At 50.3% G+C, this 143,378-nt stretch overlaps 5 protein-coding genes across 6 annotated transcripts in view; 2 read left to right on the top strand and 3 right to left on the bottom strand.

Moving 5' to 3' along the window:
- Positions 1–28,295: 28,295 nt before the first annotated feature.
- CHMP1A (charged multivesicular body protein 1A) lies at positions 28,296–66,456 on the bottom strand. The gene is given in 8 exon segments (XM_075325965.1): positions 28,296–30,627; positions 30,881–31,068; positions 40,462–40,590; positions 45,880–46,026; positions 58,933–58,994; positions 58,997–59,009; positions 59,116–59,135; positions 66,363–66,456. Coding segments are annotated over 8 exon segments (588 nt in total). The 5' UTR covers positions 66,370–66,456; the 3' UTR covers positions 28,296–30,605.
- Positions 66,457–69,502: 3,046 nt separating this feature from the next.
- CDK10 (cyclin dependent kinase 10) lies at positions 69,503–106,695 on the top strand. The gene is made up of 13 exons (XM_075327026.1): positions 69,503–69,703; positions 72,173–72,245; positions 72,393–72,464; positions 72,757–72,859; positions 73,111–73,192; positions 76,119–76,186; positions 76,401–76,453; positions 76,551–76,620; positions 79,391–79,450; positions 79,592–79,715; positions 80,750–80,889; positions 80,986–81,038; positions 106,264–106,695. Exons 1-13 carry the CDS (start codon positions 69,605–69,607, stop codon positions 106,359–106,361), a joined length of 1,095 nt encoding a protein of 364 aa, XP_075183141.1. The 5' UTR covers positions 69,503–69,604; the 3' UTR covers positions 106,362–106,695.
- Positions 106,696–116,021: 9,326 nt separating this feature from the next.
- On the bottom strand, positions 116,022–118,975 carry SPATA2L (spermatogenesis associated 2 like). The gene is made up of 3 exons (XM_075327027.1): positions 118,788–118,975; positions 117,167–117,470; positions 116,022–117,026 (listed from the first exon to the last, which is right to left on the bottom strand). Exons 2-3 carry the CDS (start codon positions 117,467–117,469, stop codon positions 116,124–116,126), a joined length of 1,206 nt encoding a protein of 401 aa, XP_075183142.1. The 5' UTR covers position 117,470; positions 118,788–118,975; the 3' UTR covers positions 116,022–116,123.
- On the top strand, positions 118,834–133,887 carry LOC142255419 (uncharacterized). Of its 2 annotated transcripts, none has more exons than XM_075327029.1 (6): positions 118,834–119,025; positions 128,365–128,472; positions 128,702–128,841; positions 129,972–130,068; positions 133,022–133,146; positions 133,326–133,887. In XM_075327029.1, exons 1-6 carry the CDS (start codon positions 119,007–119,009, stop codon positions 133,500–133,502), a joined length of 666 nt encoding a protein of 221 aa, XP_075183144.1. In that variant the 5' UTR covers positions 118,834–119,006; the 3' UTR covers positions 133,503–133,887. The 2 variants fall into 2 exon arrangements, with proteins under 2 accessions (XP_075183144.1, XP_075183143.1); XM_075327028.1 differs by lacking the exon at positions 118,834–119,025 and adding an exon at positions 128,131–128,275.
- Positions 133,888–139,375: 5,488 nt separating this feature from the next.
- VPS9D1 (VPS9 domain containing 1) overlaps positions 139,376–143,378 on the bottom strand; it is a 39,566-nt gene continuing 35,563 nt past the window's right edge. Inside the window, exons 14-15 of the mRNA XM_075327030.1 lie at positions 141,732–141,836; positions 139,376–140,675 (exon numbers count right to left, since the gene is read on the bottom strand). Coding sequence (XP_075183145.1) covers positions 140,588–140,675; positions 141,732–141,836 — 193 coding nt within the window. The 3' untranslated portion in view covers positions 139,376–140,587. The remainder of the gene's footprint in view (positions 140,676–141,731; positions 141,837–143,378) is intronic.

Below are 143,378 nucleotides of genomic sequence, written 5' to 3' on the forward strand. Positions count from 1 at the left end.
TGTCACCTACCATATTGCCCAACGTGCAGCAAGATACAGTATGTTGTGCAGAGTCCAGATGTGCATTGCAGCTGAAGGGGGCCACTTTGGGCATCAAAGTTATATGAGTGCCATATGCGTGACCACCATTCAATGTTTTGGGGGGGTCATGGGTTTCATATCATAGCATTTCTGTTTGCAAGGTGTCGATTCGTATTGAATTGATGACGCCCTACAACTTTGTAATTCACTTTTTTTCTCTCTCGTTCAGTTTCAAGATAAAAATGGTAACTCCATTGTTTTCCACCAGGTGGTGCTATAGGTGGTTTCATTGCGTAGCGCATGGCTACTTTACTATACCTAGACACCACTTCTATGCCTATAGCTGCCGCCGTTCTCAAGTTAATGGGTGGATAGGATATGGGTGGACACACTGATATATATATATTATATATATTGTATATAATTATACACACACACGTCGGGGCTGAGCGTCACCATCACCTTTCTTGACATCGGGCGCAGACTCCACCTGTATCACCGCCGCCATCAGGGTCCATTCCTTGCCGGAATCCGATCGACCCTGTTTAGGAAGTTTGATGCGGTAATGTTCATAACACAAAGCAGCGATCTCATCTGCGTCTGCGACCTGTAACCATAGAAACAATCTCATCATAAGCCACGAGCAACGGAGCCTAACCTGGGCGAAGGAGGCATGGGGGGAGAGGGTGCACATCATGACCCGCAAGGAATGATGGCGCCTTGCTTGCTGCATGCCCTGCAATTCACAGAGCGATCACAACATTTGACTGAATTAAAGGGATTGTTCATTGCCGCTCACTACACAGGTATATGTAGCCATGACGATGATGCTCACCTCCCACTGCAAAGGTTTCCAAGATATGGACAATCCCTTTAATTCAGGTGAATGTCACGTGATCATAGAAAGGGTGCATCATTCTGGCCATAAAGATGATAATTTCCGTCCCAATACTCTGTGGAAAATGGCAACAATTACTACAAATATTAATAGTAACACTTCCATTAAGAAATAATGGCTGCTTGGTTGTCATGGAGACTATAAGAGGGTCCTGGGCATCACTGAGCACGCTCCCCTCTGTTTACCCCGCCATTGGTAATGACGTCACCACATGCGACGATGATCACGGAGGGCAGGAAAGCGCTAGCGGCGGCTGCAGAGCGTCCACCCGGCGTCTCCGCACACACGAGGCTCCGCGGCTTCTTCCCGTCTATTCAGCATTTGGTTTCACCTCAGACTTAGCGCCAGAACGGCAATGTAGACGTCACACGTGAGGGATTCTGGGAGATGTAGTCTTCTCTCGTTGGTGCACAAGCGCAGATGGTACTTGCAGGACTACAATACCCACAATCCCTGGCACAGTGAACGAGATGAGACAGCTGGAGGAAACAATCACTAGTGGTTACCGCTCCTCACACTGGGAATACACTCACATTATTAAAATCTATATTTACACACCTGAATAGTAAGAAGGGGGAGGAGGCGCCAAACAATGGTCTCTCCCGGGAGCTGGGGAACTTGGTTTTGTTGTTATAACGCAATATGTAGATCTCTAGTGATTGTAGAACTACAACTCCCAGCATGCCTTGATAACTGCAGGCTACATCACAATATTTTTTAACTTGATCTATGGGAAGAAGCTGGATCCTAAATCAATCTTTTATGCAGCTAATGAAAGCTGGAGTAACAGACTAATGGCTCCACCCCTGAGTAATCAGGCAAATAGCTCCACCCCTGAGTAATCAGATTGATGGCTCCACCCCTGAGTAACCAGATTGATGGCTCCACCCCCGAATAATTAGGCTAATAGATCCAATCATAGTAACCGACTAATGACTCCTCAAGTAATCGGGCTAATTACTCCACCTTTGAGTATTTTTGCTAATGCTTCAGGTCGGTCAATGGCTCCATCCCGGAGTAATCAGACTAATGACTCCACCCATGAGGCTAATGACTCCACCACTAGTAATTGGGCTAATGTATACACCCCTGAGTAATCAGGCAAATGGCTCCACCCCCGAGTAATCAGGCTAATGGCCCCACCCCCAGTAATAAAACTGATGGCTCCACCCCCGAGTAATCAGGCTAATGGCTCCACCCCCGAGTAATCAGGCTAATGGCCCCACCCCCAGTAATAAAACTGATGGCTCCACCCCCGAGTAATCAGGCTAATGGCTCCACCCCCGAGTAATCAGGCTAATAGATCCAATCCTAGTACCATACAGATAGGGAATTTAGATTGTGAGCCCCAATGGGGACAGTGTTCCTGATGTATGTAAAGCGCTGCGGAATATGTTAGCGCTATATAAAAAAAATAAAGACTTATTTATCTATAACAGACCGAGTACCCAAGTAATTGGGCTAATTACTCCACCTTTGAGTAATTATGCTAATGCTCAATCTGCGAGAAATCAGGTTAATGGCTCCATCCCTGAGTAATCAGGCTGACTCCACCACAAGTAATTGGGCAAATGTATACACCCCTGAGTAATCAGGCAAATGGTTTTACCTTTGAGTATTCTGTATACTGGCTCCACCCCTGAGTAATCAGGCTAATGGCTCCCTCCTCGAATAATCAGGCTAATGGCTCCACCCCTGAGTAATCAGACAAAAGGCTCCACCCTCAAATAATCAGACTAATGGCACCACCTTTGGTAATCAGACTAATGGTTTTTCCCCCGAGTAATCATTCTAATGGCTCCAACCTCAAGTAATTGGGCTAATGGCTCCACCCCTGAGTAATTGGGCTAATGGGCCACCCCTGAGTAATCATTATAATGGCTGCACCCCTAAGTAATTGGGCTAATGGCTCCACCCCTGAGTAATCAGGCTAATGGCTCCACCCCTGAGTAATCAGGCTAATGGCTCCACCCCTGAGTAATCAGGCTAATGGCTCCACCCTCAAATAATCAGGCTAATGGCTCCACCCTCAAATAATCAGACTAATGGCACCACCTTTGGTAATCAGATTAATGGTTTTCCCACCGAGTAATCATTCTAATGGCTCCACCCTCAAGTAATTGGGCTAATGGCTCCACCCCTGAGTAATCAGGCTAATGGCTCCACCCTGACTAATTGGGCTAATGGACCACCCCTGAGTAATCATTATAATGGCTGCACCCCTGAGTAACTGGGCTAAAGGATCCATCTGAGTTGTTAGGATTTGGAGCCTTTAAAAAGAGATTGGCCCCTTATTTTGGGCTGAGAATCAGTTTTGCACTTAGATTAAATTAAGCATTTGGCGCCGTTTACCTTCTGTAGCCTCAGGTTGCATAATGAGTTAACTGAGAACCAGTCAGTTCGCCATGATGATCCGAAGGTATGTTCCCATATAGCGTACATTTTTTCTTTACAGGTGTCCACAATACAGTTTGCAATGCCAATCTGTTGATTATTATGGCATTATTTTAGTTGGGTTTTTTTTTTACTTAGGTTTTAGTGCAGATTTTAAGCATTTTTTTCATGCCTTTTTAGGAAATTAGGAATGGAAACAAAAAACACCCAATGGACAGAACTTTCCATAAAGTCACCTCCACTTTACTCGAACTGTTGCAGCAGATTTTCTGCCCCAAAAACTGCTGGAAAATAAAATTGTAGCAAGTCTGCCATGTGTGAATGTGCAGGGAATCAAAGTGAGAAGCCAAATTGTAAAGTTTTTAATGCTTTTTTTTTTTCCCTGCTCAAAATTAGTGTTGAGCGAGTAGTTAGCGAGTGCTGTCTGTTACTCACCTATTCGTTACGAGTAGCGGGAGTAATGTAAGTCAATGGGAAATACTCGCTAAGTAGCGAATAACCCGAAAGCTGTACTTTCCGTGCGAGTAGCGAATAGTACGGCTTTCTGGTTACTCGCTACTTAGAGGAGTGATAAAATTCTTATTTCTGCAAGGAAAGTCCGCAAAGGATATTCATGGTGATATGTCGCAGGCATTGGGGTATCAATGTCCTTCATATTCCACAGTATATATATATATATATATATATATATATATATATATATATATATATATATATATATATATATATATATATATATACATAAAATAACACAACAGGCAGGTCCGTGATACTGTTGTGGAGGAGTTTAAAGCCGGATTTGGTTACAAAAAGATTTCCACAACTTTAAACATCCCAAGGAGCACTGTGAAAGCGATCATATTGAAATGGAAGGAGTATCATATCACTGCAAATCTACCAAGACCCGGCCGTCCATCCAAACTTTCATCTCAAACAAGGAGAAGACTGATCAGAGATGCAGCCAAGAGGCCCATGATCACTCTGGATGACCTGCAGAGATCTACTGCTGAGGTGGGAGAGTCTGTCCATAGGACAACAATCAGTCGTACACTACACAAATCTGGCCTTTATGGAAGAGTGGCAAGAAGAAAGCCATTTCTCAAAGATATTCATAAAAAGTGTTGTCTAAAGTTTGCCACAAGCCACCTGGAGACACCAAACATGTGGAAGAAGGTGCTCTGGTCAGATGAAACCAAAATCGAACTTTCTGGGCACAATGCCAAACGATATGTTTGGCGTAAAAGCAACACAGCTCATCACCCTGAACACACCATCCCCACTGTCAAACATTGTGGTGGCAGCATCATGGTTTGGGCCTGCTTTTCTTTAGCAGGGACAGGGAAGATGGTTAAAATTGATGGGAAGATGGAGGGAGCCAAATACAGGACCATTCTTGAAGAAAACCTGTTGGAGTCTGCAAAAGACCTGAGACTGGGATGGAGATTTGTCTTTCAACAAGACAATGATCCCAAATATAAAGCAAAATCTACAATGGAATGGTTCAAAATAAACGTATCCACGTGTTAGAATGGCCAAGTCCCAGTCCAGACCTGAATCCAATCGAGAATCTGTGGAAAGAGCTGAAAACTGCTGCTCACAGACGCCTCCATCCAACCTCACTCAGCTCCAGCTGTTTGCAAAGGAAGAATGGGCGAGAATTTCAGTCTCTCGATGAGCAAAACTGATAGAGACATACCCCAAGCGACTTGCAGCTGTAATCGCAGCAAAAGGTGGCGCTACAAACTATTAACTTAAAGGGGCCGAATAATATTGCACACCCCAATTTTCAGTTATTTATTTTTTATAAAAGTTTAAAATAAGCAATACATGTCGTTCAACTTCACAATTGTGTCCCACTTGTTGTTGATTTTTCACCATAAAATTATTTTTTTTTTAACTTTATATTTGAAGCCTGAAATGTGGAAAAAGGTTGAAAAATTCAAAGGGGCCGAATACTTTCGTAAGGCACTGTATATATATTATAATTTCTGTCCCCCAACCGGGGCCCTATCCTCGTGTGTGTGTGTGTATGTGTATGTATGTATATATATTTTTATATATATATATATATATATATATATATATATATATATACACACACACACAGTTAGGTCCAGAAATATTTGGACAGTGACACAATTTTGGCGAGTTGGGCTCTGCATGCCACCATATTCGATTTGAAATGAAACCTCTACAACAGAATTCAAGTGCAGATTGTAACGTTTAATTTGAAGGTTTGAACAAAAATATCTGATAGAAATTGTAGGAATTGTACACATTTCTTTACAAACACTCCACATTTCAGGAGGTCAAAAGTAATTGGACAAATAAACCAAAGCCAAAAAAAATATTTTTATTTTCAATATTTTGTTGCGAATCCTTTGGAGGCAATCACTGCCTTAAGTCTGGAACCCATGGACATCACCAAACGCTGGATTTCCTCCTTCTTAATGCTTTGCCAGGCCTTTACAGCCGCAGCCTTCAGGTCTTGCTTGTTTGTGGGTCTTTCCGTCTTAAGTCTGGATTTGAGCAAGTGAAATGCATGCTCAATTGGGTTAAGATCTGGTGATTGACTTGGCCATTGCAGAATGTTCCACTTTTTTGCACTCATGAACTCCTGGGTAGCTTTGGCTGTATGCTTGGGGTCATTATCCATCTGTACTATGACGCGCCGTCCGATCAACTTTGCGGCATTTGGCTGAATCTGGGCTGAAAGTATATCCCGGTACACTTCAGAATTCATCCGGCTACTCTTGTCTGCTGTTATGTCATCAATAAACACAAGTGACCCAGTGCCATTGAAAGCCATGCATGCCCATGCCATCACGTTGCCTCCACCATGTTTTACAGAGGATGTGGTGTGCCTTGGATCATGTGCCGTTCCCTTTCTTCTCCAAACCTTTTTCTTCCCATCATTCTGGTACAGGTTGATCTTTGTCTCATCTGTCCATAGAATACTTTTCCAGAACTGAGCTGGCTTCATGAGGTGTTTTTCAGCAAATTTAACTCTGGCCTGTCTATTTTTGGAATTGATGAATGGTTTGCATCTAGATGTGAACCCTTTGTATTTACTTTCATGGAGTCTTCTCTTTACTGTTGACTTAGAGACAGATACACCTACTTCACTGAGAGTGTTCTGGACTTCAGTTGATGTTGTGAACGGGTTCTTCTTCACCAAAGAAAGTATGCGGCGATCATCCACCACTGTTGTCATCCGTGGACGCCCAGGCCTTTTTGAGTTCCCAAGCTCACCAGTCAATTCCTTTTTTCTCAGAATGTACCCGACTGTTGATTTTGCTACTCCAAGCATGTCTGCTATCTCTCTGATGGATTTTTTCTTTTTTTTCAGCCTCAGGATGTTCTGCTTCACCTCAATTGAGAGTTCCTTAGACCGCATGTTGTCTGGTCACAGCAACAGCTTCCAAATGCAAACCCACACACCTGTAATCAACCCCAGACCTTTTAACTACTTCATTGATTACAAGTTAACGAGGGAGACGCCTTCAGAGTTAATTGCAGCCCTTAGAGTCCCTTGTCCAATTACTTTTGGTCCCTTGAAAAAGAGGAGGCTATGCATTACAGAGCTATGATTCCTAAACCCTTTCTCCGATTTGGATGTGAAAACTCTCATATTGCAGCTGGGAGTGTGCACTTTCAGCCCATATTATATATATAATTGTATTTCTGAACATGTTTTTGTAAACAGCTAAAATAACAAAACTTGTGTCACTGTCCAAATATTTCTGGACCTAACTGTATATATACTAGAAGGTGGCCCGATTCTACGCATCGGGTATTCTAGAATTTACGTATTGTGTAGTTCATGTATGATTTTTGTTATATATATATATATATATATATATATATATAGATGTTGTTGTGTGTAGTTACCAAGTGTTTGTGTAGGGCGCTGTACATGTTCTGGGTGTTGTCTGGGTGTGGCGGGGGGTGAGAGCGGTGTTGTTTGTGTGTTGCGTTGTTTGTGGAGCGCTGTGTGTCTGTAGCGTTGTGTGAGTGTTGCGCAGTTTGTGTGTGTGTGGTGTGTTTTGGGGGGAGGTATGTTTTGTGCAATGTGTGTGTTGTGCGGTATGTGCGTATATTTGTGTGTGCAGCATTGTCTGTGTGTGTGGGTGTCTGTGTAGGGCAGTTGTTTGTGGTTCCCAGTGTGTGTGATGTGTTGTGCAGTGCGCACGCGTGTGTGTGTGTGTGTTGGGGGGAGGTGTGCACTTCCCATCGTGCTCCATCCCCCATGCAGCGCACTCCCCATCGTGCTCCATCCCCCATGCAGCGCACTCCCCATCGTGCTCCATCCCCTATGCTGCGCACCCCCCATCGTGCTCCATCTCCCATGCTGCACACTCCCAAACGTGCTCCATCCGCCATGCTGCGCACTCCCAAACGTGGTCCATCCGCCATGCTGCGCACTCCCAAACGTGCTCCATCCGCCATACTCCGCACTCCCCATCGTGCTTCATCCCCCATGCTGCGCACTCCCAAACGTGCTCCATCCGCCATGCTGCGCACTCCCAAACGTGCTCCATCCACCATGCTGCGCACTCCCAAACGTGGTCCATCCGCCATGCTGCGCACTCCCAAACGTGGTCCATCCGCCATGCTGCGCACTCCCAAACGTGCTCCATCCGCCATGCTGCGCACTCCCAAACGTGCTCCATCCGCCATGCTGCACACTCCCAAACGTGCTCCATCCATCATGCTGCGCACTCCCAAACGTGCTCCATCCATCATGCTGCGCACTCCCAAACGTGCTCCATCCCCCATGCTGCGCACCCCCCATCGTGCTCCATCCCCCATGCTGCACCAGCATCAGCCTCTCTACCCGCAGCATCAGCCTCTCTGTCCCCAGCATCAGCCTCTCTGTCCCCAGCATCAGCCTCTCTGTCCCCAGCATCAGCCTCTCTCATCCCAGCATCAGCCTCTCTCCCCCAGCATCAGCCTCTCTCATCCCAGCATCAGCCTCTCTCATCCCAGCATCAGCCTCTCTCATCCCAGCATCAGCCTCTCTCCTCCCAGCATCAGCCTCTCTCCTCCCAGCATCAGCCTCTCTCCTCCCAGCATCAGCCTCTCTCCTCCCAGCATCAGCCTCTCTCCTCCCAGCATCAGCCTCTCTCCTCCCAGCATCAGCCTCTCTCCTCCCAGCATCAGCCTCTCTCCTCCCAGCATCAGCCTCTCTCATCCCAGCATCAGCCTCTCTCATCCCAGCATCAGCCTCTCTCATCCCAGCATCAGCCTCTCCGTCCCCAGCATCAGCCTCTCTCATCCCAGCATCAGCCTCTCTCATCCCAGCATCAGCCTCTCTCCTCCCAGCATCAGCCTCTCTGTCCCCAGCATCAGCCTCTCTCATCCCAGCATCAGCCTCTCTGTCCCCAGCATCAGCCTCTCTCCTCCCAGCATCAGCCTCTCTGTCCCCAGCATCAGCCTCTCTCTCATCCCAGCATCAGCCTCTCTCCCCCAGCATCAGCCTCTCTCCTCCCAGCATCAGCCTCTCTCCTCCCAGCATCAGCCTCTCTCCTCCCAGCATCAGCCTCTCTCATCCCAGCATCAGCCTCTCTCCTCCCAGCATCAGCCTCTCTCATCCCAGCATCAGCCTCTCTGATCCCAGCATCAGCCTCTCCGTCCCCAGCATCAGCTTCTCTGTCCCCAGCATCAGCCTCTCTCCTCCCAGCATCAGCCTCTCTATCCCCAGCATCAGCCTCTCTATCCCCAGCATCAGCCTCTCTCCTCCCAGCATCAGCCTCTCTCATCCCAGCATCAGCCTCTCTCCTCCCAGCATCAGCCTTTTCTGTCCCCAGCTGATGCCTTTTCGGTCCCCAGCATCAGCCTCTCTCCTCCCAGCCTACCCCAGCCTCAGCCTCCCCCAGCATCAGCCTCTCTTCTCTCAGCCTCCCCATCCCAGCCTTCCCCAGGATCAGCCTCTCTCCTCCCAGCCTCCTCCAGCACGCCGTGCTCCTCTGCCGACACTCACACACCCGATCGCATACACTCACACACACCCGATCGCATACACTCACGCACACACACACATTGACGATATTGCACATACGCGCTCATACTCTCATACTCACAACATCCGGAGATACCACATGCTTCTGGCCATGTGATCCTCCGGCAGGTCCTGGAAGCTCACAGCACAATATCGCCGCCGAGAAGCAAGCGATATCCCAGGATGTTGTGAGTATGTGGATGCGATGTGATGTGTGTGTGAGAGTGTGTGTGTGTGTGTGTGTGTGTGTGTGTGTGCGTGTGTGTATTTTTCGCCGCTGCAGGACCTTGATGCGCTGGTAACTATGCTACCATGGTTACCAGCGCATCTCGTCCCCCGCTCGCACGGGAGCCCACACCAGCATACGCCGGCCAGCCCCAGCAATGCGAGGGTATATGTCGGCTGGTTTGGCGGCGTACGCTGATGTGGGCTCCCAGGGGTACAGTACTCACCTGATAGTCGTAGCTCCGTGACCGTGTCGGTTCGGGGAATGCGGGGAGGGGGGAGCGGGGCCAGAGCTAGCGTGCATTGCGTGAGGGGGGCGGGGCGTGGCCGAGTTGCCAATGCCTGCAGGGTGCCGAGGCGAGAGGCCAATCTGTGGGGGGGCGGAGCCTGGGCGAGCGGCCGGCCAATCTGTGTGGGGGCGCAGCCTGGGCGAGGGCCAATCCGTGCGGGGGGGCGGGGTCATGGCGAGCCCAGCGGCCAATCAGCTTTGTGTTACCGTAAGGACACAATTTTGGAGCAAGACAGACAGACAGAATAAGGCAATTATATATATAGATTATATATATATATATATATATATATATATAATGTGCGTCCCCCTCATACTGCAGTAAAGAAAACGTCATACTCACCTACTCCAGGGTCCTGGTGGCTGCAGTGCCACTTGTTGTTGATTCTTCACCAGAACATTAACATTTTTATCTTTGTTTGAAGCCTGAAATGTGGGAAAAGGTTGAAAAATTCAAGGGGGCCGAATACTTTCGCAAGGCACTGCATATGTGACTGAGAACCACTCCCTATTGAGCTTCACATCTATAAATCATTTTTTTATGAAAAAGGTCACAATACTAGTGTAAGGGGCACTTTGCACACTACGACATTGCAGGTGCGATGTCGGAGGGGTCATGACGAAAGTGACGCACATCCGGCGTGGCTCTCGACATCGTAGTGTGTAAATCCTAGATGATACGATTAACGAGCGCAAAATCGTCGTAATCGTATCATCGGGTGTAGTGTCTGGGAATTCCATAATTACGCGACTACGACAGGTACGATGTTGTTCCTCGTTCCGGCGGCAGCATACATCAATGTGTGTGCAGCCGCAGGAGCGAGGAACATCTCCTACCTGTGTCCTGCAGCTCACGCCGGCAATGTGGAAGGACAGAGGTGGGCGGGATGTTTACGTCCCGCTCATCTCCGACCCTCCACTTCTATTGGCCGCCTGCCGTGTGACGTCGCTATGACGCCGCACGACCCGCCCCCTTAACCCCTTTAGCCCCCGGGCACTTTCCGTTTTTGCGTTTTTGTTTTTTGCTCCCCTTCTTCCGAGAGGCGTAACTTTTTTATTTTTAAATCAGTCTTGCCATATGAGGGCTTTTTTTTTTGTGGGACGAGTTGTACTTTTAAATGAAACCATAAGTTTTACCATATAGTGTACTGGAAAACGGCAAAAAAATTCCAAGTGCGGAAAAATTGCAAAAAAAGTGTGATCGTACAATAGTTTTTGGGATATTTTATTCACCGTGTTCACTATATGGTAAAACTGAGGTATCTATGTGATGCCTCAGGTCAGTGCGAGTTTGTAGACACCAAACATGTATAGGTTTACTTGTATCTAAGGGGTTAAAAAAAATTCACAAGCCTGTCCAAAAAAAGTGGCACACGTTTTGCGCCATTTTCCAAAACCCGTAGCGTTCTCATTTTTTGGGATCTGAGGCTCAGTGATGGCTTATTTTTTGCGTCTCGACTTGACATTTTTAACGGTACCATTTTTGCGCAGATGCTACGTTTTTATCGCCTATTATTGCATTTTGCGCAAAATTTGAGGCGACCAAAAAACATAATTTTGGTGTTTGGAATTTTTTTGCCGCTACGCCGTTTACTGATCAGATTCATTGATTTTATATTTTGATAGATCGGGCATTTCTGAACGCGGCGATACCAAATATGTGTGTATTTTTTATTTTTTTAATCCTTTAATTTTCAATGGGGTGAAAGGGGGGTGATTTGAACTTTTAGGTTTTTTTATTTTTTTTTAATTTTTTCAAACTTTTTTTTTTACTAGTCCCCCTAGGGGGCTATAGCGATCAGCAATCCGTTCGCTCTGCACTATCTGCAGATCTCAGCTACAGAGCTGAGAACTGCAGATTTGGTGCTTTACTTTCAATGCCGGCTGTATTCCGGTATTGAAAGGAAGTGAGTCATGTTAGCTACAGGCGTCATCACATGACCCTGTGCTACCATGGCAACCACCGAAAGTCACGTGATCATGTCACGTGACTTCCGGTGGGGGCGGGGTAAGTGACTGTCATGGCGGCGCCCATATACATATCGCTGCCAGATTTTGGCAGCGAAATTTAAGGGGTTAATGGCCGCGGGTGGAAGCGATTCCACCCACGGCTAGCAGGCACACATGTCAGCTGTTGATAACAGCTGATATGTGCGCAGATCGCCGCCGCCTGCCGGCGGCAGGGGGCAGGGCTTACCGGCACACGATCCATGACGTACCCAGTACGTCATGGATCGTTAAGGAGGCGGGTCGCCGGCCAGATCGACGTCGCAGGGCAGGTGAGTGCATGTGAAGCTGGCGTAGCGATAATGTTCGCTACGGCTGCTATCACAAGATATCGCTGCTGCGGCGGGGCCGGGGACTATCGTGCTCGGCATCGCAAGCATCGTCTTGCGATGTCGTTGTGAGCAAAGCGCCCCTTAGTGGTTGACTCATTGGAGGTGGAGAGGGGGATTGTTAGGTGTCCTGTTACCTTAGGGTGGCATTACACGCTGCGACATCGGTTGCCAATGCGAGTGTGATAGCACCTGCCCCTATCGTTATGCCGATATGTGAAGATCGCTGCTATAGTGAACATTATCGCTACGGCAGCGTCACACACACTTACCTGCTCGGCGACGTCGCTGTGACCAAAGAAAGGCCTCCTTTCTAAGGGAGAGGTTCGCTCGGCGTCACAGCGACGTCACTAAGCGGCTGCCCAAACAAAGCGGAGGGGCGGAGATGAGCGGGATAAACATCCCACCCACCTTCTTCCTTCCTCATTGCTGACATGTGGCAGGTAAGGAGAGGTTCCTCGTTCCTGCGGTATCACACGTAGCGATGTGTGCTGCCGCAGGGACGAGGATCAACTTCGCCCCAGCGACAGCAGCGATAACTGGCAGCGGACCCCCATATCAACGAGGAGCGATTTTGGACGTTTTTGCACCGATCCAAAATCGCTCCTAGGAGTCACACACAACAAGATCGCTACAGCGGCCGGATGTGCGTCACAAAATCCGTGACCCCAACGAGATCGCTGTAGCAATCGCGTAGCATGTAAAGCCCGCTTTAGTCTCTGACCCATTTCTTTATATTGGGGGCTGAGGGTTCATAGTGGGGGGAGGCAATCGGAGTCATCTGTTTTTTGGTTCTTTGTGCACTATCTTTCTTTTATATTAGATGATATTTCATGGTTTCTTTATAAGGGGGTATATTTCTTTATTTTGAAGACATTTAACTAGATTTCTTTACTTGTCTTTTATTCCCTATTTACTGCTATCAAATGAAAAGACCACGTGGCATCAAAAGGTCTGATGACATCACTGCCTTCTATGACATCACGAGGATCCAGACGTTCTATGCTATGACATCACAATGAGCTAGTTCCATAAGAAGGTCACCCGCAGTCAGATCTGCACATTCACAGGGACACAGAGGACGAAGATGGAGGCGATTCGTGGTGAGGTTAGAGTCACAATGTGAGTGTGTAAGAAACATCAACCTGCACATGGATTATGTCCTGTGCATATTACAGGCTACCTGTGGGGGAGCTCATCTACAGCAGAAACCTGATCACCAGATGTGTACACACTCACATGACCTCGGTCACTGGCATATCGTATCGGATGATAGGCATTGGATGCCATATGCTAGTGTGACTCTAGCCTAAAAGGCTCCCAAAAGGCTCCTAAAAGGTATGTACCACAGCGACACCTGCTCCATCGTTCCTACTCCATTTCTCCCGGTTGTACCATCGTTCCTCCTCCATCTCTCCCGGTTGTACCATCGTTCCTCCTCCATCTCTCCCAGCTATACGATTGTTCCTCCTCCATCTCTCCCGGTTGTACCATCGTTCCTCCTCCATCTCTCCGGGTTGTACCATCGTTCCTCCTCCATCTCTCCCGGTTGTACCAGCGTTCCTCCTCCATCTCTCCCGGTTGTACCAGCGTTCCTCCTCCATCTCTCCCGGTTGTACCAGCGTTTCTCCTCCATCTCTCCCGGTTGTACCAGCGTTCCTCCTCCATCTCTCCCGGTTGTACCATCGTTCCTCCTCCATCTCTCCCGGTTGTACCATCGTTCCTCCTCCATCTCTCCCGGTTGTACCATCGTTCCTCCTCCATCTCTCCCAGTTGTACGATTGTTCCTCCTCCATCTCTCCCGGTTGTGCCAGCGTTCCTCCTCCATCTCTCCCGGTTGTACCAGCGTTCCTCCTCCATCTCTCCCGGTTGTACCATCGTTTCTCCTCCATCTCTCCCGGTTGTACCATCGTTCCTCCTCCATCTCTCCCGGTTGTACCATCGTTCCTCCTCCATCTCTCCCGGTTGTACCATCGTTCCTCCTCCATCTCTCCCGGTTGTACCATCGTTCCTCCTCCATCTCTCCCGGTTGTACCATCGTTCCTCCTCCATCTCTCCCGGTTGTACCATCGTTCCTCCTCCATCTCTCCCGGTTGTACCATCGTTCCTCCTCCATCTCTCCCGGTTGTACCATCGTTCCTCCTCCATCTCTCTCCTCCCATCACTTCTTTCTTCCCTGAATCTGTGATCTTGTTTTGATATAAGTAATCTTTTCTTACAGACGCTTCGATTTGGTTCTGGACCTTTCCATTTGTATAACACTCACAAAGCAATGAGGACGACACCAGCAGGTATGTATGGAGGGGCCTGTATTCTTAGGGCACGTTCAGGGGGTTTTGGTGCTAATAACATTATTTTTTCATGTCTCCTAATAAAAATTCTCTGTTTTCAGTTCAGGTTAGTGAGTGGGGCCACGAAGAATTGGGCGGACAAGTCAATGAAAATACCGCTCTTGTGACAGTCTCCATCTGAAGCCTCAAAACGATCACAAGACTGAGCACATTGTGTCTTTTCTCTTAAGTGATCATCCGTTTTTCAGGACGATCACTTATTTCTGGCGTTTTTTTCGGCGCCTGAACGTTTTTTTGTTCGTTTCCTGAAGCGTTTTGACGCTTTTCCGTTTTTGAGTAACGTTTTTTTAATTATTTTTTTACAACTTTTTACGGGCATTTTGCGTCCGAAAACACAAAACGAGTGAAAAAGGCGTCATCGGGGCGTATTTTTTATCCTATTGCTTATTATATATATGGAGCTTTTGTAGCGGGGCCCGATTCATCAGGACCAGCGTTGTTTCCGCTTGTTCTGATGAGGGGCTGTTACGTCACCACCGGAGTCCGCTCCAGCGACTTCTGCTCCCATCGCCATGCCGTGTTCCTGCCGTGGATGGTGCTGGTGATGGGAGAGGAGTCCCTGTTCTGCTATATATAGTGATCGCCAGTGTGCATGTAAAGATGTCGTGAGCGAACGCTCGCTTGTTCACAATAATCTTTCAGTGTAAATTTTATCCCTTTTTTTCCGTTTTTTTGCTTTTTATCAGCATTTTTTTTTACTTCTTTTTAATCCGATGGATAAAACAGGAAGACGCTAATAAAAAGCAAAAAAATATTCTCGAGCGCTTCATCCCCGACGGTTTTAGGGGCAGGAAAAAAAAGACACAGTGTGAACATACCTTACACATTACAGAACACAGACGGACGTCACACGACGAGGACGCTCATACACGGACAGAGCTGGTTCACTACAGACAATTAGCAGATTATTGTGTATTATGTATATTGTGAGGCTTATCCTAATTAGTAGTTAAGTGTATATTTGTATATTATGTATATTGTAGTAGTTAATTGTATTTTTGTATATTATGTACATTTTGAGCCTTAACCTCTCAATGACCAGACACAGTTTTTCCGTTTATCATCCATCTGCGATATTTTTGACCCTTTTTCTCGTAGAGATGTTTTTTTCCATATTTATTTGTTCTGTTTTTGTCTTAAAGTCATTAAGAGGTGAGGACGATATTCCTGGAGTGTAAATTGTATTGCATGTGCGGCATCAGGCAGGCAGTATGGGCGGCACAGTGGCTCAGTGGTGACTTACACTGGTGCTTTGCGGACAACATCTGCAAGGAGTTTGTATGTTCTCCCCGTGTTTGCGTGGGTTTCCTCCGGGGTCTCCGGTTTCCTCCCACACTCCAAAGACATACAACAAAAGGGGGCGATCAGTATTGGAGAAAGATCGCTGTCTTCTATGTAATCTGGGGCAGTTCCGCTCTTTTAGGCTGCGTTCACACCTCGCAGGTTTGATGTGGACTTTACACACAACTTATTTTTCCGCCCCAGGAAAGTGGGTGAGTTTATCTTCCTCTCACCCCCATTCCAGTCTGTGTGGGGCACAATCCATATGGAAATCAGCTTTTTTTTATGCTGTTTTTATTTTTTTATTTACAGCATGCCGATTTCTGTAGCGGATTTTACATATTCATTTCACTGTGGATCCTTAAATCTTGCAGGTAATCTGCCGGTCTGGCATGAAATATGGAGCATTTTTTTTTTTCCACGCATAAACACTGCAGATTTAATTTTATCAATCCAGTTGTAAAATCCGCACCAAATACGCAAAGTGTGAACAAAGCCTAAAAGGTCCAGATCTGCAATTCAGATATACCCTATAGACAAGGGGAGAGGTCAGCCATACTTCTCTAATGGCTGAGCCTGGAATTCCCAAATACTTCTCTAATACTGAACAACCCTTTTTGATCAATTTTAATACAATTGAAGTATTATTATTTATTATTATTATAATTTTTGGTTCACTGCCTAATGCTAATAAATAAATTTAAAACAAGAATCGGTCTCAGTGTTTTTCTTCTCGGCGAATTATTATATCACAAACTGACCAGGATACATCGATGATCCTTCATATTCCAGGTCCAGTCCCCGTCCATCATCCACTTTCCAGATCCAGTCCCCGTCCATCATCCACTTTCCAGGTCCAGGCCCCTGTCCATCATCCACTTTCCAGGTCCAGTCCCCGTCCATCATCCACTTTCCAGGTCCAGGCCCCTGTCCATCATCCACTTTCCAGGTCCAGTCCCCTGTCCATCATCCACTTTCCAGGTCCAGTCCCCTGTCCATCATCCACTTTCCAGGTCCAGTCCCCTGTCCATCATCCACTTTCCAGATCCAGTCCCCTTGTCCATCATCCACTTTCCAGGTCCAGTCCCCTGTCCATCATCCACTTTCCAGATCCAGTCCCCTGTCCATCATCCACTTTCCAGGTCCAGTCCCCTGTCCATCATCCACTTTCCAGGTCCAGGACCCTGTCCATCATCCACTTTCCAGATCCAGTCCCCTGTCCATCATCCACTTTCCAGATCCAGTCCCTGTCCATCATCCACTTTCCAGGTCCAGTCCCCTGTTCATCATCCACTTTCCAGGTCCAGTCCCCTGTCCATCATCCACTTTCCAGATCCAGGCCCCTGTCCATCATCCACTTTCCAGGTCCAGTCCCCTGTTCATCATCCACTTTCCAGGTCCAGTCCCCTGTCCATCATCCACTTTCCAGGTCCAGGCCCCTGTCCATCATCCACTTTCCAGGTCCAGTCCCCTGTCCATCATCCACTTTCCAGGTCCAGTCCCCTGTCCATCATCCACTTTCCAGGTCCAGTCCCCTGTCCATCATCCACTTTCCAGGTCATCCATGTCTTGTGTCTTCAAGCCATCGACAGCAGAAGAGTCAGACATGGGCCTATTCCCCTCCCCCAACCTAAACACCCTGGATGGATATGTCGGCATTTCTCTGATCTTCCATATGTGAAGAGAGGATTCAGGAACTTAAATGGGTTAAACTAAATTTGCACAGAGTCGCTGTCCTACTAATGCAGCTTATTGTTTGCTCAGAGGAATTGCGCAGTCCAGGAGGTCGGTGACCCTGGCAAATGGTAGAAAAAACCTTGCTCCTCACAGTCAATTGCGGCTATTGGAAGCATTAAAGGGACAGTAACACTGGATGGAGGAGATCGCTAGAGAACTGGGTCAGGACTAGTTACCAGTTACGAGTACAGAGCCCCCGAGCATGGTAGTGCCCGCTCATCACTAGTTACGAGTACTGAGCACCCGAGCATGGTAGTGCTCGCTCATCACCAATTACAAGTACTGAGCACCTGAGCATGGTAGTGCCCGCTCATCAACAATTACGAGTACCGAGCACCCGAGCATGGTAGTGCTCGCTCATCACTAGTTACGAGTACAGAGCACCCGAGCATGGTAGTGCCCGCTCATCACTAGTTACGAGCACCAAGCACCCGAGCATGGTAGTGCCCGCTCATCACTAGTTACAAGCACCAAGCACCCGAGCGCATGGTTGTGCCCGCTCATCACTAGTTACGAGCACCAAGCACCCGAGCATGGTAGTGCCCGCTCATCACTAGTTACGAGTACCCGAGCACGGTAGTGCCCGCTCATCACTAGTTACAAGTCCCGAGCACCCGAGCATGGTAGTGCCCGCTCATCAGTAGTTACGAGTACTGAGCACCAAAGCATGGTAGTGCCCGCTCATCACTAGTTACGAGTACCCGAGCATGGTAGTGCCCGCTCATCACTAGTTACGAGTACCCGAGCATGGTAGTGCCTGCTCACCACTAGTTACAAGTACCAAGCAGCCGAGCATGGTAATGCTTGCTCATCACTAGTTACGAGTACCCGAGCATGGTAGTGCCAATCATCAGTAGTTACGAGTAATGAGCACCCAAGCATGGTAGTACCCGCTCATCAATAGTTACGAGTACCCGAGCATGGTAGTACCCGCTCATCACTAGTTACGAGTACCAAGCACCCAAGCATGGTAGTGCCAATCATCACTAGTTTCGAATACTGAGCACCAAAGCATGGTAGTGCCCGCTCATCACTAGTTTTGAATGCTGAGCACCCGAGCATTGTAGTGCTCGCTCATCACCATTTACAATGTCACCAGATGTGTAATGAATGGCCAGGGGACACAGGAAACCCTATGCAGACCACTGACCTCACACTCACAAACGAAGGTACCCTTAAAGGAGGGGAGGTGTGGGCCTCAAACCTGGCCCTGCCTCCTGTCTGGGCCCTGACGACAAAGGCCCCACCACATGGAGCTGGGATTCTGCCAGGGACACGCCATCAGGCTCACCATAGACCAGGACCACATCTGCGAAGGAATCATCTACCGACCGCTTAGCCTCCGAATCGCCGGTAGAGAGAAGGTCCTTGATTGAGGATCGCCCAGCAACAAAGAAATGACGACCACCACAGGCTGGGCCTCAGTCCCCGAAGAATGAGGACGGAGCCTAAAATACAGGTGACAGGCTCCTACCCTGAACCTATCCCTCCCCCCTGAAAACTTATCAGGGAGGGCCACCTTAGATTCAGGTGCAGATAAGTCCGCCACCAAAAGTCCCATGAACTGATGCAGCTGCTGCACCATCTTGGAACGCAGACACCTCACCTCGTCCACGATCTTCTGCGCGAGATAGGCCCATTGTGCTGCCATACTGGATATGACCAAAGGAAAATGGTAAGGCTGGTTATTGTGTCACAGTTGGGTGTGTAATGGATGGCCAGGGGACACAGGAAACCCTATGCAGACCCTGAGACTGGGGTCCCTGAGCTCACCCTCACTCATGGAGGTACCCTTAAAGGTAGGGAGGTCCGTGCATCCAACCTGGTCCTGATGACAAAGTCCAAGATGGAGATCCCAAAAACCCCACCAATAATGAAATACAGACGGGTTAAATAAACCTAATACACACCTAAAACCTACACAAGGAACAACCAAGGATAGTCAGGTAAGGAAAAACAAGGGAAAGGAGGGAATACAAAAACAAACAACTGGTAATAAACCGCAGCCGACAATAGCAGCAAAAACCACCACGACCTCTCTGCTCCTAGGCTAGCTCCTAACTGATCTAAACCTTGCTCACAAAAGGTCTAAGTAGAAAGGCAGTATGGACCCTGCGTCAGCGCAAGACAAATGTAGATCATATAAGGAAAATGCGCCAAAGACATACATTAGATTAAAAAAATAATGTTGTATTAATATAATTAACCCCTTCACGACCATTGACGGATCTATCCGTCATGGAGCGTGTGACGTTAAGCCCCGCCCCCTGCCGCGGGCAGGATGCGGCGATCCGTGCACATATCAGCTATTTTCAACAGCTGACATGTGTGCCTGCATGTTACGAGTGGAATCGCTTCCACTCGCAACATTTAACCCCTTATGTGATGTCCTGGACTAGCCAGGTAGTTACAGATAGGCCCCGCATAACACCTGTCCCCCTAAAAGGTAACAGCAGCCAACCTTTTAAAACCTAGTCACCTTCCTCAGGGCTTAATGGTCACACCAGGGGGCGGAGCCAGGCGGTTGGCGATGCCCACCGAGGAGTCCAGAGGGCCTGAGGCAGGAGAAACAGTGAGTTAAGTTGAGCAGTTCAGTTGAGTGGAGTTGAGTGCAGCAGGCCTGTGGTGACAGGTCTGCAGCGGAAACTGACAGGTGTGAGGGTCGTAGCCCGCACACCTAGGCTAGGAGGCAGGCGGTGGCCTGGCCTGCAGGAGCCGGGAAGACAGCCAGGTGGAACCGTAAGGGACCGGGACAGGGTAGTGGCCCGCCGGTACCTAACCGGGGAACCGACTGGAAACCGGAGCACCAGGGGGTACTCAGACCCAGAATGAGACCCAGAAGCCACTGGACCACGTTGAATTCACTGATTGAAGTCTGGACCTTAGGTCCTTTCCCATCCCAAGTCCCAACAGAAGGCAAAAGCCCACCGAGGGGGATAGAAAGCCACCGTACAGGCAGAGAGATCCCACGGGCCAGCGCCTGCGGGCAAACGGACTCAGTCTCAGACTCAGCCTTAGTCTGGCAGTGAGATGTATATGCGCGCGGCAATGATTTTTCACTTACCGCCGCCCCCACCGGAAGTCACGTGCGTGATTACGTGACTTTGACTTTCGGTGGTTGCCATGGTAGCACAGGGTCATGTGATGACGCCTGTAGCTATGACGAGTCACTTTCAGTTTCACTTGGCCCGGAGCTGAATGAATCAGGAAGTGATCATATCTGCTGTTTACAGCTGTATAGCTGTGATCAGCAGATAGGGCAGAGCGATCGGATTGCTGATCGCTATAGCCCCCTAGGGGGACTAGTAAAATAAAAAAAAAAAAAACCTAAAAAAGTTCAAATCACCCACCTTTCACCCCACTGAAAATTAAAGGGTTAAAAAAAAAATATACATACACATATTTGGTATCGCCGCGTTCAGAAACGCCCGATCAAAATATAAAATCAATCAATCTGATTGATAAACGGCGTAGTGGCAATAAAATTCCAAACGCCAAAGAAGGGAATTTTGTTTACTTACCGTAAATTCCTTTTCTTCTAGCTCCAATTGGGAGACCCAGACAATTGGGTGTATAGGCTATGCCTCCGGAGGCCGCACAAAGTATTACACTTAAAAGTGTTAAGCCCCTCCCCTTCTGCCTATACACCCCCCGTGCTCCCACGGGCTCCTCAGTTTTGGTGCAAAAGCAAGAAGGAGGAAAAAGAATTATAAACTGGTTTAAAGTAACTTCAATCCGAAGGAATATCGGAGAACTGAAACCATTCAACATGAACAACATGTGTACACAAAAAAACAGGGGCGGGCGCTGGGTCTCCCAATTGGAGCTAGAAGAAAAGGAATTTACGGTAAGTAAACAAAATTCCCTTCTTCTTTGTCGCTCCATTGGGAGACCCAGACAATTGGGACGTCCAAAAGCAGTCCCTGGGTGGGTAAAATAATACCTCGTAAGAGAGCCGTAAAACGGCCTCTTCCTACAGGTGGGCAACCGCCGCCTGAAGGACTCGTCTACCTAGGCTGGCATCCGCCGAAGCATAGGTATGCACCTGATAGTGTTTCGTGAAAGTGTGCAGGCTCGACCAGGTAGCCGCCTGACACACCTGCTGAGCCGTAGCCTGGTGCCTCAAAGCCCAGGACGCGCCCACGGCTCTGGTAGAATGGGCCTTCAGCCCTGAGGGAACCGGAAGCCCAGCCGAACGGTAGGCTTCGAGAATTGGCTCCTTGATCCACCGAGCCAAGGTTGATTTGGAAGCCTGTGACCATTTACGCTGGCCAGCGACAAGGACAAAGAGTGCATCCGAGCGGCGCAGGGGCACCGTACGAGAAATGTAGAGTCTGAGTGCTCTCACCAGATCTAACAAGTGCAAATCCTTTTCACATTGGTGAACTGGATGAGGACAAAAAGAAGGTAAGGAGATATCCTGATTGAGATGAAAGGGGGATACCACCTTAGGGAGAAATTCCGGAACCGGACGCAGAACCACCTTGTCCTGGTGAAAAACCAGGAAAGGGGCTTTGCATGACAGCGCTGCTAGCTCAGACACTCTCCGAAGTGAAGTGACTGCTACTAGAAAAACCACTTTCTGCGAAAGGCGTGAGAGAAATATCTCTCATTGGCTCGAATGGTGGTTTCTGAAGAACCATCAGCACCCTGTTCAGATCCCAGGGTTCTAACGGCCGCTTGTAAGGAGGAACGATGTGACAAACCCCCTGCAGGAACGTGCGTACCTGTGGAAGTCTGGCTAGGCGCTTCTGGAAAAACACAGAGAGCGCTGAGACTTGTCCCTTAAGGGAGCCGAGCGACAAACCCTTTTCCAGTCCAGATTGAAGGAAGGACAGAAAAGTGGGCAAGGCAAAAGGCCAGGGAGAAAAACCCTGAGCAGAGCACCACGACAGGAAAATCTTCCACGTCCTGTGGTAGATCTTGGCGGACGTTGGTTTCCTAGCCTGTCTCATAGTGGCAATGACGTCTTGAGATAACCCTGAAGACGCTAGGATCCAGGACTCAATGGCCACACAGTCAGGTTGAGGGCCGCAGAATTCAGATGGAAAAACGGCCCTTGAGATAGCAAGTCTGGTCGGTCTGGTAGTGCCCACGGTTGGCCGACCGTGAGATGCCACAGATCCGGGTACCACGACCGCCTCGGCCAGTCTGGAGCGACGAGGATGACGCGGCGGCAGTCGGCCCTGATTTTGCGTAACACTCTGGGCAACAGTGCCAGCGGAGGAAACACATAAGGGAGCTGAAACTGCGACCAATCCTGAACTAAGGCGTCTGCCGCCAGAGCTCTGGGATCTTGAGACCGTGCCATGAACGTCGGTACCTTGTTGTTGTGCCGGGACGCCATGAGGTCGACGTCCGGCACCCCCCAGCGGCAACAGATCTCCTGAAACACGTCCGGGTGAAGGGACCATTCCCCTGCGTCCATGCCCTGGCGACTGAGATAATCTGCTTCCCAGTTTTCCACGCCTGGAATGTGAACTGCAGAGATGGTGGAGGCCGTGGCTTCCACCCACATCAAAATCCGCCGGACTTCCTGGAAGGCTTGCCGACTGCGTGTGCCGCCTTGGTGGTTGATGTATGCCACCGCTGTGGAATTGTCCGACTGAATTCTGATCTGCTTGCCTTCCAGCCACTGCTGGAACGCTTTCAGGGCAAGATACACTGCCCGTATTTCCAGAACATTGATCTGAAGCGAGGACTCTTGCTGGGTCCACGTACCCTGAGCCCTGTGGTGGAGAAAACCCGCTCCCCACCCTGACAGACTCGCGTCCGTCGTGACCACCTCCCAGGATGGGGGTAGGAAGGATTTCCCTTTCGATAATGAAGTGGGAAGAAGCCACCACCGAAGGGAAGCTTTTGGTCGCCTGAGAGAGGGAGACGTTCCTGTCGAGGGACGTCGGCTTCCTGTCCCATTTGCGTAGGATGTCCCATTGAAGGGGACGCAGGTGAAACTGCGCGAAAGGAACTGCCTCCATTGCTGCCACCATCTTCCCCAGGAAGTGCATGAGGCGCCTCAAGGGGTGTGACTGGCCTTGAAGGAGAGATTGTACCCCTGTCTGTAGTGACCGCTGCTTGATCAGCGGAAGCTTCACTATCGCTGAGAGGGTATGAAACTCCATGCCAAGGTATGTGAGCGATTGGGCCGGTGTCAGATTTGACTTTGGAAAATTGATGATCCACCCGAAACTCTGGAGAGTCTCCAGGGTAGCGTCGAGGCTGTGTTGGCATGCCTCTTGAGAGGGTGCCTTGATCAGGAGATCGTCCAAGTAAGGGATCACCGGGTGACCCTGAGAGTGGAGGACCGCTACTACAGTAGCCATAACCTTGGTGAAAACCCGTGGGGCTGTTGCCAGGCCGAACGGCAGTGCCACGAACTGCAGGTGTTCGTTTTCTATGGCGAAGCGCAAGAAGCGCTGGTGCTCTGGAGCAATCGGTACGTGGAGATAAGCATCTTTGATATCGATCGATGCAAGGAAATCTCCTTGGGACATAGAGGCGATGACGGAGCGGAGGGATTCCATCCGGAACCGCCTGGTCTTTACGTGTTTGTTGAGAAGTTTCAGGTCCAGGACAGGACGGAAAGACCCGTCCTTCTTTGGGACCACAAACAAGTTGGAGTAAAAACCGTGGCCCTGTTGCTGAAGAGGAACAGGGACCACCACTCCTTCTGCCTTCAGAGTGCCCAGCGCCTGCAGAAGAGCCTCGGCTCGCTCGGGAGGCGGGGATGACCTGAAGAATCGAGTCGGGGGACGAGAGGTGAACTCTATCTTGTAACCGTGAGACAGAATGTCTCTCACCCAACGGTCTTTTACCCGTGGCAGCCAGGCGTCGCAAAAGCGGGAGAGCCTGCCACCGACCGAAGATGCGGAGTGAGGAGGCCGAAAGTCATGAGGAAGCCGCTTTGGTAGCGGCACCTCCGGTGGCCTTTTTAGGACGTGACTTAGACCGCCATGCGTCAGTGTTCCTTTGATCTTTCTGAGGCCTTTTGGACGAGGAGAATTGGGACCTGCCCGCGCCCCGAAAGGACCGAAACCTCGACTGCCCCTTCCTCTGTTGGGGTATGTTCGGTTTGGGCTGGGGTAAGGATGTATCCTTTCCCTTGGATTGTTTGATGATTTCATCCAAACGCTCGCCAAACAATCGTTCGCCAGAAATTGGCAAACTGGTTAAGCGCTTTTTGGAAACAGAATCTGCCTTCCATTCCCGTAGCCACAAGGCCCTACGGAGTACCACCGAATTGGCGGCTGCAACCGCCGTACGGCTCGCAGAGTCCAGGACAGCATTAATAGCGTAAGACGCAAATGCCGACGTCTGAGTGGTTATGGACGCCACCTGTGGCGCGGACGTGCGTGTGGCTGCGTCAATTTGCGCTTGACCTGCTGAGATAGCTTGTAGCGCCCATACAGCTGCGAATGCTGGGGCAAAAGAAGCGCCGATAGCTTCATAGATGGATTTCAACCAGAGCTCCATCTGCCTGTCAGTGGCATCTTTGAGTGAAGCCCCATCTTCCACTGCAAGTATGGATCTAGCTGCCAGTCTGGAGATTGGAGGATCCACTTTGGGACACTGAGTCCAACCCTTGACCACGTCAGGGGGAAAGGGATAACGTGTATCCTTAAGGCGCTTAGAAAAACGCTTATCTGGACAAGCATGGTGATTCTGGACTGCCTCTCTGAAATCAGAGTGGTCCAGAAACATACTCGGTGTACGCTTGGGAAACCTGAAACGGAATTTCTCCTGCTGAGAAGCTGACTCCTCCGCCGGAGGAGCTGAGGGAGAAATATCCAACATACGATTGATGGACGCAATAAGGTCGTTCACTATGGCGTCCCCGTCCGGAGTATCAAGATTGAGAGCGGCCTCAGGATCAGAATCCTGATCAGCTGTCTCCGCGTCATCAACTAGAGATTCCCCCCGCTGAGACCCTGAACAATATGATGATGTCGAGGGAAAATCTAAGCGAGCTCGCTTAGTCGGTCTGGGGCTGGGGTCTGTGTCAGAACCCTCAGCCTGGGATCCATGAGATACCCCGGGAGGACATTGTTGGTCCAGCTGAGGTGGGCCAGGGAACAAAGATTCAACAGAGTCCCTGTGCTGAGATACCGGCCTGGACTGCAAGGCTTCTAGTATCTTAGCCATAGTCTCAGAGAGTTTTGCAAACTCCGTCCCCGTCACTTGAACAGTGTTAGCAGGTGGCTCCCCCTGGGCCCCTCTTAGCAGAGGCTCCGGCTGAGTAAGTGCCACAGGGGCCGAACAGTGCACACAATGAGGGTCAGTGGAACCTGCCGGTAGCGGGGTCGTACATGCGGCGCAGGCAACATAATAAGCCTGTGTTTTGGCACCCCTGCCTTAAGGGAGGTGCGGTGGGCACTTGGTGTGTCCTGTCAGTAGGTATGGTGGGTAGAGAGGAGCATATGTTGTGCTCTCTGGTACCCGCTTCAGTGGGTGCAGGGTGGGACATGGGTGCTCTCCTCTCTGCTGGCTGGCCATCCATGTGGTCCCACTCCTCCCACTGCCGTTGCCTGAGCTCCGCACCCTGACCTCCTTCGCACAAAGCAAAAAACTGAGGAGCCCGTGGGAGCACGGGGGGTGTATAGGCAGAAGGGGAGGGGCTTAACACTTTTAAGTGTAATACTTTGTGCGGCCTCCGGAGGCATAGCCTATACACCCAATTGTCTGGGTCTCCCAATGGAGCGACAAAGAAATTACGTTTTTTGGTCGCCACAAGTTTTACGCAAAATGCAATAACAGGCGATCAAAACGTAGCATCTGCGAAAAAATGATATCATTAAAAATGTCATCTCGAGACGCAAAAAATAAGCCATCACTGAGCCATAGATCCCGAAAAATGAGAACGCTACGAGTTTCGGAAAATGGCGCAAAATGAATTCCACTTTTATTGGACAAGCTTGTGAATTTTTTTAACCCCGTAGATACAAGTAAACCTATACATGTTTAGTGTCTACAAACTCGCACCGACCTCAGGCATCATACCCACACATCAATTTTACCATATAGTGAACACCGTGAATAAAACATCCCAAAAACAATTGTGCAATCACACTTTTTTTGCAGTTTTTCTCCACTTGGAATTTTTTTGCTGTTTTCCAGTACACTATATGGTAAAACTTATGGTTTCGTTTAAACGTACAATTCGTCCCGCAAAAAAGAAGCCCTCATATGGCAAGATTGACGGTAAAATGAAAAAGTTACGGCTCTCGGAAGAAATGTAGCAAAAACGCAAAAACGCAAAAACGGAAAGTGCCCGGGGGCTGAAGGGGTTAATACATATACTTGATAAGTCTTCCTGGTGTGTGACCTCATGAGTTTTTTGTTTTAGAGATTTCGGTCTCAAAGTGGTTTGCATGCAATGATATGAGTCACAGCCACATCACGTGGCGGGAATGTAGACAAGACCCCACCACCCCCATCCCTCCTTCCCGAATGCTGTGCACAGGGCATTCGGAGTCAATAGACGAGGTCGCCGGTCATCCAGAGAGAAAGCCCCAGCAGATGTGGAGGCCTCAGCTAATTTCTATGAGTGCTGTGTAATGCGGGGCCTACACACAGACTTACTATATACTGAGATTTTCACCACTGCAGTCCATAGGGATATAATCAGTTACATGCTACTCTATGGACTGCAGCAGTGACCCGGACCCCCACGCAATATGGTATGGGGCTGCAGCACTGAAGCCACAGATCAGCCCCATTCACTGCAGTCTACCCACATGTGCGGTCTGTGTATGGTAGTAAAGGAGCGGCCGTGATCCAGCAGAATAATGTGAGGTCTGTGTCAGGAACTGCAGTAAAGCAGCGGCCATGCTCCAGCAGAACCATGTGCGGTCTGTGTCAGGTACTGCAGTAAAGGAGCGGCCGTGCTCCAGCAGAATCATGTGCGGTCTGTGTCAGGTACTGCAGTAAAGGAGCGGCCGTGCTCCAGCAGAATCATGTGCGGTCTGTGTCAGGTACTGCAGTAAAGGAGCGGCCGTGCTCCAGCAGAATAATGTGAGGTCTGTGTCAGGAACTGCAGTAAAGGAGCGGCCGTGATCCAGCAGAACCATGTGCGGTCTGTGTCAGGTACTGCAGTAAAGGAGCGGCCGTGATCCAGCAGAACCATGTGCGGTCTGTGTCAGGTACTGCAGTAAAGGAGCGGCCGTGATCCAGCAGAACCATGTGCGGTCTGTGTCAGGTACTGCAGTAAAGGAGCGGCCGTGATCCAGCAGAACCATGTGCGGTCTGTGTCAGGTACTGCAGTAAAGGAGCGGCCGTGCTCCAGCAGAATCATGTGCGGTCTGTGTCAGGTACTGCAGTAAAGGAGCGGCCGTGATGCAGCAGAATCATGTGCGGTCTGTGTCAGGTACTGCAGTAAAGGGGACACCATGATCCAGCAGAACCATGTGCGGTCTGTGTCAGGTACCGCAGTAAAGGAGCAGCCGTGCTCCAGCAGAACCATGTGCGGTCTGTGTCAGGTACTGCAGTAAAGGAGCGGCCGTGATCCAGCAGAACCATGTGCGGTCTGTGTCAGGTACTGCAGTAAAGGAGCGGCCGTGATCCAGCAGAATCATGTGCGGTCTGTGTCAGGTACTGCAGTAAAGGAGCGGCCGTGATCCAGCAGAATCCGCTTATTTGTTTTGCGGATTCAGACCACATCCCTCTAAATTTACGGGCTCGTCCTAAGGAAGGTGCAGTAATTTGTGCAGTCTCTTTCCATACTGGCATCTGCCACGTTAAGAAAACGGATCTGACACCACAGACATAAGAATTACCAGAATTTATTTGGAAACGTAAATACAAACATTTCTTTACAGATAAATTACACCCAAAAAAAAAAACAGCAAAGAAAAAAAGGCATAAAGGTAAAAAGGTAAAAAAAAAATGCACAAAATTTACATTTGGAGAGCCTGAAAATAAAATCTGCTGGGAGGAGAGGCACAACCGATACAGGGGTACAGCACAAAGGCAGGAGCGGCAGGGTATTAGGAAAAAATGGCTGCTTCTTTCCAAAAACAGCACCGGTTGCACATGGGATAGCAGCTCAGGCCTTAAAAAAACCCTACTACAATACCAGACACAACCCGTACGCTGCTAGGAAAAGAAGTCAGCCATGTTTTTCTGATCCTGGATATTACCTTTGATTGAATTGGACACCAACCACTGGGGAAGCATCACCAGGGGCCGTACGTAGCGTTGCTTTATAGAACATCTCCCCCCAAAAGGGGAAAAAAAACACAAACACCTGCAAACAGAAATTCCTGAGTTTCTTTTTGTGTGAACTGTTTTGTGACCAATTTTTGGGAAAATGAGCTGAGAAAAAGGTTTGCAGGCCCCTGAGTCAAGAGGCGACGGCCATGGTTCGAGCACTGGGACCCTCCTACCTGTAGGAATCTCCTGAGCCTCTTGTGATTAGTAGATCCCCACGATGTGATCATAGGGTCTAATAGCGAGAAGAAGCTTCTGAAATCCCGACAGGCAGGAGAAGGTTTGCAGCCCCCTGATCAAAAGGTGACGGCCATCGTCCAAGGACTGGGACCCTCCTGCCTGAAGGAATCCCCTGTACATCTTCTGATCAGTAGGTCCTCAAGATGTCCATCATGGGGTCTAATAATGAGAAGAAGCCCCTGAAATCCCAACAGGCAGGAGGAGGTTTGCAGCCCCCTGATCAAAAGGTGACGGCCATCGTCCGAGGACTGGGACCCTCCTACCTGAAGGAATCCCCTGTGCATCTTCTGATCAGTCGGTCCTCAAGATGTCCATCATGGGGTCGAATAGCGAGAAGAAGCTTCTGAAATTCCGCCAGGCAGGAGGAGGTTTCCAGCCCCCTGATCAAGAGGCGCCATCTGTCGTCCGAGGACTGGGACCCTCCTACCTGTAGGAATCCCCTGTGCATCTTCTGATCAGTAGGTCCTCAAGATGTCCATCATAGGGTCTAATAATGAGAAGTTCCTGAAATCCCGACAGGCAGGAGGAGGTTTGCAGCCCCCTGATCAAAAGGTGACGGCCATCGTCCGAGGACTAGGACCCTCCTACCTGAAGGAATCCCCTGACATCTTCTGATCAGTAGGTCCTCAAGATGTCCATCATGGGGTCTAATAATGAGAAGAAGCTCCTGAAATCCTGGCAGGTAGAAGGAGGTTTGCAGCCCCTTGATCAAGAGGAGACAGCTGTGGTCCGAGCACTGGGACCCTCCTACGTGTAAGAATCTCCTGTGCATCTTCTGATAAGTAGATCCTCAAGATGTCCATCATGGGGGTCTAATAATGAGAAGAAGCCCCTGAAATCCCAGCAGGCAGGAGGAGAGGTTTGCAGCGCTCTGGAATAACCAATATGGCCGCTATTCCAGCTCCCTCAGCAATCTGTAAGAAACTCAGGAGCCATGATTACAACATCACTTCAAAAGGAGGAGATGCTCTGTATGAAGCACATGGCACGTCCACCTGCATCACTACCTACATGGAAGGCCTATGACCTACAACAGCGAGCATGGCATGGACCCCAAAGGCTAACAGGCACAAGACATTAACCCATTCCGCACAGGAGTAATAAGCAGACAAGTCCACATGGGTGCAATTTTAGGCCTACGAATGCCCACATACAGTCTTCACTGTTACAATCTCGCACCGAGTTCTTCATCTTGTGAGCGACCGCAGGTCGGGGGAGGGGGGGGATGTAACATGGGGCACTGCACTGTCTCTGACACATATAGAATATTTTGGGGACAGGAGGGAGCACTTATCAATATAGAAACAATTCGGCGATCACCCCTAAATGTGCGTCCCCCGGTCTCATTCCCAGCAAGGCGTCGGGGAGGCAGGAAAATAAGAGAGAATGTAATATTTGTACATTATCCCTCCATATGAAATGCTAATCCTAGGCTGAAATCCATGCATCGAGGCCTTCGTATGAGAGCAAACATGGCGGCTTCAGCTTCCGAGACTGCTGAGAAACTAAAAAGGCATTAGCAGTGCAATCCCGGGGCCCCAGATTCTCCCATTATTTATTGGTGAAGGCCACGTGTGATAAAGTGACCCCAGTGTACCCCGGGCAGGAGAGGGCGAGGAGCCGGACTTCAGTTCCTCAGTGCAGCCAGTCTGAAAGAAGAAAGGGCAGAAATTAGAAACCACAAGTCTTAAGGTTGTACCTGAAAACTATCCCGACTGTCAAGAAGACCTGAGGACCTATCGAATCTGCAAAGTGTCTTTACATAGATTCAAGGAGACTCGGTATGAAAACTAGTTACATTCCTCCCTCTGAATGATTGCAATTAGAATTTCGACATATAAGCCATCAACTTTCCAAGCAGGTATACACGCCAGGTCATCCACTATGGCGCCTCTATCTTACCTGCGGGAGAGCTGGTCCTCCTGCGAGCGGGTGGAACTCTCCCCCACTGATGTCGCTCCCTGGGGAAGCTGGTTCAGCTGATCCATAACTTCCAGCCCGTTCTCCTCTGCGATCTGCATAATCAGGTTGTCCACCTGTTCCTGCGGAGTGGTCAGGGTCATAGCAGAGCCCATAGAGTCCTCCATCACCTGGGAAGGATAGAGTTAAAAAGTTATTATTAAGGGAACACATAATTTTCATTTTCTACCAATGAGGTTTGTGCAACCAGAAAACTAAAAGGACCTTAAAGGGGAGGTCTGCAGTAGTGACCACATCTCTGTAAAACTGATAGGGGAGGCTTTTTGTAAATACCTTGTGTTGCCAAATCAGCCTCTGAGCGTCGCCATTGCAGTCCGCTCTTCCCCATCGTGTGACCCCCGTCCCCGGGCTCCATGACCTCTGGGATCTGGTGGTGTCACGTCAACTTCCAGTTGACCTGACATCACTACGGCCGGCCCCAGTCTCCATGAGTGACTGGACTGTGGGCAGAGTTTCACCGCTCATCACAGCCCAGCATCACCCCGCTTGCGGCACTCTGCAGTGAAGGAGAGGGCGCGCGGCATGCTGCACTGTGACGCTGGGCTGTGATGAGCAGTCACTCAGGAATGGGCATTAGTATGCACTTTCTGTCTGAGAACCCTGCCCCACCCATAGCCATGTGTCTTATTTTACATATATAGCTTGGTCCCTTGCTTCCCATACAGAGCAAGTTTTTTTTTAACTGCAGGTGAGGTTACATATAGGTTAGGGACCCCAATAATAGAGATTACCTTGGCGTGGTTTTGGGGCTCTTTTGCATTGATCAATACAATGGCTAAATATCTCTTATATTCCTATTACTCATAGCAGTTATGCATATTCCATGTTCATGTTTTTTCATTTTTTCAGATAGTTCTTTGTATTTTTCAGTCTAGATTCCCATAGCAGTTTTTCTTTTCATTATTCCCCTATACATTGTGACTGGTGTGCAACTCTTTATCGTAACGTTTAGTTATATGTTTTTGAGTCTTGCACCATGTTCACACCATTCTTTAAATCAGTCACTCAGGAAGACTGGGGCCGGCCGCAGTGATGTCAGGTCAACTGGAAGTTGACGTGGCATCACCGGATCGCAGAGGTCACGCGATGGGGAAGACGCGGACCACGATAGCCCACTCAGAGGCTGAATTGGCAACAAGAGGTATTTACAAAAAACCTCCAATATCAGTTTTACAGAGATGTGGTCACTACCGTAGAGTAGTGAACCACCTCTGTAATAAAGGTAGTCCGGTATTAGGAGAAGTCATCGATCTCAGATCAGTGAGGGTCTGATGGAATCTCCACCGATCTGATACTGAAGATCTATCCTAAGGGTAGGACATTGAAGGGGCTGTCCAATCTAAATCCACAGGTCTGCAGTCGTTGTATGTGACCGCAGACTTATGAATCTTCAAGAGGATTCTCCGTTGTCAGAGCCGGGAACGGCGGTCACGTTGCTGTGAGTATACGGTATGTAGACTCCCAGACAGAATCCTACTCCATACACTGGCACTGAATGAGGCCGAGCCCATGTAGTAGGATTCTGCATATCGTATACTCACAGTAACCTGACCGCCATTCCCGGCTCTGACACCGGAGAATCCTGACGGCACACACTGTGCGCAATGTAAGGATTCATACGTTTACGGTCAACTTAGAGTGACTGGAGGCTTATCAGTTTAGACAGGAAATCCTCTTTAAGGCTATGTGCGCACTTACCGGATTTTGCCGCGGATTTTTTGCGGTTTTGCTGCATGTTTCGCTGCAGAAAGAAGGGAATTTTGTTACTTACCGTAAATTCCTTTTCTTCTAGCTCTTATTGGGAGACCCAGACGATTGGGGTATAGCTACTGCCCTCTGGAGGCCACACAAAGCACTACACTAAAAGTGCAAGGCCCCTCCCCCTCTGGCTATACCCCCCCCGTGGTATCACGGGTTCTCCAGTTTTAGTGCCAAAGCAAGAAGGAGGAAGCCAATAACTGGTTTAAACAAATTAACTCCGAATAACATCGGAGAACTGAAAAACCGTTCAACATGAACAACATGTGTACCCGCAAACAACAAAAAAACATCCCGAAGGACAACAGGGCGGGTGCTGGGTCTCCCAATAAGAGCTAGAAGAAAAGGAATTTACGGTAAGTAACAAAATTCCCTTCTTCTTCAGCGCTCTATTGGGAGACCCAGACGATTGGGACGTCCAAAAGCTGTCCCTGGGTGGGTAAAGAAATACCTCATGTTAGAGCTGCAAAACAGCCCTCCCCTACGGGGGTGTCACTGCCGCCTGCAGGACTCTTCTACCTAAGCTGGCATCCGCCGAAGCATAGGTATGCACCTGATAATGCTTGGTGAAAGTGTGCAGACTGGACCAGGTAGCTGCCTGGCACACCTGTTGAGCCGAAGCCTGGTGACGTAATGCCCAGGACGCACCCACGGCTCTGGTTGAGTGGGCTTTTAGCCCTGAAGGAACCGGAAGCCCCGCAGAACGGTAGGCCTCTAGAATTGGTTCTTTGATCCATCGAGCCAGGGTGGCTTTAGAAGCCTGCCACCCCTTGCGCGGACCAGCGACAAGGACAAAAAGTGCATCGGCACGGCGCATGGGCGCCGTGCGGGAAATGTAGATTCTGAGTGCTCTCACCAGATCTAGCAAACGTAAGTCCTTTTCATACCGGTGAACCGGATGAGGACAAAACGAAGGCAAGGATATATCCTGATTAAGATGAAAAGAGGATACGACCTTAGGGAGAAACTCCGGAATAGGGCGCAGCACTACCTTGTCCTGGTGGAACACCAGGAAGGGAGCCTTGGATGACAGAGCTGCCAGCTCAGACACTCGCCGAAGCGATGTGATCGCAACAAGAAACGCCACTTTCTGTGACAGCCGAGAAAAGGAAACTTCCTTCAGAGGCTCGAAGGGCGGCTTCTGGAGAGCAACTAGTACCCTGTTCAGATCCCATGGATCTAACGGCCGCTTGTACGGGGGCACAATATGACAGACCCCCTGCAGGAACGTGCGCACCTTAGAAAGACGTGCTAGACGCTTCTGAAAAAACACGGATAGTGCCGAAACTTGCCCTTTAAGGGAGCTGAGCGACAAGCCCTTTTCTAACCCCGATTGCAGGAAGGAAAGAAACTTGGGCAATGCAAATGGCCAGGGAGACACTCCCTGAGCAGAGCACCAGGATAAGAAAATCTTCCACGTCCTGTGGTAGATCTTAGCCGAATTCGACTTTCTAGCTTGTCTCATTGTGGCAACGACTCCTTGAGATAATCCTGCAGATGCTAGGATCCAGGACTCAATGGCCACACAGTCAGGTTCAGGGCCGCAGAATTCTGATGGAAAAACGGCCCTTGGGACAGTAAGTCTGGTCGGTCTGGCAGTGACCACGGTCGACCGATCGTGAGATGCCACAGATCCGGATACCACGACCTCCTCGGCCAGTCTGGAGCGACGAGTATGATGCGGCTGCACTCGGATCTGATCTTGCGTAGCACTCTGGGCAAGAGCGCCAGAGGCGGAAACACGTATGGGAGCTGAAACTGCGACCAATCTTGAACCAAGGCGTCTGCCGCCAGAGCTCTTTGATCGCGCGACCTCGCCATGAATGCCGGGACCTTGTTGTTGTGCCGGGATGCCATTAGGTCGACGTCCGGCACTCCCCAGCGGCGACAGATTTCCTGAAACACGTCCGGGTGAAGGGACCATTCCCCTGCGTCCATGCCCTGGCGACTGAGGAAGTCTGCTTCCCAGTTTTCTACGCCTGGGATGTGAACCGCGGATATGGTGGATGCTCTGTCCTCCACCCACATTAGAATGCGCCGGACTTCTTGGAAGGCTTGCCGACTGCGCGTCCCTCCTTGGTGGTTGATGTATGCCACCGCTGTGGAGTTGTCCGATTGGATTCGGATCTGCTTTCCTTCCAGCCACTGTTGGAAGGCCAGTAGAGCAAGATACACTGCTCTGATCTCCAGAACATTGATCTGAAGGGTGGACTCCTGCGGAGTCCACGTCCCCTGAGCCTTGTGGTGGAGAAATACTGCTCCCCACCCTGACAGACTCGCATCTGTCGTGACTACTGCCCAGGATGGGGGCAGGAAGGATCTTCCCTGAGACAATGAGGTGGGAAGGAGCCACCATTGTAGGGAGTCCTTGGCCGTCTGGGAAAGCGAGACTTTCCTGTCCAGGGACGTTGACTTCCCGTCCCATTGGCGGAGAATGTCCCATTGAAGTGGGCGCAGATGAAACTGCGCAAAGGGAACTGGTTCCATGGCTGCCACCATCTTCCCTAGGAAATGCATGAGGCGCCGCAAGGGATGCAACTGGCCCTGCAGAAGAGAGTGCACCCCTGTCTGTAGTGACCACTGCTTGTTCAGCGGAAGCTTCACTATCGCTGCTAGAGTATGAAACTCCATGCCAAGATACGTTAGTGATTGAGTCGGTGATAGGATCGACTTTGGAAAGTTGATGATCCATCCGAAAGACTGTAGGGTCTCCAGCGTAGCATTCAGGCTGTGCTGACATGCCTCTTGAGAGGGAGCTTTGACCAATAAATCGTCTAGGTAAGGGATCACCGAGTGTCCCTGAGAGTGCAAGACTGCTACCACCGCCGCCATGACCTTGGTGAAGACCCGTGGGGCTGTTGCCAGACCAAATGGCAGACCTACGAACTGAAAATGGTCGTCTCCTATCACAAAACGTAGAAAACGTTGATGTTCTGTAGCAATTGTCACGTGGAGATAAGCATCTTTGATGTCTATTGAGGCAAGGAAGTCTCCTCTGGACATTGAGGCAATGACAGAACGCAGGGTTTCCATCCGGAACTTCCTGGCGTGCACATGTTTGTTGAGCCGTTTTAGGTCCAGAACAGGACGGAACGAGCCGTCCTTTTTTGGAACCACAAAGAGATTGGAGTAAAACCCTTGCCCTTGTTCCTGAGGAGGGACTGGGATCACCACTCCTTCCGCTCTTAGGGAGCCCACCGCCTGCAGCAGAGCATCTGCTCGGTCTGGATGTGGGGAGGTTCTGAAGAACCGAGCTGGAGGACGAGAATTGAACTCGATTCTGTACCCGCGAGACAAAATGTCCGTCACCCACCGGTCTTTGACCTGTGACATCCAAATGCCGGAAAAGCGGGAGAGCCTGCCCCCGACCGGCGATGCGGAGGGAGGGGGCTGGAAGTCATGAGGTAGCCGCTTTGGAAGCGGTACCTCCATTTGCTTTCTTGGGGCGCGTGTGAGCCCGCCACGAATCTGAGTTTCTTTGCGTCCTCTGAGTCCCTTTGGACGAGGTAAATGGTGTCTTGCCCGAACCTCGAAAGGACTGAAACCTCTGCTGCCACTTTTTCTGCTGAGGTTTGGTTGTTCTGGGTTGTGGTAAAGAGGAGTCTTTACCCTTAGACTGCTTAATGATATCAGCCAATGGCTCGCCAAACAGTCTATCTCTAGATAAAGGCAAACTGGTTAAACATTTTTTGGAACCAGCATCTGCTTTCCAGTCCTTTAACCACAAGGCTCTGCGCAAAACTACCGAATTGGCGGACGCCATTGAGGTGCGACTGGTAGATTCTAGGACCGCATTGATAGCGTAAGACGCAAACGCCGACATCTGCGTGGTAAGGTGCGCCACTTGCGGCACTGCTGGATGTATGATAGCATCCACTTTTGCTAAGCCAGCTGAAATAGCCTGGAGTGCCCATACGGCTGCGAATGCCGGAGCAAACGACGCGCCGATAGCTTCATAGACAGATTTTAACCAAAGGTCCATCTGTCTGTCATTGGCATCTTTAAGTGAAGCGCCATCCTCCACTGCAACTATGGACCTAGCTGCGAGTTTGGAAATCGGGGGGTCTACCTTTGGACACTGTGTCCAGCGCTTGACCACCTCAGGGGGGAAAGGGAAACGCGTATCTTTAGATCGTTTAGAGAAACGCCTTTCTGGGTGAGCGTCGTGCTTCTGGATTGATTCTCTGAAGTCAGCGTGATCCAACAAAGCACTCAATTTACGCTTGGGATAAAGGAAACGAAACTTCTCCTGCTCCGCAGCCGCCTCTTCTGCTGAAGGGGCTGGGGGAGAAATATCCAACAGCCTATTGATGGCTGAGATAAGGTCGTTTACCATGGCATCCCCATCAGGGGTATCCAGGTTGAGAGGGGTTCCAGGAATGGATTCCTGATCACTCTCATCAGACACATCACAGGGAGACTGATTGCGCTGAGACCCTGAGCAGTGTGATGACGTCGAGGGTCTTTCCCAGCGAGCTCGCTTAGGGTGGCTGGGGCTATCATCTGAGTCATAATCCTCGGCCTGTGAAGCCGGGGACCCCCCTGTGGGCTGGATTAATTCCAAGTGAGGGGGACCTGAGGACAGAGGCCTCGCCGTGCCCAAAGACTGAGCCCCATGCATAGATTGCAAGGTTTCAAGGATTTTTGCCATAGAGACAGACATATTATCAGCAAAAACTGCAAAGTCTGTCCCTGTCACCGGGGCAGGACTTACAGGCGTCTCAGCCTGGGTCACTCTCCCTCCTGACTCCGGCTGGCGAAGCAGCACCGGATCTGAGCATTGCACACAATGGGGGTCATCGGAGCCTGCTGGTAGATTAGCCCCACATGCAGCACCCGCAGTATACACAGCCCTAGCCTTGGCAGCCTTGCGTTTTGAGGATGGCATGTTGTTGCTTCCACAGAGTGATCTGGGAGATGCAGCCAGAAGCGACCTCACAGTGCAAGAAATACAATATCTCTATATCCTACACAGTACACCGATACACCGTGAGGCACTAGAGGGACCAGCACAGAAAAATCGCTTACCGCCCGCTTAAAAAGCGGGTGTGTGGTCGCCAGATAGCCCCTAGTCCAGGTCTCCCAGAGCCTTGCGTCCTTCCTCCAGCCAGACTGCATGTAATGGCTGCCGGCGTCCTGAGAGAGAAGGGGGGCGGGCCCTGGGCGTTCCTGGCTAAGAGCGGGAAGCCTGCTTCCCTCTGTGCCTAGTGTGAGGGCTGGAGCATGTAAATCAGGCTCCAGCCCTCGTCGCTGCTAGCGAACAGCGTCTCTCCCCTACCCTGAATGACAGGGTGGGGGCGGGAACGAATCGGAGCTGCCGGCGTCCTAGGCCCAAAAAGCCGGGGACTCAATTTATAACCGCCGCCGCCGTAAAAGCGCGGACGGCGGATCCCCGGCGCACCACAAGTCACAGCAGCGCCGCCCGGTCCAGAGGGGGTCGGCGCTGCGTTCCCATACACAAACAATCCCCCAGTAATCTGTAGGGACACTAACTCCAACGTTGCGGTCCCCGGCGCACTATAACACCCAGCCAGCCCGGAGTGTGTCTGTGCCTGCCGGGGACACAGAGTACCTGTATGATGCAGGGCCTGTCCCTGATCGTACTCCTGCTCCGTCTCCATCAGGTTCTAATGGGTCTGTGGATGGAGCCCGGCGTCAGAGCTGAGAGGCCGGCAGGATCCCACTTCCACAGAGCCCTACCAGGGGATGTGGAAGGAAAACAGCATGTCAGGCTCCAGCCCTGTACCAGCAATAGGTACCTCAACCTTACAACACCATCCAGGGGTGAGAAGGGAGCATGCTGGGGACACTATATGTGTCCTCTTTTCTTCCATCCGAAATAGTCAGCAGCTACTGCTGACTAAAATCTGTGGAGCTATGCATGGATGTCTGACCTCCTTCGCACACAAAGCTAAAACTGGAGAACCCGTGATACCACGGGGGGGGGGGTATAGCCAGAGGGGGAGGGGCCTTGCACTTTTAGTGTAGTGCTTTGTGTGGCCTGCAGAGGGCAGTAGCTATACCCCAATCGTCTGGGTCTCCCAATAGAGCGCTGAAGAAATGTGCATAACATCTCTGCAGTGAATCACCAGCAAAACCTATGGGCAAAAAAAATCCTGTGCGCACTAGGCGGAATTTGACAGCTGCATGTTTTGCTGTGAGATTCCCGCAGCAAAAACAATTACATGTCAATTCTTTTCCGCACGTTGCTGCGGGATTTCACTCCATTGACTCCAATGTTAATCGTGAAATCCCGCAGGGAATAACGCAGGCAGCAAATTCTGTGCGATTCACTGCGTTTTCCTGCGTTATTCCCTGCGGTATTTCGCGGTTTACCTCCGATAATGTGCATCGCTTGTCTGCGGTTTTGCAGGGAAGTGATGTCATTACAGGAAGAGGAAGCCGAGCAGAGAGTAAACACACACACAGATCACAGACACAGATAGACATCACAGACACACACAGACATCACAGACAATGACATAGAACATAGACACACAGACACATAGCACACACATAGAAAGAAAACGGAAATATAGAAAACAAAGCACGTGGGCTCCGCTGCATATTTACCGTCCAGCCGAGGTAAGCACACAGCGGCGGCCCGGTATTCTCAGGCTGGGGAGGGCGAGGGGCAGGGTTAATGTCCCCCGCCTCACTCCCACCTCCCGCAGCCGAGAATATCAGCCGCAGCTGCCCCGGGACTGTCGCATGCATTATGCGGCAGTACCGGCGTGTCCCCGGCTCTTCCTGCCGCCGTGTAGCAGTGGCAGTCAGGGTAATACAAGGAGTTAATGGTGGCAGATCACCGCCATTAACTCCAGGCTTGATCATGGCAGCGTCTATGAGACAGCAGACATGATCAACCCGTAAGTAAAGTGAATAAAACACAGACACCGAAAAATCCTTTATTTTAAATAAAACAAACAAGCCTCGTTCACCCTTTTATTAACCCCTCCCGAAACAAAGCTCCGGCGTAATCCACAGCTCCAGCATAATCCACAGCTCCTGCGCTGCTTACATCCAGCCGCGACTGACACGCAGCGCTGAATTACCTCTGCTCTCTCGCAGCGAGACAGCAGAGGTAATTACCGGTCATTTCCGACGGCCGGTAATGTGAACTCACTGCCGACCGTGGGAAATGCAGCGATCTGTCCTCTATCTATCTGTCTATCTCTCTATCTATTCTTCTGTCTCTTTATCTATCTACTATCTCAGAATGAAATGACTTTTTTTTTTTTTTTCAATGTGCTTTATTGCATTGAATGCAATAAAGCACATCCCAACCCGCACGCGGAAAAACCGCGGCAATACCGCGAACAATACCGCGGTAAAACCGCAGCAAACCGTGGCCGCGGTTTTTTACCGCGGGTGCGGTAATCTTTGAATACCTGCGGAATTTTCTTGAGAAAATTCCATTTTCCAGTGCGCACATAGCCTTATATTCCCGGACAACCTCTTCATCCTGCAAACTCTGCCGACTTCCAGGATGACCAAGGATCATTGATTTTTCCTGTTTTACAAATTAGTCATTGATTGCTCTGCAAAAATCCACAGAGACTTTACAGTGCGTGTAAGAGGTAGAAATAGAGCAATAACATGGGAAGATGCATGGACTGTGACTGCTGTACAGGGCTGCCACTTAGTGGACAAAAGCGTCAGTGCACGTTAACAGAAATTGAGATTTTACAATACATAGAAGAGTGATCTCAAACTTAAATTTATCCCAGGAACCCATTACTCACCGACGTGTGGACATCCAAATTCTGAACCTGCTGCTCGAATTTATCCATAACAGCCGACACCTTCTGGAGGTCCATGGAGCCCAGGGCCTTGTCCAGAGCCTTTGTCACCTGAGCCATGTTCTTAGTCACCTATGTGCAAAAAAATAAATATAAATTATTAATTATAAAATTATATATATATATATATATATATATATATATATATACTAGAAGGTGGCCCGATTCTACGCATCGGGTATTCTAGAATTTACGTATTGTGTAGTTCATGTATGATTTTTGTTATATATATATATATATATATATATATATATATATATATATATATATATATATATATATATATAGATGTTGTTGTCTGTAGTTACCAAGTGTTTGTGTAGGGGCTGTACATGTTCTGGGTGTTGTCTGGGTGTGACGGGGGGTGAGAGCGGTGTTGTATGTGTGTTGCGTGTGTTGCGTTGTTTGTGGAGCGCTGTGTGTCTGTAGCGTTGTGTGTGTGTGTTGCGCGGTTTGTGTGTGTGTGGTGTGTTTTGGGGGGAGGTATGTTTTGTGCAATGTGTGTGTTGTGCGGTATGTGCGTATATGTGTGTGTGCCGCGGTGTTTGGGTGTTGTGTGTGTCCAGCGTTGTCTGTGTGTGTGGGTGTCTGTGTAGGGCAGTTGTTTGTGGTTCCCAGTGTGTGTGTGTGTGTGTGTGTGTGGTGTGTTGTGCAGTGCGCGCGTGTGTGTGTGTGTGTGTGTGTGTGTGTGTGTGTGTGTGTGTGTGTGTGTGTGCGTGCATCAGCCTCTCTTCTCTCAGCCTACGTCTCCCAGCCTCCCTCCTCCCAGCCTCCCTCAGCATCAGCCTCCCTCTCCCAGCCTCCCCAAGCATCAGCCTCCACCAGCATCAGCCTCTCTCCTTCCAGCCTCCCCCAGCATCAGCCTCCGCCAGCATCAGCCTCTCTCCTTCCAGCCTCCTCCAGCATCAGCCTCCCTCTCCCAGCCTTCCCCAGCCTCTCTCCTCCCAGCCTCCGTCCTCCCAGCCTTCCCCAGCATCAGCTTTCCCCTCCCAGCCTCCCTCAGCATCAGCCTTCCCCAGCATCAGCCTCTCTCCTCCCAGCCTCAGCCTCTCTCCTTCCAGCCTCCCCCAGCATCAGCCTCTCTCCTTCCAGCCTCCCTCAGCATCAGCCTCCCTTTCTCAGCCTTCCCCAGGATCAGCCTCTCTCCTCCCAGCCTCCTTCCTCCCAGCCTCCCCCTCCCAGCCTCCCTCAGCATCAGCCTTCCGCTCCCAGTCTCCCCCAGCATCAGCCTCCCCAAGCATCAGCCTCCCCAAGCATCAGCCTCCCCAAGCATCAGCCTCCACCAGCATCAGCCTCTCTCCTTCCAGCCTCCCCCAGCATCAGCCTCTCTCCTTCCAGCCTCCCTCAGCAGCCTCCCGTTCCCAGCCTTCCCCAGATCAGCCTCTCTCCTCCCAGCCTCCTTCCTCCCAGCCTCCCTCAGCTTCAGCCTTCCCCTCCCAGTCTCCCCCAGCATCAGCCTCCCCAAGCATCAGCCTCCACCAGCATTAGCCTCTCTCCTTCCAGCCTCCCCCAGCATCAGCCTCCCCAAGCATCAGCCTCCACCAGCATCAGCCTCCCTCGTCCCAGCCTCCCCCAGCATCAGCCTTCCCCATGATCAGCCTCTCTCCTCCCAGCCTTCCCCATGATCAGCCTCTCTGCTCCCAGCCTCCTCCAGCACGCCGTGCTCCTCTGCCGACACTCACACACCCGATCGCATCCACTCACACACACCCGATCGCATCCACTCACACACACCCGATCGCATCCACTCACACACACCCGATCGCATCCACTCACACACACCCGATCGCATCCACTCACACACACCCGATCGCATCCACTCACACACACAGACACTGACGATATCGCACATACGCGCTGATACTCACAACATCCGGAGATATCACATGCCTCTGGCCATGTGATCCTCCGTCAGGTCCTGGAAGATCACAACAGCACAGTATCGAGGCCGAGAAGCAAGCGATATCGGCGGATGCTGTGAGTGTGTGGATGCGATGTGAGGTGTGTGTGAGGTGTGTGTGAGGTGTGTGTGTGTGAGAGTGAGTGTGATCTGATGTGTGTGTATGTTTGTGTGTGTGCTGTTATGTGTGTGCGCGTGGATCTTCCGCCGCAGCAGGACGTTGATACGCTTGTAACCATGCGAGCATGGTTACCAACGTATCCACACCACTCCCGTGCGAGCGGGGGCCGGGGGGGAGGTGGGGGTGGGGGTGGGGTGGGGCGGGGGGGGAGTACAGTACTCACCTCCGTGACAGCCGTGTCAGTTCGGGGAATGCGCGGGGGGTTTGTGAGTACAGTACTCACCTCCGTGACAGCCGTGTCACTTCGGGGAATGCGCGGGGTGAGGGAGGGGGCGGGGCCAGAGCTAGCGTGCATTGCGTGAGGGGGGCGGGGCGTGGCGTGGCCGAATTGCCAATGCCTGCAGGGTGCCGGGGCGAGAGGCCAATCTGTGGGGGGGGCGGAGCCTGGGCGAGCGGCTGGCCAATCCGTGTGGGGGCGCAGCCTGGGCGAGCGGCCAATCGGTGTGGGGGGCGGGGCCATGGCGAGCCCAGCGGCCAATCAGCTTTGTGTCACCGTAAGAACACAATTTTGGAGCATGACAGACAGACAGACAGACAGACAGACAGACAGACAGACAGACAGACAGAATAAGGCAATTATATATATAGATATTATACACACACACATATACTCACACACACACACACACACATGCATACATCAAGGACATATTAAATGTACAATGCATGGGATATATTTTATTCCTAAAAATAAAAAACTAAAGGGCTCATTCAGATGTCCATTTTTCACACACACATTCTATTTGTGTTTTTCATAGATAATATTAATCTTTATTTATATATAGCGCTAACATATTCCGCAGCGCTTTACATATATCATCAACACTGTCCCCATTGGGGCTCACAATCTAAATTCTAAATCTGTATGTCTTTGGAGTGTGGGAGGAAACCGGAGACCCTGGAGGAAACCCACGCAAACACAGGGAGAACATACAAACTCCTTGCAGATGGTGTCCTTGGTGGGATTTGAGCCCAGGACCCCAGTGCTGCAAGACAGCAGTGCTAACCACTGAGCCACCATATAGTGCTAACCACTCAGCCACCGTGCCGCCCAAGAGATAGCCCTGTAGACTATACAAGATAGATGTCTGAGTGGTCCTAGCAACATAGCAGAGACAGGTCTGATATTGGTCGGAGTCTCGGATCAAAATCGGTAATACAAGTCTATGGATCAGTGTCAAGATGTACAAAAGGTGGGAGAGGTGATTTAATGGGGGTGATAACTTATTGATCAGTGGGACCTGCACTGATCAGCAAAACAGGGCATTTGTATATTTATTTCCATTATAAAGCAGGTCAGAGGCCTTTAAGCAACACTCTAGTGGTTTTATTTTATTTCACCACTGGACGGGTGCTTTAAATCTACGTCCCCTACGTCCTGTCTTAGGCCGGAGGCACACTTGCGAGTGACTCGCATCGTATCATCCGTCACGGCCACACACTATGACAGGAGCAGGTTAGCTGCATGTATTTCTATGCAGCGGAGATGCTCCTGTCTGGAGAGTGTGCGGCCGTGACAGATGATATGATGCGAGTCACTCAAATTGTGACTCTGGCCTTATACTCACCCTCAGCCGTCTTTACCTTCTATCGCCGCCGATCCAGTCGGTCTCCTGTGATTTGTGACCTGCCAGCAGCTATAGTGTTTCATGGAGCCAGATGTCACAACTCAATACAAGTCTATGAGAGCCTTGTTCTGGCCTCCTTCTGGCTCTCATAGACTTGCATTTATACCGTAAAATGTAAACTTCTGACTTCTGGCCAGGCAGAAGTTACCGGCACAAGATGGCATGGCGGAACCGGAGAGGCACCGAAAAAGGCTGAAGACACCGGAGGGCGAGTATATGACAGGGGATGTACATTTAAAGCACTTAAAAAAACAAACAAAAAACGAAAGGCCGAAGTGGTGCTTTAATACCTTTCCACTGATTCTTTATGGGGCTTCTGCAAAAAGACACAAGTGCAGTGCTCAGCAGCCCTATAGGGAATGAATGGAGCGGAGGTCAGTGCAGCATGAGCATTTCTGGTGCAGTCAATATCAGGGATAAGAGTTCCCCAGTCTGAAGATCAGTATTGATTCCACCAGTCAGACCCCACTGATTAATAATATCCTGTAGATAGGTGATAAGTTGTTTTCTCCAGACAACCCCTTTAAGTTAGTACATCCCCACACAATGTGACCCATTAGGCTCGGGTTCAGAGTACTCAGAGTGGCTTTGAAGGAGCAGCTTCCTAAAAGTCGCAGTATCTTTCCGCTGACGCATAAATAAACTGTTAATGGCTGCGCGATTTTTGCAAAAGTGTCCATCCATTAACAATAGGCAAACTCTTTGCTATTCTTTTGTCATGGTGCAATGGAACCGTAAGGAAGCGGCTCCGTAGCAGCCCAAGCATGAGAACATTATGAAAGGGGGTGTGCAGCTGCAAAGGGCAACTCTCATCTTGGAAGCTTTGTCACCCCCATATAGTATATTGTCATCAAATTACTTCAATAAGCAATAAGCGGCTATATATTATTGAAATATGGATGTGGCAGCAGCTAGCGGTGGGAGTGGTGTTTGACTATATGACCCCCTTAATTATAGAAGCAAAGTGTTAGTACAATTGTAATGCTGACCTCTGTATTGAGTTGGGTTCTCTCTTCTCACCCCTGGTGGGATATAGCTATGGCCGCTAGACCAGGGCAGCGTTCACACTTCTGTCCTGGCAATCCTCTTTCCAGCCTCCTGGGCACCGCTGCTGCTTACTAGGCCTGAAGCAAAGTCTAGACCGTACATGGACCTAGTAAGCCTCAGATGATTGCCGGTGCAGAAGTGAACACTGCCCAGGCCCAGATGCTCTGGAAGACCAAACTGAACACCAATCTTGTTAGCCTCATCTTATTCATCTCTAATGATAAGGGCGGCACGGTGGCTCAGTGGTTAGCACTGTATGGTGGCTCAGTGGTTAGCACTGCAGTCTTGCAGCGCTGGGGTCCTGGGTTTGAATCCCACCAAGGAGGTTGTATGTTCTCCCCGTGGTTGCGTGGGTTTCCTCCAGGGTCTCCGGTTTCCTCCCACACTCCAAAGACATACTGATAGGGAATTTAGAATGTGAGCCCCAATGGGGACAGTGTTCCTGATGTATGTGAAGCGCTGTGGAATATGTTAGCGCTATATAAAAATAAAGATTTTATTTATTATTAGGGATAAACCACGGTGTATTCATTAGTGTAGGGGTGCAGTCACACAGGCATACAAATATGTGCTAAGCTCAGTACTGGCAGCGTCAGGACACATACCCCCTTCATGGTGACTGCCGTTTGTACTTTAGAGGCGACAGCGTCTACCCGGGAAGCCATCCGCAGCCAGTTCAGCCCCTCATTCTTCTTCCTGATTGCATTCTCGGCATACACACGAGCAACCTCCACATTCTTCTGCTGCAGAGCCTGCGCGAGGAAAGAAGACAATACTCAGAACTCCCAAATACACTGAATAATACTCACCGATACACGAGCTGCTGAAAGATAAGACAGAATTCAGGTCACATAGAATACTTTTTAATACAAGACCGCAGGGGTCACTCTGCACCCAGAATGGGAGCAAATAGAGACGAGCAACGACATCAGTGAAGGTAGAAAATACCAGGGTGGATTGATTTAAATCACGCCGATTTAAATCATGATTTAAATCACGATTTAAATCAAAAGATTTTTTTCTATTTAAATCGGATCGATTTAAATCATGATTTTAATCATGATTTAAATCACTGATTTAAATCAAAAGGTTTTTTTTTAATATAAATCACGATTAAAATGAGAAGTGAGAGCAGTGTGCATGTGCGCCCATAGTTACACGGACGAAACTAGGGGCAACGATCTAACGCCAGGGTGAGGGGGGGACCCCAAAGTAAGTAAAAATCTTTTTTGTTTTACTATATGGCAATAGGTAGGTGTTTAAAAGCAGCATGTCTTAATTGTATAAACTATTAATAGCCTCCACATTTTGTTCATACTGCCCCTTTAATTCCACACTTCTAGCTTGGTTTCAGTTTTGGTTTAGTTTCTTTTTCCCTGCATTCAGTTGACATGCCCAAACTTGTTGGATAGTCAGCAGTACTTGGCTCAGGCTGTAGTAACATCAGCAGTGCTTGGCTCAGGCTGTAGTAACAATCAAACTTCATAAGTGATCTGTGTGAGCCATGGCAACAGGTCGTAAGAGAGACCCTATTTGGGTTCATTTTGTTGAGATGCCAGCAGCATATCTTGGAAAGAAAGCTGCAAGAGCAAAGTGCAAATACTGTCAAAAGGATATCCAAGGACTTGTTTGCCGTTTGAAATCACATTATGAAAACTGCAACCAGAAGGGAAATGAAGATGTTGATAGTGATACAACTAATGTCAATGAACCCCCACAGCTTGTTATGCACCAGGAGCCTAGTACTAGTGGTAAGTCTGGCAATTAATTTACAACCTATTTTTTTAACAGACATTTTACTGGGATGGTTAAAGTCTATGAAAAGAAAAATTTCTAGCACTGGTAGTTCTGGAGTATAGAATTTAAATTTATGTTAAGGCAATATTTCACAGAAAATTAACGCTAAAGGACATGTGCACCTTTATTTTTTTAAGGTGCACATGTCCCCCCCCGCAGCGCTCTTACCTCCGATCCCCGCAGCGCTGAGATCCGTGGCTTCATTTTGACCGTCCGCCTCCCGTCCTCCGGTTGCGGCCTACTCGCAGTGATCCAGCGGCGTGACGTCAGCGGGCCGCACGCTCCATTGAAATGAATGGAGGCGCGCTCGCAGACGGACAGAACGAAGCCACGGATCCCCGCAGCGCTGACATCGGAGGTAAGAGAGCTGCGGGGGGAGGACATGTGCACACTGTGACTGGCTGCACCTTAAAAAATAAAGGTGCACATGTCCTTTAAGTAAAAATAAAGTGTGTATACGCTTATTTTTTTTTTATTGTAGGCTGCAATTCACTTTTGAAGTCTGCCAAATTGACCATTTTAAAAAAAAAACATTTTTAAAACTTTTGTGACATAATTTTTTTCAGTTGCTGAGGCTCTGATATTAGTTACCAGTATTACAGCAACCTCACCGGAAAACTTGAGTAGCATAACTTTTGAGACAGCCCTTATAGGACGAGGACCATTACATTGTTCAAAAAGTTTGTTTCAATATTTTCGTTATATTTCTTCAAATACGCAGTCGATTTATATTTTTAATTTCTGTGCTTTCAGGGTCAAATATGGCTTGTGCTGCACGTGACAATCAATATCTGGGTACAACTTCAACAAAGCAGCCCAAAAAAAAACTTTGCGTGCAACAAAGTGTAGAAAAATTCATCTTAAAGACTACGACGAGCCAGAAAGAACATTTTGATGAATTAATTGCTAAATTCATATTTGCAACCAATTCTTCTTTCCGACTAGTTGAGCACCCATTGTTTGTACAAATGATCGAAGGAATTAGACCAGGCTACAAACCACCAAGTAGATTTGATATCTCAGGAAAACATCTTCAGGCTGTATACGACATAGAGAGAGCGGCTTGTACAAAATATTTGAAAGACAAGGTTGTTAACATGAGCTTGGATGGTTGGAGCAACATCCACAACGACCCCATAATTTGCACTTGTGTCACAACAGAAGATGGTGAAACTTACCTTACAGACACAATCGACACATCTGGAAATTCACATACTGCTGAATATTTACTTGAAATTGCTAAGAACTCAATTCACCAATGCCAAGAACAGTTTGGATGTAAAGTAAGGAGCTTAGTTACTGATAACGCAAGCAATGTGGCAAAAATGCGAGCGGAACTGGCACAGGATGACACAAATGTCATTACATACGGTTGTTCTGCCCATTTGTTGCATCTTTTGGCAAAAGACCTGCATATTTTGGGTGTCAAGGAACATGTTGTAGAAATTGTTAAATATTTGCGCAATAATCATTTTGCACATGCAACCTACAAGAAAATGGGAGGACTGAAGTTGGTTCTACCACAAGATGTTAGATGGAATACCTTGGCTGACTGCCTGGAACTGTTTATTAACAACTGGTCAAAATTACTGTCCATTTGCGAAACACATCGGGATAAAATTGATGCTAATATACGAAGCAAAGTATTAAATCTTGGTGTGAAGAGAAATGCCGAGGACCTTTTGGAAAGGTTAAAGCCAATATCGATTGCGTTGGATAAAATGCAGAAAGATACTGCAACCATAGCTGATGCCACAGAAGTTTGGAAAGATTTAGAAGGTTCTCTAGATCTCTTGAACCTCTCAAACAATGTAAAGGTTGCAATACAGCACCGCAAGGACCAAGCATTAAAAGAAGAACACTATTTAGCCAATATCTTGCATCCCATCTACAGAGGGAAAAAATTATCTGAGGCGGAAATCAACTCTGCAATGGAGTGGCTCGCCAATACTAACCATGACATTGTGGCAACTGTGCTGAAACTGAAGTGTGAATCTGCACCATTTCAAAAATACATGTTTGCAGATAACGTCGTTAATGAACTAAAACCACTGGACTGGTGGAAGTCGCAATCACTTGTTCTTCCAGCAAAGATAATAAATCTAGCTACTCAGCTACTGACTGCATCGGCTTCATCCGCAGGAGTAGAGAGATTGTTTTCTTCATTTGGTTTTGTGCACACAACAGTCCGAAACCGCTTAGGAACTGCTAAAGCAGGACAACTGGTTTTCCTATTAAAAGTCCTAAATAAACAGTAGGCTTAAAGGACTGATGTATTCACTGAAGATGTTTGCTTACTTCAAACGTTAGAGATAGGCTATTGTTAAAAAGTACTTACTCTCTGTAGTTCAATTCTGAGTGTTTAATAGTGCAAATAAAAATTATTAGGTTTCATAATCAACTGTTTTAATATTTTTATTTGTGTAAAACAATTAGATTTGCAAAAAGACAAAGTTTTGCTTGTGTACAACTTGATTAAAAAATCTGATTTAAATCAAATGATTTAAATCAAAAAAATCTGATTTAAATCAAAAAAATCTGATTTTTTTTGATTTTTTTAAAAAAAATCAAGATTTTTATCCACCCTGGAAAATACTAACTATGGCTGTATGCGCACTGTGCATTTTTTTCGGGTGCATCTTTGAGCAGCAAACTGCATGACTTTGCTTCCCCAGCAAAGCCTATGACTTTTCATTTTTGCTGTCTGCACAAGTTTTTTAACTGCGTTTGAGCTTAAAAATAAAAAAAAAAAAATAAAAAAAAAAAAAAAAAAAAAATGGACATGTCATTTCTTTCCAGCGTTTTTTCACCCATGCAATGCATTGAAAAAAATGCAGCAAAATGCAGTGATCAAAACACAGCCAGAAATGCATCGAAACGCGGTAAAAACGCATGCGTTTTTTACCGGTGCGTTTTTGCTGTGGGTGCGTTTTTTGTGGCCAAAAACGCACAAAAATGCAGCGTCAAAAAAAAAAAAAAAAAAAAAAAAAACCCACCGTGTGCGCACATAGCCTTAACCCCTTCACGACCTTGGACAGATCTATCCGTCCAGGATCGTGTCCCGTTAAGCCCCGCCCCCTGCCGCGGGCAGGCGGCGTGGATCGGCACACATAGCTGTTTTCAACAGCTGACATGTGTGCCTGCTAGCCGCAGGTGGAATCGCTTCCACCCGCGGCCATTAACCCCTTAAATCTTGCTGCCAAAGTCTGGCAGCAAGATCTAAATGCGCGCGGCCATGTTTTTTACTTACCGCCGCCCCCACTGGAAGTCACGTGTGTTATCACGTGACTATCGGTGGTTGCCATCGCAGCACAGGGTCATGTGATGACGCCTGCAGCTACGAAGTTTCACTTTCGTTTTCCCTCGGCTGAGAGCAGAGGGAAAAACAAAGTGACTGAATCTGCTGTTTACAGCTGTATAGCTGTGATCAGCAGATAGAGAATAGCGATCGGATTGCTGATCGCTATAGCCCCCTAGGGGGACTAGTAAAATAAAAATAAAAAGTAAAAAAAAAAAAGTTAAAAATAAAAAAACACAAAAAAACCCCTAAAAGCTCAAATCACCCCCCTTTTCCCCCCATTGAAAATTAAAGGGTTAAAAAATAAATAAATATACACATATTTGGTATCGCCGCGTTCCGAAATGCCCGATCTATCAAAATATAAAATCAATTAACCTGATTGGTAAACGGCGTAGTGGCAAAAAAAATTCCAAACGCCAAAGAAGGGAATTTTGTTTACTTACCGTAAATTCCTTTTCTTCTAGCTCCAATTGGGAGACCCAGACAATTGGGTGTATAGCTACTGCCTCCGGAGGCCACACAAAGTATTACACTTAAAAGTGTAAAGCCCCTCCCCTTCTGCCTATACACCCCCCGTGCATCACGGGTTCCTCAGTTTTAGTGCAAAAGCAAGAAGGAGGAAAAGTTATAAATTGGTTTAAAGTAACTTCAATCCGAAGAAATTTCGGAGAACTGAAACCATTCAACATGAACAAGATGTGTACACGAAAAAACAACAGCCCGAAGGGAACAGGGGCGGGTGCTGGGTCTCCCAATTGGAGCTAGAAGAAAAGGAATTTACGGTAAGTAAACAAAATTCCCTTCTTCTTTGTCGCTCCATTGGGAGACCCAGACAATTGGGACGTCCAAAAGCAGTCCCTGGGTGGGTAAAATAATACCTCGTAATAGAGCCGTAAAACGGCCCCTTCCTACAGGTGGGCAACCGCCGCCTGAAGGACTCGCCTACCTAGGCTGGCATCCGCCGAAGCATAGGTATGCACCTGATAGTGTTTGGTGAAAGTGTGCAGGCTCGACCAGGTAGCCGCCTGGCACACCTGCTGAGCCGTAGCCTGGTGCCGCAAAGCCCAGGACGCACCCACGGCTCTGGTAGAATGGGCCTTTAGCCTTGAGGGAACCGGAAGTCCAGAAGAACGGTAGGCTTCGAGAATTGGTTCCTTGATCCACCGAGCCAGGGTGGATTTGGAAGCCTGTGACCCCTTACGCTGACCAGCGACAAGGACAAAGAGTGCCTCCGAGCGGCGCAGGGGCGCCGTACGAGAAATGTAGAGTCTGAGTGCTCTCACCAGATCTAACAAATGCAAGTCCCTTTCACATTGATGAACTGGATGAGGTCAAAAAGAAGGTAAGGAGATATCCTGATTGAGATGAAAGGTGGATACCACCTTAGGAAGAAATTCCGGAACCGGGCGCAGCACCACCTTGTCCTGGTGAAACACCAGGAAAGGAGCCTTGCATGACAACGCTGCTAGATCAGACACTCTCCGAAGTGATGTGACTGCTACTAGGAAGACCACCTTCTGCGAAAGGCGAGAAAGAGAAATATCCTTCAAAGGCTCGAAAGGTGGCTTCTGAAGGGCCATCAGAACCCTGTTCAGATCCCAGGGTTCTAACGGCCGCTTGTAAGGAGGGACAATGTGACAAACCCCCTGCAGGAACGTGCGTACCTGAGAAAGCCTGGCAAGACGCTTCTGAAAGAACACAGAGAGCGCTGAGACTTGTCCCTTAAGGGAGCCGAGCGACAAACCTTTTTCCAATCCTGATTGAAGAAAGGAAAGAAAAGTGGGCAAGGCAAAAGGCCAGGGAGAAAACCCCTGAGCAGAGCACCAAGATAAGAATATCTTCCACGTCCTGTGGTAGATCTTGGCAGACGTTGGTTTCCTAGCCTGTCTCATAGTGGCAATGACCTCTTGAGATAACCCTGAAGACGCTAGGATCCAGGACTCAATGGCCACACAGTCAGGTTGAGGGCCGCAGAATTCAGATGGAAAAACGGCCCTTGAGACAGCAAGTCTGGTCGGTCTGGTAGTGCCCACGGTTGGCCCACCGTGAGATGCCACAGATCCGGGTACCACGACCTCCTCGGCCAGTCTGGAGCGACGAGAATGGCGCGGCGGCAGTCTGACCTGATCTTGCGTAACACTCTGGGCAACAGTGCCAGAGGAGGAAACACATAAGGGAGCTGAAACTGCGACCAATCCTGAACTAAGGCATCTGCCGCCAGAGCTCTGTGATCGTGAGATCGTGCCATGAATGCCGTGACCTTGTTGTTGTGCCGGGACGCCATTAGGTCGACGTCCGGCATCCCCCAGCGGCAACAGATCTCCTGAAACACGTCCGGGTGAAGGGACCATTCCCCTGCGTCCATGCCCTGGCGACTGAGATAATCTGCTTCCCAGTTTTCTACGCCCGGGATGTGAACTGCGGATATGGTGGAGGCCGTGGCTTCCACCCGCATCAAACTCCGCCTTGGTGGTTGATGTAAGCCACCGCTGTGGAGTTGTCCGACTGAATTCGGATCTGCTTGCCTTCCAGCCACTGCTGGAACGCTTTTAGGGCAAGATACACTGCCCTGATCTCCAGAACATTGATCTGAAGGGAGGACTCTTGCTGAGTCCACGTACCCTGAGCCCTGTGGTGGAGAAAGACTGCTCCCCACCCTGACAGATTCGCGTCCGTCGTGACCACCGCCCAGGATGGGGGTAGGAAGGATTTCCCCTTCGACAATGAAGTGGGAAGAAGCCACCACCGAAGGGAAGCTTTGGCTGCCTGAGAGAGGGAGACGTTCCTGTCGAGGGACGTCGACTTCCTGTCCCATTTGCGTAGGATGTCCCATTGAAGAGGACGCAGGTGAAACTGCGCGAAAGGGACTGCCTCCATTGCAGCCACCATCTTCCCTAGGAAGTGCATGAGGCGCCTCAAGGGGTGTGACTGACCTTGAAGGAGAGATTGCAACCCTGTCTGCAGTGACCGCTGTTTGTTCAGCGGAAGCATCACCATCGCTGAGAGGGTATGAAACTCCATGCCAAGATATGTCAGCGATTGGGCCGGTGTCAGATTTGACTTTGGAAAATTGATGATCCACCCGAAACTCTGAAGAGTCTCCAGAGTAGCGTTGAGACTGTGTTGGCATGCCTCTTGAGAGGGTGCCTTGACCAGCAGATCGTTTAAGTAAGGGATCACCGAGTGACCCTGAGAGTGGAGGACCGCTACTACTGTAGCCATGACCTTGGTGAAAACCCGTGGGGCTGTCGCCAGGCCGAACGGCAGTGCCACGAACTGAAGGTGTTCGTCTCCTATGGCGAAGCGCAGGAAGCGCTGATGCTCTGGAGCAATCGGTACGTGGAGATCAGCATCTTTGATATCGATCGATGCAAGGAAATCTCCTTGGGACATTGAGGCGATGACAGAGCGGAGGGATTCCATCCGGAACCGCCTGGTCTTTACGTGTTTGTTGAGCAGTTTTAGGTCCAGGACAGGACGGAAAGACCAGTCCTTCTTTGGAACCACAAACAGGTTGGAGTAAAAACCGTGACCCTGTTGCTGAAGAGGAACCGGGACCACCACTCCTTCTGCCTTCAGAGTGCCCACCGCCTGCAGAAGAGCATCGGCTCGCTCGGGAGGCGGAGATGTTCTGAAAAATCGAGTCGGAGGACGAGAGCTGAACTCTATCTTGTAACCGTGAGACAGAATGTCTCTCACCCAACGGTCTTTTACCTGTGGCAGCCAGGTGTCGCAAAAGCGGGAGCGCCTGCCACCGACCGAGGATGCGGTGTGAGGAGGCCGAAAGTCATGAGGAAGCCGCCTTGGTAGCGGCACCTCCGGCGGTCTTTTTAGGACGTTACTTAGACCGCCATGAATCGGAGTTCCTCTGATCCTTCTGAGGCCTTTTGGACGAGGAGAATTGGGACCTGCCCGCGCCCCGAAAGGACCGAAACCTCGACTGTCCCCTCCTCTGTTGGGGTATGTTTGGTTTGGCCTGGGGTAAGGATGTATCCTTTCCCTTGGATTGTTTGATGATTTCATCCAATCGCTCACCAAACAAGCGGTCGCCAGAAAATGGCAAACTGGTTAAGCACTTTTTGGAAGCAGAATCTGCCTGCCATTCCCGTAGCCACAAGGCCCTGCGTATTGCCACCCAATTGGCGGATGCAACCGCCGTACGGCTCGCAGAGTCCAGGACAGCATTAATAGCGTAGGACGCAAATGCCGACGTCTGAGAGGTTATGGACGCCACTTGCGGCGCAGACGTACATGTGACTGCGTCAATTTGCGCTTGACCCGCTGAGATAGCTTGGAGTGCCCATACGGCTGCGAATGCTGGAGCAAAAGACGCGCCGATAGCTTCATAGATGGATTTCAACCAGAGCTCCATCTGTCTGTCAGTGGCATCTTTGAGTGAAGCCCCATCTTCCACTGCAACTATGGATCTAGCCGCCAGTCTGGAGATTGGAGGATCCACCTTGGGACACTGAGCCCAGCCCTTGACCACGTCAGGGGGGAAGGGATAACGTGTATCCTTAAGGCGCTTGGAAAAACGCTTATCTGGACAAGCTCGGTGTTTCTGGACTGCCTCTCTGAAGTCAGAGTGGTCCAGAAACATACTCGTTGTACGCTTGGGAAACCTGAAACGGAATTTCTCCTGCTGAGAAGCTGACTCCTCCACTGGAGGAGCTGAGGGAGAAATATCCAACATTTGATTGATGGACGCGATAAGATCATTCACTATGGCGTCCCCATCAGGAGTATCAAGGTTGAGAGCGGCCTCAGGATCAGAATCCTGATCAGCTACCTCCGCTTCATCATACAGAGAGTCCTCCCGCTGAGACCCTGAATAATGTGATGATGTCGAGGGAATTTCCCAGCGAGCTCGCTTAGGCGGTCTGGGGCTGCGGTCCGTGTCAGAGACCTCACCCTGGGATCTATGAGACACCCGGGAGCACATTGTTGTTCCAACTGAGGGGGACCAGGGTGCAATGATTCAACAGTGCCCATGGTCTGAGATACCGGTCTGGACTGCAAGGCTTCTAGTATCTTAGCCATAGTCTCAGAAAGTCTATCAGTAAAAACTGCAAACTCCGTCCCCGTCACCTGGACAGTGTTAGCAGGTGGTTCTCCCTGGGCCACCCTTAGCAGAGGCTCCGGCTGAGAAAGTGCCACAGGGGCCGAGCATTGCACACAATGAGGGTCGGTGGAACCTGCCGGTAGTATAGCCGTACATGCGGCGCAGGCAGCATAGTAAGCCTGTGCTTTGGCACCCTTGCTTTTTGCGGACGACATGCTGTTGTCTCCTCTGAGCAATCCAGGAGGGTATATAGCCAAAAATCAACCGTGCACCATACAGTGTAAAGTATAGCCTATAAGCATATAAATCTATATGTACACTTCGGCACTAGTGGGGCCAGCACCTCAGGTGCTGCTTACCGCCCGCTCAAAGCGGTTTGTGTGATCACCAGAATCCCTGCCTGGGTCTCCCAGAGCTTGTCTCCCCTCTCCAGCGTCAGAAGAGCTGACAGGAATGGCTGCCGGCGTCCTGAGGAGAGGAGGGGGCCGTGGGCGTGCCCTAGAAAGTGCGGGAATCTGGTGCCCCACTGTGCATAGTGAGGGGGGTGGAGTATGCAAAGCATGTTCCAGCCCTCAGCGCTGACGTCCTGTGCAGCGTCCCGCCCTTCCCTGACTGGCAGGCCTGGGGGCGGGAAAAAAGTGAGTTCTAGGCCGCAAAAGCCGGGGACTAAAGTTATAAGCGCGGCCGGCGTATAAGCGCGGTCGGCGCGGTAGTCCCCGGCGTACTAACACTCCCAGCCGCGCTGCAGTGTGAAATGGCAGCGCGCGGTCAGCGCGGTAGTCCCCAGTAAACTAACACACCCAGCCACGCTGCAGTGTGTGATGGCACAAGCGCGGTCAGCGCTGCGGTCCCCGGCGCACTAACACACCCAGCAATGCTGCAGTGTTGCTGTGCGCGGTCCCCACGGGGACACAGAGTACCTCAAAGTAGCAGGGCCTTGTCCCTGACGATACTCGGCTCCTTGTCCAGCAGAGTCCCCAGGGGCTGTGGATGGAGCACGGTCCCAGTGCCTGGAGACCGATTAGGATCCCACTTCACCCAGAGCCCATCAAGGGATGGGAAGGAAAACAGCATGTGGGCTCCAGCCTCCGTACCCGCAATGGATACCTCAACCTTAACAACACCGCCGACAAGAGTGGGGTGAGAAGGGAGCATGCTGGGGCCCTGTTATGGGCCCTCTTTTCTTCCATCCGACCTAGTCAGCAGCTGCTGCTGACTAAGATGTGGAGCTATGCGTGGATGTCTGCCTCCTTCGCACAAAGCATGAAAACTGAGGAACCCGTGATGCACGGGGGGTGTATAGGCAGAAGGGGAGGGGCTTTACACTTAAGTGTAATACTTTGTGTGGCCTCCGGAGGCAGAAGCTATACACCCAATTGTCTGGGTCTCCCAATGGAGCGACAAAGAAATTACGTTTTTTGGTCGCCCGCAAGTTTTACGCAAAATGCAATAACAGGCGATCAAAACGTAGCATCTGCGCAAAAATGGTACCATTAGAAACGGCAGCTCGAGACGCAAAAAATAATCCATCACTGAGCCATAGATCCCAAAAAATAAGAACGCTACGTGTTTTGGAAAATGGCGCAAAATGTGCGCCACTTTATTGGACAAATTTGTGAATTTTTTATAACCCCTTAGATACATGTAAACCTATACATGTTTGGTGTCTACAAACTCGCACCGACCTGAGGCATCACATAGATACCTCAGTTTTATCATATAGTGAACACCGTGAATAAAACATCCCAAAAACTATTGTGCGATCACACTTTTTTTGCAGTTTTTCCACACTTGGATTTTTTTTGCTGTTTTCCAGTACAATATATGGTAAAACCTATGGTTTCATTTAAAAGTACAACTCGTCCCTCAAAAAACAAGCCCTCATATGGCAAGATTGACGGAATAATAAAAACGTTACGGCTCTCGGAAGAAAAGGAGCAAAAAACAAAACGGAAAGTGCCCGGGGGCTGAAGGGGTTAAAGGGAACAAAACATCCGCATTTTCCTATATAAGGTGCAGCCAGTGCAGTACTGGCACCATCAGGCACATTGTGTACATACCATTAGTGGGCAGCTCGGATGTGTAGGCTGTAAAATCCAAGTTTATAAAGTTTGAAAATTCATGCACTTTTTGATTGACGTGTGCACCTCTGCTGCTAATCTCCGGGCGGGTTATGCACGTGGATTCCTGCCGCCTGTTCCTCCCTCCCTCTGGCTGTATGTAAATTTCTAATCTTCAGTAACACGGCATCGGAGTTAGCGCCTGCGCATAGCGCTCATCTCCGGCGCCATGTTTCTGAAGCCCACGGTATTATTGTGCATGAAAGGGCGGCGCATGCGCCCTCGCTTATTCAGCTCTGTTGTGACTGCGGGAGCGCACGCAGTCACAACAGGACTGGAGAACAGCTGATCTTACCCCGATTAGCTGCAGCAGACGTCTGCTACAATATCGTCTGCTGCAGCTAATCGGTAAGTTCAGCTGTTCTCCAGTCCTGTTGTGACCGCGCGCGCTCCCGCGGTCACAACAGATCTGAAGAAGCGAGGGCGCATGCGCCGCCCTCTGATAAACAATAATACTGTGGGCTTCAGAAACACGGCGCCGGAGATGAGCGCTATGCGCAGGCGCTAACTCCGACGCCGTGTAACTGAAAATTAGAAATTTACATACGGCCAGTGAGAGGGAGGAACAGGCGGCTGTGGGGGGGGCAGGAATCCACGTGCATAACCCGCCCGGAGATTAGCAGCAGAGGTGCACACGTCAATCAAAAAGTGCATGAATTTTCAAACTTTATAAACTTGGATTTTACAGCCTACACATCCGAGCTGCCCACTAATGGTATGTACACAATGTGCCTGATGGTGCCAGTACTGCACTGGCTGCACCTTATATAGGAAAATGCTGATATTTGGTTCCCTTTAATGTTACAAAATTATTTAAAGGGATGGTTCACTAATCTGCAATAGTGAACACATCGCTGTAAAACTGATAGGGAAAGCTTTTTCTAAATACCTTGATGAGCCAATTCTGCTTCTGAGCGGCGCTATCACGGTCCGATTTTGTGAGGTCACGTCAACTTCCAGTTGACCTGACACCACCGAGGCTGCCCCAGTCTTCCTGAGTGAGTGGGCGACGTTTCACTGTTAATCACAGCCCAGCATCTTGCGCGCTTTCTCCTTCACTGCACAGCGCCGCAAGCAGGAGCGATGCTGGGCTGTGACGATCGGTGAAACGCCGCTCACAGCTCAGTCACTGAGGAAGACTGGGGCCCACCTCGGTGGTGTCAGGTCAATTGGAAGTTGACGTGACATCACCGGTTCCCATAGATCAGGGAGCCCAGGGGGTCACTTCATGGGGATGATCGGACCCCAATAACGCCGCTCAGAGGCAGAATTGGTTGAACAAGGTATTCAGTTTTACAGAGATGTGGCCACTATTGCAAAGTAGTGAACCACCTCTTAACAGCAATAATCTGCCCAGTAGAGGGCGCTGCCGCTGTACCTTTTTCACTTTGGCGTTTTCAGTGTTGGAGTCCTTCTCGGCCTTCTTTGCCAGCTTCTCAGCTGCTTGGCCGTGAACTGAAAGTGAGCAGAAAACAAGCGATGAGTCCACAGAATGAAGAGATGAGCCCCCCCAAGAGTCAGGAAAGTAGAGGGCCGAGTGCACAAGGCCCAGTATACGCACCTTCAACTGGAACAACGTGTCTGCAAAAAGAAACAGAAACCGGCAGGTTAGTGCTCACGACAGAAGTACAAAACTAGTAAAGAGGTGTAAGGCAGATAGAAAATTCAGGCCAGAAAATGTGATGTGGATAACTTTGGGGCAGAGGATGATGAAATGCCGGGCCGCTGACCCCTAATAATGCCTCGATCGATTATCAAGGCAACCAATCAAATCACGGCTTTCATATACTAAAGGGCCTTTGGGGAAAAAGCACACCATGGGTGACTGCGCCACTTTTCCTTTGGCACTTTAACTCCTTACAATGTTCAGATACCTGCTTGCAGTCAGTGAATAGAAACATTCTTGCTTCCATCCTGCAGCTCATATTCCTCCCACAAACCTTAGGACCTGCTCACATGATGGATTTTAAAAGACCAGCTAAGTGAATGAGATTTCTGAAATCTCCTGCAGACACTGTTTATTTCTACACATCCTTCTGAGCTGAACACAACTGCGGCCCTATTCTCTCCTTATTCAGGTGCTGCGGTCTTATTTAATTTAAAGGGGTTGTCAGGCTTGAGTTCCAAGTCTGCAGTCACTTTATGGCCTTGTGCGCACTAGGCGTTTTTGCCGCGTTTTTAGCGGCGTTTTTTACCGCGTTTTTTGTGCTGAAAACGCAAGTGACATTGCTTCCCCAGCAATGTCTATGGGTTTTCAGAAGTGCTGTCCGCACACAGCGTTTTTTTGTAGCTGCGTTTTTGTGGTGACCACAAAAATGCAGCATGTCAATTATTTCTGCGTTTTTCACTGCGTTTTTCACCCATTGAGTTCAATGAGATGTTCAACAACGCAATGAAAAACGCATATAGCCGCGTTTCTATAACTAAAAACGCAGCTATAAACGCAAGGGGTGGGTACTACAGTGACGTGTACAGGAAGAGGATTCCTTCTGTTGGTAAACACAGAAGCATGAAAACTCCCGGTACCGTCACCGCTGCCTCCACCTCCCGTCCTGTGCATGTCAGCTCCGTGCGGCGCCATGTCTGGGCGGGAGGTGGAGGCAGCGGCGAAAACCAAAGTGAACAGTAGAAAAAAAAAATGTCATATATACTCACCTGTCTGCAGGGTCCCGGTGCCATGCCCGCTCCCAGCCCCTGTCTCGGTACCGCCGCTCTGGCTGTGTGCAGTCTCCCCGGGGCAGGACCTTGCTTGCAGGACCTGGCGGTGGATCACCTGATGCAGTCACCTGACGCATCAGCTGATCGTAGTCTCGCCGGCTTATTCGCGCCCGGCCGGCCGTCAGGGACTTCATCAGCTGATTACCGGCAGCTCCTGCAGCGATCGGACAGGATCAGACTCTCATCCGATCGCTGCAGGAGCTGCCGGTAATCAGCACAGCACATAAGTGAGTATTTTTTTTTTTCTACTGATGCATCAGCTGATTGTATAATCGGCTTTTATACAATCAGCTGATGTGTGATGTGATTCACGTAGTTTAACCTGACATCATCTGATCGCTTTGCCTTCCAGCAAACCGGTCAGATGATATTGGATCCGGATTGGACGGCGCGGGACCCTTGACCCAGGATTACTGCGGAGGGGGGGTTCTTTATTTCAATAAAGATGGAGTCACTAATTGTGTTGTGTTTTATTTCTAATAAAAATATTTTTCTGTGTGTTGTGTTTTTTTTTTTTTTATCATTACTAGAAATTCATGGTGGCCATGTCTAATATTGGCGTGACACCATGAATTTCAGGCTTAGGGCTAGCTGATAATATACAGCTAGCTCTAACCCCATTATTACCCAGCTAGCCACCCGGCATCAGGGCAGCTCGAAGAGTTGGATACAGTGCCAGAAGATGGCGCTTCTATGAAAGCGCCATTTTCTGGGGTGGCTGCGGACTGCAATTTGCAGTGGGGGTGCCCAGAAAGCATGGGTACCCTGCACTGTGGATTCAATCCCCAGCTGCCTAGTTGTACCCGGCTGGACTCAAAAATTAGGCGAAGCTCACGTCATTTTTTTTTTTAAAATTATTTCATGAAATTCATGAAATAATTAAAAAAAAAAAGGGCTTCTCTATATTTTTGGTTCCCAGCCGGGTACAAATAGGCAGCTGGGGGTTGGGGGCAGCCCGTACCTGCCTGCTGTACCCGGCTAGCATACAAAAATATGGCGAAGCCCATGTCATTTTTTTTTTCTTTTTGGGCAAAAAACTGCATACAGTCCTGGATGGAGGATGCTGAGCCTTGTAGTTCTGCAGCTGCTGTCTGCTCTCCTGCATACACTAGTGAATGGAGGATGCTGAGCCTTGTAGTTCTGCAGCTGCTGTCTGCTCTCCTGCATACACTAGTGAATGGAGGATGCTGAGCCTTGTAGTTCTGCAGCTGCTGTCTGCTCTCCTGCATACACTAGTGAATGGAGGATGCTGAGCCTTGTAGTTCTGCAGCTGCTGTCTGCTCTCCTGCATACACTAGTTCTGCAGCTGTCTGCTCTCCTGCATACACTAGTTCTGCAGCTGTCTGCTCTCCTGCATACACTAGTTCTGCAGCTGTCTGCTCTCCTGCATACACTAGTTCTGCAGCTGTCTGCTCTCCTGCATACAATGAACATTTTGAAAAAGGAAATGACATCAGACCTTTTTTTTTTTTTCATCAACAATCTTTAATGGCATTGTGCACTGATTAAAAACGCAGTGAGCAAAAACGCAGCAAAAAACGCACCAAATCGCGGCAAAAACGTATGCGTTTTTTAGCCGCGGGTGCGTTTTTGAGACAAAAACGCACATAAAAATGCAGCGTGAAAAAAACGCCTAGTGCGCACATACCCTATGTGAATCCTCACAGTGCGCAGTGTGCAAGCTGTCAGGATTCTCCAGTGACCAGGCCGGGAGCGGGCGGACGCTTGACGGCCAGTATGTGATTTGTATGCATGTTGTCATATGCCGACTAGATGTGTGTGGCCTCTCTCAAAACAGGCGACTAGAGTAAGGCCGCACATATCTAGTCGAATAAATGGAAAGCACATGATCCGACGCCGGAGAATCCTCACAGCGTGCATTGTAAGGATTCCCAACAATGCAGTCACAGGACTGCAGACTGGGACCCCAAGACTGGACAACCCCTTTAAAAGTTTCTCCTGATAACTTTATTACAATGTATTAGTGCAGGTGATATGTATCAATCTGAAGTCCACGCTTCAGATCAGAGGATTCAACTGTAGCAAACACTCTGCCGTGAGAAGTATCAGATTAGTACGTGTTCTTAGGTGACTCCTTTATATTGATCACATCAATGTCTTAGAATCCTATGAGAGGAGTGGACTGAAGATTGCATAACTCCGAGGCTCACACCTTCCATTACTCAGGTGTTTGGGGTGTGGCTGGAGCAGTCACAAGGCCTAGGTCTGACGTCACCGCTGCTGAGACAACAGTGTAATGCCAAGAACAACTGTTCCAACCTGCCATACAGGATCAGTAAGAAACATGAGGCCTTGTCAATCCGATCTGCTCATAGTGCTGCTCGCCGGGGTGCACATGTGACAAGATGGGTCCCCGAGTCCCCTGTGTGGTGTAATAGTTTGATCATGGCCAGAAAGAGGTGAATGGAGCTATGAGGCGACTCCCCACGATCAGTGCCGGAGTCAGCCCACCAGGGATCGTACAGTCACTACAAGAGAAGGGCGGTCACTCGTCCATGTGGTGGAGGAGCTCGTCCTCAGCGAACATTTACCTACAATTTGTGAGGAGGCTTTTTCTTTTTCCTAAAAGGGACGATTCAGATTCAGGGAAATGGGGATTGCATCTTCTATAAGGGACATTTCAACCCAATTTTTAAGGGGTTATTTGGAGGACACAATTTGCCCCCCAAATGTATTATATGCGTTAGTAGTATCTTTACATTTTCAATTTCAGCCTGAATGGCTGATTGAGAGTTCGGTCAGGTGGTCTCCTCCTCGTGTCCGCGCAACGCCCAGTACACTGCCCCTCACCAAACCCAGACCCCCTCACCACTCCGCCCAATGCCCAGTACACTGCCCCTCGCCGCTCCGCACCAAACCCAGACCCCCTCGCCGCTGCGCCCCAAACCCAGACCCCTTCGCCGCTGCGCCCCAAACCCCTCACCGCTCCGCCCCAGACCCAGACCCATCACCGCTCCGCCCCAGACCCAGACCCATCACCGCTCCGCCCCAGACCCAGACCCATCACCGCTCCGCCCCAGACCCAGACCCATCACCGCTCCGCCCCAGACCCAGACCCATCACCGCTCCAGTCCAGACCCAGACCCATCACCGCTCCAGTCCAGACCCAGACCCATCACCGCTCCAGTCCAGACCCAGACCCATCACCGCTCCAGTCCAGACCCAGACCCATCACCGCTCCAGTCCAGACCCAGACCCATCACCGCTCCAGTCCAGACCCAGACCCATCACCGCTCCAGTCCAGACCCAGACCCATCACCGCTCCAGTCCAGACCCAGACCCATCACCGCTCCAGTCCAGACCCAGACCCATCACCGCTCCAGTCCAGACCCAGACCCATCACCGCTCCAGTCCAGACCCAGACCCATCACCGCTCCAGTCCAGACCCAGACCCATCACCGCTCCAGTCCAGACCCAGACCCATCACCGCTCCAGTCCAGACCCAGACCCATCACCGCTCCAGTCCAGACCCAGACCCATCACCGCTCCAGTCCAGACCCAGACCCATCACCGCTCCAGTCCAGACCCAGACCCATCACCGCTCCAGTCCAGACCCAGACCCATCACCGCTCCAGTCCAGACCCAGACCCATCACCGCTCCAGTCCAGACCCAGACCCATCACCGCTCCAGTCCAGACCCAGACCCATCACCGCTCCAGTCCAGACCCAGACCCATCACCGCTCCAGTCCAGACCCAGACCCATCACCGCTCCAGTCCAGACCCAGACCCATCACCGCTCCAGTCCAGACCCAGACCCATCACCGCTCCAGTCCAGACCCAGACCCATCACCGCTCCAGTCCAGACCCAGACCCATCACCGCTCCAGTCCAGACCCAGACCCATCACCGCTCCAGTCCAGACCCAGACCCATCACCGCTCCAGTCCAGACCCAGACCCATCACCGCTCCAGTCCAGACCCAGACCCATCACCGCTCCAGTCCAGACCCAGACCCATCACCGCTCCAGTCCAGACCCAGACCCATCACCGCTCCAGTCCAGACCCAGACCCATCACCGCTCCAGTCCAGACCCAGACCCATCACCGCTCCAGTCCAGACCCAGACCCATCACCGCTCCAGTCCAGACCCAGACCCATCACCGCTCCAGTCCAGACCCAGACCCATCACCGCTCCAGTCCAGACCCAGACCCATCACCGCTCCAGTCCAGACCCAGACCCATCACCGCTCCAGTCCAGACCCAGACCCATCACCGCTCCAGTCCAGACCCAGACCCATCACCGCTCCAGTCCAGACCCAGACCCATCACCGCTCCAGTCCAGACCCAGACCCATCACCGCTCCAGTCCAGACCCAGACCCATCACCGCTCCAGTCCAGACCCAGACCCATCACCGCTCCAGTCCAGACCCAGACCCATCACCGCTCCAGTCCAGACCCAGACCCATCACCGCTCCAGTCCAGACCCAGACCCATCACCGCTCCAGTCCAGACCCAGACCCATCACCGCTCCAGTCCAGACCCAGACCCATCACCGCTCCAGTCCAGACCCAGACCCATCACCGCTCCAGTCCAGACCCAGACCCATCACCGCTCCAGTCCAGACCCAGACCCATCACCGCTCCAGTCCAGACCCAGACCCATCACCGCTCCAGTCCAGACCCAGACCCATCACCGCTCCAGTCCAGACCCAGACCCATCACCGCTCCAGTCCAGACCCAGACCCATCACCGCTCCAGTCCAGACCCAGACCCATCACCGCTCCAGTCCAGACCCAGACCCATCACCGCTCCAGTCCAGACCCAGACCCATCACCGCTCCAGTCCAGACCCAGACCCATCACCGCTCCAGTCCAGACCCAGACCCATCACCGCTCCAGTCCAGACCCAGAACCGCTCCAGTCCAGACCCAGACCCATCACCGCTCCAGTCCAGACCCAGACCCATCACCGCTCCAGTCCAGACCCAGACCCATCACCGCTCCAGTCCAGACCCAGACCCATCACCGCTCCAGTCCAGACCCAGACCCATCACCGCTCCAGTCCAGACCCAGACCCATCACCGCTCCAGTCCAGACCCAGACCCATCACCGCTCCAGTCCAGACCCAGACCCATCACCGCTCCAGTCCAGACCCAGACCCATCACCGCTCCAGTCCAGACCCAGACCCATCACCGCTCCAGTCCAGACCCAGACCCATCACCGCTCCAGTCCAGACCCAGACCCATCACCGCTCCAGTCCAGACCCAGACCCATCACCGCTCCAGTCCAGACCCAGACCCATCACCGCTCCAGTCCAGACCCAGACCCATCACCGCTCCAGTCCAGACCCAGACCCATCACCGCTCCAGTCCAGACCCAGACCCATCACCGCTCCAGTCCAGACCCAGACCCATCACCGCTCCAGTCCAGACCCAGACCCATCACCGCTCCAGTCCAGACCCAGACCCATCACCGCTCCAGTCCAGACCCAGACCCATCACCGCTCCAGTCCAGACCCAGACCCATCACCGCTCCAGTCCAGACCCAGACCCATCACCGCTCCAGTCCAGACCCAGACCCATCACCGCTCCAGTCCAGACCCAGACCCATCACCGCTCCAGTCCAGACCCAGACCCATCACCGCTCCAGTCCAGACCCAGACCCATCACCGCTCCAGTCCAGACCTAGACCCCCTCACCTAACCCAGACCCCTCCTTTAGCTAAAATTAAGCAGAAGAGGTGATGGAGGAAAGTAGGGCATGCTGGAATTTGTAGTTGTCACCACAACCAGCAGTGTAACACCGGGGTCTGCTGTCCAATCAGGAGCCTGGCTGGTCAGATGACATCATCACCCCCTGACCCAGCAAAGACCCCCGAAGCGGCCTGCGCGGGGACCACCGATGTCAGAGCCGCCGTCACTCAGCCCCTAGAAAGTGGACGGAGACCAGAAACCAAATCACAACCTAAAATAGTCCCCAGATAACAAATCGCAGAAACAAAATATGCAAATTCCTGGGGGTCACATGACTAAAGTAACATTATCCTGGGCAAGGACTGAAAATAATATGACCACTGATGGGGGCGCTCACAGCAACAGGGCGACCCCCGTCCCTCCCCTCCGGCTACTACTCACCGTCCATCCCGAGCTCTTCACTCCGCAGCACAAGCAGCGACACTTCCGGGTTCTGTCAGCTGCTCTCCCTCCCAGCCCGCGCGATGGGATGACGTCATTGCCTGCGACACTGGGTCACGTGAGCTCAGAGGCAGGATAACTAATCACATTACCGGGGTTCCCGGTCACGTGGTCCCATCCTGAGCGTCACCAGAAAATAGGGGGTGACTTGTCCAAGCAAAGGGTTATGGGGCCGTCAAATCCCCCAATGCTCTCCTCAGAGCTCCATGGGGTCCCGCTCACAGCCCCAGGGGCCCGCTCCTCACTATCTCAGGGGTCCCCAAACAATCGTGGGGTCTCCTCACAGCCCCAGCTAGTCTCCTCACAACACCAGGGAGTCTCCTCACAGCGCCAGGGGGTCTCCTCACAGCACCAGGGGGTCTCTTCACAGCACCAGGGAGTCTCCTCACAGCACCAGGGAGTCTCCTCACAGCACCAGGGGGTCTCCTCACAGCGCCAGGGGGTCTCTTCACAGCGCCAGGGGGTCTCCTCACAGCACCAGGGGGTCTCCTCACAGCACCAGGGGGTCTCCTCACAGCGCCAGGGGGTCTCCTCACAGCACCAGGGGGTCTCTTCACAGCACCAGGGAGTCTCCTCACAGCACCAGGGAGTCTCCTCACAGCGCCAGGGGGTCTCCTCACAGCACCAGGGGGTCTCTTCACAGCACCAGGGAGTCTCCTCACAGCACCAGGGAGTCTCCTCACAGCGCCAGGGGGTCTCCTCACAGCACCAGGGGGTCTCTTCACAGCGCCAGGGGGTCTCCTCACAGTACCAGGGGGTCTCCTCACAGCACCAGGGGGTCTCCTCACAGCGCCAGGGGGTCTCCTCACAGCACCAGGGGGGTCTCCTCACAGCACCAGGGGGTCTCCTCACAGTGCCAGGGGGTCTCCTCACAGTGCCAGGGGGTCTCCTCACAGCTCCAAGGGGTCTCTTCACAGCACCAGGGGGTCTCTTCACAGTGCCAGGGGGTCTCCTCACAGCGCCAGGGAGTCTCCTCACAGCACCAGGGGGTCTCCTCACAGCACCAGGGGGTCTCTTCACAATACCAGGGGGTCTCTTCACAGCACCAGGGGGTCTCCTCACAACACCAGGGGGTCTCCTCACAGCACCAGGGGGTCTCTTCACAGCGCCAGGGGGGTCTCTTCACAGCGCCAGGGGGTCTCTTCACAGTGCCAGGGGGTCTCTTCACAGTGCCAGGGGGTCTCCTCACAGCGCCAGGGAGTCTCCTCACAACACTAGGGGGTCTCCTCACAGCACCAGGGGGTCTCTTCACAATACCAGGGGGTCTCTTCACAGCACCAGGGGGTCTCCTCACAACACCAGGGGGTCTCCTCACAGCACCAGGGGGTCTCCTCACAGCGCCAGGGGGTCTCCTCACAGCGCCAGGGAGTCTCCTCACAGCGCCAGGGTTCTCACAGCACCAGGGGGTCTCCTCACAGCACCAGGGGGTCTCCTCACAGCACCAGGGGGTCTCCTCACAGCACCAGGGCACCAGGGGGTCTCCTCACAGCGCTAGGGGGGTCTCCTCACAACACCACTTGGTCTCCTCACAGTGCCAGGGGGTCTCCTCACAGTGCCAGGGGGTCTCCTCACAGTGCAAGGGGTCTCCTCACAGCACCACTTGGTCTCCTCACAGCACCAGGGGGTCTCCTCACAACACCACTTGGTCTCCTCACAGCACCAGGGGTCTCCTCACAGCGCCAGGGGGTCTCCTCACAGCGCCAGGGGGTCTCCCACAGCGCCAGGGGTCTCCTCACAACACCACTTGGTCTCCTCACAGCGCCAGGGGTCTCCTCACAGGGCCAGGGGTCTCCTCACAGTGCCAGGGGTCTCCTCACAGCGCCAGGGGGTCTCCTCACAGCGCCAGGGGGTCTCCTCACAGCGCCAGGGAGTCTCCTCACAGCGCCAGGGGTCTCCTCACAGCACCAGGGAGTCTCCTCACAGCGCCAGGGGGTCTCCTCACAGCACCAGGGAGTCTCCTCACAGCACCAGGGGGTCTCCTCACAGTGCCAGGGGGTCTGCTCACAGCGCCAGGGGGTCTGCTCACAGCGCCAGGGGGTCTCCTCACAGCCTCAGGGTTATTCTCACAGTCCCCAGGGTTCCTCTCACAGGCCCCTGAGGTCTTCTCATAGTCCCCAGGGGTCCCCTTCACTCTTATCTCTGGTGCTCTGGCCAGCCACTTGGCTATTGGGTAGAATAAGGCCCATTGAGTGTCAGACCTTCCACCCAAAATGCAGTGGTTTCTCTCCATGCCTAATATCAGATAGGGCAGTAAATTATGACTACACAGGGACTGAGCTGTAGTACCACATACAGCTGCATGATCACGAGGGGCGCTGTGCACTAAATGTAAAGCAGGAGGAATGGTTGGCTTTGCTGCACATGGGGGGGCAGTCTGCTTACCTTTCATTTTGCATTATCCGCCATACAAGTACATAATGTGAATATTGCATGTATGGAGCAGGTTCAATTTATACAGCTGCGTCCGAGTCCATACCTGCTGTAAGCAGACCTAGCGCCAATCACAGATGCTTAACCCCTTAAATTCCGCTGTCAATCATGACAGCGGAATTTAAGTTAGAAATGAAGAAAGTGTCTCTTCTGACCACCATTGGCTCCCCTCAGCGACAACAGGGGTGCTGTTGGCATTATGGCAGACGGGGGGCTACTGAAGACCCTGTGTCTGCCATATTTGTACATCAGCCCGTGGTTTGGATTCATAGATCGGTGTTTTTACAAATACACTCCAATCTTATAGCGTAACATGACAGATTCAAGATCCTCAAGGGGTCCAATAAGGAGTGGGGGAAAAAAGAAATAAATATATATATATTATTTAATTTCACTTTATTTTCTCCAAAATGTAATTAAAAAGCAACAAAAACAATTTCCGACCTAATAAAATATAATATCCCGTACGGTGAACGCCAAACGGAAAATTCAAAATGGCGGAATCACTCTTTTGTTTTCTTTTTTTTCTATCATTTCATCTCCCACAAAATTAGAACAAAAAAAGATCAGAAAGTCATAGGAAGATAAAGTGGTAATAACAAAAAAAAAATCTTTCCTGTCATTACTACTTTCAGCCACCAGAGGGCGCCCGCATTCCATCTCTTCCTGACTCTCCGGGGTGCAAACTGCACAGGCCGCAGAGCCTCGGACTTTCCTGCAGGCGGGTCCCGTGCAGGCCGCTCCGGTGCACAATGGCCGACACCACAGCGGAGCCTGAGCCAGAACTGGAGCAAATCCGGCTAAAAAGCGTCAGAGAAGAGAAATTTCTGCCCGTGCCAGAGAGAGACCGGGTGTGTACGGGATAAGGTGCTGGTGTGGAGGGTACAGTGCTCAGCAGGGGAGCTGCGTACTGTTTACTTCAGCACCTGACTGAGGCAGCATTTATTTTTCAGGGTTTTTTTATGGGGGAATTTTAGCACACAATTGCCCGTGTGAGTGCGGGACGCCTGCGCGTGTGAGTGCGGGACGCCTGCGCGTGTGAGTGCGGGACGCCTGCGCGTGTGAGTGCGGGACGCCTGCGCGTGTGAGTGCGGGACGCCTGCGCGTGTGAGTGCGGGAAGCCTGCGCGTGTGAGTGCGGGACGCCTGCGCGTGTGAGTGCGGGACGCCTGCGCGTGTGAGTGCGGGACGCCTGCGCGTGTGAGTGCGAGACGCCTGCGCGTGTGAGTGCGAGACGCCTGCGCGTGTGAGTGCGAGACGCCTGCGCGTGTGAGTGCGAGACGCCTGCGCGTGTGAGTGCGAGACGCATGTGAGTGCGAGACGCCTGCGTGTCTTTAGTGCGGGACGGCGGCGTGTCTTTAGTGCGGGATGGCGGCGTCTCTGAGGGTGAGATGCCGGCGTGTCTTTAGTGCGGGATGGCGGTGTGTCTGAGGGTGGGATGGCGGCGTGTCTGAGGGTGGGATGGCGGCGTGTCTGAGGGTGGGATGGCGGTGTGTCTGAGGGTGGGATGGCGGCGTGTCTGAGGGTGGGATGCCGGTGTGTCTTTAGTGCGGGATAGCGGCGTGTCTGAGGGTGGGATGCCGGTGTGTCTTTAGTGCGGGATGGCGGCGTGTCTGAGGGTGAGATGCCGGTGTGTCTTTAGTGCGGGATGCCGGCGTGTCTGAGGGTGGGATGCCGGTGTGTCTTTAGTGCGGGATGGCGGCGTGTCTGAGGGTGAGATGCCGGTGTGTCTTTAGTGCGGGATGGCGGCGTGTCTGAGGGTGAGATGCCGGTGTGTCTTTAGTGCGGGATGCCGGCGTGTCTGAGGGTGGGATGCCGGTGTGTCTTTAGTGCGGGATGGCGGCGTGTCTGAGGGTGAGATGCCGGTGTGTCTTTAGTGCGGGATGGCGGCGTGTCTGAGGGTGAGATGCCGGTGTGTCTTTAGTGCGGGATGCCGGCGTGTCTGAGGGTGGGATGCCGGTGTGTCTTTAGTGCGGGATGCCGGCGTGTCTGAGGGTGAGATGCCGGTGTGTCTTTAGTGCGGGATGGCGGCGTGTCTGAGGGTGAGATGCCGGTGTGTCTTTAGTGCGGGATGCCGGCGTGTCTGAGGGTGGGATGCCGGTGTGTCTTTAGTGCGGGATGGCGGCGTGTCTGAGGGTGAGATGCCGGTGTGTCTTTAGTGCGGGATGGCGGCGTGTCTGAGGGTGAGATGCCGGTGTGTCTTTAGTGCGGGATGGCGGCGTGTCTGAGGGTGAGATGCCGGTGTGTCTTTAGTGCGGGATGGCGGCGTGTCTGAGGGTGAGATGCCGGTGTGTCTTTAGTGCGGGATGCCGGCGTGTCTGAGGGTGGGATGCCGGTGTGTCTTTAGTGCGGGATGCCGGCGTGTCTGAGGGTGAGATGCCGGTGTGTCTTTAGTGCGGGATGGCGGCGTGTCTGAGGGTGAGATGCCGGTGTGTCTTTAGTGCGGGATGCCGGCGTGTCTGAGGGTGGGATGCCGGTGTGTCTTTAGTGCGGGATGGCGGCGTGTCTGAGGGTGAGATGCCGGCGTGTCTTTAGTGCGGGATAGCGGCGTGTCTGAGGGTGAGATGCCGGCGTGTCTGAGGGTGAGATGCCGGCGTGTCTTTAGTGCGGGATGCCGGCGTGTCTTTAGTGCGGGATAGCGGCGTGTCTGAGGGTGAGATGCCGGTGTGTCTTTAGTGCGGGATGGCGGCGTGTCTTTAGTGCGGGATGCCGGCGTGTCTTTAGTGCGGGATAGCGGCGTGTCTGAGGGTGGGATGCCGGCGTGTCTGAGGGTGAGATGCCGGTGTGTCTTTAGTGCGGGATGCCGGCGTGTCTTTAGTGCGGGATAGCGGCGTGTCTGAGGGTGGGATGCCGGCGTGTCTTTAGTGCGGGATGGCGGCGTGTCTCAGGGTGGGATGCCGGCGTGTCTTTAGTGCGGGGCGTTTTTTTTACCGATATTTGTGGCCATTAGAATGTTTAAATCATGGTTGGGTCTTTTTTGCCTTTCTTTAGGGGGGAGGGATGCAAAAAAGTGCTTTGATTTTTTTAACAGCATTTAAATTCTAGATTAAATAATAATATATTTTGATGGCGTTTTACTGAGCGAGACACCTGACTCCTGTGTATGTATAGACGGAGCCTTGTCAGTCTGGGGTTCTGGTCCCTGACATCTTGTATTGGCCCAGACTGTGAAGTCCCCCCTATATACATACACACAAAGCTGTTTGGTTCGGGCAGCATGATAGTTTCCCTTTAAGTGAGCGCTGGTACACTGTAACGCCTTCCAGATGTGTAACATTTTAATCTTAATTTCTTCTTTTTTTTTTTTTTTAACACCTTCAGCACGGCCAGTGTCGAAGCGTTAAGGAATTTGAAAAGTTAAATCGAATAGGTGAAGGCACCTACGGCATCGTGTGTAAGTATTCACACCCTACGGGGTGGTCATGTGACCTGTCAGATAGGCGCAGCTCCATGGTGCAATATAACACAAGCCCTTGGGATGTGTGCCGGGGACTCCGGTCGTCCTTGTCCCGCTCACCCTGAGCTTCTGTTTCTTTTGCAGATCGGGCCAGAGACACCAGGAACAATGAAATCGTGGCGCTGAAGAAAGTTCGGATGGATAAAGAAAAGGACGGTGAGTGGTTTCACGCCATGGACAGACGGCCAGGATCGGGTTATGTTATCACATCATGTCTGCTTCGGTCCCGTTAACGGCAATGGGACTGGCAGAAGTCCTGCACGTGTGTGCTCTCACTTTCTTGTTGTTTCTGCAAATAAGGCTTCATATTATGAAAGTTGCAATGGCTTTAAAGGCAGTTTCAACCTTGGGATAGGTCATCAATATCAGATCGAAGGGGGTCGACCCCCGGGCAGCCCCCACTAAGTGCTCTGAGTCTATACGTCACATATTTGTCCTTCCATTGCAGGAATCCCCATTAGCAGCCTCCGAGAGATCACGCTGCTGTTAAAGCTCCGACATCCCAACATAGTGAATCTGAAGGAGGTGGTTGTTGGGAATCATCTAGAGAGGTAACACAAGTATTATTGTTTATTATTATAGCGCCATTTATTCCATGGCACTTTACAGATTAAAAGGGACATACTGTACATAGACAAGTACAATAGTCCTGAACAATACAATGTACAGACTGATACAGGAGGAGAAAGGACCCTGCCCACAAGGGCTCAGTCTATACGGGACTGTCTGCTTGTATCATAATAATATAATGTGCAGATTATTTTTATAATGACACCATTTGTTTTTGTTGTTTATTTTGCAGCATTTTCTTGGTGATGGGTTACTGTGAGCAGGACTTGGCCAGTCTGCTGGAAAACATGCAGACTCCGTTCTCCGAAGCTCAGGTACGGGATGTTGTACTTGTAGTGATGGACAAAGCAAATCACTGTCTTTTATATGAATTTATATAAAAAAAAGCAGGTCATAATGTGACTCTCCACATTAATGTATAGTTACATGGTAGTGCCCGCTCATCACTAGTTACGAGTACTGAGCACCGGAGCATGGTAGTGCCCGCTCATCACTAGTTACGAGTACTGAGCACCCGAGCATGGTAGTGCCCGCTCATCACTAGTTACGAGTACCGAGCAACCGGGTATGGTAGTGCCCACTCATCACTAGTTACGAGTACCGAGCACCCGAGCATGGTAGTGCCCGCTCATCACTAGTTACCAGTACAGAACACCTGAGCATGGTAGTGTCCACTCATCACTAGTTACCAGTACAGAGCACCCGAGCATGGTAGTGCCCACTCATCACTAGTTACCAGTACTGAGCCCCCGAGCATGGTAGTGCCCGCTCATCACTAGTTACTAGTACTGAGCACCTGAGCATGGTAGTGCCCGCTCATCACTAGTTACGAGTACTGAGCACCTGAGCATGGTAGTGCCCGCTCATCACTAGTTACGAGTACTGAGCACCTGAGCATGGTAGTGCCCGCTCATCACTAGTTACTAGTACTGAGCACCTGAGCATGGTAGTGCCCATTCATTACTAGTTACGAGTACTGAGCACCCGAGCATGGTAGTGCCCGCTCATCACTAGTTACGAGTACTGAGCACCTGAGCATGGTGGTGCCCGCTCATCACTAGTTACTAGTACTGAGCACCTGAGCATGGTAGTGCCCGCTCATCACTAGTTACTAGTACTGAGCACCTGAGCATGGTAGTGCCCACTCATCACTAGTTACTAGTACTGACCACCTGAGCATGGTAGTGCCCGCTCATCACTAGTTACGAGTACTGAGCACCTGAGCATGGTAGTGCCCGCTCATCACTAGTTACTAGTACTGAGCACCTGAGCATGGTAGTGCCCGCTCATCACTAGTTACGAGTACTGAGCACCCGAGCATGGTAGTGCCCGCTCATCACTAGTTACGAGTACTGAGCACCTGAGCATGGTAGTGCCCGCTCATCACTTGTTACGAGTACTGAGCACCCGAGCATGGTAGTGCCTGCTCATCACTAGTTACGAGTACTGAGCACCCGAGCATGGTAGTGCCCGCTCATCACTAGTTACGAGTACTGAGCACCCGAGCATGGTAGTGCCCGCTCATCACTAGTTACGAGTACTGAGCACCTGAGCATGGTAGTGCCCGCTCATCACTAGTTACGAGTACTGAGCACCTGAGCATGGTAGTGCCCGCTCATCACTAGTTACTAGTACTGAGCACCTGAGCATGGTAGTGCCCACTCATCACTAGTTACGAGTACTGAGCACCCGAGCATGGTAGTGCTCACTCATCACTAGTTACGAGTACTGAGCACCCGAGCATGGTAGTGCCCGCTCATCACTAGTTACGAGTACTGAGCACCTGAGCATGGTAGTGCCCGCTCATCACTAGTTACGAGTACTGAGCACCCGAGCATGGTAGTGCTCACTCATCACTAGTTACGAGTACTGAGCACCCGAGCATGGTAGTGCTCACTCATCACTAGTTACGAGTACTGAGCACCCGAGCATGGTAGTGCTCACTCATCACTAGTTACGAGTACTGAGCACCCGAGCATGGTAGTGCCCGCTCATCACTAGTTACGAGTACTGAGCACCTGAGCATGGTAGTGCCCGCTCATCACTAGTTACGAGTACTGAGCACCTGAGCATGGTAGTGCCCGCTCATCACTAGTTACTAGTACTGAGCACCTGAGCATGGTAGTGCCCACTCATCACTAGTTACTAGTACTGAGCACCTGAGCATGGTAGTGCCCGCTCATCACTAGTTACGAGTACCGAGCACCCGAGCATGGTAGTGCCCGCTCATCACTAGTTACGAGTACCGAGCAACCGAGTATGGTAGTGCCCGCTCATCACTAGTTACGAGTACCGAGCAACCGAGTATGGTAGTGCCCGCTCATCACTAGTTACGAGTACCGAGCACCCGAGCATGGTAGTGCCCGCTCATCACTAGTTACGAGTACCGAGCACCCGAGCATGGTAGTGCCCACTCATCACTAGTTACGAGTACCGAGCACCCGAGCATGGTAGTGCCCGCTCATCACTAGTTACGAGTACTGAGCACCTGAGCATGGTAGTGCCCGCTCATCACTAGTTACGAGTACCGAGCACCCGAGCATGGTAGTACCCACTCATCACTAGTTACGAGTACTGAGCACCCGAGCATGGTAGTGCCCGCTCATCACTAGTTACGAGTACAGAGCACCTGAGCATGGTAGTGCCCGCTCATCACTAGTTACGAGTACTGAGCACACGAGCATGGTAGTGCCCGCTCATCACTAGTTACGAGTACTGAGCACCTGAGCATGGTAGTGCCCGCTCATCACTAGTTACGAGTACTGAGCACCTGAGCATGGTAGTGCCCGCTCATCACTAGTTACTAGTACTGAGCACCTGAGCATGGTAGTGCCCGCTCATCACTAGTTACTAGTACTGAGCACCCGAGCATGGTAGGGCCTGCTCATCACTAGTTACGAGTACTGAGCACCTGAGCATGGTAGTGCCCGCTCATGACTAGTTACGAGTACTGAGCACCCGAGCATGGTAGTGCCCGATCATCATGCAGTTTTCTGTTTTATGGAAACCATCACCAAGCAGGCTGATTTTTCTATACAACTTTGTTTTTCTTTTAAGGTTCCTTTATCTCAGGACTTCTTTTTTATTAGCCAGAATGGCTGTGATTTATTTGGTCAAATGGACACTATTTAATGCCAGCTTTCCCCTAACGTTACAGCAACTGCTAACATGTTTTACCTCACACAGTCCACCCCTGCCGTTACAGCAGTTATTTGTTATTTGTTTTCCCTCTTTCCTCAGGTGAAATGTATATGTTTCCAGCTCCTCACCGGCCTCCAGTATCTGCATGAAAACTTCATTGTGCACAGGTGAGGGATTAGTGACCCGTGAAATTCTCTTACTCCGTCAATAATTTACATCCATGGCCCATTTCTGTTGATTTTAGGACAGTTTTCTTCTGTACTGAGCTGTATATGCGAATAGAGACTATAGATCCCCCCTCTTGAGTCTCCCCTATTAGTGTTACTATGTATATTGGGACTTGTAGCCTTGTCGTCCTCACCTCTGTATTTTCCTCGGCAGGGATCTGAAGGTCTCCAACCTGCTGATGACTGATAAAGGCTGTGTGAAGATCGGTAAGACGCCATCCCCCCCTCTCTTCATTCACGTAAAATATTGGGTTTTGTAAACAACCAAATCTGACCGATATTGATGTTTTCTTCTATATTGCAGCCGACTTTGGACTTGCCAGGGCTTACAGCGTTCCCGCAAAACAGATGACCCCAAAAGTAGTGACTCTTTGGTAGGTAGCCGCCCAAAAAAGTTTCAATGCCATCCTGAGCAACCTAAGATCTGATGGGACAGTAACTGATCCCAGTGTACAAAGAGATCTAGAGCAAATATCTATCTGTTGTCCTATTACATGTTAGATCATTCTGTATCTAGGCACAGATCGCCAGGGTGTATCATACGAGTGCTTTGCATCCCATCCTGAGACTTGTGGTGCAGGTATAGTGCGGTGCCTCCTTCATTGATTTCTGCACAGCAGTCCCCGTTCTTCCGGCCATCCTCGGAACTTCAGTTTGCCTCTGTTCAGATGAGCAAGTCGGCTGCAGTCCTGTTGTGAATACATTTTCCAGTTTGGGGCTCCCTCTTGTGGTCAGTGCTGGCGGTGCAGTTGACTTGTGGAATGAGAACCACCTGTGGAGGACTGGCAATCAGGTCTTTCAGATTGGGCCTATATAACTGAGTAGTTTTCTCCTGTTACTTGCCGGTGCTCAATGGATCTTCTGTGTGCTAAGGACATTCTGAAACCAGTCCTTTTCTCTACCAGAACTCCTCTCAGATAAGCAGTCTTTGTACCTCTATTTATTGTTTCCACTTTCTTGGTGTTTTTTCTGCTTTGATACTATTGCTTGATTCATATTTTGCCTGTGTGGAGTTCTTGGTGGAATTGGATCATTCCCCGCTGGAAGTGTCTGTATACTTGGCTCCATGATTCTGCTTTGTATTGTGTTTGTCATGCTTGGTATTAAATTCAGTCCCTCATCTGTATTAGTGTTTTTGGATCCCAGTAACATCAGAGTACTGATATAGTGGGGGAGAGGTTGTGTGGGCTCCGAGTCTTTCCATATCAGGCGTGCTGAGATTTATTAGGGTTTTTACGGCTGCACACAGTTGCTCTTTCCTATCCTTTCCATATGTAAATAGTTTGGGCCTCATCTTTGCTGAATCTGTTTTCTGGCTTTGTATTGTGTTTTTCCTATATCACCGTAGTCTTTACATGTGGGGGGCTATCTATATCTTTGAGGATTGCTCTGAGGCAGATTAGCTTTTCTTATATTTCTTTAAGAATATTTAGTTCTCCGGCTGTGTCGAGACGACTAGGTCATCGCAGGCTCGTCCCACGGCTACTTCTAGTTGTGTGTCAGGATTAGGTATGCAGGCAGGTTCCAGCCACTCTGGTTACTTTTTGGGGTTCCGCATTTTTGATCCTCCTCGTTCACTGAATCATGACACAGTCCCTTGTGCAGTTGAATAAACTGGAGCACACCATGTGCAGGGAGATATTAGAAGAAGATCAGAAACAGAAATTATTTGTACCACTTCTTATAGTTAAACAATATTTGCAAATAGAATGTAGCAAATGTGAACAGGAGCCAGCGGCTAGAATTACACAAAACGCAAACAGAAGAATACAGCAGCACTCTGTAAGCGGGCAATGTGCAGCGCAGAAGCTATGGATGAGAAATGGTGCAAATATTTTTTATAAAACTTTTCTGCAAAAATGGTTTGCCAAAAAACACATGCATTTAAGTAAAAAAAAAAAAAAGAATACTGCGTCACTCTGTGTAAGCACTAAGATATAAGCAAACATACAATATATGAAATTTAATCTGCATAACGCATATACTTAGAAAAATGCAGGTTCTTAGTGCAAAGAAATTGGCCAATTCATGTGAGCCCATCAACCGCGGCAAGGTGATCTTTCTTTGATGGGATCCTGTCCTATTATCATGCCTCTCCTGGACTAAAAGTCTACAATATATGGGCAGATAGGTACTCGTTCTACTCTAGTGTCAGATCCTAACTATTCGTACTCCCTATACTCATAACGACTGCTGTCTAATACTCGCATATTCATTCTGAATAGCGCGTGTAATGCATGTCAATGAGGAAAAACTGGCAAAGTAACGAGTAACACAAATGCCGCACTATTTCTACTTGCACGAATAGTGTGGCATTCGTGTTACTCGTTACATGGCGAGTTTTTCTCCATTGACTTGCATTGTACACACTATTCGGAACGAATACGCGAGTATTAGACAGTACTCGTTATGAGTATAGCAAGTACGAATAGTTAGGATGTGACACTAGAGTAGAACGAGTACCTATCTGCCCATATATTGTGGACCTTTAGTCAAGGAGAGGCATGATAATAAGATAGGATCCCATCAAAGAAAGATCACCTTGCTGCGGTTGATGGGCTCACATGAATTGGCCAATTGTTTTGCACTAAGAACCTTCATTTTTCTAAGTATATTCCATATAGCATTATGCAGATTAAATTTCATATATTCTAGATTCACGTATGTCTTAACACTTGTTTACACATTTGGAAGCAATTGTTTGTTTTTTACTTAATTTATGGAGTTAAGTTTTCTAAAAAATAAACCTAAAAATTTGGACCGTTTCTCATCCTTATCTTCAACGCTGCACTTTGACTGCCTAATGAGTTAACTGAGAATCTGCCAGTGAGTTTGTTCTAATAGAGAGTTTCTAAAAGAAATAAAATAATATTAATTCTCGTTTTCAGAGCTTTTATCGATTGATGTATGACCGCGACAATGTGACTGTTCGGATCACCGTTGATATGGCCTGTGGTCATAAATCAGCAGATAATAGTTACAATCTCTCATTAGAACGAAATCAACAATAGCTTTTTAGTTCATTTCATTTTGCAACCGCCAAGGAAATTGTAGAATGAAAACCAATGGTTGTGTGAAATGTGCCTGCTTTACTAGAGCTGCGTGACATACGTACCTGAGCTTCTCCTTCCTTTGTTATGGCAGGTACCGGGCACCGGAGTTGCTTTTAGGAAGCACAACGCAGACGACGGCCATCGATATGTGGTACGTGTGGGGGGAAGGGCCCTGTGCATAGGCGCTGCTGCCTCCGGCGCGGTGCGGGGTCTGCCCTCATGGCGCCTTCATAGTGGGGGTCACACCGGGGGGTGCAGACTCTTCTTCCCAGTAACGTTGTCGCTCTTGCAGGGCGGTAGGTTGCATCCTGGCTGAGTTATTGGCTCACAAGCCCTTATTACCTGGAACCTCCGAAATCCAACAGATCGATTTAATCATCCAACTATTAGGAACTCCGAGCGAAACCATCTGGCCGGTGCGTATGCCGACTTCTCTGTAGCCCAACATTTACCACTTTCGATATCTACATACATAATCGCCAGTTTCTGTAACCCTATTCCAGCATGCACCGCGGCACTGCCAGTTGCGCAGGCACATATTATCTATAATTACAAGAGAGAACTACACCTCCCAGTATGTCCATGTTATAGGATTACAGGAGGGAACTAAACCTCCCAGCATGTCCATGTTATAGAATTACAGGAGGGAACTACAACTCCCAGCATGTCCATGTTCCATAATTACAGGAGGGAACTACACCTTCCAGCATGTCCATGTTATAGAATTACAGAAGGGAACTACACCTCCCAGTATGTCCATGTTATATAACTACAGGAGGGAACTACAACTCCCAGCATGTCCATGTTATAGAATTACAGGACGGAACTACAACTCCCAGCATGTCCATGTTCCATAATTACAGGAGGGAACTACACCTTCCAGCATGTCCATGTTATAGGATTACAGGAGGGAACTATACCTCCCAGCATGCCCATGTTATATAATTACAGTAGGGAACTACAGCTCCCAGCATGTTCATGTTCTATAATTACAGGAGGGAACTACACCTCCCAGCATGTCCATGTTATAGAATTACAGGAGGGAACTACAACTCCCAGCATGTCCATGTTATAGGATTACAGGAGGGAACTACACCTCCCAGCATGTCCATGTTATAGAATTACAGGAGGGAACTACACCTCCCAGCATGTCCATGTTATAGGATTACAGGAGGGAACTACACCTCCCAGCATATCCATGTTATAGGATTACAGAAGGGAACTACACCTCCCAGCATGCCCATGTTATAGGATTACAGGAGGGAACTATACCTCCCAGCATGTCCATGTTATAGGATTACAGGAGGGAATTACACCTCCCAGCATGCCCTGTCAGCACCACTAAGCATAGACAGATGTTCATTTCACCGCACTCCCGATGTGATGGCATCAGGGCTATTTCTAGTTTATAATAAGGAGCTGATGTATTTTTGGGGGGTTTTTTTTGCAGGGTTTCTCGAAGTTACCCCTGGTTGGTCAATACACGGTACGCAAGCAGCCGTACAACAATCTGAAGCATAAGTTTCCCTGGCTCTCTGAAGCCGGCCTCCGACTTCTCAATTTCCTATTTATGTACGATCCCAAAAAGAGGTAAGAAGAGGCGCTCTGGATGTACCGGCTCCTCCGCGGCCCTATAGGACAGAGCTCTGACCCATCTGTCTCTCTCCATCCTTCTCCCCCGGTCAGGGCGACTGCAGAAGACAGCCTGGCGAGTTCCTACTTCAAGGAGAAACCTTTACGTAAGACTGTTATGTATTGTTAAAGGGGTCCTCCACTAATGAGTGATTGTTTTAAAGGGTTTTCCCTAAATCGTAAGTTATTCCCTGCCTCTGTCTTGTACTCCATTCATTGTCTATGGGACTGCCGGATAAATCAGAGGTCAGCGCTCCGCTATTTCTTTGTCGCTCTATTGGGAGACCCAGACAATTGGGTGTATAGGCTATGCCTCCGGAGGCCGCACAAAGTATTACACTCAAAAGTGTTAAGCCCCTCCCCTTCTGCCTATACACCCCCCGTGCTCCCACGGGCTCCTCAGTTTTTTGCTTTGTGCGAAGGAGGTCAGACACGCACGCACAGCTCCACAGATTGGTCAGCAGCAGCTGCTGACCATGTCGGATGGAAGAAAAGTGGGCCCATATAGGGCCCCCAGCATGCTCCCTTTTCACCCCACTCTTGTCGGCGGTGTTGTAAGGTTGAGGTATCCATTGCGGGTACGGAGGCTGGAGCCCACATGCTGTTTCTTCAGCGCTCTATTGGGAGACCCAGACGATTGGGGTATAGCTACTGCCCTCCGGAGGCCACACAAAGCACTACACTAAAAAGTGCAAGGCCCCTCCCCTTCTGGCTATACCCCCCCGTGATATCACGGGTTCTCCAGTTTTAGCTTTGTGTGCGAAGGAGGTCAGACATCCATGCATAGCTCCACAGATTTTAGTCAGCAGCAGCTGCTGACTATGTCGGATGGAAGAAAAGAGGGCCCATGTAGGGCCCCCAGCATGCTCCCTTCTCACCCGTGGATGGTGTTGTAAGGTTGAGGTACTTATTGCTAGTACAGAGGCCGGAGCCCACATGCTGTTTTCCTTCCCCATCCCCATGAGGGGCTCTGGGTGAAGTGGGATCTTACCGGTCTCCAGGCACAGAGACCGAGCTCCATCCACAGACCCAAAAGAACCTGCTGGATATGGAGCTGAGTATCGTCAGGGACAGGGCCCTGCTACATCAAGGTACTCTGTGTTCCCATGCACATCGCGCCCACACACACCAGCATTGCTGGGAGTGTTAGTGCGCCGGGGACAACAGCGCGGAGCGCTGGTGCTATTATTCACTGCAGCTTTGCTGAGTGAATTTATGTATTGAAAACGGCCGCGCCGGCCGCTGCTGGTTGTTTTTTACATTGTGGCGCGGCTGGGACTTGTGGTGCGCCGGGGGACTTCGGCGTCGGCCGTGCACATGGGACGGCCGCGCTTATTACTAGAGTCCCCGGCTTTGCGGCCTAGTTTTCGTTTCGTTCCCGCCCCAGCCCTGCCAGTCAGAGGAGGGGCGGGACGCTGTACAGTAGCTCAGCGCAGGGAGCTGGAGTCTGCTTTGCATTCTCCAGCCCCCTCTCACTGAACACAGTGAGACGCCGGGTTCCCGCTCTTGGCTGGGGCTCGCCCACGGCCCGCCCCTCTGCACAGGACGGGGAAGAGAAGCCGGCAGCCATTATGGTTTCCACTCTGGGAGAACGGAACCAGTCACAGGTTTTTGGGCGACCTCGCACCCGCTCTTGTGCGGGCGGTAAGCAACTGACACCACTAATGCTGAAGTGGGCTTTTGGGCTGTGTGCTGATATGCTATGCACTGTACTGTACTGTCGCTATTCTGGGCAACAGCAGCAAATAAGCAATGCTGCTGAGGCACAAGCTTTCAATGCTTCTTCGTTTGCATGTGCTGCAGTGTTTACTGTCAGATTGGGCAACAGCAGCAGTAGAGCAATTTGTGCTAAGGCACAAGCTTTCAATGCTGCTTCGCTTGCATGTGCTGCACGGTTTATTGTTATGATATACATTCACTGTATGTCGCTATTCTTGGCTAATGCGCCCAGATAAACAGACAAAAGCAGCAGTAGAGCAATGGTGCTACGGCACAAGTTTTCAATGCTGCTTGACTTGCATTGGCTGCAGTGTTTACTGTCATGCTTGTATGCTATACATTCACTGTATGTCGCTATCCTTGGCTAATGTTCCTGGATAAATAGACAACAGCAGCAGAAAGGCTAGGGTGCTAACGCGCAAGCTTTCTTCAGCGCTCTATTGGGAGACCCAGACGATTGGGGTATAGCTACTGCCCTCCGGAGGCCACACAAAGCACTACACTAAAAAGTGCAAGGCCCCTCCCCCTCTGGCTATACCCCCCCGTGGTATCACGGGTTCTCCAGTTTTAGCTTTGTGTGCGAAGGAGGTCAGACATCCACGCATAGCTCCACAGATTTTAGTCAGCAGTAGCTGCTGACTATTTCGGATGGAAGAAAAGAGGGCCCATATAGGGCTCCCAGCATGCTCCCTTCTCACCCCTGGATGGTGTTGTAAGGTTGAGGTACCTATTGCTGGTACGGAGGCTGGAGCCCACATGCTGCTTTCCTTCCACATCCCCCTGAGGGGCTCTGAGGAAGTGGGATCCTGCCGGCCTCAAAGCTCTGACGCCGGGCTCCATCCACAGACCCATTTGAACCTGCTGGATACGGAGCTGGAGTACCGTTCAGGGACATGGCCCTGCACCATTACAGGTACTCTGTGTCCCCGTACACACAGGCACAGCACACTCCGGGCTGGCTGGGTGTGCTAGTGCGCCGGGGACAGTAAAGGGTTACAGTCACTGCAGCTTTGCTGAGTGACTTTGTGTTTTGGGAACTACCGCGCCGGACGCTCCGGGAGCGGCGGCGCGGCTGGGACTTGTAGTTCGCCGGGGACTGGGCGCCGACCGCGCTTTTACGGCGGCGGCGCTTATAACTCCAGTCCCCGGCTTCTGCGGCCTAGTGCCGCTTCGTTCCCGCCCCCTCCCTGTCACTCAGGGAAGGGGACAGGCGCTGAGCAATCAGCAGCGCCGAGGGCTGGAGCCTTTTTACATGCTCCAGCCCTCTCACTGCACTCTGTCGGACGCCGGATTCCCGCTCTGACTTGGGGGCACGCCCACGGCCCGCCCCTACTCACACGAGCTGGGGAAGAAGCCGGCAGCCATTACTGCAGTCCGAGCTCGGACTTTCGGCTCCAAGGCAGGACGGTGGCGATCATACACCCGCTTATAGGCGGGCGGTAAGCGGCACACATAGTGCTGACCACATATAACTGCAGTGTATACATGTGTTGTTTTTAACTACATAGGTCGCTATATGCCCGCTTGGGGAGCGACACATCAGCAGCAGGAAAGCAGGTGTGCTAAGGCACAGGCTTTCTAGGCTGCTTGTTTTGCACGACTGAGGTGTTCATTTGTGTTTATGCTGATATGCTATACATTGCACTGTACAGTCGCTAGTCTTAGCTATATTCTTCTGGAATGGCTAGACTACAGCAGCAGAAAACCAAGGGTGCTGGGGCACAGGTTTTTTTCTATGCTGCTTGTATTGCATGGGCTGCAGTGTGCATTTGTACTTGTGCTTGTATGCTATACATTGCACTGTATGGTCACTCTTCTGGGCTATATTCCCCTAGATGACCAGTCTACAGCAGCAGAAGAGCAGAGGTGCCAGGGCACAGGCTTCTATGCTGCTTGGATTGCATGTGCTGCAGTGTTCATTTGTACTTGTGCTTGTATGCTATACATTGCACTGTAGGGTCACTCTTCTGGGCTATATTCCCCTAGATGACTAGTATACAGCAGCAGAAGAGCAGGGGTGCCAGGGCACAGGCTTCTATGCTGCTTGTATTGCTTGTGCTGCAGTGGTCATTTGTACTTTATGCCTGTATGCTATACATTGCAATGTACGGTCACCAATCTTGGCTATATACTTCTAGATAGCTAGTCGGCAGCGGCAAAAAAGCAACACAGATTTCAGTGCTGTTTTTACTACATGGGATGCTGTTCATGGCACCGTCCCATTGTGTGCATGCTCCACTGTAGCGCGTCGTCTGTCGGGGTCTCTAGCACTTCGTCTGCCGGGGCTCTACTAGTTGTGGCCAAAGAAACCTCCTGTCAACCCTGTCCATGGACAGGGACGGAGTAGTCATAATATAGAGACTTGCACCCATAGGCAATCTACTTGACCAAAAGGCAGCTCTTCAGGGCTTTGATACTGACATCGCTCTCAATCCGGATACACCGGGTGGTAACGCCATACGGAATGATCCTATACCGTCCATCAATGGAAGGTTGGATCTTTCTCCCTCAGCTCCCCCAGTGGAGATAGGAGACGAACAGGAGAAGTTCCTTTTCAGTGTCTCACGCAGATATTGAGTATTTTTCTGGCCACGCTGACTTCAGAGAAGCAGTCCAGGAACACCACGCTTACCAGATAAGCGTCTTCTCCAAACGTTTTTAGGATACACGTTATCCCTTTTTTCCCCTGACGTGGTCAGCGCTGGACCCAGGGTCCAAAGGTGGATTCTCCAATCTCCAGGCTTGCATATGGAGCCATAGTTGCACTGGAGATGGGGCTTCACTTCAAGATGCATTCACAGACAGATGGACTCTGGTTGAAATCTGTCTAGGAGGCTATCGGCGTGTCGGTTGCTCCGGCATCCACAGCCGTATTGGCTACCTAACCTTTTCTGCTGTTCTTGCGCAGCTGACCTTCAGCAGGGACATCTGTACCGCAGAGGCGTCCGTAACCCCGCAATGTCTGCACTGCGACTTACCCTGTTAATACTGTCCTAAAAGTACAGTCGAGGTTTCGGTCCTTCCCAAGCTCCGGCAGGTCCCAATTGTCCTCGTGCAAAAGGGCTACAAAACCTCAGACGGGCTCAGATTCCGGCCGGGCTCAATCTCGCCCAAGGAAGGCAGTCGGAGGAACCGCTACCAAGGCGGTCTCCTCAGGACTCTCAGCTCTCTCTCTCTCTCTCTCCGCATCCGCGGTTGATGGCAGACTCCCCCGCCTTTGGCGACATTTAGCTGCCACAGGTCACAGACCGGTGGGTGACGGACATTGTGCTCACGTGCACAGGACAGTGTTCTGTTCTCGTCCTCCGACTCCATTCTTCAGAACGGCCCCACCTCTCCACCGAGCAGATGCCCTGCTGCAGGCGGTGGACGCTCTAAGAGCAGAAGGAGTGGTGATCCCTGTCCCCCCTCAGGAACGAGGGCGAGGGTTTGTACTCCAATCTCTTTGTGGCTCCAAAAATGGACGGTTCCTTCCGTCCTGTTCTGGTTCTGAAACTGCTCAACGAGCATGCGAACGCCAGGCGGTTCCGGATGGGATCCCTCCGATCCGTCATTGCCTCAATGTCTCGAGGAGACTTTCTTGCCTCAACAGACATCAAAGATGCCTATCTCCACGTGCCAATTGCTACGGAGCACCAACGTTTTCTACGTTTTGTGATAGGAGACGAACATCTTCTGTTCGTAGCTCTGCCATTCAGTCTGGCGACAGCCCCACGGGTGGGCACCAAGGTCATGGCAGCAGTGGTAGCAGTCTTGCACTCTCACGGACACCCGGTGATTCCGTACTTGGACGATCTACTCGTCAAAGCAACCTCCCTCGAGGCATGCCAACGCAGCCTGAATGTTACGCTGGAGACTCTCCAGACTTTCGGGTGGATCATCAATTGGGCAAGGTCAAATCTGTCTCCGACTCAATCACTAACGTATCTTGGCATGGAGTTTCATACTCTATCAGCCATAGTGAAGCTTCCGCTGAACCAGCAGCGTTCACTGCGGACAGAGGTGCAGTCTCTCCTTCAAGGCCAGTCGCACCCCTTAAGGCGCCTCATGCACTTCCTAAGGAAGATGGTGGCAGCCATCGAGGCAGTTCTCTTTGCGCAGTTTCATCTGCGCCAACGGCAATGGGACATTCTCCGCCAATGGGATGGGCAGTCAACCTCCCTGGACGGGAAGTCTCCCTTTCCCTGACGGCCGAGGACTCTCTGCAATAGTGGCTTATTCCCACCTCATTGCCATAGCCCCCATCCTGGGCAGTGGTCACGACAGATACGAGTCTGTCAGGGTGGGGAGCAGTTTGTCTCCGCCACATGGCTCAGGGGACGTGGACTCAGCAGGAGTCCACCCTTCAGTTCGATGTGCTGGAAATCGGGGCAGGGTATCTTACCCTATTAGCTTTCCAAAAGTGGCTAGAAGGGAGCAGATCCGAATCCAGTCGGACATCTCCACAGCGGTGGCATACATCAACCACCAAGGAGGGACACGCAGTCAGCAGCCTTCCAGGAAGTCCAGCGAATCCTCATGTGGGTGGAGGACACAGCATCCACCATATCCGCAGTTCACATCCCGGGCGTAGAAAACTGGGAAGCAGACTTCCTCAGTCGCCAGGGCATGGACGCGGGGGAATGGTCCCTTCACCCGGACGTGTTTCAGGAAATCTGTTGCCGCTGGGGGGGGCCGGACGTCGACCTAATGGCGTCTCGGCACACCAACAAGGTCCCGGCATTTATGGCACGATCGCGCGATCACAGAGCTCTGGCGGCAGACGCCTTAGTGCAAGATTGGTCGCAGTTCCGGCTCACATATGTGTTTCCACCTCTGGCACTCTTGCCCAGAGTACTGCGCAAAAATCAGATCCGATTGCAGCCGCGTCATACTCGTCGCACCAGACTGGCCGAGGAGATCGTGGTACCCGGATCTGTGGCATCTTACGGTCGGCCGACCGGGGTCACTACCAGACCGACCAGACTTACTGTCTCAATGGCCGTTTTCTCCATCGGAATTCTGCGGCCCCGAACCTGACTGTGTGGCTTGTGTGTCCTGGATCCTAGCGTCTTCAGGATTATCCCTAGGGGTCGTTGCCACCATGAGACAGGCTAGGAAGCCCACGTCTGCTAAGATCTACCACAGAACGTGGAAGATTTTCTTAATCTGGTGCTCTACTCAGGGAGTGTCTCCCTGGCCATTTGCATTGCCTATCTTTCTTTCCTTCCTACAATAGGAGTTAGAAAAGGGCTTGTCGCTAGACTCCCTCAAAGGGCAAGTCTCAGCACTATCCGTGTTTTTTCAGAAGCGTCTAGCACGTCTTTCTAAGGTGCGCACGTTCCCGCAGGGGGTTTGTCATATCGTACCCCCGTACAAGCGGCCGTTGGATCCATGGGATCTGAACAGGGTTCTAGTTGCTCTCCAGAAGCCGCCTTTCGAGCCTCTGAAGGAAGTTTCTTTTTCTCGCCTGTCACAGAAGGTGGCGTTTCTCGTTGCGATCACATCGCTTCGGCGAGTGTCTGAGCGGGCAGCTCTGTCATCCAAGGCTCCCTTCCTGGTGTTTCACCAGGACAAGGTAGTGCTGCGCATCATTCCGGAGTTTCTCCCTAAGGTAGTATCCTCGTTTCATCTTAATCAGGATATCTCCTTACCGTCCTTTTGCACTCATCCGGTTCACCGGTATGAGAATGATTTACGTTTGCTAGATCTGGTGAGAGCACTCAGAATCTACATTTCCCGCACGGCGCCCGTACGCCGTTCCGATGCCCTTGTCGCTGGTACGCGCAAGAGGTTGCAGGCTTCTAAAGCCACCCTGGCTCGATGGATCAAAGAACCAATTCTGGAAGCCTACCGTTTTGCAGGGCTTCCGGTTCTTTCAGGGCTGAAAGCCCATTCAACCAGAGCCGTGAGTGCGTCCTGGGCGCTACGACACCAGGCTTCGGCTCAACAGGTGTGCCAGGCAGCTACCTGGTCGAGTCTGCACACTTTCACCAAACATTATCAGGTGCATACCTATGCTTCGGCGGATGCCAGCTTAGGTAGAAGAGTCCTGCAGGCGGCAGTGACACCCCCGTAGGGGAGGGCTGTTTTGCAGCTCTAACATGAGGTATCTCTTTACCCACCCAGGGACAGCTTTTGGACGTCCCAATCGTCTGGGTCTCCCAATAGAGCGCTGAAGAAGAAGGGAATTTTGTTACTTACCGTAAATTCCTTTTCTTCTAGCTCTTATTGGGAGACCCAGCACCCGCCCTGTTGTCCTTCGGGATTTCTTGGTTGTTTGCGGGTACACATGTTGTTCATGTTGAACGGTTTTTCAGTTCTCCGACGTTATTCGGAGTTAATTTGTTTAAACCAGTTATTGGCTTCCTCCTTCTTGCTTTGGCACTAAAACTGGAGAACCCGTGATACCACGGGGGGGTATAACCAGAGGGGGAGGGGCCTTGCACTTTTTAGTGTAGTGCTTTGTGTGGCCTCCGGAGGGCAGTAGCTATACCCCAATCGTCTGGGTCTCCCAATAAGAGCTAGAAGAAAAGGAATTTACGGTAAGTAACAAAATTCCCTTCTTCAATGCTGCTTGGATTGCATGGGCTGCAGTGTTTACTGTCATGCTGTATGCTATACATTCACTGTATGTCGCTATCCTTGTCTCATGCTCCTAGATAAATAGACAACAGCAGCAGAAGAGCAAATGTGCCAAGCCACAAGTTTTCAATGCTGCGTGTACTACATGTGCTGAAGTGTTTATTTGTACTTCATGCTTGTATGACTATTCACTGTACGGTCGCTATCCTCGGCTAGGCTCTTAGATAGCTAGACAACAACAGCAGAAAAAGACAAGTTGCCAATGCACGGGCTTTCTATGCTGCTTGTACTGCATGTCATACGGTTTCAGGACCCCCAGTGCGTGCAATTGCTCAACCGGGGTCTCTGCTATATGTGGCCAAAGGAACCACCTGTGATCTCTGTCCAGAGACAGGGACGAAGTTGCAGTTTTTCCGCTGATATATTGTCTGTGACTATGACAGACATCTTACAGACTTTGCACCCCAAGCAGACCGTGGGCAATATGGTTGCAATGACCCTGGCCGCCCTGATCTGGAGCATCTCAAGGCGCCAGAGTGATTCCAGGCATCCCAGAGAGCAGGCATCCGACACGGTCGACAGTCCCAGATGGCCTAAGCGGGCTCGCTGGCATTAGCCCTCGACTACATCACTGGGCAAGGTCCCAGCTGGAGTACTCTCTGTACGATGAGGCAGACGTAGCTGCTCAGGACTCTGTTCCTGAGACCGCTCTCAATCCGGATACACCGGATGGTGACGCTATAGTGAATAATCTTATTGCGTCCATCAACGAAAGGTTGGGTATTTCTCCCTCAACTCCTCCAGTGGAGGGGTCAGCTTCACAGCAAGAGAAATCTCTATATATTGAGTACTTGTTTAGCACTCTGACTCCAGAGACGCAGTCCAGAAACGACACGCTTATCACGATAAGCGTTTCTCCGACCGTATTAATGAGACACGTGTCGCTCCCCCTGACGTGGTCAAGCGCTAGACCCAGTATCCAAATGTGGATCCCCCAATCTCCATGCTTGCAGCTAGATCTATAGTTGTAGTGGTGGATAGGACTTCACTTCAAAAGGCCATTGACAGGCAGATTGGCCTCTGGTTGCAATCTGTCTATGAAGCTATCGGCAGGTCGGCTGCTCCGGCAGTCGCAGCCGTGAAGGCACTCCAAGCTATTTCAGCTAGTATTGCGCAGAGGGTCGCTGTCACAGGTACTCTCGGTCCCAGCAGCGTCTTTAACTCGCAATGTCGGCATGGCGAATCATGCTGTTATTGCTGTCCGAGACTCTACGAGCCGGACGTCAGTGGCATCCGCCAACTCCGTGTTTTTACGCAGAGGCTAGTAGTTGAGAGATTGGAACAGAGGCTGCTTCCAACGAAGTGCTTAACCAGGTTGCCTTTATCTAGTGATAGTCTGTTGGTAAGGGTTGAATGAAATCATTCAACTATCCAAGACGACTCAAAAAGCCCAGAAGGGCATAGATTCCTAGCGGGCTCAATTCACGCCCGGGGAAGGCAGCCGGAGGATCCGCTACCAAAGCGTTTTCCTCATAATTTTCAGCCCTCTCACTCCGCAACCGCGGGGGGGCAGACTCCCCCGCTTTAGCGGCATTTACCTACCGCAGGTTGAGGGCCTGTGAGTGAGAGTCAGTTTGTTTTCAAACTACCGCACCGACCGAGCCGAGGCTCTTCTGCAGGCGGAAAGAGCGGTAATCCCTGTTCCTCTTCAGGAACCAGATACGCATTTTGCCCCGACCTGGTCGTGGTGCCAAAATAGGACGGCTCCTTCCGTCCCGTTCTGGACTTTATACTGCTTAACGAGCACGTGAAAACCAGGCGGTTCCGGATGGCATCACTCCGCTCCGTCATTGCCTCTCTGTCTCAAGGAGTTTTCCTAGCTTCAATAGACATCAGGATGCTTATCTACACGTGCCGATTGCTCCGAGGCACCGGCGTTGGCTACGATTCGTTATTAAAGACGAGAATATTTCGTTTCGTAGCCATACCCTTTGGCTGGCGACAGCCCCACGGGTGTTCACCAAGTTCGTGGCAGCAGAGGGAGCAGTCCCGCGCTCTCACGGTCACTCTGTGATCCTTTACTTGGGCAATCTACTGGTCAAGGCACTCTCCTTTACAAGCATGCCAACACAACCTGAACATGGCGCTGGACCCTTCCCAGAGTTTCGGGTGGGTCTTCAACTTGTCAAGGTTGAACCCAATCGCTGGCATCTCCTGGAGAGTTTTCACACTCTCTCAGCGATAGTGAAGCTTCCGCTGGACAAACAGCGTTCACTACAGACGAGGGGACAGTCTCTCCTTCAAGGAGGCGCCTCATCCAGAGGCGAGTTTTAGCTTTTCCAGACGGTCAAAGACCATCTTCAGAGGAGTCCACTCTTCAACTCAGTGGTCTGGAGCTCTGGGCAGTGTATCTTGCACTGCAAGCCTTCCTGCAGTGGCTGGAATGCAAATAGATCCGAATTCAGTCGGACTATCCACAGCGGTGGCATACACCAACCACCAAGGCGGACTACGCAGTCGACAAGACTCCCAAGAGGTCCGGCGGATTCTGCTATGGGTAGAAGACAGAGCATACACCATATCAGCTGTTCACATCCCGGGCGTACGACACTAGGAAGCAGACTTCCTCAGTCGCCAGGGCGTGGACGCAGGGGAATGGGCTCTGCACCCGTTTGTTTGCAAGAATTCTGTAGACGCAGGATGAAGACGGACGTCGACGTCATGGCTTCTCGGCAACAACAAGGTCCCGATTTTCATGACGCGGTCTTACGATCAAAGAGCTCTGGCGACAGGCGCCTTGGCTCAGGATTGGTCACAGTTCCAGCTACCGATTGCTGCCACACCATCCTCGTCGCCCCAGACTGGCCGGGGAGGTCGTGGTACCGTGATCTGTGGCATCTCACCGTCGGTCGACCGTGAGCACGACGTCATTGCCACCATGAGACGGGCTAGCCAGCCGCGGTCTGCCAAGATCTACCACAACTCGTGGAAGATATTCTTATCTTAGTGTTCTGCTCAGGGAGGGTCTCCCTGGCCATCGGCATTGCCTACTTTGCCTTCCCTCCTGCAATCTGGTTGGGAAAGAGGTTGGTCGCTCGGCTCCCTTTAAGGGCAAGTCTCGGCACTATCCGTGTTCTTTTCAGAAGCGTCTAGCACGTCTTCCTAAGGTGCGCACGTTACTACAGGGGGTTTGTCATATTGTGCCCCCGTACAAGCGGCCGTTAGATCCATGGGATCTGAACAGGGTACTAGTTGCTCTCCAGAAGCCGCATTTCGAGCCTCTGAGGGAAGTTTCCCTTTCGCGCCTGTCACAGAAAGTGGCCTTTCTGGTTGCGATCACGTCGCTTCGGCGAGTGTCTAAGCTGGCGGCTCTGTCATTCAAGGCTCCCTTCCTAGTGTTCCACCAGGACAAGGTAGTGCTGCGCCCTATTCAGGAGTTTCTTCCTAAGGTTGTATCCGCGTTTCTTCTTAATCGGGATATACCCTTTCCTTCCTTTTGTTCTCATCCGGTTCTCCGGTATGAAAAGGATTTACAGTTGTTAGTTCTGGTGAGAGCACTCAGAATCTACATTTCCCGCACGGCGCCCATGCGCCGCTCTGATGCATTTTTTGTCCTTGTCGCTGGTACGCGCAAGGGGTTGCAGGTTTCTAAAGCCACCATGGCTCGATGGATCAAAGAACCAATTCTTGAAGACTACCGTTCTGCGGGGCTTCCGGTTCCTTCAGGGCTGAAGGTCCATTCTACCAGAGCCGTAGGTGCGTTTTGGGCATTACGATACCAGGCTACGGCTCAACAGGTGTGCCAGGCAGCTACCTGGTCGAGCCTGCACATTTTTTCACCAAACATTATCAGGTGCATACCTATGCTTCGGCGGACGCCAGCCTAGGTAGAAGAGCCCTGCAGGTGGCAGTGGCTTCCCCATAGGGGAGGGCTGTCTTGCAGCTCTAACATGAGGTATTTCTTTACCCACCCAGGGACAGCTTTTGGACGTCCCAATCGTCTGGGTCTCCCAATAGAGCGCTGAAGAAGAAGGGAATTTTGTTACTTACCGTAAATTCCTTTTCTTCTAGCTCTTATTGGGAGACCCAGCACCCGCCCTGTTGTCCTTCGGGATTTTTTTGTTGTTTGCGGGTACACATGTTGTTCATGTTGAACGGTTTTTCAGTTCTCCGATGTTACTCGGAGTTAATTTGTTTAAACCAGTTATTGGCTTTCCTCCTTCTTGCTTTGGCACTAAAACTGGAGAACCCGTGATATCACGGGGGGGTATAGCCAGAAGGGGAGGGGCCTTGCACTTTTTAGTGTAGTGCTTTGTGTGGCCTCCGGAGGGCAGTAGCTATACCCCAATCGTCTGGGTCTCCCAATAAGAGCTAGAAGAAAAGGAATTTACGGTAAGTAACAAAATTCCCTTCTTTCCTTCCCCATCCCCCTCAGGGCTCTGGTGGAAGTGGGATCCTATCGGTCTCCAGGCACTGAGACCGTGCTTCATCCACAACTCCTGTGGAGCCTGCTGGATAGGAGCCGGGTATCGTTCAGGGACATGGCCCTGCTACTTGGAGGTACTCTGTGTCCCCGTGGGGACCGCGCACAGCAACACTCCAGCTTTGCTGGGTGTGCTAGTGCACCGGGGACCGCGGCGCTGACCGGGTTAATATGTGCCATTACACACTCAGCGTTGCTGAGTGTGTTTATGTATAGGAACTGCCGCACCGACCGCCGCTGCCATGGAAACACTGCGGCGCGGCTGGGACTTGTAGTGCGCCGGGGACTTCCACGCCGGCCGCGCTTTTACGGCGGCCGCGTTTATTACTAGAGTCCCCAGCTTTTTTGCGGCCTAGTTTCCTTTCCTCCCGCCCATAGCCCTGACAGGCAGGGGAAGGGCGGGACGCTGCACAGAACGAGCAGCACTGAGGGCTGGAGCATGCTTTGCATACTCCACTCCCCTCACTGTGCACAGTGCAGGCACCAGTTCCCGCTCTTTCTGGGTCACGCCCACGGCTCCCTCCTCTCCTCAGGACGCATTCCTGTCAGCTCCTCGGACGCTGCAGAGGGGGACAAAGTCTAGGAGACCCAGGCAGGGACTCTGGTGGCCTCACAACCGCTTTAAGCGGGTGGTAAGCAGCACCTGTGGTGCTAGCCCCATTGTGCAGTAGTGTAACATTATATGTTTATTTTACACTGTATAGTGCACAGTTGATTTCTGGCTATATACCCTATTGTGTTGCTCAGGGAAGATAATAGCATGGCGCCCACGAAAGGCAGGGGTGCCAAAACACAGGCTTTTCTTCAGCGCTCTATTGGGAGACCCAGACGATTGGGGTATAGCTACTGCCCTCCGGAGGCCACACAAAGCACTACACTAAAAAGTGCAAGGCCCCTCCCCTTCTGGCTATACCCCCCCGTGGTATCACGGGTACTCCAGTTTTCAAGCTTTGTGCGAAGGAGGTCAGACATTCCATGCATAGCTCCACAGATTTTAGTCAGCAGTAGCTGCTGACTATTTCGGATGGAAGAAAAGAGGGCCCATATAGGGTTCCCAGCATGCTCCCTTCTCACCCGTAGATGGTGTTGTAAGGTTGAGGTACCTATTGCTGGTACAGGGGCTGGAGCCCCACATGCTGTTTTCCTTCCACATCCCCTTGTAGGGCTCTGTGGAAGTGGGATCCTGCCGGCCTCAAAGCTCTGACGCCGGGCTCCATCCACAGACCCATAGCACCTGGTGGATGCCGAGCAGGAGTACCATCAGGGACAAGGCCCTGCATCATACAGGTACTCTGTGTCCCCGGCAGGCACAGACACACTCCGGGCTGGCTGGGTGTTGTAGTGCGCCGGGGACCGTAACGCTAGAGCTAGTGTTCCTACAGTTTAACTGGGGGACTTTTTTTCTGTGTTGTGGGAACGCAGCGCCGACCCCCGCTGGAACCGGCGGCGCTGCTGTGACTTTTAGTTCGCCGGGGACACGCCGACCGCGCTTTTACGGCGGTGGCGTTTATAAATCTAGTCCCCGGCTTTTGCGGCCTAGGACGCCGGCAGCTCCGATTCGTTCCCGCCCCCACCCTGTCAATCAGGGTAGGGGAGAGACGCTGTTTCACGGCAGCGACGAGGGCTGGAGCCTGATTTACATGCTCCAGCCCTCTCACTAGGCACAGAGGGAAGCAGGCTTCCCGCTCTTAGCCAGGAACGCCCAGGGCCCGCCCCCCCCTCCTCTCTCAGGACGCCGGCAGCCATTACATGCATGTCTGGCTGGAGGAAGGACGCAAGGCTCTGGGAGACCTGGACTAGGGGGCTTTGGAGATCACACACCCGCTCTTAAGCGGGCGGTAAGCGGCTTTTCAGCTGGCCCCTCTAGTGCCTCAGTGTGTATTAGTGTACTGTGTCACTGGACATATATATATATATATATTTCCTTATTGCTTGCACTGTGAGGTCGCTTCCTGGCTGTATACCCAGATCGCTCTGAGGAGGCAGCAACATGTCATCCACAAAACGCAAGGCTGCCAAGGCTAGGGCTGTGTACACTGCGTGTGCTGCATGTGGGGCTGCTCTACCAGCAGGCTCCAAGGACCCCCATTGTGTGCAATGCTCAGATCCGGTGCTGCTTCGCCAGCCGGAGTCAGGAGAGATAGTGACCCAGGCTGAGACGCCTGTAAGTCCTGCCCCGGTGTCAGGGACAGACTTTGCAGTTTTTGCTGATAATATGTCTGTGACTATGGCAAAAATCCTTGAAACTTTGCAATCCATGCCTGGGGCTCAGTCTATGGACACGGCGAGGTCTCTGTCCTCTAATCCCCCTCAGTTGGATTTAATCCAGACTGCAAGGGGGTCCCCGGCTTCACAGGCTGAGTATTATGACTCAGATGATAGCCCCAGCCACCCTAAGCGGGCTCGCTGGGAAAGACCCTCAACGTCATCACACTGCTCAGGGTCTCAGCGCAATCAGTCGCTCTGTGATGCGTCTGATGAGAGTGATCAGGAGTCTTATCCTGGAACCCCTCTCAATCTGGATACCCCGGATGGGGACGCCATGGTAAACGAGCTTATCTCAGCCATCAATAGACTGTTGGATATTTCTCCCCCAGCCCCTTCTGCAGAGGAGGCAGCTGCAGAGCAGGAGAAGTTTCGTTTTCTCTATCCCAAGCGTAAATTAAGTGCTTTCTTGGATCACTCTGACTTCAGAGAGTCAATCCAGAAACACGACGCTCATCCAGAAAGGCGTTTCTCTAAACGTTCTAAGGATACACGTTTTCCTTTCCCCCCTGATGTGGTCAAGCGCTGGACCCAGTGTCCTAAAGTTGACCCCCCGATTTCCAAACTTGCAGCTAGATCCATAGTTGCAGTGGAGGATGGCGCTTCACTTAAGGATGCCAATGACAGACAGATGGACCTCTGGTTAAAATCTGTCTATGAAGCTATCGGCGCGTCGTTTGCTCCAGCATTCGCAGCCGTATGGGCACTCCAAGCTATTTCAGCAGGGTTAGCAAAAGTGGATGCTATCTTACATCCAGCGGTGCCGCAAGTGGCGTCCCTTACCTCGCAGATGTCCGCGTTTGCGTCTTACGCTATCAATGCGGTACTAGAATCTACCAGCCGCACCTCAATGGCGTCCGCCAATTCGGTAGTTTTGCGCAGAGCCTTGTGGTTAAAGGACTGGAAAGCAGATGCTGGTTCCAAAAAATGTTTAACCAGCCTGCCTTTATCTAGAGATAGACTGTTTGGCGAGCCATTGGCTGACATCATTAAACAGTCCAAGGGTAAAGACTCTTCTTTGCCCCAGCCCAGATCAAGCAAACCTCAGCAGAAAAAATGGCAGCAGAGGTTTCAGTCCTTTCGAGGTTCGGGCAAGACACAATTCTCCTCGTCCAAAGGGACTCAGAGGACGCAAAGAAGCTCAGATTCCTGGCGGGCTCACGCGCGCCCCAAGAAAGCAAATGGAGGAACCGCTTCCAAAGCGGCTACCTCATGACTTCCAGCTTCCCCCCTCCGCATCTCCGGTCGGGGGCAGGCTCTCCCGCTTTTCCGACATTTGGATGTCACAGGTCAAAGACCGGTGGGTGACAGACATTTTGTCTCGCGGGTGCAGAATCGAGTTCAGTTCTCGTCCTCCAGCTCGGTTCTTCAGAACCTCCCCACATCCAGACCGAGCAGATGCCCTGCTGCAGGCGGTGGACTCCCTAAGAGCGGAAGGAGTAGTGGTTCCTGTACCGCCTCAGGAACAAGGGAGAGGGTTTTACTCCAATCTCTTTGTGGTTCCAAAAAAGGACGGCTCGTTCCGTCCTGTTCTGGATCTAAAGCTGCTCAACAAACATGTGCACGCCAGGCGGTTCCGGATGGAAACCCTCCGCTCTGTCGTGGCCTCAATGTCTCAAGGAGACTTCCTTGCCTCAATAGACATCAAAGATGCTTATCTCCATGTGCCAATTGCTACAGAACATCAACGTTTTCTACGTTTTGTGATAGGAAACGAACATCTTCAGTTCGTAGCTCTGCCATTCGGTCTGGCGACAGCCCCACGGGTTTTCACCAAGGTCATGGCGGCAGTGGTAGCGGTCTTGCACTCTCAGGGACACTCGGTGATCCCTTACCTAGACGATCTACTTGTCAAGGCACCCTCTCAAGAGGCATGCCAACTCAGTCTACATGCTACGCTGGAGACTCTACAGACGTTCGGATGGATCATCAACTTTCCAAAGTCGAATCTGTCTCCGACACAGTCACTAACGTATCTTGGCATGGAGTTCCATACTCGAGCAGCGAGAGTGAAGCTTCCGCTGAACAAGCAGCGGTCACTACAGACAGGGGTGCAATCCCTCCTTCAGGGCCAGTCGCACCCCTTACGGCGCCTCATGCACTTCCTCGGGAAGATGGTGGCAGCCATGGAAGCAGTTCCCTTTGCGCAGTTTCACCTGCGCCCACTTCAATGGGACATTCTCCGCCAATGGGACGGGAAGTCAACGTCCCTGGACAGGAAAGTCTCTCTTTCCCAGACGGCCAAGGACTCTCTACAATGGTGGCTCCTTCCCACCTCATTGTCTCAGGGAAGATCCTTCCTGCCCCCATCCTGGGCAGTGGTCACGACAGATGCGAGTCTGTCAGGGTGGGGAGCAGTGTTTCTCCACCACAGGGCTCAGGGGACGTGGACTCCGCAGGAGTCCACCCTTCAGATCAATGTTCTGGAAATCAGAGCAGTGTATCTTGCCCTACTAGCCTTCCAGCAGTGGCTGGAAGGAAGGCAGATCCGAATTCAGTCGGACAACTCCACAGCGGTGGCATACATCAACCACCAAGGGGGGACACGCAGTCGGCAAGCCTTCCAGGAAGTCCGGCGGATTCTGATGTGGGTGGAAGCCACGGCCTCCACCATATCCGCAGTTCACATCCCCGGCGTAGAAAACTGGGAAGCAGACTTCCTCAGTCGCCAGGGCATGGACGCAGGGGAATGGTCCCTTCACCCGGACGTGTTTCAGGAAATCTGTCGCCGATGGGGAGTGCCGGACGTCGACCTAATGGCGTCCCGGCACAACAACAAGGTTCCGGCATTCATGGCGAGGTCGCGCGATCAAAGAGCTCTGGCGGCAGACGCATTGGTTCAAGATTGGTCGCAGTTCCGGCTCCCATACGTCTTTCCACCTCTGGCACTCTTGCCCAGAGTGTTACGCAAGATCAGATCCGATTGCAGCCGCGTCATACTCGTCGCCCCAGACTGGCCGAGGAGATCGTGGTATCCGGATCTGTGGCATCTCACGGTCAGTCGACCGTGGTCACTGCCAGACCGACCAAACTTACTGTCCCAAGGGCCGTTTTTCCATCAGAATTCTGCGGCCCTGAACCTGACTGTGTGGCCATTGAGTCCTGGATCCTAGCGTCTGCAGGATTATCTCAAGGAGTCGTAGCCACAATGAGACAAGCTAGGAAGTCAACGTCTGCTAAGATCTACCACAGAACGTGGAAGATTTTCTTATCTTGGTGCTCTGCACAGAGAGTATCCCCTTGGCCATTTGCATTGCCCACCTTTCTTTCCTTCCTGCAATCGGGGTTGGAAAAGGGCTTGTCGCTCAGCTCCCTTAAAGGGCAAGTCTCGGCACTGTCGGTGTTTTTTCAGAAGCGTCTAGCACGTCTTCCTAAGGTGCGCACGTTCCTACAGGGGGTCTGTCATATTGTGCCCCCATACAAGCGGCCGTTAGATCCATGGGATCTGAACAGAGTACTTGTTGCTCTGCAAAAGCCGCCCTTCGAGCCTCTAAAGGACGTTTCCTTTTCTCGCCTGTCACAGAAAGTGGCGTTTCTTGTCGCGATCACATCGCTTCGGCGAGTGTCTGAGCTGGCAGCTTTGTCATCCAAGGCTCCTTTCCTGGTGTTCCACCAGGACAAGGTAGTGCTGCGCCCCATTCCGGAGTTTCTCCCTAAGGTCGTATCCTCGTTTCATCTTAATCAGGATATATCCTTGCCTTCCTTTTACCCTCATCCGGTTCACCGGTATGAAAAGGACTTACGTTTGCTAGATCTGGTGAGAGCACTCAGAATCTACATTTCCCGAACGGCGCCCATGCGCCGTTCCGATGCTCTTTTTGTCCTTGTCGCTGGTCCGCGCAAGGGATTGCAGGCTTCTAAAGCCACCCTGGCTCGATGGATCAAAGAACCAATTCTAGAGGCCTACCGCTCTGCGGGGCTTCCGGTTCCTTCAGGGCTAAAAGCCCACTCAACCAGAGCCGTGGGTGCGTCCTGGGCATTACGACACCAGGCTTCGGCTCAACAGGTGTGCCAGGCAGCAACCTGGTCCAGTCTGCACACTTTCACCAAGCATTATCAGGTGCATACCTATGCTTCGGCGGATGCCAGCTTAGGTAGAAGAGTCCTGCAGGCGGCAGTGACATCCCCGTAGGGGAGGGCTGTTTTTTTGCAGCTCTAACATGAGGTATTTCTTTACCCACCCAGGGACAGCTTTTGGACGTCCCAATCGTCTGGGTCTCCCAATAGAGCGCTGAAGAAGAAGGGAATTTTGTTACTTACCGTAAATTCCTTTTCTTCTAGCTCTTATTGGGAGACCCAGCACCCGCCCTGTTGTCCTTCGGGATTTTTTTGTGGTTTGCGGGTACACATGTTGTTCATGTTGAACGGTTTTTTCGGTTCTCCGATGTTTCTCGGAGTTAATTTGTTTAAACCAGTTATTGGCTTCCTCCTTCTTGCTTTGGCACTAAAACTGGAGTACCCGTGATACCACGGGGGGGTATAGCCAGAAGGGGAGGGGCCTTGCACTTTTTAGTGTAGTGCTTTGTGTGGCCTCCGGAGGGCATTAGCTATACCCCAATCGTCTGGGTCTCCCAATAAGAGCTAGAAGAAAAGGAATTTACGGTAAGTAACAAAATTCCCTTCATTATGTTGCCTGCGCCGCATGTACGACCCCACTACCGGCAGGTTCCACTGACCCTCATTGTATGCACTGTTCGGCCCCTGTGGCACTTACTCAGCCAGAGCCTCTGCTAGGGGGGGCCCAGGGGGAGCCACCTGCTAACACTGTTCAGGTGACAGGGACGGAGTTTGCAAAACTCTCTGACACTATGGCTAAGATACTAGAAGCCTTGCAGTCCAGGCCGGTATCTCAGCACAGGGACTCTGTTGATTCTTTGTTCCCTGGCCCACCTCAGCTGGACCAACAATGTCCTCCCGGGGTATCTCATGGATCCCAAGCTGAGGGTTCTGACACAGACCCCAGCCCCAGACCGACTAAGCGAGCTCGCTTAGATTTTCCCTCGACATCATCATATTGTTCAGGGTCTCAGCGAGGGGAATCGCTGGTTGATGACGCGGAAGTAGCTGATCAGGATTCTGATCCTGAGGCCGCTCTCAATCTTGATACTCCGGACGGGGACGCCATAGTGAACGACCTTATTGCGTCCATCAATCGTATGTTGGATATTTCTCCCTCAGCTCCTCCGGTGGAGGAGTCGGCTTCCCAGCAGGAGAAATTCCGTTTCAGGTTTCCCAAGCGTACACCGAGTATGTTTCTGGACCACTCTGATTTCAGAGAGGCAGTCCAGAATCACCATGCTTGTCCAGATAAGCGTTTTTCTAAGCGCCTTAAGGATACACGTTATCCCTTTCCCCCTGACGTGGTCAAGGGTTGGACTCAGTGTCCCAAAGTGGATCCTCCAATCTCCAGACTGGCAGCTAGATCCATACTTGCAGTGGAAGATGGGGCTTCACTCAAAGATGCCACTGACAGGCAGATGGAGCTCTGGTTGAAATCCATCTATGAAGCTATCGGCGCTTCTTTTGCCCCAGCATTCGCAGCTGTATGGGCGCTACAAGCTATCTCAGCAGGTCAAGCGCAAATTGACGCAGCCACACGCACGTCCGCGCCACAGGTGGCGTCCATAACCACTCAGACGTCGGCATTTGCGTCTTACGCTATTAATGCTGTCCTGGACTCTGCGAGCCGTACGGCGGTTGCAGCCGCCAATTCGGTGGTACTCCGTAGGGCCTTGTGGCTACGGGAATGGAAGGCAGATTCTGTTTCCAAAAAGCGCTTAACCAGTTTGCCAATTTCTGGCGAACGATTGTTTGGCGAGCGTTTGGATGAAATCATCAAACAATCCAAGGGAAAGGATACATCCTTACCCCAGCCCAAACCGAACATACCCCAACAGAGGAGGGGGCAGTCGAGTTTTCGGTCCTTTCGGGGCGCGGGCAGGTCCCAATTCTCCTCGTCCAAAAGGCCTCAGAAAGATCAAAGGAACTCTGATGCATGGCGGTCTAAGTCACGTCCTAAACAGACCACCGGAGGTGCCGCTACCAAAGCGGCTTCCTCATGACTGTCGGCATCCTCACTCCGCATCCTCGGTCGGTGGCAGGCTCTCCCGCTTTTGCGACACCTGGCTGCCACGGGTAAAAGACCGTTGGGTGAGAGACATTCTGTCTCACGGTTACAAGATAGAGTTCACCTCTCGTCCCCCGACTCGATTCTTCAGGTCATCCCCGCCTCCCGAGCGAGCCGAGGCTCTTCTGCAGGCGCTGGGCATTCTGAAGGCAGAAGGGGTGGTGGTCCCTGTTCCTCTTCAGCAACAGGGCCACGGTTTTTACTCCAACTTGTTTGTGGTCACAAAGAAGGACGGGTCTTTCCGACCTGTCCTGGACCTGAAACTTCTCAACAAACACGTAAAGACCAGGCGGTTCCGGATGGAATCCCTCCGCTCCGTCATCGCCTCAATGTCCCAGGGAGATTTCCTTACATCGATCGATATCAAAGATGCTTATCTCCACGTACCGATTGCTCCAGAGCACCAGCGCTTCTTGCGCTTCGCCATAGGGAACGAACACCTGCAGTTCGTGGCACTGCCGTTCGGCCTGGCAACAGCCCCACGGGTTTTCACCAAGGTTATGGCTACTGTCGTAGCGGTCCTCCACTCTCAGGGTCACTCGGTGATCCCGTACTTGGACGATCTGTTGATCAAGGCACCCTCTCTAGAGGCATGCCAACACAGCCTCGACGCTACCCTGGAGACTCTCCAGAGTTTCGGGTGGATCATCAATTTTCCAAAGTCAAATCTGACACCGGCCCAATCGCTGACATACCTTGGCATGGAGTTTCATACCCTCTCAGCGATAGTGAAGCTTCCGCTGATCAAGCAGCGGTCACTACAGACAGGGGTACAATCTCTCCTTCAAGGTCGGTCACACACCTTGAGGCGCCTCATGCACTTCCTGGGGAAGATGGTGGCAGCAATGGAGGCAGTTCCTTTCGCGCAGTTTCACCTGCGTCCTCTTCAATGGGACATCCTACGCAAATGGGACAGGAAGCCGACGTCCCTCGACAGGAACGTCTCCCTCTCGCAGGCGACCAAAGCTTCCCTTCGGTGGTGGCTTCTTCCCACTTCATTATCGAAAGGGAAATCCTTCCTACCCCCATCCTGGGAGGTGGTCACGACGGACGCGAGTCTGTCAGGGTGGGGAGCGGTTTTTCTCCACCACAGGGCTCAGGGTACGTGGACCCAGCAAGAGTCCTCGCTTCAGATCAATGTTCTGGAAATACGGGCAGTGTATCTTGCCCTGAAAGCGTTCCAGCAGTGGCTGGAAGGCAAGCAGATCAGAATTCAGTCAGACAATTCCACAGCGGTGGCATACATCAACCACCAAGGCGGCACACGCAGTCGGCAAGCCTTCCAGGAAGTCCGGCGGATTCTGCTGTGGGTGGAAGCCACGGCCTCCACCATCTCCGCAGTTCACATTCCAGGCGTGGAAAACTGGGAAGCAGATTATCTCAGTCGCCAGGGCATGGACGCAGGGGAATGGTCCCTTCACCCGGACGTGTTTCAGGAGATCTGTTGCCGCTGGGGGGTGCCGGACGTCGACCTCATGGCGTCCCGGCACAACAACAAGGTACCGGCGTTCATGGCACGGTCTCAAGATCCCAGAGCTCTGGCGGCAGACGCCTTAGTTCAGGATTGGTCGCAGTTTCAGCTCCCTTATGTGTTTCCTCCGCTGGCACTGTTGCCCAGAGTGTTACGCAAGATCAGGGCCGACTGCCGCCGCGTCATCCTCGTCGCTCCAGACTGGCCGAGGCGGTCGTGGTACCCGGATCTGTGGCATCTCACGGTCGGCCAACCGTGGGCACTACCAGACCGACCAGACTTGCTATCTCAAGGGCCGTTTTTCCATCTGAATTCTGCGGCTCTCAACCTGACTGTGTGGCCATTGAGTCCTGGATCCTAGCGTCTTCAGGGTTATCTCAAGACGTCATTGCCACTATGAGACAAGCTAGGAAACCAACGTCCGCCAAGATCTACCACAGGACGTGGAAAATTTTCCTGTCATGGTGCTCTGCTCAGGGTATTTCTCCCTGGCCTTTTGCCTTGCCCACTTTTCTGTCCTTCCTTCAATCTGGACTGGAAAAGGGTTTGTCGCTCGGCTGCCTTAAGGGACAAGTCTCTTACAAGCGGCCGTTAGAACCCTGGGATCTGAACAGGGTGCTGACGGTTCTTCAGAAACCACCATTCGAGCCAATGAGGGATATTTCTCTCTCACGCCTTTCGCAGAAAGTGGTTTTTCTAGTAGCAGTCACTTCACTTCGGAGAGTGTCTGAGCTAGCAGCGCTGTCATGCAAATCCCCTTTCCTGGTGTTTCACCAGGACAAGGTGGTTCTGCGTCCGGTTCCGGAATTTCTCCCTAAGGTGGTATCCCCCTTTCATCTCAATCAGGATATCTCCTTACCTTCTTTTTGTCCTCATCCAGTTCACCAATGTGAAAAGGATTTGCACTTGTTAGATCTGGTGAGAGCACTCAGACTCTACATTTCTCGTACGGCGCCCCTGCGCCGCTCGGATGCACTCTTTGTCCTTGTCGCTGGCCAGCGTAAAGGGTCACAGGCTTCCAAATCAACCCTGGCTCGGTGGATCAAGGAGCCAATTATCGAAGCTTACCGTTCTTCGGGGCTTCCGGTTCCCTCAGGGCTGAAGGCCCATTCTACCAGAGCCGTGGGTGCGTCCTGGGCTTTGAGGCACCAGGCTACGGCTCAGCAGGTGTGTCAGGCGGCTACCTGGTCGAGCCTACACACTTTCACGAAGCACTATCAGGTGCATACCTATGCTTCGGCGGATGCCAGCCTAGGTAGACGAGTCCTTCAGGCGGCGGTTGCCCACCTGTAGGAAGAGGCCGTTTTACGGCTCTCTTACGAGGTATTATTTTACCCACCCAGGGACTGCTTTTGGACGTCCCAATTGTCTGGGTCTCCCAATGGAGCGACAAAGAAGAAGGGAATTTTGTTTACTTACCGTAAATTCCTTTTCTTCTAGCTCTAATTGGGAGACCCAGCACCCGCCTCTGTTTTTTTGTGTACACATGTTGTTCATGTTGAATGGTTTCAGTTCTCCGATATTCCTTCGGATTGAAGTTACTTTAAACCAGTTTATAATTCTTTTTCCTCCTTCTTGCTTTTGCACCAAAACTGAGGAGCCCGTGGGAGCACGGGGGGTGTATAGGCAGAAGGGGAGGGACTTAACACTTTTGAGTGTAATACTTTGTGCGGCCTCCGGAGGCATAGCCTATACACCCAATTGTCTGGGTCTCCCAATTAGAGCTAGAAGAAAAGGAATTTACGGTAAGTAAACAAAATTCCCTTCTTCTGGCAATCCCATTAAACAGCAATCTAGAGCCTGGATCACCTGTGGAGAGGGCAACATTCCTGATTTGGGGAATATCCCTTTAAATTACAGCAAGCAGAGATCTTACAAATTAGAAGATTTAACACAATGGGCCAAAGTCATCAAAGCGCAATGAATCGGGAGCCTCGCACTCCTCCCCGTCCCATCATCGGGACCGGTGTGAAGTTTTGGGGCACGGGAATTATACTTTGTATCGTTATTTTGTTTTAAGCTGGACTCTTCCTTTCCTTGTTGATGAAGAGGTTAACCTTCAGATGTGTTGGCACACGGCGGGCATGATGACATAGCCTTTATGTCCGGTCACCCGATGCTGCAGGGAGTGGTGCCATCCAGCCATGAAGTGTTGCTTCTGTAATTCTATACCTATGAATCTGTATCTGTTTGGAGTTGATTGCAGAAGTTAGAAATGTTCTCTCCAGTCTTGAACATGGCGGACACTCGCTGTAGGCTGCGCGCAGCGGGCTCTGGCTGTAGGCTGCATGCGGAGGACACTCGCTGTAGGCTGCACACTCTGGCTGTCGGCTGCGCGCGGCGGGCTCTGGCTGTTGGCCGCGCTCGGCGGGCTCTGGCTGTGGGCCACGCTCGGCGGGCTCTGGCTGTGGGCCGCGCTCGGCGGGCTCTGGCTGTGGGCCGCGCTCAATGGGCTCTGGCTGTTGGCCGACTCGGCGGGCTCTGGCTGTGGGCTGCGCTCGGCGGGCTCTGGCTCTATATGTATCTTGAGCTTCTTGATCCAGCATTCACATCAGAACCTTATGGCAGCCGGACCAGAGCGCTGTGCGCTTCCTACTACCTGCCGGCATGTTGGGGGGTCTCTACTGATTAGTAGTACATTATTGGGTTACTCTACCGTGAAAAGATGTGACGTTTCATCCTATGACCACGTTTGCTCCACAGCCTGTGAACCGCAGCTGATGCCGACATTTCCACATCACCGCAACAAGAGAGTGAGCAGCTCGGGCGCGGAGAGCCAGGCGAAACGAGGCAAGCAATGACAACACCGCGGGACGCACGGCACCGAGCCACAGGACGCTGCATAGGACCTACTCTGAGAACCAATGGCCGGGCACCGGGTCCGCTCACAGCAGGGGTCATGGACCGGGGATTCCTGACTCTGTGACCAGGCAGAGCTGCGAGCTTCAGGACCTGATGAAGCTGACATGTTTACCCCCAGTGGGGGCAAAGCAACTTTACTAAAAACTCACATCAGCCGAGCTTATAAAGAGCCAAATTATGTCCCTGCTTTGTAACGGACTTTGATGTTTGCTTTTTTGCCCTGTTGTACATGGTAATTGCCTCACCAAACAAGAATCACTGGGATACCGGGAATGTAGTCTGTTTTATATACTTGTACAAATACTGAACTTTCTAGATATGTTATGTGTATGTACATAGTGACTCCACCAGCAAAATAGTGAGTGCTGCTCTGGAGGATAATACAGGATAAGTAATGTATGTACACAGTGTCTCCTCCAACAGTATACTGAGTGCAGCTCTAGAGTAGAATACAACATGTAACTCAGCATCAGTAATGTAATCTATATACACAGTGACTGCACCAGCAGAATAGTGAGTGCAGCTCTGGAGTGTAATACAGGATGTAACTAATGGTCAGTACAGGACAAGTAATGTATGTACACAGTGACTGCACCAGCAGAATAGTGAGTGCAGCTCTGGAGTGTAATACAGGAGGTAACACAGGATATGTAATATATGCACACAGTGGCTGCACCAGCAGAATAGTGAGTGTAGCTCTGGAGTATAATACAGGAGGTAACACAGGATATGTAATATATGCACACAGTGGCTGCACCAGCAGAATATTGAGTGCTGCTCTGGAGAATAATACAGGATCTAACTCAGGGTCAGTACAGGACAAGTAATGTATGTACACAGTGACTGCACCATAAAAACAAAAAAGTGAGCCGGAGTATGAGATGGTATACATGGAGCTTGTGAGACCATGTTCACACTGGCCATGAGACAAAGAGAAACCATGGAAAAAATGGTGAAAACATACCCTGCTGTAACTAAATAAAAGCATAGTGCATATAAACATAGGGTACTTAGTAAACACTGTTTTTGATCAAAAAAAGCATAAAGCTATCCCACCAAACGTCAAGGTGTACCCAGTTGGGATAGTACCTACACTCTCTAATATTAAAACCTTACCATGGGTCTAAAATAGGCCTCAATGTGGCTAAGGGCTGAATACAAAAAAACTAGTTTTTTTGTATTCAGTACAAACAGGGAGTGGCCCCCTTCTCAGCGAGCTGGACATTTCATTCTGTGAATCCCCCTGACTGTGTGTGTCCTGTTGGGACCCGGTCGCTCTCAGCCACATTGAGGCCTATTTTAGACCCATGGTAAGGTTTTAATATTAGAGAGTGTAGGTACTATCCCAACTGGGTACACCTTGACGTTTGGTGGGATAGCTTTATGCTTTTCTTCGGCGCTCCATTGGGAGACCCAGACGATTGGGTGTATAGCACTGCCTCCGGAGGCCACACAAAGCATTACACTAAAAAGTGTAAGGCCCCTCCCCTTCTGGCTATACACCCCCCGTGGGATCACGGGCTGCTCAGTTTTCAAGCTTTGTGCGAAGGAGGTCAGACATCCACGCATAGCTCCACTGTTTAGTCAGCAGTAGCTGCTGACTATATCGGATGGAAGAAAAGAGGGCCCATACTAGGGCCCCCAGCATGCTCCCTTCTCACCCCATTCCTATTGGCGGTGTTTGTTAAGGTTGAGGTACCCATTGTGGGTACGGAGGCTGGAGCCCACATGCTGCTTTCCTTCCCCATCCCCCTGAGGGGCTCTGAGGAAGTGGGATCTTACCGGCCCCCAAGCCCTGAGGCCGGGCTCCATCCACAGACCCGTAGAACCTGCTGGATACGGAGCTGGGTACCGTTCAGGGACAAGGCCCTGCAACATTCAGGTACTCTGTGTGCCCGTATGGACAGGCCGCGCACACTCCAGACTTGCTGGGTGTGCTAGTGCGCCGGGGACAGTAGCGCTGCGCGCTGGGGTTACAGTCACTGCAGTTTCTCTGAGGGACTTTATGTGTTGGGGACTGCCGCGCCGGCCGCCCCTGGAGCGGCGGCGCGGCTGAGACTTGTGGTGCGCCGGGGACTTAGCGCCGACCGTGCTTTTACGACGGCGGCGCTTATAATCTAGTCCCCGGCTTTTGCGGCCTAGCTCCGCTTCGTTCCCGCCCCCACCCTGTCAATCAGGGCAAGGGAGAGACGCTGTACGATAGTCAGCGCCGAGGGCTGGAGTCTTATTTACATACTCCAGCCCTCTCACTGAGCACAGTGGGGCGCAGGTTTCCCGCACTTTGTCTGCACACGCCCAGGGCCCGCCCCTCTCCACAGGACGCCGGCAGCCATTCCTACATGCAGTCTGGCTGGAGAACGGACACAGGCTCTGGGAGACCCAGACAAGGGATTTCTGGCGACCACACACCCGCGTTAAGCGGGCGGTAAGCAGCACATTAGTGCTGGCCCCACTAGTGCCACAGTGTTATATTGGTGTATTTTTTTCTCTATACCATATATATATATATATATTGCACTGTAAGGTCGCTTCTTGGCTGTATACCCTATATTGCTCTGAGGAGACGACAACATGTCATCCGCAAAACGCAAGGGTGCCAAGACACAGGCTGTATACGCTACTTGTGCCGCTTGTGGGGCTGATCTACCGGCAGGTTCCAATGACCCCCATTGTGTGCAATGTTCGGTCCCTGTGCCACTTCGTCAGCCGGAGTCTATGGTGGTAGTGGCCCAGGCAGAGTCACCGGTGAACCCTGTCCCGGTGACGGGGACAGAGTTTGCAGTTTTTGCTGACAAGATGTCTGTCACTATGACAAAAATCCTAGAGACCTTGCAGGCCAGGCCAGTTACTCAGACCATGGACACTGCTGCGTCAATGTTCCCCGGTCCCCCTCAGTTGGAGTTAATCCATGCTTCAAGGGGGTCCCAGGCATCTCAGGCTGAAGGCTCTGACTCAGATGACAGTCCCAGGCAGCCTAAGCGAGCTCGCTGGGAGAGACCCTCCACGTCATCACGCGGATCAGGGTCTCAGCGAGAAGAGTCTCTGCATGATGAGACAGAGGAGGGTGATCAGGAGTCTAATCCTGAGACCGCTCTCAATCTGGATACTCCTGATGGTGACGCCATGGTAAATGACCTTATAGCGGCCATCAATAGACTGTTGGATATTTCTCCCCCAGCCCCTTCAGCAGAAGAGGCAGCTGCACAGCAGGAGAAGTTCCATTTCAGGTATCCCAAGCGTAAACTGAGTACTTTTCTGGACCACGCTGACTTCAGAGAATCAGTCCAGAAACACCATGCTTATCCAGACAAGCGTTTCTCCAAACGTCTTAAGGATACACGTTATCCCTTTCCCCCTGACGTGGTCAAACGCTGGACCCAGTGTCCAAAGGTGGATCCCCCAATCTCCAGGCTTGCGGCTAGATCCATAGTTGCAGTGGAGGATGGGGCTTCACTTAAAGATGCCAATGACAGACAGATGGACCTTTGGTTGAAATCTGTCTATGAAGCTATCGGCGCGTCGTTTGCTCCAGCATTCGCGGCCGTGTGGGCACTCCAAGCTATTTCAGCTGGTCTGGCACAGGTGGACTCTATCATACGTCCAGCAGTGCCGCAAGTGGAGTCCTTAACTTCGCAAATGTCTGCGTTTGCGACCTATGCTATCAACGCTGTCCTGGACTCTACGAGCCGTACCTCAATGGCGTCTGCCAACTCGGTGGTTTTGCGCAGAGCCTTGTGGTTAAAAGAATGGAAAGCGGATTCTGCTTCCAAAAAATGTTTAACCAGCTTGCCACTATCTGTAGACAGACTGTTTGGTGAGCAATTGGCTGAAATCATTAAACAGTCCAAGGGTAAAGACTCCTCCTTACCCCAGCCCAGATCAAGCAAACCTCAACAAAGGAGGTGGCAGTCGAGGTTTCGGTCCTTTCGAGGCTCCGGCAAGGCCCAATTCTCCTCGTCCAAAGGGACTCAGAAGGAGCAAAGGGGCTCAGATTCCTGGCGGGCTCACTCACGCCCCAAGAAAGCAACCGGAGGAACCGCTTCCAAGGCGGCTGCGTCATGACTTTCGGCCTCCTCCCTCCGCATCCTTGGTCGGTGGCAGGCTCTCCCGCTTTTGCGACATTTGGCTGCCACAGGTCAAGGACCGGTGGGTAACAGACATTTTGGCTCACGGGTACAGGATAGAGTTCAGTTCTCGTCCTCCGCCTCGGTTCTTCAGAACTTCCCCACATCCCGACCGAGCAGATGCTCTTCTGCAGGCGGTGGGCTCACTAAGAGCAGAAGGAGTGGTGATCCCTGTTCCTCTTCAGGAACAAGGGCAAGGTTTTTACTCCAATCTCTTCGTGGTTCCAAAAAAGGACGGCTCGTTCCGTCCTGTTCTGGACCTAAAGCTGCTCAACAAGCATGTGAACGCCAGGCGGTTCCGGATGGAATCCCTCCGCTCCGTCATTGCCTCAATGTCTCAAGGAGATTTCCTTGCATCAATAGACATCAAAGATGCTTATCTCCACGTGCCGATTGCTACAGAGCACCAACGTTTTCTACGTTTTGTGATAAGAGACGAACATCTCCAGTTCGTAGCTCTGCCTTTTGGTCTGGCGACAGCCCCACGGGTTTTCACCAAGGTCATGGCGGCAGTGGTAGCAGTCTTGCACTCCCAGGGACACTCGGTGATCCCTTACTTGGACGATCTACTTGTCAAAGCACCCTCTCAAGAGGCATGCCAACACAGCCTGAATGTTGCGCTGGAGACTCTCCAGACTTTCGGGTGGATCATCAACTTTTCAAAGTCAAATCTGTCACCGACTCAATCACTAACGTATCTTGGCATGGAGTTTCATACTCTCTCAGCGATAGTGAAGCTTCCGCTGGACAAGCAGCGGTCACTACAGACGGGTACAGTCTCTCCTTCATGGTCAGTCGCACTCCTTAAGGCGCCTCATGCACTTCCTAGGGAAGATGGTGGCAGCAATGGAGGCAGTCCCGTTTGCACAGTTTCATCTGCGCCCACTTCAATGGGACATTCTCCGCCAATGGGACGGGAAGTCAACTTCCCTGGACAGGAAAGTCTCCCTTTCCCAGACGGCCAAGGACTCACTGCAATGGTGGCTTCTTCCCACCTCATTATCACAGGGAAGATCATTCCTACCCCCATCCTGGGCAGTGGTCACGACAGACGCGAGTCTGTCAGGGTGGGGAGCAGTTTTTCTCCACCACAGGGCTCAAGGGACGTGGACTCAGCAGGAGTCCACCCTTCAGATCAATGTTCTGGAAATCAGGGCAGTGTATCTTGCCCTACTAGCCTTCCAGCAGTGGCTGGAAGGAAAGCAGATCCGAATTCAGTCGGACAACTCCACAGCGGTGGCATACATCAACCACCAAGGAGGGACACGCAGTCGGCAAGCCTTCCAGGAAGTCCGGCGGATTCTGTTGTGGGTGGAGGACAGAGCATCCACCATATCAGCGGTTCACATCCCGGGCGTAGAAAACTGGGAAGCAGACTTCCTCAGTCGCCAGGGTATGGACGCAGGGGAATGGTCCCTTCACCCGGACGTGTTTCAGGAAATCTGTCGCCGCTGGGGGGTGCCGGATGTCGACCTAATGGCGTCGCGGCACAACAACAAGGTCCCGACGTTTATGGCGCGGTCTCGCGATCAAAGAGCTCTGGCGGCAGACGCCTTAGTGCAAGATTGGTCGCAGTTCCGGCTCCCTTATGTGTTCCCACCTCTGGCACTCTTGCCCAGAGTGCTACGCAAGATCAGATCCGATTGCAGCCGCGTCATACTCGTCGCCCCAGACTGGCCGAGGAGGTCGTGGTACCCGGATCTGTGGCATCTCACGGTCGGCCAACCGTGGACACTACCAGACCGACCAGACTTACTGTCCCAAGGGCCGTTTTTCCATCGGAATTCTGCGGCCCTGAACCTGACTGTGTGGCCATTGAGTCCTGGATCCTAGCGTCTTCAGGATTATCCCAAGGAGTCGTTGCCACCATGAGACAGGCTAGGAAGTCCACTTCTGCTAAGATCTACCACAGAACGTGGAGGATTTTCTTATCCTGGTGCTCTGCACAAGGAGTATCCCCCTGGCCATTCGCGTTACCTACTTTTCTTTCCTTCCTGCAATCTGGGTTGGAAAAGGGCTTGTCGCTCGGCTCCCTTAAAGGGCAAGTCTCGGCACTATCCGTGTTTTTTCAGAAGCGTCTAGCACGACTTTCTCAGGTGCGCACGTTCCTGCAGGGGGTTTGTCATATCGTCCCTCCGTACAGGCGGCCGTTAGATCCATGGGATCTAAACAGGGTACTAGTTGCTCTCCAGAAGCCGCCCTTCGAGCCTCTGAGGGATGTTTCACTTTCTCGTCTCTCACAGAAAGTGGCCTTTCTAGTGGCGGTCACGTCTCTTCGGAGAGTGTCTGAGCTAGCAGCGCTGTCATCCAAGGCTCCCTTCCTGGTGTTCCACCAGGACAAGGTAGTGCTGCGCCCCATTCAGGAGTTTCTCCCTAAGGTGGTATCCTCTTTTCATCTTAATCAGGATATCTCCTTGCCTTCCTTTTGTCCTCATCCAGTTCTTCGGTATGAAAAGGATTTACATTTGTTAGATCTGGTGAGAGCACTCAGAATCTACATTTCCCGCACGGCGCCCCTGCGCCGCTCGGATGCACTCTTTGTCCTTGTCGCTGGTAAGCGCAAAGGGTCGCAGGCTTCCAAAGCCACCCTGGCTCGATGGATCAAAGAACCAATTCTTGAAGCCTACCGTTCTGCTGGGCTTCCGGTTCCATCAGGGCTGAAGGCCCACTCTACCAGAGCCGTGGGTGCGTCCTGGGCATTACGACACCAGGCTACGGCTCAACAGGTGTGCCAGGCAGCTACCTGGTCGAGTCTGCACACTTTCACCAAACATTATCAGGTGCATACCTATGCTTCGGCGGACGCCAGCCTAGGTAGAAGAGTCCTGCAGGCGGCAGTTACCTCCCCGTAGGGGAAGGCTGTCTTTGCAGCTCTAACATGAGGTATTTCTTTACCCACCCAGGGACAGCTTTTGGACGTCCCAATCGTCTGGGTCTCCCAATGGAGCGCCGAAGAAGAAGGGAATTTTGTTACTTACCGTAAATTCCTTTTCTTCTAGCTCCTATTGGGAGACCCAGCACCCGCCCTGTTGTCCTTCGGGATTGTTGGTTTTTTTCGGGTACACATGTTGTTCATGTTGAACGGTTTTCAGTTCTCCGATGTTACTTCGGAGTGAATTTGTTTAAACCAGTTATTGGCTTTCCTCCTTCTTGCTTTAGCACTAAAACTGAGCAGCCCGTGATCCCACGGGGGGTGTATAGCCAGAAGGGGAGGGGCCTTACACTTTTTAGTGTAATGCTTTGTGTGGCCTCCGGAGGCAGTGCTATACACCCAATCGTCTGGGTCTCCCAATAGGAGCTAGAAGAAAAGGAATTTACGGTAAGTAACAAAATTCCCTTCTTTTTGATCAAAAACAGTGTTTACTAAGTACCCTATGTTTATATGCACTATGCTTTTATTTAGTTACAGCAGGGTATATTTTCACAATTTTCCTTGGTTTCACAGTGGCTGCACCAGCAGAATAGTGAGTGCAGCTCTGGAGTATAATACAGAATGTAACTCAGCATAAGTAATGTAATTTATGTATACCGTGACTGCACCAGCAGACTAGTGAGTGCAGCTCTGGAGTATAATACAACATGTAACTCAGCATAACTAATGTAATTTATGTATACCGTGACTGCACCAGCAGAATAGTGAGTGCAGCTCTGGAGTATAATACAGGAGGTAACTCAGGATCAGTACAAGATGTAATTTACATTCCTCAACATCGAAAGCAGAACACCAAGAGCGAAAAGTTGTGAAATTATGGAAAAATCACAGGATGAATGGACATGTTCCTCGTATGAAAAAAATGGAAACTAAACTTTCAAAACATCTCGATTTATTTATGATCTGGTATGAGTGCAACATGTGAAAATCCCGGCATTTCCAGCCTGGGCTGCCATCACTGAGGTTATTAATGGGCATCTCAGGAAGGTTTTGCTTCTGAATGCTCTTGGGTAAATCATCAAAATCCGCTGCTGGCAGTTCCTGTGCAATGATGCCCCCGATGGGAGCCGCTGCAGCCATTTCTCCAAAGTTTCCCAGGAGACATTTTTTAACAGACCTATTCCAGGGTCCATGTTTCTCTTAACCCTTTAGTGAGCTGCGTGTTGCAATGTCGGCCTGATCACGCCTTGTTTCCCTGAGCTGCACCCACAACAAGAGGGAGGAACTAATTCAAGGAAAAGTGGGTCATTTTCCATAACAACCAATTTGCATCTTTTTTTTTTTTTTTAACCATATTAATAGGCAACTCCACCTTTTTTTTTTCTTTTTCTTTCCTTATATTAAATTTGGGTCATATTTCTATTTGGCCAATTTTCTTCCCTAATTATAGTGTTTGTGTCCTGCTATCAAAGTCTACAGCACAAAGATTGACAGGACCATCATCCATCAGCCACTTCGATAGTCTGTGGTCACCTGACCCGAGTCCTATGCGCCCCCTCCTATCTGCCGGCATCCCTTGTGCCTCTTTTCGGCCCGTCATTCTGCAAAGACTTGGCACCGGGTCTGCTAACTAGGAAAGGAGCCAGGGATCACGGCAGGTAGAAGGAAGCCACCCACTGGCCATAAAAACAAAGGTGGCCACGGGTCAGGATCCTGACAATCTTTGTCCCGCATCCATGTTTTAGTCTACAGTGTGTCCACCCATATCCTGTCCACCGCCATTAACTTGAGAACGACGGCAGCTATAGGCATAGAAGTGGTGTCTAGGTATAGTAAAGTAGTCATGCGCTACGCAATGAAACCACTTATAGCGCCACCTGGTTGAAAACAACGGAGTTAGAATTTTAATCTCGAAAACGGAACGAGATAGAGAAAAAAAGTGAATTACAAAGTTGTAGGGCATCATCAATTCAATACGAATCGCCACCTTGCATACAGAAATGCTATGATTAGAAGGTGTAAAACTCACAAGGCTGCGGATGTGAAGCGATACCTCATGGAGACCTTCCTACAAGTCATTGGGTATGGAGGCTGTGTGGAGTGGCCTCCGCTCACCTGACCTGACCCCATTGGACTACTTTCTGTGAGGTCACATCAAACAGCAGGTGTATGCGACCCCTCCACCAACATTGCAGGACCTACGACGACGTATCACAGATGCTTGTGCAAGCGTGTCACCTACCATATTGCACAACGTGCAGCAAGATACAGTATGCTGTGCAGAGTCCAGATGTGCATTGCAGCTGACGCCCCCTGAGCATCAAAGTTAAATGAGTGCCATATGTGTGACCAGCATTCAATGTTTTGGGGGAGGGTCATGGGTTTCATATCATAGCATTTCTGTATGCAAGGTGTCAATTCGTATTGAATTGATGATGCCCTACAACTTTGTAATTCACTTTTTTTCTCTATCTTGTTCCGTTTTCGAGATAAAAATGCTAACTCCGTTGTTTTCCACCAGGTGGCGCTATAGGTGGTTTCATTGCGTAGCGCTTGGCTACTTTACTATACCTAGACACCACTTCTATGCCTATAGCTGCCGCCGTTCTCAAGTTAATGGCGGTGGACAGGATATGGGTGGACACACTGTATAGTGTACCTGTCAAACTATGTAATTAATCGCCGCCTTTGGAAAGTCATCCTTCTTACCCAATGTGACTTTCTGGTTTGTTTCTACATAGTAACGTCAGGTCCATCGAGCTGCGCTGAAGCCATAGCCGCTGGTCTTTCTCCAACATGATCATGCTGGCGCTGTGGCCTTGGCTTCGGCAATGTTCCACCTCCTTGCACTTTATGTAATGGAGCTGCCGGCAGTTCGTGCAGCGGTAATGGGGTAACTGTCCCGGCTGCAGGCAGCGGTGGAGCTGGTACTTCTTCCTCTGCTCCTCCATCACTGCTTGGATCTTCTCTGATGAGGTCATCTGGGTTACCCTATGCCCCTTGTCTCTGCAAACTTTCATCACGGAGCACAATGAGCTGTGGAACATGTTGCACGCCGCGCAGCAATGCTCCAAAGAGTGTTCTACAAAGACACAGTCGTGCATGACGACGTCCACGTGTGGTACCTGCGTGTGGCATCTCTCCTCCCCACGGTGGTCAGTGACCATCCTACAGGACACGTTTATGTGCTGGTCAAAAGGTTCATGGCTGTAGTCACCAAATTGAGGTTGGTACAAAGCGTCACCATTGGAAGCTCCGACGACGTGATCCACGGAAGTGGGCACCACTCTCGGTTCCAACACCAATTTTTGCAGCCTTTCCATGCAGGCGTCTTCACCTCGCCAGCTCCTTCTTTCTTGGATGAGGTCAGCCCCATTTACCAGGGTAGAGCCTGAGCAGGACACGAGGTCAGATAAGATGTTACACTCCATCTGAGCAGCCAGAAAGCCGAGGGCAGCTGTAGCCAAAGCCTGCGGTGCCGGTAGGACTTGTATCTTCAAGGAGGTGCTGCCTTCTTCTGGCTCATAGTTTAATCTTCTGAGGGCTCGGAATATAGCATCCTGTGGTAGGGCGGCCTCCAGCGTGTGCACGTAATATCCGGAGTATGTCTGGTGGGAGAGAGGAGGAAAATAATGAGCAACTACAAGAAATAGAAATGTAGCGGGCAGGTATACAAGACTGACGCGGAGGAGCTTGGCTGATGCTTCAATAGCGCCACCTCCAGTCTCTGCCGATAGCGGCTCCTCACCGTTATAGTATGAAATTCTCTCCGCCATGGAAAGAGGTAGAGATGGAGCGCCGCCTGCTCCAGGGCCTGAAAGGCACAAGCCAGCTGTTGTAATGCGAGGAGCAGGTCCGCTCTGTCTTGGAGGCCGCAGCCGATCAATAGGAAAGCGTCATTCTGGAGACTATTGTGCAGGTCCGGCTCCTCCAGGATCCGCTGTCTCACCAAATCTATGATCCAGTGATCTGTGCACAGAGCAAGTGATCCGGCCGAGGAGGCGCCGAGCAGCCAGGAGTTATACTGCTCAAGGAGCGAGTCTGCACTCATCCTAGGGAAAAAAGGCAAGACATCCAGTAAGTCTGCGCTGCAATATAAGTATCCGTTATAGAGTCAGCTCCCTACACTGCGCTGACGCAAATACTGAGCCTGATGCATCCTCATACCACGGCGGTGTTATATGTATTCTAAAGACTGGGCCCGTATCGGATCCTACACCACAGCACCCGCCGACCATCGTTGTCCCACCCCCACACACCCCACCATCAGTCACTGTCGTCTCTCCTCACCTTGTTGGCTGTCTCTTCAGCGCTCTCCTGTTGGGGGGAAGTGGAGGCGATAGCTATGTTGGCTGCCGTTTCCACCTAACCCTGTTGACTGTCATCGCTGCTTCTGTGCTCCCCCTCCACAGGTTGGCTGTCGTCTCCACCTTCCAACCACCCCCCCATTGGCTATCGTTTCCAAGCTCCCCCCGTTGGCTGTCGCCTCCACCCTCCACCCCGTTGGCCGTTGCCTCCACATCCCCACCCCTTTGGCCGTCGCCTCCGCCTACCCTCCTGTTCATTGTTGCCACCGCGCTACCCCCCCTCCTGTTGGTTACCCACCTCCGCACTTTCTCCTATTGGCTGTTGCTCGTCTTCTCTGCGCTTTCCATTGGCTGTCGCCACGTCACTAACCCCCCCCCCCCCCCTCAGTTGTCACCTGTCGTCTCAGCACTTTCCAGCATTGGCTACCGCCTCTGCACTCCCCCCTTTCCATTGTCGTCTCCGCACTTCCTCCAATTGGCTGCCGCCTCTGCGCTTCCCCCTTCCCATTGGCTGTCGCTTGTCGTCTCCACACTTCCTCCCATTGGCTGCCGCCTCCGCGCTTCCCCCTTTCCATTGGCTGTCGCCTGTCGTCCCCGCACTTCCTCCTATTGGCTGCCTCCTCCGCTCTTTCCTCTTCCCATTGGCTGTCACCTGTCGTCTTCGCACTTCCTCCCATTGGCTGCCGCCTCCGCGCTTTTCCCTTCCCATTGGCCGTCGCCTGTCGTCTCCGCACTTCCTCCCATTGGCTGCCGCCTTCGCGCTTTTCCCTTCCCATTGGCCGTCGCCTCCGCACTTCCTACCATTGGCTGCAGCCTCCGCGCTTTCCTCTTCCCATTGGCTGTCACCTGTCGTCTCCACGCTGCCCCCATAGCCCATCGCCTCCGTGCTGTCCCCCCATTGGCTGTCGTCTCCGTGCTCTCCCCCCATTGGCTGTTACCTGTCGTCCCCTTGACGCCTCCCAGCAATCAGAAAGCCACATTTTCAGCAGTTGGTAGAGTTTTCAGATCTACAATGATGTAATTTCGGCCTCTCACCGCTAGGTGCTCCCCAAGTGCTCTCACCTGTCAAAAGACCCCGTGAGCTGCCGACCTCCTGTGACTCCGCGAGTTTAGTGACCGTCTCTACTGCTCCGACATTCAGACTGGGACATCGCCCAGAGGAGCGCCCCCCAGCGGCGGAGCAGCCGGCGGCGTCCCGTCCTCTCACCTGCTGTGCGCATAATCCTCAGCTCACTTCCGGGGTGCGCCCACCTGATAGGACCTCGCCGGCTGGCTGACGTCATGAGCGCTCTGCTGATTGGTGGAGTATTTATTTTTATCTATGTGCTGATTGGTGGATAAGTTATTTCCAGACAGCACGTGAAATACCGGGTCACTAACTGTGTGAGGAGAAAGAGGAAGCTGAGAGGGCGGCGGGAGCCGAGGGGAGAGGGAGCTGTGAGGGGAGAGATGGAGAGAACTGCGAGGAGAGATAGGGGGAACTGTGAGGGGAGAGAGGGAGAGAGCTGCGAGGAGAGATAGGGGGAACTGTGAGGGGAGAGTGGGTGAGGGGAGAGAGGGAGCTATCTGTGAGGGGAGGGATGGAGAGAGCTGCGAGGGGAGAGAGGGGGAACTGTGAGGGGAGAGAGGGAGAGAGCTACGAGGGGAGAGAGGGAGCTGTGAGGGGAGAGAGGGAGAGAGCTGCGAGGAGAGATAGGGGGAACTGAGGGGAGAGAGCTGCGAGGGGAGAGAGGGAGCTGTGAGGGGAGAGAGGGAGAGAGCTGCGAGGAGAGAGAGGGGGGAGAGAGCTGCGAGGAGAGAGGGGGAACTGTGAGGGGAGAGAGAGATTTGAGAGAGCTGCGAGGGGAGATAGGGAGAACTGTGAGGGGAGAGAGCTGCGAGGGGAGAGAGGGAGCTGTGAGGGGAGAGAGGGGGAACTGTGAGGGGAGAGTGGGTGAGGGGAGAGAGGGAGAGAACTGCGAGGGGAGAGCGCTGCGAGTAGAGAGAGGGGGAGAGCTGCGAGTAGAGAGAGGGGGAACTGTGAGGGGAGATTTGAGAGAACTGGGAGGGAGGGAACTGTGAGGGGAGAAAGAGAGGGGCTGTGAGGGGAAAGAGAGAGGGAACTGTGAAAGGAAAGAAGAACTGAGGGGAGAGAGCTGCGAGGGGAAAGAGGGACCTATGAGGGGAGAGAGGGGGCTGTGAGGGGAGAGGGAGAGAGCTGCGAGGGGAGGGAGGGAACTGTGAGGGGAGAAAGAGAGGGAGGGCTGTGAGGAGAAAGAGAGAGGCTGTGAGGGGAAAGGGAGAGAGAGGGAGCCGTGAGGAGAAAGAGAGAGGGAACTGTGAGAGGAAAGAGAACTGAGGGGGGAGAGCTGTGAGGGGAGAGAGGGAGCTGTGAGGGGACAGAGAGAGTTGTGAGGGGAGAGAGCTGCGAGGGGAGAGAGGGGGAGAGCTGCGAGGAGAGAGAGGGGGAACTGTGAGGGGAGAGAGAGATTTGAGAGAGCTGTGAGGGGAGGGAGGGAACTGTGAGGGGAGAAAGAGAGAGGCTGTGAGGGGAAAGAGAGAGGGAACTGTGAAAGGAAAGAAGAACTGAGGGGAGAGAGCTGCGAGGGGAAAGAGGGAGCTATGAGGGGAGAGAGGGGGCTGTGAGGGGAGAGGGAGAGAGCTGCGAGGGGAGGGAGGGAACTGTGAGGGGAGAAAGAGAGGGAGGGCTGTGAGGAGAAAGAGAGAGGCTGTGAGGGGAAAGGGAGAGAGAGGGAGCTGTGAGGAGAAAGAGAGCGAACTGTGAGGGGAAAGAGAACTGAGGGGGAGAGCTGTGAGGGGAGAGAGGGGGCTGTGAGGGGAGAGAGGGGGAACTGTGAGGAGAGAGAGATTTGAGAGCTGCAATGGGAGGGAGGGAACTGTGAGGGGAGAAAGAGAGGGGCTGTGAGGAGAAAGAGAGGGAGAGCTGTGAGGAGAGAGGGGTAACTGAGGGGAAAGAGAACTGAGGGAGAGAGCTGCGAGGGGAAAGAGGGAGCTGTGAGGAGAAAGAGAGAGGCTGTGAGGGGAAAGGGAGAGAGAGGGAGCTGTGAGGGGAAAGGGGGCTGTGAGGGGAAAGGGAAAGAGAGGAAGCTGTGAGGGGAGAAAGAGAGGGGCTGTGAGGGGAAAGAGAGAGGGAACTGTGAAAGGAAAGAACTGAGGGGAGAGAGCTGCGAGGGGAGGGAGGGAACTGTGAGGGGAGAAAGAGAGGGAGGGCTGTGAGGAGAAAGAGAGAGGCTGTGAGGGGAAAGGGAGAGAGAGGGAGCTGTGAGGAGAAAGAGAGAGGGAACTGAGGGGAAAGAGAACTGAGGGGGGAGAGCTGTGAGGGGAGAGAGGGGGCTGTGAGGGGAGAGAGGGGGCTCTGAGGGAAGAGAGAGAGCTGCAAGGGGAGAGAGCTGCGAGGAGAGAGGGGTAACTGAGGGGAAAGAGAACTGAGGGGAGAGAGGGAGAGAGCTGCGAGGGGAAAGAGGGAGCTGTGAGGAGAAAGAGAGAGGCTGTGAGGGGAAAGGGAGAGAGAGGGAGCTGTGAGGGGAAAGGGGGCTGTGAGGGGAAAGAGAGGAAGCTGTGAGGGGAGAAAGAGAGGGGCTGTGAGGAGAAAGAGAGGGGCTGTGAGGGGAAAGGGAGAGAGAGGGAGCTGTGAGTAGAAAGAGGGGCTGTGAGGGGAAAGAGAGAGGGAACTGTGAGGAGAAAGAGAGGGGCTGTGAGGGGAAAGAGAGGGAGAGCTGTGAGGAGAAAGAGAGAGGCTGTGAGGGGAAAGGGAGAGAGAGGCTGAGGGGAAAGGGAAAGAGAGGGAGCTGTGAGGGGAAAGAGGGAACTGTGAGAGGAAAGAGAGAGGGAGCTGTGAGGGGAAAGAGATAGAGGGAGCTGTGAGGAGAAAGAGGGAGCTGTGAGGAGAAAGGGGGAGCTGTGAGGAGAAAGGGGGAGCTGTGAGGAGAAAGGGGGAGCTGTGAGGAGAAAGGGGGAGCTGTGAGGAGAAAGGGGCAGCTGTGAGGAGAAAGGGGCAGCTGTGAGGAGAAAGGGGCAGCTGTGAGGAGAAAGGGGCAGCTGTGAGGAGAAAGGGGGAGCTGTGAGGAGAAAGGGGGAGCTGTGAGGAGAAAGGGGGAGCTGTGAGGCGAAAGGGGGAGCTGTGAGGCGAAAGGGGGAGCTGTGAGGAGAAAGGGGGAGCTGTGAGGAGAAAGGAGGAGCTGTGAGGAGAAAGGAGGAGCTGTGAGGAGAAAGGAGGAGCTGTGAGGAGAAAGGGGGAGCTGTGAGGAGAAAGAGGGAGCTGTGAGGAGAAAGAGGGAGCTGTGAGGAGAAAGAGGGAGCTGTGAGGAGAAAGAGGGAGCTGTGAGGAGAAAGAGGGAGCTGTGAGGAGAAAGAGAGAGGGAGCTGTGAGGGGAAAGAGGGAGCTGTGAGGGGAAAGAGAGAGGCGGCTGTGAGGGGAAAGAGAGAGGCGGCTGTGAGGAGAAAGAGAGAGGGAGCTGTGAGGGGAAAGAGGGAGCTGTGAGGAGAAAGAGAGAGTGAGCTGTGAGGGGAAAGAGAGGGAGCTGTGAGGGGAAAGAGAGAGGGAGCTGTGAGGGGAAAAAGGAAGCTGTGAGGAGAAAGATAGAGGGGGCTGTGAGGGGAAAGAGAGAGGGGGCTGTGAGGAGAAAGAGAGAGGGAGCTGTGAGGGGAAAGAGAGAAGGGGCTGTGAGGGGAAAGAGAGAGGGAACTGTGAGGGGAAAGAGAGAGGGGGCTGTGAGGGAAAAGAGAGAGGGGGCTGTGAGGGAAAAGAGAGAGGGGGCTGTGAGGGGAAAGAGAGAAGGGGCTGTGAGGGGAAAGAGAGAGGGAACTGTGAGGGGAAAGAGAGAGGGAGCTGTGAGGGGAAAGAGAGAGGGAGCTGTGAGGGGAAAGAGAGAGGGAGCTGTGAGGGGAAAGAGAGAGGGAGCTGTGAGGGGAAAGAGAGAGGGTGCTGTGAGGGGAAAGAGAGAGGGTGCTGTGAGGGGAAAGAGAGAGGGGGCTGTGAGGGGAAAGAGAGAGGGGGCTGTGAGGAGAAAGAGAGAGGGGGCTGTGAGGAGAAAGAGAGAGGGAGCTGTGAGGAGAAAGAGAGAGGGAGTTGTGAGGGGAAAGAGAGAGGGTGCTGTGAGGGGAAAGAGAGAGGGGGGCTGTGAGGAGAAAGAGAGAGGGGGCTGTGAGGAGAAAGAGAGAGGGGGCTGTGAGGAGAAAGAGAGAGGGAGCTGTGAGGAGAAAGAGAGAGGGAGCAGTGAGGAGAAAGAGAGAGGGAGCTGTGAGGGAAAAGGGGACTGCGAGTGTATAGGGAAGGTGCTGCAAGGGGAAAGAGGGAGGGAGCTGCGTGTCAATTTATTTTGCGGGTACGCTGTGTGTTCTATGCAGAATTTCCCCAAAGACTAGCAAAAGAAGTGGAAATGGTGCGGTGGCAATTTGAGTAATGGTAGTTGGGCTTAATGTCAGCTATGTAGTGACAGCTGGCATCAAACCCTGGTGTTAGTAATGGAGAGGCGTCTATCAGACTCCCCAATTACTAACTTAGTATACACACATTTTCCCTCGTTTACCATAAGAAAAAAATCTGCCATAGTCCAGGGAATCCAACATAGTCTAGAAATTGAGACCTGTAGGACATAAAGAGAGTGAAACAATAACAAGACCCTGTCCCGCATTCACCAATTTATTAGAACGCAAAGTTCCCGAGTCCAATGTAATCCAGCGGTTCCTATGATATTCCTCGATTAGCCGTATCAAAGGCTCCTTACACTTTAAGCAGCAGCCTCTCCCGCCTCACGTTTCGCACCGCGAGACCCGAGATGCTGATGAACAGTGACGTCAAGAATGTGATTGCTCATCTGTAATAAGAAACTTGTTTATTCGCTTTGAGGAACTTGTTTGCTCTGCTGTCTGTGTTTCAACCAACTTTATTGCAAAAAAAAAAACGCATGTCACAAAAAATGCGGAATAGGTGCAGAAACTCTGCAGCGTCAAAAACTCAACAAACCCTAATCGTGTTAGCGTACAAAAGGAAAGCATACCTGGTTTTCTAAATATTTTATACATTTTAAATCTGAAAATTAGTGGAGTTGGACCCCCTTGCCAGCCCAGGATAGATGGAAATCTCTAATTCCCTCTTTACCGGGAGAGGAATGGGAAGAGATATTGGAATCTCCGACTGCGGTATCCCCTTCGGTTAATAATAAGTTGATTCAATGCTACATTGTCCACCAGGCATACCTTACTCCAACTCGATTATTTAGTATGGGCCGTTCTCGCACATCGGAGTGCCCGAGGTGTCGTCTCTCAGGGGCAAATTTCATACATATGATTTGGAGCTGTCCCAATATATCTTCGTACTGGCGGGGAGTGACATCTCTGCTGACATCGATTGTGTCGATTCCTGTCTTGTGTGACCCTTTGATATGCCTGTTTGGGGTGGTGGAGGAAGAGTCCTGGGATCATTACATGACAATATTCCTCAGAGAGGCATTGTTTCTGGCTTGGAAATTAATAGCTCTGAGGTGGATGGGAGATTCGAATCCAACTGTGCGGTCCTGGGATAAACTAGTCAATGCAACCATAGTCTATGAGCGGGTGGTATATTATAATAGGGGGTGCCCAGGAAAATGTAACAAAATCTGGGGTTTGTGGAATTGTTCTCCAGACACACTTGCGGAGGTTTGAGGGAGATTATGCGGAAAATGGTGGTTCCTGTTAGATGTTGGGATATGAAACGCTGTCCAACGGTATATTGAGGCATAATAATGCAATGTGGCTGTTGTTGTTCTTTCTTTCTTCCTTTTTCTATTCCTCTTTCTATCTTATTTTCAAAATATGGTCATGCTGATAAGTAGAGCTGTTCTTATGCTCAATATAAAATTAGATAAAATGCAAATGATAAGAAGTATGGATTATTATTATTTATTATTATAGCACCATCAATTTCATGGCGCTTTACATGTGAAAGGGGTATACATAATAGGGCAAGTACAATAATCATAAACAATACAAGACACAGACAGGTACAGGAGGATAGAGGTCCCTGCCCGCGAGGGCTCACAGTCTACAAGGGATAGGTGAGGATACCGTAGGTGAGGGTAGAGCTGATTGTGCAGCGATGCATCAGACTGAGGGTTACGGCAGGTTGTAGGCTTGTCGGAAGAGGTGGGTCTTCAGGTTCCTTTTGAAGCTTGTCAAGGTAGGCGAGAGTCTGATGTGTTGTGGCAGAGCATTCCAGAGTATGGGGGAGGTACAGGAGAAATCTTGGATGCGATGGTGGGAAGAGGAGATGAGAGGGGAGCAGAGAAGGAGATCTTGTGAGGATCGAAGGTTACGTGCAGGTAAGTACCAGGAGACTAGGTCAGAGATGTAAGGAGACAGGTTGTGGATGGCTTTGTAGATCATGGTTAGGGTTTTGAAGTGGAGTCGTTGGGCAATGGGAAGCCAGTGAAGGGATTGGCAGAGAGGAGAGGTCTGGGAGTAGCGGGGGGACAGGTGGATTAGTCGGGCAGCATAGTTTAGAATAGATTGTAGGGGTGCTAGACTATTAGAAGGGAGGCCACCGAGCAGGAGGTTGCAATAATCCAGGCGGGAGATAATAAGGCCATGTACTAATGTTTTTGCAGCTTCTTGAGAAAGGAGTGTTCGGATCCGTGAAATATTTTTAAGTTGGAGGTGGCAGGAGGTGAAGAGGGCTTGGATGTGTGGCTTGAAAGAGAGATCAGAGTCTAGGATTACTCCCAGGCAGCGAGCACGAGGGACCGGGGAGAGTGGGCAGCCATTGACATTGGATAATGGATAATAACATTGTTCTATCTTGAGTGCTAAAGATATTATGGACTTTATATGACTGTTCATTGTTATATTCAAATATTACTATCTATGTACTGAGCTATTTTAACACTAGAACTACTGAGGTAGTCATTTTGACTACTTTGCACTATGTATTTCTATATAGGTGTCACGAGTCCAGTAGTTCTAGTGTTAATATGGCAAATGTCAGTTATACCATGTTTGAAATTGTTAATAAAACGAAGTTAAAAAAAAAAGCATAATGAAAAACAAGGAACACACCGGACAGGTCATGGATAAAGTTGTGGAGAAGAGTAAAGCAGGGTTAGGTTATAAAAATAATATCCCGAGCTCTGAACATATCACAGAGCCATGCTCAATCCGTCATCCAAAAATGTAAGGCGTATTGTATAAGTGGAAATCTACAAGACATGGCCGTCCACTGAAACTGACATCCCAAGAAGGAGAGTGCTAATTAGAGAAGCAGCCGAGAGGCCCCTGATCACTGGAGGAGCCACAGAGATCACAGCTCAGGGAGGAGAATCTGTGCACAGGACAACTATTAGGGTTCGGTTCCACTTGCAATTTGCACGGACGAGTGCAATCCGATAAAACATCGGATTGTATTCAAACCAGTGCAAAACTATGGGGCAGTGTCCATCTGTGATTGATTTCTGATGCCACAGAGGCATGCGGAATGAATTGCAGCATGCTGCGTTTGGCAGCGAGTCTCGACTCACGCACCCCCATACAAGTATAGCGTGTGAAACATCGCACTGCACTCGCATGAAATCCGAGTGCAGTGTGATGTATGTATAGACAGGCTGGGGAGGAGATGGGGAGAAAGTGCTCCCTCCCTCTTCTCCGCAGCTGTGATATGATCGCAAGATCACATCACAGTCACATGACCCTCGCCTGACACTCGCAGCAGAGGGTCATTAGCATATCGCTTCCGATGCTCTCACATCACAAGCTATATGCAAGTGGAACCATACCCTTAGTCATATACTCCACAAATCCGGCCTTTATGGAAGAGAGACAAAGATAAAGACATCTCCGAAAGCAAGAAGCCATTTAGGCAACACACTGAGCAGTGGAAGAAGGTGCTGTGGTCAGATGAGACCAAAGTAAAACCTTTTGGGCTAAATGCAAAACACTATATGTTGTGGAAAATTAACACTGCACATCACTCTGAAAACACCCTCCCCACCGTCACACATGGTGGTGGCAGCATCCTGCTGTGAGGAGGCTTTTCTTCAGCAGGGGCAGGGAAGCTGGTCAGAGTTTATGGGATGATGGATGGAGCTAAATACAGGGCAATCCTGCATTAAAACCTATTACAGACTGCAAAAGATTTGAGACGGGGGCGTATATTTACCTTCCAGCAGGACAACAACCCTCAACATCCTACCAGAGCTACAATGGATGGTTTCCTTGAGAGCATATTCCCAGTCACAGTCCAGACCTAAATCCCTCTGAGAATCTGTGGTAAGATGTGAAAATTACTTCTCACAGACGTCTCCATCCAATCTCACTGAGCAAGAGCTCGTCTGCAAAGAACAGGGGGCAAAAATGTCACCTCCAGATGTGCAAAACTGGAGAGACATCCCCCAAAAGACAGAGACAGGTGGTCCTACAAAGTATTGAGTAAGGGGGGGTTAAATACAAATGCAAATCACAATTTTCAGTTTTATATTTGTAAAATATGTAGACAACCTCGTATAAAACCCTTGCTACTTAGTGTTGGTATATCACATAAATTGGGCAGCACGGTGGCCCAGTGGTTAGCACTGCACGGTGGCTCAGTGGTTAGCACTGCAGTCTTGCAGTGCTGGGGTCCTGGGTTCAATTCCCACCAAGGACAACATCTGCAAGGAGTTTGTATGTTCTCCCTGTGTTTGCGTGGGTTTCCTATCATACTCCAAAGACCTACAGATAGGGAATTTAGATTGTGAGCCCCAATGGGGACAGTATTCCCGTTGTATGTAAAGCGCTACAGAATATGTTAGCGCTATATAAAAATCAAGATTTATTTTTAAATTCCCAATAAAATAAATTTAAGTTTGTGGGTGTAACATGGAAAAGTTCACGGGGTATGAATACTTTTGCAAAGCACTGTATATCTCCAGAGCTGCACTCACTATTCTGTTTTCTGGAGCAGCGACAATCGTTGATGACAGTCCGTGTCCTCAGTCCTATCCTTTGTTTTCCCATTTGTATCCTCTGCTTGATAAGTAACATGTAATACTTTGCCATTTCCCGGCCTTCCACCAGGGGGCGCTCACTGACAGCAGATGTTGGCACCGCACTGTTTAGTCATCAGGGCAATAAGGCACTTTTTAATAAACTTTCCTGCGTCCAGACCTTTTAACCCTTTCCTTTCTGACAGACCATTTCCTTGACGATCGATATGTAGATGACAGTCTATAGCTCTGGATTTTATCGCATCGTCTGGTGACTACCCTGAAGAGCTTGCAATCAGTGCTGCCTTATCCCATTGTAGTGAAGTGTCCCCCCTCATTAGTGGTGTATTGGGTATATTGGTGGACAGCAGGTTTAGGAGGAGGGTGTAGGGAGGTTGGGATTGTTGAGTGGGAGTCTTTGGGGAGGTATGAAGGATTTTGGGGAGGTGCCACACTCACTGTTAATATTGAGTCTCTATAGCTGATCTGTCTGATTGTGATCTGGGAGTCGTGCTGCCGAGCCGGTCACTATGTCCACGTCACAGCGGCTGGTCCTGGTTCTTGGGGGCGCTGGTACTGTTGGGTCTGGGATTGTGAAGTGTCTTTTGGAGAGAGGTAGGAACGAGGTCGTCCTATGTGACAGGTGACCGTTCTTTGCAGCCCCCTTGAGACCTTCCTAAGCATTGTCCTCCTCTTTGCCGCAGGGTTCCAGGTGGCCGTCATTTCCCGAGATAATGCCCGCTTGGAGAAACTGACGAGTTTTGTGCCAGCGCAGTACAGAGAAAGTCTTCACACCCTGCTCGGAGATGTGGGTAAGAAAAGCAAGGAGGTATCGCACCACCTGTCAACCACTCGAGGAGTATAACCCATGGAAATGATGGGGATTACAGCTCTGCAGCACATGTGGCATTCACACTGGTTCCCTATATGTCCATTATTTCTTGCACAGTCTATGATATTGCTTTCAGTGAGGGGGAGGGGGTCGCCTGCGGCACTGTCTGGCTCGTTGACTCTTATTTTTTGTATTTGGGTATTGTGCAGGCTCGGAGCAGGGGGCACAGGAGGCGGCAGCGTCTCTGGCTGGCAGAGCGGGAAAAGTGACCGACGTGGTTTCATCGCTGGGGTTCAGCTGGTGGCAAGGTGGTCCGCCCCACACACAGTCATTGCAGGAGCTGCAGAGGGTACGGGGACAATTACATTTTGGCATTTCTTGTGAGTTGTTACATTGTAGCTCAGTGGTTAGCCCTGCAGCTTTGCAGCGCTGGGTCCTGGGTTCTAGTCCCAGTAAGGACAACATCTGCAAGGAGTTTGTATGTTCTCCCCGTGTTTGCGTGGGTTTCCTCCGGGGTCTCTGGTTTCCTCCCACACTCCAAAAACATACTGATAGGGAATGTAGATTGTAAGCCCCAATGGGGACAGTGTTGCCAATGTATGTAAAGTGCTGTGGAATTAATAGCGCTATATAAATGAATAAATATTATTATTATTGTAGGGTGGATGGTAAAAGCCACTTGCAAAGAGCTCACATCAACCCTTGTGCATGGTTTTTGTATAAGAGTTAAGTCCTGAAGGAAGGACACTGAGGCTTGTGTTAGTACTGGTGCAGTCCTATGTAAATGACAGGTAGCATATTGCAACGTCACAGGGTTTGGTGTTCGATGGCATACTCATATGTACTGCACATTACACACTCGGCTGTGCTATATATGTCCGGACTCACTTGTGTGTTTATATGACCAAATCCTCGCTATCTCCTCTTACAACCTCAGCACTGCTACATCTGCAGCCACACAGCTGGATGTTGCCTGATAGACGGGTCCAGATATTGCCGGGAAATTAATCAACAGCGTTCTGCTGACATCTGCCCCTGCCTTCCAGAAAAAGAAAAGGATCACAACAGAAAGGATTCAAAGAGCGTCAGACCTGTTAGGTCCATAGAATAGATCCATAATTGGCGATAATGTAAGGAGGTTGGGGTGACATTTGTACAGAAAAGATCTCCAACAAACGGATACAAAACATTCACCTAAATATCTAGACATTGATCCAGAGAACTAGTCTGATCGCCGTATGTGGAGTCAGGAGGGAATTTTTCCCTTTATTTGGTGCAAATAGGGGCTTTTGCCTCCTCCGGATCAACATGTTGAGTTATAAGTTGAATCCCATGGACTTGTATGCTCGATATCCTTGTGCTGAATTTGTTGGTAGTGCCCCATAGATACAGATTATATTATCCGTTCTTCAGGCGGAAGTCGTCAGGAATAAATCCAAATAATGGCATCAAATCACTGATAGATTCTCTCTTTTGTAGGTGCTGGATACTCTGCTCCTCAGCACATTCACCTCCTGGAAGGCTTTCTTTCCCTTGGTAAAGGATAATCCAAATGGAACGTACACCTTTATTACAGGTGGGTGATAATCAACGGACTTATAGCACTGACTATTAATAAATAAATAAATATATATGTGTGTGTATGTATATATACATATATATATACTGTATATATAAATATATATATGTGTGTGTATATATATATATATATATACTGTATATATAAGTGTGTGTGTATATATATATATATATACATACACACACTGTATATATAAATATATATGTGCAAATAATGTGTGTTTTTTTTATCCATATATATATATATATATATATACATATATATACACACATATATGAAAGAGAAATATATACACACATGCCGCATCCTATTTATTTCTTTTTATATATATATATATATATATATATATATATATATATATATATATATATATATATATGAAAGAATAAGCTACAATGTGTGTGTGTGTGATTATATGTGTGATATATATATATATATAATATAATTTTTTATAATTTTTTTCCCCATATATATGTGTGTGTGTGTGTGTGTATATATGTATATAATATATATATGTGTGTATATATTTTATCTTATTAAATTGCTTTTATTTTGTTTGTTTGTTTTTCTTATTCACACATTCGTTTATCTGGTCAGTTCTCCCTCTAAAAAAAAAGTAATATTTCTTTTTTGATACAGAAGTGGCATAATACAGGATCTAGGGCTGATGGCCCCTAAAATAGTTTGTACAGACACCCAGGAAAGGATTATGAGAAGCCAGGGAGAATCAATGAGAAAATGATCCCAGCAGGGGCACATCAGCAGAATATCATGGGTTTATATATATATATATATATATATATATATATAATATATTGTGTGTGTGTATATTATATATATATATATGTATATATGTGTGCTCATTAGCTCACATTAAAAGTTATTGTCAATATGTCGGTAGCTATTTGTTACAAGCACTTTGCAATTGACTTGTTAGGCTAGGTTCACATTTCCATTAAAATGTATCAGTCACAATCCGCGGCTATGGTAAACAACGGCATCCGTTTAGCGGATTCCGTTGTGTCCCATAGACTTGTTTTAGTGGCGGATTGCGACCGATTACCTTGCGTTGCATCCGCTGCGCCGCGGTCGGTTTTTGACTGACCGTCGGGCGGGAGCAACGTAGAATGTAACGTTTTTCTGGCCGTCAAAATTAACGCGCCGCGCAGGAATCCATTGCCTTCCGTCACGCTTGTAATGGATGTCTATGGTGCTGGATTCCGTCGTAATCCGTCTTACTACGGAATCCAGCGCTGGATTCCGTCATGCTCTACTGAGCATGCCCAGCAGGTTTGGCACACCCACTGGGCTGTCCCATACACAAACGGATTATGACTAATCCGTCATAAAACGGACGCATAGCGGATGAAACGGACGCGACGGATCAGTTTTTTCACAGGATTCCTGTGAAAAACACATCCGTTGCGTCAGTTGACAGCTTAAAAACAACTGATCCGTTGCTGATGGAAGCAAAACAACGGAAATGTGAACCTAGCCTTAAAAAAAAATCCTCCTTGTTCTCAAGAACGGAGGCGTTTATAATTTTGCTCATTGCCGAGGTCACCAGCCACCTCTGCAGTCTGTCAGTGGTGTCCAGTTTCATAGGCAAGGAGCGCAGCGCTGTGCTATAGAGCCGGATCACTTCTGCGCCCGTGTGATGTTGCAGAGGTAAAGCTACCTTTATTTTTGGGACCAGAGAGCGCTCAGCAATGCCACTGGTCTGAACTGTCAATCAGGAGCGCATCGGTCCCCAGCAATCAGGCATGCCAGGGAGCGGTGCGCTTCTGAAGATCTTTATAAGGAGCAACTCTATGGGACGCCCTTCAGACCAGTGTTCCCCAACTCCAGTCCCCAAGGCCCCCCAGCAATGCGTGTTTTCAGGATCTCCTCAGGATTGCACAGATGATAATTTAATGATGATTCCAGCACTCGTGCAATGCTAAGGAAATCATGTTTGTAGGCCTTGAGGACTGGTGTTGGGGAACACTGCTTTAGACTATTAATTAGAACAAAGGAAAGGCAAAATTGGACATTCATTTTCAATGATACGACCCCCCCCATAAGCGTACATGATTTAAAACAGAGAGAGAAAAAGGGGTTGTTTTTTTGGCCGACTATCAAAACCCCACTAATAAGAGAAAATACCAGAACCATCTAGAAATCACAATAACTTTATTGAGGTAGAAAAGACAATTCAATATATAAAAATATATCCCATGTGGGGTTAACAATTACATAAATCACATCGTATAATGACAATAAGGTGAACAGGAGAAAGTGGGGACCTCCGATTAAGCCCTATGATGGGACAACACATCGGGACCTGAACGTAATAACCACCTCCATGGGGAGTTAAAGTATATGAAAAACCCTGGTGATCTTAAGTTTAAATGGGATTAACTCAGTGTACCACAGACAGCAACTAGATAGTGCTAAAGTAGCATTCATACACCTAGATACACACAATAAACCTCGCTGAACGGATCCCTAAGGAACCACCGTCATTTTTACTCACCCATGATAAGAGGTGCAGAGCGCAGGTATCGGGGTGCGTCCAACCCCAACGCACGTTTCGATTTTATCTTGGGGGGGGGTGACAGAGCATGGATGTTTGTTTATATATAGTGTGAAGGCGCCATGGGATGGAAGAGAAACTTGGATGTCACTGGAAGTTTCTCTTCCATCCCGCCTCTTCCCTAGAATGACCGGAAGACATTGATCACGTGTGCGAGGTACCACCTCCCTCATGCACCCAGAACATGGTGCCTTCACACTATATATAAACACACATCCATCCCCGACGCACGTTTTGTTATCTTCCTCGGCGGGGCCACGGAGACAGAGCGTGGATGTGTGTTTTCTTTTTCTCTCTCTCTTTTAAATCATTTAGACTATTTATGTATGGCTGTGTATATTGCTGAAATTGAAGCAGTTTTTCACATATCACTAGGGGGCGCCGGTGAGCGCTTGCTCATGCCCGGCACTGGATTCCTAACCTTGGGCGCAGCAGGAGCGCTGGCGTTTTCCCAAGTGATTCGCGAGGAGTATCCTGATGTTCCTTGTAAACTGAATGAGGTTAGTGCCAAAAGCGGAGGAATGTTTAAAAAATAAAATAAAAAAATTGGGCTTTTGTTATAAAGTCATTTATTTGGAATGGTAACAATCACAATAAATAGTCGTTAAATTGCAGGCAAAATATCACTGTGGACGATGCAATTTCACACGCGGCTTGTTACGGTTTTTGTCATTATTAGGTAAAAATCAACATGGGGGTGGCTCCTCCCGAGCGCCTCGGACCGGGGTACGTGAGTCATTTGGAGGTAGGAGAAGCCGTTGCGTCGTTGGTTGAAAAAAGGAGGGTGTCCCACGCTGTGCTGTGCGCCAACTCCACCACCGACCTCAAGACACTTATCTTAGAAGGCAAGCTGTGAGATTGGGGACTAGTCCTGGCGTCCCCGTGTATACCGTCACATACCCTCCGATCTCCACATTTTCAGGGCGGAGGGGGGTCCATCTATTATTGGCGCCACCATTTCTTCCAAACACCTACAACCTGATCAACCAACTGAACAATCCCTTGAAGAAATCACGACTATAGCACAATTTAATAATCCGGATCTGTTCTACTAAGCCGCCGCCGCCGTAAAATCCAGCTTGTGGGGGGATTTTTTTTTTTTTTTTTAACATGATTGTTCCATTTTCTCTGAGATGATTTTCATATTCATCCCCTGCCCATCTGTTGTAATCTCTGATGGCTCCTACACGCTATATATCTCCATATTAACCCCCTCATTCCCATTTTCTCACCAAGCCATTCAATAAATCTTAATGAAATAACATCCTAGCATTTTCCTGTATGTGAACGGTCAATGATTAATCCGCATCGTCTATAGGGCTTGGATTCGATGAAGATGGGGGAATTTGTGCAACACAGAAAATTAAGGTCACAAATAGAAAAGCTTACCCATAATCTGAGCGGGTACAGCTGGCCTACAAGCCATTCTTTTAGCGGCAGCATCTGCACCAGCCGTCCTGCCCATGCCACCTAGTTACACACATGGGGTTAGCCGATTGCAAACTCTTCAGACTTTTTCGGTTTTGTTCATAACCCCCCATTTGCAAAATAATCTGCATGCCCCAAAGATCACCAGCTCAAGTGTATACAAAATTGGAGGACTCCAGTTTACCTATTAATATTTGTAGATAGTTTACGGCCCCCCCAAAAAAGTCAAGTGATAATGCAAACTTCTTAAAGGGAATCTGTCACCAGGTTTTTGCCACCTGATCTGGGAGCAGCATAATGTAGGGACAGAGATTCTGATTCCAGCGATGTGTCACTTACTGGGCTGCTTAGTGTAGTTTCGATAAAATCATTGTTTAATCAGCAGATGATTATCATTACAGGACTACGTGGTGTGCTGCAGGTAGTCCAGCATATTCATCAACTCTGTATAACTGCAGCAAAGAAAGAAATAGAGACCCTGATTCCAGTGATGTGTCACTTACTGGGCTGCTTAGTGTAGTTTAGATAAAATCACTGTTTAAGGCTATGTGCGCACTAGAAATGTGAAGTTTCTCAAGAAAATTTCTTGAGAAACTTCTGGGAGTGAAAGATTTCCGGACCTCCGGAAAAAATCCGCACCAAATCCGCATGCGGATTTGCCGCGATTTTCCCGCGGGTGGTTCCCTGCGGATTTTGCAGGCTGTACTGCCGAAATCCACAGGGTACCTGCGGAAAAGAAATGACATGCTCATTTTCTCAAGAAATTTTCTCGAGAAATTCTTCTCAAGGAAATTTCTTGAGAAAAATCCGCACAGTGCGCACAGCTATTTTTTTTTCTCATAGAATTTGCTGGGAAATGTCTGCACAAAGATTGCAGACATTTCTCAAGAAATTTCCGCGGCAAATCCGCTGGTCAAACGCACTAGTGCGCACAGAGTCTTAATCAGCAAGAAATTATCATTACAGGACTACTTGTCATGCTGCAGGCAGTCCAGCATATTCACAAGCTCTTACTTTACTTTAGGCCACTCCGCAAACTGATTGGAAGTGTCGGAACACCACTAAATAACTTTATACACTGAGAAAATGTGGTATAAATCCTTTTTAAATAAAATTAATCTTTATTATGAACACATTAAAATACAGCAAGTTAGTCCTCAAGGGGTTAACTGGACGGCTGAGTAGGGTCAGCAATAATAACAGTTGTTGTGGGCAGTTTGGCAACATGACATGACATACATTCAAAAGATCACGTCCCCTGAAGAAGAGGTGAAACGCGCGTAGGGACTGGTGGTTTCCTGGACTTGCTTTGAAGTGGTTAGTAACTTTGACTTTATAATTGTGTAAAACTGTGGGATGTGGGTGTGTTGGCAGATACCAGTTCTGGCTAATTAATCACGGCTTTGGCCGTATTACAACAAGGTCATGGACTTGACATATAAGATAATGTGATCATATTGGTAACATGTTAAGCAGGGTACATTACCTTTAAATAGTTTTTTGCAGAAAATTTCAGTGTGTGCTTACATGTAAACTACTGTATTACATCTTTATCATCACTTTAAATGATGATCTTTTGAATGTATGTCATGTCATGTTGCCAAACTGCCCACAACAACTGTTATTATTGCTGACCCTACTCAGCCGTCCAGTTAACCCCTTGAGGACTAAGTTGCTGTATTTTAATGTGTTCATAATAAAGATTAATTTTATTTAAAAAGGATTTATATTCACAAGCTCTGTATAACTGCTAGATCTGCAGCAAAGAGAGACAGAGACCCTGATTCCAGCGATGTGTCACTTACTGGGCTGCTTAGTGTAGTTTAGATAATCTCTTGCTGATTTAAACAGTGATTTTATCATTACAGGACTACTTGGTGTGCTGCAGGTAGTCCAGCATATTCATCAACTCTGTATAACTGCTAGATCTGCAGCAAAGAAAGAAGCAGATACCCTGATTCCAGTGATGTGTCACTTACTGGGCTGCTTAGTGTGGTTTAGATAAAATCACTGTTTAATCAGCAAGAGATTATCATTACAGGACTACTTGGTATGCTGCAGGTAGTCCAGTATATTCATGAGCAGGTGTCCGAGGGAATCTGTCACAAGGTTTTTGTCACCTAATCTGAGAGCAGAATAACGTAGGGACAGAGATTCTGATTCTATCGGTGTCACTTACTGGGCTGCTTAGTGTAGTTTTGATATAAATCATTGTTTAATCAGCAGAGGATTATCATTACAGGACTACTTGGCATGCTGCAGGTAGTCCAGCATATTTATGAGCTCTGTATAACTGCTGGATCTTCAGCACAGAAAATAGTGATTCTATGAAAACGGTAGCAAACAGCCCCAGTAAGTGACACATGGCTGGAATCAGGGTCTCTGTCTCTACAGTATACCCCTCTTAGATGGGGGAGCAAAAACCTGGTGACAGATTCCCTTTAAATGTTGTGAACCTGCTACATAAAGCAAATATCTATCCATCTCCACTGATTTTTTAGGTTTTGTGGTTAGTTACAGCCAGACTTTGGCAATGAAGCTTTCTCAAGATCAACGAGACCCCCCCCCTTGCATCTTGGTACAGCTCCTTTGAAGTGTAACTTGCATAGCATGAAAGTTTGGGGTCTTTTTTTCTATATCGGGGACACTGCATATTGTTACTGATCGGTGGGGTCCTGGGAATACAACCACTGCTCTATGAAACGCATTGAAGGCATCAGCTCCTGTAGGGGGCAGCACAAAATGTTCCTTTATTGTTTAAAAACTTTTAGAACATTACAGGCACTGCAAATCAGTGGGGGTCCGGATCCTGGGACCCCTACCGAACTGTGGAAACACCGCTGTGAAGTCCGCAGGTCCCGCACAGAGAGGTACATAGGCCCAAAAGTCTGTACACAGGTCTGTGACCCATATATATTCTATTGAGCCCGTACACCACTCTGTGCCGGAACCGCGGACTTCACACCGGTGTTTCCTCAGTTCAGTAGGGGGGGGGGGGTGTCTCAGGATCTTGGCCCCCACTTATCCGCATTGATCTGCAGTGCCTGTAATGTTTAATAACTTTCAGGACATCAAAGTTACATTTTAAGGCTTCTTCCTCGCTTAGGGAGAGTGCGCAAAACATTTTAAACCCTTTTCCAAATGTATATTTTAAACCCTCTCCCTTACTTAGGGAGGGTGTGTAAAGTATTTTAAAAGGGAATCTGCCACCAGTTTTTGTTCCCCAATCTGAGAGCAGCATAATGTAGGGGCAGAGACCCTGATTCCAGCGATGTGTCACTTACTGAGCTGTTTGTTGTCATTTTGATAAAATCAATGTTTCTCTGCTGCAGATCTAGCAGTTATGCTAAGTAGTCCACTAATTATAATCTACTGCTGATTAACTACACTAAGCAGCCCAGTAAGTGACACATTGCTGGAATCAGGGTCTCTGCCCCTACATTATGCTGCTCTCACATTAGGTAGCAAAAACTTGGTGACAATTCCCTTTAAACCCTTAGGCCAATCTAACATTTTGGGTTTCGCACATGTAGCTATCAGCTCAATAGTTTCAGAATTTCTCACCATAGACCTCAGTAACTGGACAAGAAAGCGAATGTTATTTCTACAGATTCTATGTGAATTTATAAGAAAAGACCCCCCCCCATATTCCTCCTCGTCTAGGGTACAGCAAGTGACAGAAGTGGACAACACAAGGCATATTAAGGCTATGTGCGCACTGAGCGGTTTTGGGCTCAAAACTGCATGACTTTGCTTCCCCAGCAAAGTCTATGACTTTTCATTTTTGCTGTCTGCACACAACGTTTTTTTTTTAGCTGCGTTTTTGAGCAAAAAAAAAAAAAAAAACAACAAAACACGTCAGTTCTTTCCTGCGTTTTTCACCCATGCAATGCATTGGAAAAACGCAGAGATCAAAAACGCAGCCAAAAACGCACCGAAAACGTGGTAAAAATGCATGTGTTTACCGGTGCAGTTTTGCTGTGGGTGCATTTTTTTTGCAGCCAAAAACGCAGTGTCAAAAAAAAAAGGACCGTCTCCCACCGCAAGCGAAGGCAAGCAGATGGAGAGAACAAAGTTCTCACAAGGCCTATTTTTCTACCATCGATTTTTTTTTTTTTTATCAAATCAGCAAATTTGGATGTGGACCTGCAGAGGTTTTACCCCTTTTTTTTTTTTTTTTTTCTTCCATTGCAAACAAAAAAGTCAAATCAACATCGACCCTGTGAGAATAGTATGAAGAATTACAGCAAAGTCAGTAAGGAGCACACTGCCAAAACAGCCACCATCTGAGCATCCAAGGGCCCATCTCCTATGCAAGTGCTCAGCACTAAACAAACACATAAAAATTCCTCTAGTGAATAGGTTAGCAGTAACATTGCTAAAAAAAAAAAAAAAAAAAATCAATATTTTTTTAAATTATTAATATATATATATATATATATATATATATATATATATATATATATATATATATATATATATATATATATATATATATTTTTTTTTTTTTAATATATATTATATACATGTATACATTTTAATATATATTAAAAAAATATATGTATTTGGAGAAAATAAATATATATTAAAATTATATTTATATATTTTTAAAAAAATGATATTAAAAAAATCTATATTTTTTTAATAAAATTATATATATTATATATTTCATTTTTCAAAAAAAAAATAATATTTACATATTTAATATAAATATTTTAAAAAAATATATATAATATATAATAAATGTATATATTTTTTAATATTAAATATATATCTTTATTTTTTTTTCAAATACATTTATATTTTTTTAATATCAAAAATATATATAAATGTATTTAAAGGAAAATAAAAAAAAAAATTATAAATATATACACACACACATTGTGTATATATATATATATATATATATATATATATATATATATATATATATATACACACATACATATATATATACATACATATTATATATATATATATACACACACATATACACATATATATATATATATATATATTATATATATATATATACACATACACACACACACACATATTATATCTAATATATATATATATATATATACATACATACATACACACACACACACAATAAAGAAGATGACCCACATGAGTAAAGCTATAAATAAATCCGCTATAAGATGGCAATTATGTTCACTTTTGAATACTTGGCCCCGGCCTCAGAGTCTTCTGCCAGGATGGAAATATCCCAATTATTTCCTATTGTCTTTTGTTCTAGAAAACCCGACTATTTCAGGGGGGGTAAAAAGACAAAACAAAAACTTATTAAAAATAACTTTATTTCAAGCAGAAAAGTATACACAGAACTTCATCTTTCCCTACCAGTGATCTCCATTCCAGCGGCAGCACTACAGCTCCCAGCTGCAGCTCATGATGGGAGTTGTACTTTTGCTACTGGTCTGGAGAATGGTTTTGCAAACTAGGAGCTATAGATCTCGGCCATCCTGATGGGAGTTGTGGTTCTGACATAAGTTAGAGATCCAGCATGTAGAGAGCGAATAGTTTCACAGCAACCACAAATTGCAGATTGACAGTTTCTGGAGAACTACAAGTCCCAGCAAGATGACCTTTCTAGTTTGAAACCATCCAGAGCATTACACATTGACTAGGATGATAAAAATGATACTAGCTTTAAATAATGTAGTGCAATATTATAATCATCATCAGTGTGGGACTAACAGCTTGTCAGATTGTGCCGCGGGTACGGTCCCGGTCCCTGTCGTCTTCAAGTTATGTGCGATTTTTTTTCAAGGAGGTGCATTAGCGAAGCATCACCTCTAAAATCAATAAGTCCGTACAGGGGTACTCCCATCTGAGTAAAGAGATTTAGGGTCCCTTCACAGTGGCACTCGTAAGACTCAGCCGAGCAGATAGTAGCAGCCAAGATGCGGCGGGTGGTCCATAATGTCCATGTGCAAAGGGAAAATGTATAAAGGAGGTGGGGGGGGGGGGGGGCAGAGCTGCAGCCCCTTAATTCTCAGCATCAGGAGGTCAGATCCGAACTGATCACTTGCCAAGATATTAGAAACTAAATTCTGGGAAAAGCTGGGTGACCAATATATGGAATGTTCCCCATCCATCTCTTCCAGATATGGGTGACTTTGTAGGTTTCGGGAAATCCTGGTGGGTGGGGGGGGAGGAAGAGACCAATGATGCCAAAACAAGGTAGTCAGCCAACTCTCCTATAATATTAGAAGAGGGGTTGTATCAAATCAGGACTCTAGGAAAGTTGGGTGACAAGCCATGCAAGGGCTGTAACAGCAGCCATATTGGTTTTCATGACACAGCACATATATATATATAATCTTAGAAGTTTTTGCCGTGCAAATACATCCCAGAGATGAGCTGTAACACTGGGGTGTATAGAATTTTTCATTTTAACACCATTTTTTTTTTCTGTTTCACATTCACGGGAGAATGACCAGTGGTGGAGGCTTTCTTCATGTACGCAGGTAAGGTGCAGCTTCTCCTTCAGTCGGGGGGCACCGGAAGCGTCTCCAAATACACCAGGGCGCTCTGCAGAGAGGTCAGACAGTAGCCCTCCTCTCCAATCAGATCTCTGGAGGGAAAACAAGAATACATTAATGTAACTTATATACCAGCAAAGGATCCATTAACAAAACTGACAACTTTGTCCACTTTATACTTTTTAATTAGAAGCGGACCATGGGTTGTCACTGGTATAGTGACCCTATTGCAGTGGGGACCCCCATATAGGGCCCCATTGCAGTTTGGCTCCATTCATTTCAATGAGGTCCGGGCAGTGACAACCCATGGGCAAGGAAGGGTGGTGCGGTTTCTAAACAAAGTGGCAACATAAGTGTTTGCCCTTATAGACCAGTAGAGAAAGAAAACTGAATCATATTGCTGTATGCAAATTACTTTGCAAGTGCCAAGTGGGCGGTTCCGTCACTAAACCATCCTCTTCGGCGTGCACGTTTGCACAGTATAAGGAATGGTTTCTAGTGCTGCGAACTGGAGTGACGCATGTGCAGAGACTTTCCATGTGCATGTGCCACTCCAGAAAGTGTTTAAAGGGGTTGTCCATTCATCAATAAGAGGGTACAACACCCGGCCTCCAAACTGAGCAGAAGTCGGCAGTGGACGGGCTCCATATCCCTATACATTGTTTATGTCCGAGTGCTGCGGGAGCAGATTTCAGCTGACCAGTGGGGGATGCCAAGTGTTGGACCCCCACCAATATCAGACTGATGGCCTGACAATTGTTCCTTTATTTATCCTCTATATCTTATCATGGATGCAGTAAATACCGTGCATAGATAAAGAGATGGAGGTAGGGGCCAAAAGGGTATCAATAGCCTGCAAGGAAGACAGCAGAGAAGTGGAGACCAGACACCGAGACGGGCCGGGAAGGAGATATGTAAGCAGTGAAATAAGACCGAGACGGATCAGCAGAGACGCGAGTCTGCAGAACTAGCTCAGGGAAACAAGCCACAGACAATAAAGCTGTCACAACAGCAGACATGTCACCCGGCCGGCTAAAAGTGAGCGACAGTACAGGGACAGGGCGCTCCCCTGCTGTTAATGAACGCTAGTGGTGCTCAGTAATGATTACCGAAACTGTCATGTCATGGCGGAAACGGCGGGCACTCACCCCTCGTGTATAAACTCCTCCAGCGCTGCGCACTCCGACAGCAAATGCGACATGTGGCTTTTCAGCACTACAAACGCCACGATGGGCAGGAGGTCGTCTGCACCACTAGAAAAGGGTCAGGAGAGAAAATACAGAGACATTAATAGTCATTCTATGTATACGACACATTTGTCCAAAAGTGAGCAGAGGGTGGGGGCCGATCACGTGTGCAGAGCAAGGTAGACCCTAATCTATGGCATCCATATCCCCCAATCCTAGGTCTATGGGCACCCCTTTAGGTTCGGATGATTTGCACAAGTAGGCATCGGCCACAATCCTGGAGAGGTTTTGCACTCATCAGTAAACGTGAGACTTCTTTTGTGTCCGCATTTGGGGGTCGTGACATTTCTGCCCCAATGAGCCCGCCTGGAGCCGAATAATGACTGCACGCAGCGAGGGCGCCTCACATTTCAGATGAAGAGCAGCAATATAAAAGGATTTGGCCGCTTCGGGAAACATTAAAGGTGCCCTGTGCCTCTGGGGTCGTTGCCCCACATCCATTCCCCGCTGTCTGCGGTCACTCCTCATGCTGATTGGGTGCTCTAGGCTCATTATATCCTGGCCGTTGCACCCGAACTTTGTCTCTAGCTACAGACTGCACCCCCGTTTAACCCTTACCACAGAGGGGATAGCTCCAGGCTCATCATGTCCTGACCGTTGCACCCGTAATAGGTCACTAGCCACAAACTTAGCCCTCCCAGAGTGGATATCTCCTCCATTTTCGTGTTACCATCTCCTACTGAAGTTTTCAGTATACGTTGCTTTTAATTTTGCGCCATGTTCAAGATCTTTGTTTGCTGTCAATGAATAGTTGCTCACATCTACAGGCTGAAAAGTCGCTTCTGATCATGTCCAAATGACACGGGCAAAAAACGTTGAGCTCACGGCTCAGTCAGATACAATCAGGACCTATTTCTGTTTAAAGCCCTGAAAAAGTAGTCAGGGACTTCGAAACGCGTGGAGTCAAACAGCCACGTCTTGACGGCAGCACACGCCCTTTCCTTTTGGACCCATTTATGGACAGCAGAGTTCTACAAACTGGTAGAAAGTTGCCGAATTCTTGGATTCCCGGTGATCCTTATGGACCGCTTTCATCACCCCGGTATGATGGAATGGTATGAAATCTGAGTTAATTGATGTTTTGATCTTAACATCAAGTCTGCAGGATCCACCATGAATTATTAATGACCCTTGCTGGGCTTTTCCTACCCCTCCAGCGCTGTCAGTGAACTTGCTCTAAATCTAGTCTCACCCCCCCATGCCCATGATCCTCATGACTCCTGCAGTCAATCATCTCCATGTTGTCTCCCCTCCACTGTTGCTGTCTGGTCCCCTCCATGACTTGTTCCTATCCATAGCGCTGTACGCCCCCTCCACCTCTTCCGTCGCGCTTTGCTAATTAGAGCAGACAGGCGCTCTGCTGGGGAGCTGCTGCTCTGCAGAGCGCCGCAGCCTCTTGTGCTCTGCAGGACGGGCCATGCTCTGCCTGCGACTGTCACATCTCATCCATCAGTGAAGACCCCAGAGGGGCCTCCTATCTGTACCCAATAAACATCATGTACTCCGCAACCTGTGCACACGAGGAGAGAGCAAAACGGAACAGAGAGC

This window comes from Anomaloglossus baeobatrachus, chromosome 10 (assembly GCF_048569485.1).
Source record: "Anomaloglossus baeobatrachus isolate aAnoBae1 chromosome 10, aAnoBae1.hap1, whole genome shotgun sequence".
In the NCBI taxonomy this organism is placed as follows: Eukaryota; Metazoa; Chordata; class Amphibia; order Anura; family Aromobatidae; genus Anomaloglossus; species Anomaloglossus baeobatrachus.

Coding starts and splice junctions, on each gene's coding strand:
- SPATA2L (XM_075327027.1), bottom strand. CDS start 117,469: ATGAGTGCAGACTCGCTCCTTGAGCAGTATAACTCCTGGCTGCTCGGC. Junction 117,027..117,166: donor GAGAATTTCATACTATAACG/GTGAGGAGCCGC, acceptor CTCTCCCACCAG/ACATACTCCGGATATTACGT.
- CDK10 (XM_075327026.1), top strand. CDS start 69,605: ATGGCCGACACCACAGCGGAGCCTGAGCCAGAACTGGAGCAAATCCGG. Junction 72,465..72,756: donor GATGGATAAAGAAAAGGACG/GTGAGTGGTTTC, acceptor CTTCCATTGCAG/GAATCCCCATTAGCAGCCTC. Junction 76,454..76,550: donor TAAAGGCTGTGTGAAGATCG/GTAAGACGCCAT, acceptor TCTATATTGCAG/CCGACTTTGGACTTGCCAGG.
- LOC142255419 (XM_075327028.1), top strand. CDS start 128,191: ATGTCCACGTCACAGCGGCTGGTCCTGGTTCTTGGGGGCGCTGGTACT. Junction 128,276..128,364: donor GAAGTGTCTTTTGGAGAGAG/GTAGGAACGAGG, acceptor TCTTTGCCGCAG/GGTTCCAGGTGGCCGTCATT. Junction 133,147..133,325: donor TTCCTTGTAAACTGAATGAG/GTTAGTGCCAAA, acceptor TGTCATTATTAG/GTAAAAATCAACATGGGGGT.